Source organism: Oreochromis niloticus, linkage group LG3, assembly GCF_001858045.2.
Source record: "Oreochromis niloticus isolate F11D_XX linkage group LG3, O_niloticus_UMD_NMBU, whole genome shotgun sequence".
Taxonomy (NCBI): Eukaryota; Metazoa; Chordata; class Actinopteri; order Cichliformes; family Cichlidae; genus Oreochromis; species Oreochromis niloticus.
The window spans coordinates 39,570,148-39,698,148 of NC_031967.2; the positions used below are offsets into that span (position 1 = coordinate 39,570,148).

The following is a 128,001-nucleotide window of genomic DNA, read 5'->3' on the forward strand; positions in this document are numbered from 1 at the left end:
AAGCCAAACAGTATCATCAACGTAGCCCGAAGAACATTTGCTAATAAGATGAAGTTAGCTAAGTCAGCTGTCTCATCGTAGCAAAAAAAAAAAAAAGCAATTTCAAATGTCGGACAAAGTTGGAAGTTGTTCCATCTCCGTCTGTGATTCTCTTCTTGCATGTTTTGCATATTGCATTTCGTTTTTTGTTGACTACTTCGTAGTTTATGTACCCGAAAGAAATTACTCTTGGGAGCATTTTTGGCTCGAGCGTTTTTGTTCTTGTTTTTTTCAAATCTGGTTAATTTGATTGGCTGTGCTACAGCCCACGCTCACATACATACGGAGTGTGGTAAGAATGAATGAATGAATAAAGTGAATTAATGGTCCGCACTTTTTATGTAATATATATGTTAAATTTTAGATTTGGGTAAAATATCAAGTCTTTTCAAGTAAACAGGTTCAAGTCCAATTCAAGTCCCAAGTCACTGGTGTAAAAGTCCAAGTCAAGTCACAAGTCTTACAACCTTTTTTCAAGTCAAGTCTAAAGTCATAAAATTAATGACTCGAGTCTGACTCGAGTCCAAGTCATGTGACTCGAGTCCACACCTCTGAGAAATACTATACATAGCACAAATACTATAACATAGGATGCAGATGGGGAGAATGAGGATGATGGTGGTGATGCTAAATGCACGATAGATGAAGGAGCTTGCTTCAGAGATGAGACAGTACATGTATAAAGGAAGAGAGGTGTTCATGGAGGAAAGATGCAGATCCAAATTGAAGAATGATGCCATTGCCAGCATCTAGGGGGGGAGAAAAGAGTAGCATAGAATGGAATAGAATAGAAATGGTTTTTATTTTTACTATGCATGTACAACAAAATTTTAGGTGCTGCACACCAACAGTACAGTGCAGAAATGAAAGAGAAATAGTGAAAAAGCAGGAATAAAAATGGGGGGAAAAGCCAAATAATTTGAATAAACATGAATTAAATCGGTCTGTTCATTCTCTACATAGTTTGTATATTGAACTCCCCCCTTCCCTTTTCTCTGGAATGCCATTATGTATTTATGTATTTCTTCTATTATAATATTTTTTAATTAAAACAAAAAAGGTTTTGAGGATATTGTATAATGTGGAAATTGTAGTGTTGCCTTAGACAATAACTTGTTTTTTCCTTTAAGCCTACCTTGTTTAAGGTTTTTTTCCAGTAATACTGGAAAATAGAGTTTTACACTTTGGTGAATTATACAGTACAGTATATGATACTATCACATTACCACCAAGCCTTCTATTAAAATGTTTTAGTGTGTCAAGCAAAATGTGAGAGAAATATCTGGGACAACCATGAATTAAAGGATATACCATATTGTTTTTGAACTTCCTCTGTGATTCTCTTCACAGGAACACCGTGATGTGTAAATGATGTGCAGAGTTTTGTATAATCAAATAAACCAAAGGCATTAACTACACCGTCTGTCTTTGTCTCACCTCTACTCTGATTTAAGTTGTTCGTTTTTCCTTAGTAGCAGGAAATATGTAAAGCTGCATGTATTTACATTACATTCCAATATCCCTCAAGAAATTTCACAGCATGCAGCTGAAAACGTCAACACATATAAGCTCTGTGTTTTCTCTACTGTTGCCCTTCTTTGTCACTTGTTATATTACTTAGGAATAAAAATTATGATACATGAAGCCACCACAAAATAATAGTATGTTTAGGTACCTCTAAATATTTTTTTATTAACTGTCCATCCCCAATGTTCTGTTTTTTTCATGTGCTACCTGAAAAGCCTTAAGATATTCTGATAATATAAAACAACTGGTAGGGATTTAGTCAGAAAACTATAGTGTTTATAAAACACATACAGTATAGTGCTGTATGGATGATTTGTGTTCTATGTGATGAAAAACGATTTTGACTCAATACAGCTTTAAAACTGGACACACACACACACACACACACACGTTTTCAACAGTTTTGAGATTTTCTCATCATGTATTCAAAGTCCTAACAGATTTTTTAAATTTAAACCATAAATCAACTTTTTATAACACAGTTAGTCATAAAACTGCAGAAGTGCCATAACAGAGTGGAAATATACTTGTTTTTTAATGTAAGTTAATTTTATAATAATCAACACCAACCTTTGTTTTTCCCTCCTCCTTCTCTGTCTGTTCTCTGTGGGATTATTTGCTGAAAACACTAGAGCCTTACTCCTCTCCTCTCTGTCTAAGTATTATTTAAAAATTATTTAAAATTCAAATAAAACCATTTACACGGATGAAATAACAATTTAATAACATCTTGATGCATGCTCAATCATCCAGATAAGTAAATCTTCAAAAGTTGATTCGGTTCATCTGGACGTAGCGTTTTCAGTAGAAGAAACGTTTCATCACTCATCCAAGTGACTTCTTCAGTCTCAGCTGACTGCAGGTTTCCCCAATCTTATAAACAGTACATTTGCTGAAATGCTTTTAAGGATGCTTGTTTCCAGTCCAGGCATTACTGCCTGAATGACTGTCATGGATCGAGGTGATCCAAATGTAGGTGCAGAAGAAAGTCTTTAACTTCCCTTAAGTACAGTGGCAGTGGATGTGGGTTGGAAATGCGATGAGCTTGAACCTCAGGCGACCATCTTCATTGACCACACCATCTGTGACGGAGGACTCATCTCTCCTGTTGTCCTGCAAGAAAACAATCATATTTTTTGGAACATGAACTTAATTGCATCTTAAAACATTTTTTTCTGTCTTTGGTATGGAACAGACTGCAATTTAGACAATCTCAGGCTCCCTCCCCACCGGAGAGGTAACGTTCAATGTCCCACTTGTGAGTCTGGATAGCCCTGACCACCACCCAACATACAATAAAGTCATGAAAGCATCATTTTAAAAAGGGCTATGCAAACATGGCCAATAACTTTCATTGTATTGATGTGCAAAATGATTTGGGCACAGAACAAATTTCAGTGTTCGAAAACTTGAAGACTTCACTATATACAGTGTAGACAGTGTGGACCCTCTAAACTAAGTATGGGGGGGGGGGGGGGGGGGGAATGCAGACCAAACTGTTAAGTAACCCCCCCTTTTTTACAAGAAAAATGTTTGCGCCTATACAAATGTTTGACTGTTTGTCCGTGATTTGAAGAGCCCAGCGCTGCTCCCGACACAGGGAAACTAATTTTGCAGGGGAGACCTACCTTGGCACTTGTGCAGGTGAAGCCAAAGGGAAGATATGCTTCACCATATTTTCTAGTCTTTGGCTTGGAAGGAAGTTGGTTTGGAAACATGTTTGGCGATGCTTCATCTCCTGCTTTGCGTTTATGTGGGAGCCCCGTCAAAAACCTGTCCACAGTGTCCAAGCGCTCTTATTTTTTTTCTTTTCATACCGCGCCCCCCCCCCCCCTGCAATGGCTCTGCGCCCCCCTAGGGGCGGGCCCCACACTTTGGGAACCTCTGATCTAAAGTATGGTTAAAGTTTAGCCCGATTAATATAAATGTAACTGGCAATTGCTAATACATTGGAAAACCAAAATACTTACCAATACTTACCAGTGAGTTTATGTCTTTCTGACCAAGAGCAGGAGTGCTGGTCCCAAGACTCAAAGACAGTAAGAAATTTTATATATTGGAAGTTAACTTTTAAGAAGCGTGTAATGATTATATTTAACCTCCTAGGACCTGGCGTCCACATATGTGGACATCACATTTTGGGTTGTCTAGACCAAAATACCTAATTTTACTCTACAAGGGCCTGATATCCACTTACGAGGACATTATACTGCCACTGTTCTATCAAAATTTAAAACAAATGTTGTCATATGTGGCTCTCATTTTTAGGATTTAGGCAAAAATAAAAATTGGGTAATTCTTTGTTTTTACATTCATCAGGTCCCAATCAGCCCAAATAGCAAAGAAAAAATAAAAATGCATGCCATGAAAGAGTTCAGGTCTTAGGTGGTCTTTTTTTTTTTTTTTTTAACACATATCTCTTTAGGCCTAAACTGACAGTGCCAATACCACACATTCAGACACAGTAGTAGATGGTGTTTTAATACTATATGTGTTATTCTAATTTGGTCGTATGGGGTCTACATTGACCTTCTGTGTTGTAAGTTATAATGATTGCACAGCCATTAAGGATTAAATCAGCTTCTAAAAAATTCTGTTTTTTCTCCCTCTGCATGCTTCTTACTGTGTGCACTTCAGAAAATGTTGAGATAGTAATTCGATTTCTTTACTTAAGTAAAGGTTAAACAAGTACTGGTTCTGAAAGTGTACTCAAATTAAAATAGTAAAAAGTAGCTGGATCTTTAACCTAGCACACACTAATAGTCTCTTGTGAGCTAGCCAACACTTGCTAACATTTTTAGTTATTCATTTTGATTATTTAGAGAACAGCTGTGAGGAGGATGACAGCTCTGCTGGGTGGACTCTGAGGAGAAACACAAGCACAGACAGAGAACTCAGTGTGAACATGTGTGGGGAAAACCAGTCGGTTCTTCCTGCAACATTACAGGTGTTCTCCCATGAGACAGTCTCTCTGTGTCATGTGTTGGAGCAGCTGGTGGGATGATGTGTTCACAGGAAACCCAAAGGTGAGACTCAGACTATGTTTTCAGAAAAAAATAGAAAGTCAAAACATTTTTATCAGTTTTGTTAAAATAAAGTGTGTATTGAGAGTAATATAATATAACTTACAGTTGTTCATCTTGGTTTTTAGCAGATGAGGGAAAAGTTGGAAAAAAAAATGACATATTTAATGACATCATGTACCCACCTAAAGACATCTAATATAATGAGAGTACAAAAACATCAACAACAACAAAATAACCCACCAAATTGCCACCTAATAAAACCTGAGGCACTGACACCTGAAGTGCATAAGAAGTGAGCCTGGATCCACACCAGTGTGTGTCAATGGATGACACCTTCTACAACCCTCCACACTGTGCTGTGGAGCAACACAGGGCACAGACACAGCTCTGTTTGTGGACTAGAGCTCTGAATTCAATTCCATCCTACCCAGCACACTGTTCTCTAAGATGTCTGAACTGGGTATGCAGCACAACATCTGCCTGTGGGTTCAGGATTTCTTAATGTGGGTGGGTTTACACCACTCATCCACCCTAACAGTGTTAGAGTGCCACTCAGAATGCCCCCTGATAGGGTCTCCCATGGCAAATTGGTCCTGGGTGAGGGACCAGACAGCGAGTGATTCAAAAGACCTTTATGAGGAAAACATGAAGGGAACAGTTTACCCTACCCAGGATAGGGTTACCGGGGCCCCGCTCTGGGGCCAGGCCCGGGGAGGGTGCAGGAGGGTGAGCATCTGGTGGCCGGGCCTTAGTCCATGGGGCCCGGCCGGGCACAGCCTGAAAAGGGGACATGGACTCATCCTCCCACAGGCCCACCACCCACAGGATTTGCTGTAGGGGTCGGTTGCATTGTGTGCCGGGCGGCGGCCAGGAGCGGAAGCCCTGGCGGACTGATCCCCGACTACCAAGACTGGCAATTGGGACATGGAATGTCACCTCTCTGGTGGGGAAGGAGCCTGAGTTACTGTGTGAGGTTTAGAGGTACCGGCTAGATATAGTCGGGCTCACCTCTACGCATGGCTTGAGCTCTGGAACTAGTCTCCTGGAGAGGGGCTGGACTCTGTCTTAACCCTTTAAACCGGTCGGAGGGGACATGCTTCATTTTGCCTAACTATTTTTAAATCCCGGTAGCACTGCAACCACGTAAGCTAGCGCAATAAATTTTTTTGCATATGAAACCGGAGTTGTACTTACATCTTCTGCCATCAGCTTGTCCTAGGTCACAGTTTCCTTCCACATATAGCTTTGCAAAAACTACATAAAAAGCACTTGCAGCAACAAAAACATAACATTCCAGAAACACGCTTTGCCGATCCAATCAGCTGTTTGTAACACTTCCTATGTCTTCCTACGTCCACCATGACCTGCCCGAAACCGGAAGTGACATCATTTTGCGGAAATGTAGTTTTTTATCATCGGAGCCTTATGAGCCTATACTTGTGTTTTTAAAAGTTATGTTTGACTTTATGACTTTCTGTGTCATTTCTGGGATGCTTAGGACTCATATTGCACTGCTGGAAATAGTTTATTTTGATGCATATGCTGTTATTTTGCAAATTTGCATTATAATATTTATTTTTGTTTTTCCTGCAGTATATGAAAATTGGTGTATTTCAAAAATAAAACTATGAAGACACTTAAAATAAATCTCCTGTGGTGGGAAACTATTTTGTGCAACTTTTTTGTATTTACAGTTTTGAGGGACAAGCCTCTTAAATTTCTCTAACTAGAAATATATGTTAAAAAAACAAAAACGATTTTCAATTTTTTTGTAGTTTATTGCACTTTTTTGCAATTTATGTAATTACTATGCACTTAATGCATACATATTATTAAAATTTGGGCTATAATGGTTGTATTGATGTATATCAACTTGAAATGCTCCCAAAAATGGCACTACAGCATGTAAAAATATAATATAAGCTCTGGTGGACTTGGTTCTATGGTAGGTCTTAAAGGGTTAAAATGGTAAATGGCCTGTATTTGTATAGCGCCTTACTAGTGGCTGAAGCAAAAACTCGGGTGTGGGAGGAATTCGGAGAGACCATGGAAAAAAAACTTTTGGACTGCCTTGAAGAGATTGTGGCAAACTATCAGGCGACTCAGGAGGGGAAAGCAGTGCTCTACCTGTACCGTGTATAGTGCTGGTGGAGCGCTGCTGAATTCAACTGAGAAAATTGTCGGGCGGTGGAAGGAATTCTTCGAAGATCTCCTCAATCCCACTGGCACGTCTTCCATGGAGGAAGCAGAGTCTGGGGATGAGGATCACGGATACTGGGTGGCCTCTCCCTTAGAGATAGCATGAGAGGTCCAGCCATCCTGGAGGGGCTCCTCCACATCGAAAGGAACCAGTTGAGGTGGTTCAGGCATCTGACATGGATGCCTCCTGGGTGAGGTGTTCCTCCGGGCACGTCCCACTGGGAGGAGGTCCCAGAGCAGATCCAGGACATGCTGGAGAGATTATATCTCTCGGCTAGCTTGGGAACGCCTTTGTGTTCCCCTGGACAAGCTAGAAGAGGTGGCTGGGAGAGGGAGGTCTGGGCTTCTCTGCTTAGGCTGCTGCCCCCGTGACCAGGCCCCGGATAAGCGGAAGATGATGGATGGATGTTTCTTTGATTTGATCAGTTTTTAAAATAAACTGTTTTTATAGAATGACAGAAACATGAGATGCTAAATGTCTTTAATATTTTATACATTGAGTACCATTGGATGATCATTTATTTAGCCAGACATTAGAAAAATCACATTAAGAAAGAGAAATCAAACATTTGGATTCATTTTACTGATCTCAGACCTTTCGAAAATGCAGAGAAGCTGGTTGTGAACTGAGCTTCAGAGAAGCACAACATACTGATATTCACTATGAAGCTTTGAATGGAAAAAGACAAAGAAACAACATGTGGATCCTGTAATAATGGTAGATTCCATCTTTTAAGGACTGAAGAGGAAGAGATTTACAAGGAATCATTTAGAAGAGTTTAAAACATGAACTGATTGAATCCATGAATCTGAAAACATGTTTCTGAGTGAAAGAGACAGGGTTGTATAGAGTGAACTATCTGTTCATCAGTCAGAGTGTTTCTCTAACAGGAGGACACTCTTTACACACAACTCAGCACAGACAGACTGACGAACCAGAAGACCAGAACATAAACCCAGGATAAAGAGTTTCAGTGAATGGGGTGTTGAAGGTGTGGAGGTGGATCAGAGAGTCAGAGGAGACTCTGTAGAAGGACAGAGTGCCAGCAGGACAGTCCACATACACTGCTACTCTTTTAGAGATGGAGGAGGAGGAGGAGATGGGTGTTTGTATGTTATTGTGAAGGGCAGACCGAGGACCATCTTCAGAGCAGATCAGACTCCAGGACCCATGATTCCATCCAAACACACAGTCATCACTGCCTCCTTTCCTTCTGATTCTTCTGTAACTCACTGATATATAAACTTCTCCTCTCCACTCGACCTCCCAGTAACAACGATCAGTCAGACCATTTCTACACAGCAGCTGAGGACGAACATCAAATCTGTCTGAATGATCAGGATATAACTGAACCTCCTTCACACGCGTCACCTTCCTATTGTTGTCAGACAGTTTGAGGTCTGTGTGTACTGTGTTTGTGTCGATTGTGAGTTGACAGGAATCTGATGGAGAGAACAAACACAATCCAGCTGCAGTTATTGATCCATCAATTATTCATTGATTGACACTTTGATGAGGACTCCTGACACCAGAGATGTGAATGAGTGATGTGAAAGTTTGAAGACGATTGAATGTGTGCTGCTTTGTTTTGATGAATGACATTAAAAACACACTTACACTTCCTCAGACCTGGTTTCAACCATCGGGTTCCAGCAGGCTCCACCCTGAAAGGAGGAGGAGGGTCAGACCAGCACAGTCTCTTTCAGCATGCACACATGGACATTACATCGCTCTCATACACATACTCATAGACACTTATAGGATCAGTCCAACATTTTCACAAGTACACTTCAATCCATACGTGGTTCAAACTCCTGATTATTTGCACTGATCAGATATTTTTGAGGTATCTGTTGTTTCTGTTCTTTGCAGTTGATCTTGAGGTTAATTTCTGTCATCAGTTGATTGAGCAGTTAATGATCTTGGAATTTAGTTGTTTTGCTTTGCATTAGACTGTAGGATTTAATCTTAAAATTAGACTGATCCTGGATCTGTCAGTATACCACTGTATTGAATGAAATATGATTGATTCAAACTGTTGCTTTCATTATCTTTATATTCATCTTCTGTTTAGCTGGAAAGGACAACTCCCTGCCTTTGCTGCCAGCTATTTTTCTCCTCTTGGTGTCAGTGTGGTTACTGTACATGACCTCTGACCCCTGAGTGAGTGCAGCACTGTTTTCATGTGTCTTAATGCCACCTGAAATCCGTTCATGTTCTGATTTAACAGCAGATTTCTCCACATCCACAAAGGGAAATTTCTGCCTCTGTCTCACAAACAGTGGACCATATATTTGTTTTTGAATATTTAATGTTGAAACTATTAAGGGACCAGTGTATTTCCTCAGCAAACATTCTGATCCTCATTTTAGTACTCTGAATTGTTCTGCTGTGTGTTACCTCTCCTCCTGTCCTCTGAAAGTCTGAAAATTCATTTGTCATTAAGAATACTTCCAGTCTGAGTTGTCACATTACTGACAACTCAATAATAACAAACTGGGAAGAAGAAAATCATTCATTTTACAATATTTATTCTATTCCATCAAAATAGAACAATACATATTAAATTGTGACTGCTGTACAAACTTAAATATGTGAAGAAGGCAGGTAACACTGATCCTTGAATATTTGACTTATATTTACAAACATTTAACTACATATACTTCACTGTGATATAAAAACCATTGTAGATCAATACATTTCTTGACTAATAATGACCTAAAAACACAGCTCTGTCTCCCCATGTTCACATATTCCAATTAGCACTTCAGGAACTATCTGAAGTCTGCATGAACCATGTGAGGTTCCCTCAATCTGAGCGTCCACTGACACAACTCTCCATTCAGCAAATGTCATTCTGAAAGTGCTATAACTAAGTTTAAGAATATAATCCACCCACTGCTATCATCTTCAATGCCCTGTACCAACACAGAGCACAGCAGCTACCTGAACACTACTCAAACAGATGTCGATCATCTTGTTAATAATTTTACCTCCTCACTACGTACGACTCAAATCAGAAGTGGCTGAATGACACAGGAAATGTTTCCAGCTCTTCCTCCTCCTTCAGACATTCTCTCCATACCTGAGGATGTCCAGTCTCCAACGTGGATCCTTCTGTCCAGCCAACAGCAGCTTCATTCCTGAGCCTCCTGGATCATTGTAACTCAGGTCCAATTCTCTCAGATGGGAGGGGTTGGAACTCAGAGCTGAGGCAAGAGAAGTACAACCTTCCTCTGTGATCAGACAGCCTGACAGACTGCAGACACACAAAACAACTAATCTGTCAATAATGACTTTCTGTTTGTTAGACACAATAACATCTGTCCATTTCCATCCATTTAATTTAATTTAACTTTATTCATAAGTGACAGTTCCAAACAGACAATGACAGTCATCTCAAGCTGTTTTACAGTGTAAGGTCACACCCTACAATATTAGAAATAAACATCCAACCATCAGACAGTCCACCGTGTGCAGCGTTTGGTGATGGTGGGAAGGAAGAACTCCCTTTTACAGAAAGATCCTACCAGTGAAAACAGACTCCAGAGGGACCACAGGGTTCAGTGCTAAGACCAATACTGGGGGTGGGGGTTAACAGTAGGAAAAAAAAGATTGCAACTTTGCTTGTGGATCCCCACTCTGGTATATTGGGGCATTAATGAATTCAGCAAGATTTCTTGAACTAAGAGCTACTCCATGAAAAGGCGGGGTGGATACCATCTCTTATAACAAGACCAGCTTTAACTCAGAAATTCTATCAAATATCTACAGGGAGTGCAGAATTATTAGGCAAATGAGTATTTTGTCCACATCATCCTCTTCATGCATGTTGTCTTACTCCAAGCTGTATAGGCTCGAAAGCCCACTACCAATTAAGCATATTAGGTGATGTGCATCTCTGTAATGAGAAGGGGTGTGGTCTAATGACATCAACACCCTATATCAGGTGTGCATAATTATTAGGCAACTTCCTTTCCTTTGGCAAAATGGGTCAAAAGAAGGACTTGACAGGCTCAGAAAAGTCAAAAATAGTGAGATATCTTGCAGAGGGATGCAGCAGTCTTAAAATTGCAAAGCTTCTGAAGCGTGATCATCGAACAATCAAGCGTTTCATTCAAAATAGTCAACAGGGTCGCAAGAAGCGTGTGGAAAAACCAAGGCGCAAAATAACTGCCCATGAACTGAGAAAAGTCAAGCGTGCAGCTGCCAAGATGCCACTTGCCACCAGTTTGGCCATATTTCAGAGCTGCAACATCACTGGAGTGCCCAAAAGCACAAGGTGTGCAATACTCAGAGACATGGCCAAGGTAAGAAAGGCTGAAAGACGACCACCACTGAACAAGACACACAAGCTGAAACGTCAAGACTGGGCCAAGAAATATCTCAAGACTGATTTTTCTAAGGTTTTATGGACTGATGAAATGAGAGTGAGTCTTGATGGGCCAGATGGATGGGCCCGTGGCTGGATTGGTAAAGGGCAGAGAGCTCCAGTCCGACTCAGACGCCAGCAAGGTGGAGGTGGAGTACTGGTTTGGGCTGGTATCATCAAAGATGAGCTTGTGGGGCCTTTTCGGGTTGAGGATGGAGTCAAGCTCAACTCACAGTGCTACTGCCAGTTTCTGGAAGACACCTTCTTCAAGCAGTGGTACAGGAAGAAGTCTGCATCCTTCAAGAAAAACATGATTTTCATGCAGGACAATGCTCCATCACACGCGTCCAAGTACTCCACAGCGTGGCTGGCAAGAAAGGGTATAAAAGAAGAAAAACTAATTACATGGCCACCTTGTTCACCTGATCTGAACCCCATTGAGAACCTGTGGTCCATCATCAAATGTGAGATTTACAAGGAGGGAAAACAGTACACCTCTCTGAACAGTGTCTGGGAGGCTGTGGTTGCTGCTGCACACAATGTTGATGGTGAACAGATCAAAACACTGACAGAATCCATGGATGGCAGGCTTTTGAGTGTCCTTGCAAAGAAAGGTGGCTATATTGGTCGCTGATTTGTTTTTGTTTTGTTTTTGAATGTCAGAAATGTATATTTGTGAATGTGGAGATGTTATATTGGTTTCACTGGTAAAAATAAATAATTGAAATGGGTATATATTTGTTTTTTGTTAAGTTGCCTAATAATTATGCACAGTAATAGTCACCTGCACACACAGATATCCCCCTAAAATAGCTAAAACTAAACACAAACTAAAAACTACTTCCAAAAACATTCAGCTTTGATATTAATGTGTTTTTTGGGTTCATTGAGAACATGGTTGTTGTTCAATAATAAAATTATTCCTCAAAAATACAACTTGCCTAATAATTCTGCACTCCCTGTATTAAGGCCCTGTTGCAGTTTCAAATTTGTTTCAGTATCACCTGATCTGGCCCCAGGAATATGTTGACCTATGGTTGTGTCCAAATTCACATTTCTAAAAACAGAGTCACCAATATGAAATTATGAATTTTAAAAAAGTAAAGAGTCTGGTGATACAAAAACGTAAATAAAAGTTAAATTTAGAGGTTTAGGTTAAGGTTTTTGTTTGTGCCATACCACAATAAAGATGTTAAATGTACATTGATGAAAAAGGCTGAATCCTGACCTCAGATTTTCCAGTGTACAATTTGGACTCTTTAATCCAGCACACAGAAGCTTTACTCCAGAGTCTTGCAGGTTGTTGTTACTAAGGTCCAGCTTAATCACAGTAGAGGACTGGGAGATGAGAAAGGAGCACAGAGCCTCACAGCTTCTCTTTGAGAGATTACATCCAGACAGTCTGAAAATCAATTATATTTGTGATGAAATGAAATTATTTTTTGATTCAAGCTACTACAAGAAAAATATTTCCACATGGACTTAATTGATAAGAATAAAAATACATTAAAATTAAAGTCTGGAAAGAATATGTGTAAAAAAAATGTATTTGTTTTGAAACAACACACTTATACCTCTGTATTTAAACCAGAAAGGAGCTGGTACAATTAGTAAAATACATACTTTCCAAATTAGAATATACGTGTTTTAGCTCAGATTTGAATTCAAGTAGTTAATGGACAGCTGTGGGTCCACTATAGAGTAAGTCTGGATAGTGCCTTTATAAAGGCTACACACAAAAAAAGTTTTAGAAATGCTACCACTTTATGAAGCTATAAACAGCACATTGAACTGATACTTTAAGAACAAAAGTATGAGAAAATATTTACTTACAGAGCTTTTTTAGAGACTTTGACCACTGGCAGCAGCCTCAGAAGAGCCTCCTCTGAAGCAGAGTATTTCTTCAGGTTAAACTCATCCAGATCTTTTTCTGATGACAGTGAGATGAAGACCAGAGCTGACCACTGAGCAGGAGACAGTTTATCTGTGGAGAGACTTCCTGAACTCACGGACTGTTGGATCTCCTCCAGTAGAGAACGATCATTCAGTTCATTCAGACAGTGGAACAGATTGATGCTTTTCTCTGCAGACAGATTCTCACTGAGCTTCTCCTTGATGTACTGAACTGCTTCTTGATTGGTCGGTGAGCTATTTCCTTTCTGATTCAGACCTTGTAGGAGTGTCTGATTACACTGCAGCGAAAGACCCAGGAGGAAGCGGAGGAACAAGTCCAGGTGTCCATTTGGACTCTGTAAGGCCTCGTTCACAGCACACTGGTGGAGAGATTTTAAACTCTTTATCTTTTCAATTAATTTAGGCCATGTGGAGGATGTTTGTTCTTCCAGCAGATTGACACCAGAGTTGAGGAAGGTCAGATGGACATGAAGAGCAGCCAGAAACTCCTGAACACTCAGATGGATGAAGCAGAACACCTTGTCCTGGTACAGTCCTCTCTCCTCTTTGAAGATCTGTGTGAAAACTCCCGAGTACACTGAGGCTGCTCTGATATCGATGCCACACTCTGTCAGGTCTGATTCATAAAAGATCAGGTTTCCTTTCTGCAGCTGATCAAAAGCCAGTTTTCCCAGAGACTTAATCATCTTCCTGCTCTCTGGACTCCAGTGTGGATCTGTCTCAGCTCCTCCATCATACTTGACCTTCTTCAATTTGGCCTGAACCACCAGGAAGTGGATGTACATCTCAGTCAGGGTCTTGGGCAGCTGTCCTCCCTCTCTGGTTTCCAGCACATCCTCCAGAACTGTAGCAGTGATCCAGCAGAAGACTGGGATGTGGCACATGATGTGGAGGCTTCGAGCTTTCTTGATGTGGGAGATGATGATGCTGATGTGCTCCTTAGCTCTGAATCTCTTCCTGAAGTACTCCTCCTTCTGTGGGTCAGTGAACCCTCTGACCTCAGTCACCATGTCAACACAGCCAGGAGGAATCTGATTGGCTGCTGCAGGTCGTGTTGTTATCCAGAGGCGAGCAGAGGGAAGCAGTTTCCCTCTGATGAGGTTTATCAGCAGCACATCCACTGAGGTGGACTTTCTAGGGTCAGTTAGGATTGTAGTTTTGTGGAAGTCCAGAGGAAGTCGACACTCATCCAGACCATCAAAGATGAACAGAACCTGGAAGTCTTTAAAGCTGCAAATTCCTGCTTCTTTAGTTTCAGTAAAGAAGTGATGAACAAGTTCCACCAAGCTGAACTTTTCCTCTTTCAGCACATTCAGCTCTCTGAAAGTGAATGGAAATATGAACTGGATGTCCTGGTTGGCTTTGTCTTCAGCCCAGTCCAGGCTGTATTTCCGTGTTAAGACTGTTTTCCCGATCCCAGCCACTCCCTTTGTCAGCACTGTTCTGATTGGTTCATTTCTTCCAGGTGAGGCTTTAAAGATGTCTTCATGTCTGATTATTGCTTCTAGACTGTCTGGTTTCCTGGATGCTGTTTCAATCTGTCTGACCTCATGTTCATCATTGACCTCTGCAGTCCCTCCCTCTGTGATGTGGAGCTCTGTGTAGATCTGATTCAGGAGGGTTGGGTTTCCTGCTTTAGCGATGCCCTCAAACACACACTGGAACTTTTTCTTCACTGCAGATTTAAATTTATGCTGATGCCACTGGAGGTTTCTTGTGGATGCTCCTAAAGGGCCCAATAGGCAAAATACATCAATAAATGACTCATGAAGTGCATATATTTTGAATGTATTGTGTTTATTTATTGAGACATCGTTGAATATTTTAGCAGCCTAAATAATTTGAGAATAATTCACTTCTCTGTAGATGCTCAACCAAGTCCTTCTGCTTCATTCTCTTCAGGAAGTCCAATGTAATCGTCACAAAGGCTTCTCTGATGTTTTTACTCTGCTCTTCATCCTTTCCCAGTAATACTTCCTCATCCTTGCATTGACTCTTTAAGCATTCTAGATCATCTGCACCCAGGTCTCTCTGGATCTTCTTCAGTTCATTCTTTACAAAAGTGATTATTTTGTCCTCCAGTATCTGGAACAGAAAACTTTATGAATGAGCCAATCATCCGCAGCCTCAACCAGTTACAAGGAGAAGAAAAAATAAGAGCATAGGTAGAGCTGGGTTCCTGGGATTCAGTTTAATTATGCGCAATACACACGATCCCAAATAAAATATGAAGTTTTATAAAGAACTTCAGAAAATTCCTGTTGTTCAAAAGAGTATGCATCACATAAAAATGTACAACAAAGATTGTATCTGCAGCTAAATCTAGATATTATTCAACAGTAATTGTCACAGTGAATGGAGTGAGCCGTGTGGGCGAAATAAAGGAGGATCCACGCGCAGGCACTCTCTGAGATGTGAAGGTGGTTTATTGTAACATAAAACACAAGGGGAAAAATGGCAAAACAGAGCTAAAGCTAAACTATACTGTAACAAAACTAAACTACAAAACAGCAAACCAGAACACGAACATGAAGGAGAGTCAGCAGAGGCATATGGAGTATGATAGCAGGGAGGACACACGGAATGAAACACAGACTAGCAACTAGTACAAAAGTAGACAGGACTTAAATACACACAGAAGAACACAAGGAGATTACAAATAGGTGGGGAACACAGCTGAGTGTAATGGACAAGACGAGACAGGGGAAGCAAAACAGAATACACTGACATGAGACAAACCTTCACAACAAAACAGGAAACAGAGATGTGAACTTGACACTGAACTAAACCTATACCAAACACGAGACACAACATAAGAACTAATCCCTCACCAAGAACCCAACATTTACTTTTTCTAGGTAATCCATATTTAAAAATTAAAAATTAAAAAAAACAAACAACCCAACTCTGTTGATGTGCAACTTTACTCTCACTTTCTAGTGTGGTGGATTTTATTATGACATATACACCTGTATACACTAGACATGTAGTCATTTTTACTTATTACATTATCTAATCATATATACTCATATATAATATGCACACTTACACTGGAGTGTTTTATATAATGGAATCAATGTGTTAAGCATTTAATCTGCATGTTTAAATCACAAGACCCACAAATTCTGGTCAAATATTACCTAAAAGTATATTAACCCTTTCATGCATGAATTATGAAAAACTCAATCAGGATTTTTTTTGTTAAGTATTTTTATTCATCCTTAGGCATTAAAAGATGAATAAAAATCCATCCATCTTCTTCCGCTTATCCGGGCTCAGGTTACTTGCGCAGAAGCCAGAGCAGAGAAGCCCAGACCTCCCTCTCCCCAGCCACCTCCTCCAGCTTATCCGGTGGAACAAGGCATTCCCAGGCCAGCCGAGAGATATAATCTCTCCAGCGTGTCCTGGGTCTGCCTCGGGGCCTCCTCCCGGAGGGACATGCCCGGAATAACTCACCCAGGAGGCGCCCAGGAGGCATCCTTGGCAGATGCCTCAACCGCCTCAACTGTCTCCTTTCGATGTGGAGGAGCAGGGGCTCTACTCTGAACCCCTCCCAGATGGCCGAACTTCTCACCCTATCTCTAAGGGAGAGGCCAGCCACTATTCGGAGGAAGCTCATTTCCGCTGCTTGTATTTGCAATCTCATTCTTTTGTGAACAAGACTCCGAGATACTTAAACTCCTCCACTCCGGGTCAAGGACTCCCTGACCCGGAGTGGGCACTCCACCCTTTTCTAGCTGAGGACCATAGCCTCAGATTTGGAGGTGTTAATTCTTATTCCCACCGCTTCACACTTGACTGCGAACTGTTCCAAAGTGAGCAGGAGGCCATCAGTCGATGAAGCCAACAGAACCACATTATCTGGTCCGTCCTCGGTCCTGCTCTTTTCTCTTTGTACATGTTGCCGTTGGGATTAATTTAAAATATTAAATTATATGATTTATTAAAAATATTACATCTCCTTTCACTGTTATGCCAGTGATATCCAGATTTATTCACCTTGAAATCCGATGTGTGTGCTTCTTTGCAACCTCTGTTCAACTGTCTGCATGAAGCTTAAATTTGGTTATCACATAATTTTCTTACACTGAACAAGAGTAAAACTGAAATCATAGCTTTTGATAGTCACACCCAGACCAGTTAGCTGATGCCCTAGGCCCTCTCACTAGCCATCTCTCGCTCACTAAGAAACCTCGGAGTGTTCCTGGATAGCTCTTTTAAACTTGAGAAACAGGTCTCCACTGTGGTAAAAAACAGCTTTTAGCAGTTGCGTCAGATATCCAAAGCCGCTCCTTCTTTTAAAGGACCTTGAAAAGCTTATCCATGCATTTATTACATGCAGATTGGACTACTGTAACTCCCTCTACTTGGGCCTCCAAAAATCTTCTCTTTACCGGCTTCAGTTAGTTCAGAATGCAGCTGCTGGTCTCTTAACAGGTACGAGAATCTATGAACACTTCATTCCAATTTTAGCCAACTTACATTGGCTCCCTGTTAAATATCATATAGATTTTAAAATTCTTTTGTTCACTTTTAAAATTCTAAATAATTTAGCGCCCAACTATCTTTCCGAAGTCCTCCACTTGTACAATCCCAATAAAGCACTTAGATCGTCCAATCAGATGCTCCTAGCACAACCTAGGACTCGAATGAAGTCGAGAGGTGACCGGGCCTTTGCAACCGTAGCACCTAGACTCTGGAATAACCTCCCCCTCATATTGGTACCACCGAGTCTAGAAAGTCTTCTTTTTACTTTGGCTTTTGATTCTAACTAGTTGGCTGTTATCTCACTTGCTGTGTTGTCACCTATTGTTTCTTGTCCTGTTTTATTGTTTTGTCTTAATTGTCTCATGCTTTTACTGACTGTGGTCAACTTTGTTGTTTTTAATATGTGCTATATAAATATATTTTGATTAGATTTTTTGATTTGATCCATGAAAAGCAGAGATGAGATTCTGAGACCACCCCAGTGAAAGCCTTCCGCTACTTGGCTGTGCAGAGAAATTCTGTCCATAAAATTTATGAACAGAATTGGTGACAGCCCTGGCAAAGCCGATCATCCAGCAAGAATGAGTCCGACTTGTTGCCAGCTATGCGGACCAAGCTCTTGCAACGGTTGTAAGAGCTTGGTCAGCCCTTTTCATTGCCTATACAGTAAACAAAACTGACCCCCAGGGTGTGAGGGCCCACTTATTGCTGCTTGCAGCTTTAATTATTATGGTTTTCCACATTTAATCCCGTTTTTGAGGACTTCAACCACTAACATTCTGTTCAAAAGATAACGCTTGCTCTACCTTATGAGCCAGAACCCAGGCACCCAGTAGTTGTTGTACATTTACAGACCATAAATATGGAGTCCAGGTGTGTTTTATTTTGCTGGGCAGACTGACCACTGGGAACCTCTGAGCTCTCCTGGTCCACTCTGTGGAGGAAACATGAAGAGTCAGAATAATAAAACAAAATACTAAAACCTAAAATGCTGCCTAAGAGGTGCTGGTCCTCTGTATTAAAGAAGAAGAAAAAAAAAAACACTACCAATGTTGCTAATGCTTGGAGCTATCTGACAGAAAGACATTATTAAATAATCTTGTTATGTTAACATTAACCCTCTGGGGTCCAGGGTATAATTGGCTGTTTTTTATTACTTTTGATTTTACCTCTATATTTCACCTTTAAAAGCTGCTTATCTTGCCTTGCTGAAAACACAAATTAAAACATTGTATAAAAATTACAATCATCAACTCAAATACTTGGTTCTAATTGAATATAAATTTGTAAGAACTGTGTAGAGCATGAATCAGTCTGTGTCAGATCCTGAATTTAAAATTTCCACTGAAGTCACGGGTAAGAGGCAAGTGGAACCAAGATCTAAGCCATTTGCTGTTTGAAGTTTGCAAGGATGCACATAACTGGTCCGCATGTTTTCCGAGAATACGTCCCAGATAGCAAGGAGACATTGAACAGATGTTGATTTTCCATCTGAACCATCAGAATCGTCAGGATTGAAATGTCAACACAAAACCAATGTTGAAACAACATTGAAATACTGATGAAACCTGACACTGACATTGAAATAACATTGATTCACTGTTGTTCTGTCATTGTTGATTGTTGATCTATTTATAGTTGACAATCACGTTGAAAAACCATCGATTTATGGTTGAGCGGGAAATAAAAGCTGCTACCACTTGGACTATTCCATAGCACCCCTCTCACAGTGGTACATCCCATCAGGCAGCGGGAAATTCCATTTAAGCTCAGCAGAGTTGTCCGGACATTTTGTCAGAACACCGAAGACAACAGTTTCTGCACGGCACTCTTGGCTGTATCAGGTAAGAATGTAAGAATTTAGTTATTCGTTATTTGAAGGTCGACGTATGTATGATATCAATAAAGCTAACTTAAACAGAAGGAGAAAAGTATAAATTTCACAGACAACACCAACGCTGAACAAAGAAAATATTTTCATGTCATACATTCATGTCTTTCCGTTATAAAGCTACAAAGGTGCTTTTGTTAGCCCTGCGGTCGGCTTGCCCACCGTGTACCCCGACTCTCGCTCTATGGCTGCTGTATGCAGAGTTAAATCCCTCAAACGATTTACAAATGTATGCAATATGATTCAGAAACGTAAAGTTGCCTATACGGATGTGTCTACGGATGTGTACAATGCTTGTGTTAAATTTGAAGATTTGACCGCACCCGCTCCCATTTATAAACACGTGAGTCACCTGAGACCGAATGATCACGTGACATGCCCACATGATTTTCCGTGACTTCAATAATGAATGTTCCCTACCTGGAACTTATCTTGAATAACATGTTTTTCCTCTTTTTATTTACATTGTGTTTCGTGTTTTGTTTTTTTCATTTTCTCATTTCAGATCAGTAAAGTACCTTCCACCCATAAACAAGTAAGATACTCATGTCTTCAAATTATTGTTAGTTTTAACCATTTTTAACCAGTTACAGACTCTGATGATGAGCAACCTCCAAAATAAAAGGTTTCCCCAGGACCCATGTGTGAAAGTACCAGGTAATAATGTAATGGTGTGTGTGTGTGTGTGTGTGTGTGTGTGTATTAGTTTCTAGTTTCAGAATTCTTTATTCTGGCTTCAGATGCAAAGTTCAGAGCTCACAGTTCACGGTCTTCATTTTTATCCCTGCAAGAATCCACAAGAAGAATCTACAAACCTCCATGAAGGCAAACTTCTTAGCAGGACATCAAAGCAGCGCTCACGTGGAGTCAGCCTGAGTGGAAGTCCCTTGCTACACTGTGTTTGAAGCAAAGCATAAAGGAGACACCTGCTGTGGCAGCTGGAGTCCTACAGACACTCATCCTCTTCACTACTGAAACTCCTCCTGCAACATCCATTCTTTACACTCTGACTGCTGTGTTTATGGAAACGCTATGACACACACAGCTTCACATATGAACAGAGAAATGTGTGTGAAAAAGAGCTGAGCAGCTGACATTAAACATGAGTCACAACAACATTTACACACACATATACCTCTCTGCAAGAGAACACACATCTGATTTAAAGTCAACAACTTTCTTTGACTGCTGTTTCTGTAGGAAAACTTTGTTTCCATTCTGAAAGAATTATAATATTATGCAGTATTAATATTTCTGATGTCAAACATTTTTTCACCAATCAAAGCCACTCAGCTGCTCCTCAAACATTTAGTATGTTTCATGTTTCACTTCCTGTTTGCTGGAGTGGATTTTTAGTTGTTTAGAAACCAAAGGCTTGTTTTTAAGAGACAGTTTAAATGGGACTGAGGGAATGATGCGTCTGCACTGGAGTTTATATCCAACAACATCAAGCAGTTAAATCAAAGAGTTCATGTTACTAACAGCTCACCTCTCTGCAGCAGACAGAGGCTGGACTTTAAAATGAATGTAGCGATCATTGGACGCATCACTCTTTAAGGACACAGAGCTGGGTGGAGATCCAGGTTGGTTCCTGTGAATAATAATGGAGCAGTGATGTGAGTGCTGTGCTGTGACATGGAGAAGAGTCATAGAGAGTTAGAGATGGTCATCTCACCTCTGAGCTTTGGTCTGGCTCTCATCTTCCCCACACAGAGTGGTTTTAGAGGGAGGGACTCCCTCCTCTCTGTCCTTACACCGATCCATGCTGCTAAATTTACATCCACATCAGCTCACACACTTTCTACCTTCACCTGCAGAGGAAACACAAATCATTCATGTGCACATGAACTGAAACCCTCCTTTCCATCATGTGTGCTGTCCAAATATCAGCTGCTTCTTAACTGCTTCATCTCAGTATCAGCTGAATGCAGACAGCAGTGTGAAGCAGAGGAAGCTGCCATCAGCTGTTCTACTTCTACTATCAGTCCCATAGAAGGAGCCGTGAAGCACACAGGATGCATTCATGATACACACCGATTCACTGTTAATAAGAAGCCTATTTCATCTAGCAACCTTCTGTGTCTGTGAGTTCAGGATTAATGTGGGCAGTCAATCAGAGGTGCTGGTTAAACATTGCTTTCATTTTTAGCCCGGAAGTTATCTTCTAGAGTGATCGCTTTTCAATCAAATGAACAGTTAGACATTTCATCAGCTAAATGCAGCGTCATCAGTCTGAAAAAGTTCAGTTTAGTGTCATGAACAGCAAAGAAATCTATCAAACCTTTAGAGTAGATATTTGCGTAGCAGGAACAGCAGTCAGGTTCCTTTAACAACATACTTCAAGTTCCTGACTTTAATGTGAAAAGTGAAACTTGCCTCTTATCTCCTTTGACCATTTCTTCCCTTTTTCCATTTAGGCTGAATTCCAGCGACATAGGGTAATTGCACTTTAGATTCATTAAATCTGCCATTCAAGTTCTCACAAACCAACAGGTTCATGAAGCAGACACAGCTTTACTTCACAAAATGCGCTCTCTGGGCTCTAACTAGTGCAGACATGATCTCGTGAAAAACCTAAAAAAAAAAGTCTTTGTCTCTACACAGACGGTCACAGGGAAAACAATCACTGCTGGTATGTCTGTGAAGGTTCTCAGTCATCCAGGTCATCGTAGTCAAAGGAGTTTGCAAAGAAAAGCGTCTGGACTTCTTTGAGTTGCTTGAAGACGTTTCACCTCTCATCCAAGAAGCTTCTTCAGTTCTAAGGTCAAATGGCCGAGAGTCCCAGATTTAAACCCAGTGGGAGTATCCCCCCAAGGAGGGACAAAGGACCCCCTGGTGATCCTCTAATCACATGCGCCAAGGTGTGAAAGTGGGTGTGGGACCTAATCAGCCAGGGTTTCGGGTGAGCTCATTGTGAAACCTGGCCCCACCCTATCATGTGATTTCCTGAGGTCAGATGGCCCAGGATGTGAGTGGGCGTTAAGGCGTCTGGGGAGGGAACTCAAAACTGGATTATAGATGGCAGACAGTTGGTGTCGTAAACCACCGCCTCTGTTCAAAGATGGTCGCTCACAGTGGACATAGATGGCCTCTTTCACTCCTCTTTCAAACCATCTGTCCTCTCTGTCCAATATGTGAACATTGGCATCCTCGAAAGAGTGACCTTTATCCTTAAGATGCAGATGGACTGCTGAGTCTTGTCCTGTGGAGGTGGCTCTTCTATGTTGTGCCATGCGCTTGTGAAGTGGCTGTTTGGTCTCTCCAATGTAGAGGTCTGGGCATTCCTCGCTGCACTGTACAGCATACACCACTGTACAGTGGTGTACAGGCTTGTACAGCATACACCACTGCTGGTATCAGTGTGAGTGTCAGCAGTCAGAGAAAGTTCACACAGTGGAGGCAGATATATTAAAACATCATTATTACAAGAGTAACAAGAAGCAGTATTTGTGGTTATCAAACTGAATTAACAATTTTCATTTTTCAGGTTGATGATTGTGGGTCACTTTTACTCATGTCCAATACCATGGCAATGTATATGCTGCTGACTGAGAATAAGCAGGACTTGACCTGAATCAGAATCAGAGTATCTGATTTCTAACCCTGTAGTCACTAGTAGTAGCCTGATTTATTTCACTGAATGTTTCTTCAAAGCTCATTTCAACATGTCGAAATCATGAATGAAAGTGCAGACTGACAGTGGATCACATGATGTTTAAGGTAGAGATGGCACGATACCGCTTTTTTATGTCCGATACCGATACCGATATCATAAATTTGGATATTGGCCGATATCGATATGAATCCGATATAGTGTGTTTTTTAATCAATAAAATAAAAATCAATGTTTTTTTAATAACTTGCTGCTTTTTGTATAAGTTCATACTCAAGTTAAAAAAACAAAACAAAAAAACAACACTAAAGCTATTCTGTTATACCTGTATGCAAAAAATACACTGCACCCAAAATATTTCATAGTTCAGCAACACTGATCAATCTAATAAACTTAAATCTACTCCATCCTCCCTATTCTGGTATTTTAAAGAGTACTTAGCAGAAATATTAAGCAACCTAACTAATAGGGTTGCAAACTCCCAGCAAAAAAAAAAAAAAATAGGGAACCACCCCCCACCCTACACCTCATGATGCTTAATCAACGTAATCAACTTTAATTTGATGCAGTGTGGAAAAAAATGCCCAGAAATAAATTATTTTTCAAGAATAATTAAATAGATTCAACATCTTTCTTCAACAGAATTGCAGAGTGCACAGATGGTACTTTCCCAAAGGAAAACGTAGTATAGCTTACTAGGGTAATTAGACTTAACAGTTACTATATACAGTTATGGACTTCTATACATTTTAAATCAGATTAAAACTTTGGGTGTAAGACTCAGATAATTATTTATTAAAAGCGAGACATTTTAAATGAGAATAAGAAAGGAAAGTATGTCATTGTGCCCCCTTTTCCCTGTTCATGCCCTATCGGCCCCCCTGGCTAAACTTTGCTAGATCCGCCCCTGCACAGTTACCAGCGGTCAGCTACGTAGAAAAGGATCCTGGTCTAGAAAGTAATATTAAATAAATTCTAACAACAGCTTATCAAGGTTAAATGTGCTGCTGTTGTTCAGTCGCTGGTTTCCTCTTTCTGGTGCAAAGTGGGCCAAAAACAAAGAAGAGAGATGGACTCGCGACAGAAAAGCCGATCAGCTGATCATTAATCAGTTTCACGATTGAAGTAGCAGCAGCAGAGGGAGGGAGAGAGAGGCAGTCACTCCATATATGGGTTAAGCTTAAGTGGGAATGCTTTACAAACATTCAGAGATGAACTTACACACTTGCTTTACTTCTCTCTGGGATAACTTCCTCGGAGATGAAATGCTGGTCAGGAGGCTACAAATACACACAGCCGCTCTATCGTGAACACACTGCTCCGACGTGCTACGGTTATGAGCCGAGTTACGCCATGTCGCAAGTTTTGTGAGGTGCTTTTTTGATATATCCGATCCAGTAATTTACGTCAGTATCGGACCGATACCGATACGTAATATCTGATCGGTCCATCTCTAGTTTAAGGTGGGTCATGTGACATGTTCAGTATTGTCACACATGTCTAGATTGTCCCTGATATCATAGCTGCTTAAACACTGATGATTATATTTATTACTTTTATTTATTTATTTATTTATTACTGATGGCAGCAAAGTTTGAATGGAGCTCTCTGTCTGTGCTGAGCTGTCGCACTCTGGAGGTCAAAACACAAACTGTATGATGTCACTGTAACCACCACGGTGACAGGAAGTGTTTTTAAAGGACTGAAACACTGAAATAATGCTAACGGTTGTCGTTAGGCTCACTCAAAGCAGTGTTGATGTGTGTGAAGGACCAGCGGACTTTCCAGCATCACATCTGTTAGCTGGGTGTCTTAAATGAAATGATGGACGTGGATCCATCTCAGCCAGCAGGTTCTTCCTCACAGTTGCTCCGTAAATGCCCACGAGCATCAGTCCAGCTGCTTTAGCCTCAGGGTCCAGCAAAAGGTGGAAGAGGAAGAGGATGAATCAGTGTTGACGTGCTGTGACTCTCAGTAATGCTGCCCTCACATCTGATCTGTTTTCTGCTGGAAGGCAGTGGTGGTCCTAGCCTGTTTGGCGCCCTGGGCGAAGACCCCTTCTGGCGTCTTATAAATTGTTAAATTATAAATTGTTATTGATCCCTGTACCCCGAGTCCTAAAGTGTATATTTATTTCCTTGTTCTTTTTATATTTATTGTTTGTTTATCAGTGTTGGGACTAACGCGTTATTAAATAATGCGTTACAGTAACTACGTTATTATTGTGGTAACAAGCACAGTAACTAGTTATTATGCCAAAATCAGGAACGCGTTACTCGTTACTGGGATTTAGATAGGCTCGTTATTTGTTACTTCGTGTGGAGGCTATCGCGGAGCTTCCACAGATTCAGTAACATTAGCAAGTGGTGGAAGCCAGCAGGTGGATGAAGGAAAAGGGAGGCAAGAGGAGAGACCCGAAGCGGCCGCCCGTCTGAGTGTCAGGTGAACTGAACTTCAGGTGAGAAGTTATGACCTGCAGTCTATCAGTCAGATATAAACCAAGTTTAGGTGAGTTTATTTTCGTTATGCTGACATTTTCGTACTGCGTGCTAGCTAGCATGACGGGGTTTCTAAACAGCTGGGTGGGTGCTATGTTACTGATGTTGAACTTTATTTTGTTTATAAGGTTAATTATTAGAGTTGCCAACCATCCCCTAAAAAACGTAATTGTCTCGTATTCAGAGAAAACATTATGCGTTTCGTATTGAGGTGAAAAGGAACGCAGTTTGTCCCGGACTTCAGCTACAATGAAAAAGACACAAAGCTGCAGTTATTCTGTGTCTTTGCTTGCTTCTTCTCCCCTCCCTCTCCTGTTTCTACTTCAGTCATGAAACTGATCAATGATCGGCTTTTCTCTCTTGTTTGTTTATCGCCCACTTTGCGCCAGAAAGAAGAAACCAGCGGATGTCGCATTAAACAACAGCTGCACGTTTGATCAGCTGTTGTTAGAATTGATTTAATATTAATTTCTAGTATTAGCTGATGTTTGCTGGAGCCACAGCTGTAAAAGCTGCTGGTCATGATATCGGTTTGGATATGAGGTGAGAGGGAAACATGCAGATGAAACCAGGAGATGTCCTTACTGAATCATCAGAGCTGAGCAGGTGATGGAGAAACAGGTTTACCTTTAGGTGATATGGATGAGTTGAAGGGAAGTTATGAACTGTTTCTGAGAGACAAATAACACCAGCATCCTTTTCTAAGTAGCTGACAGCTGGTAACTGTGCAGGGGCGGATCTAGCAAAGTGTTGCCAGGGGGCCAGGTAGGGCATTAACAGGGAAAGGGGGGCACAAAGAAATACTTTCTTATTCTCATTTAAAATGTCTAGCTTTTAATAAATAATTATCTGAGTCTTACAACAAACGATTGATAGATTGATACATATCAAGACAGTGTACATCACTGTCACAACAGTGTTTGTTTTCATTCAAAGGCTTTATGATTTTTCCTATAATGGTGGGCCGGTCTCTAGTCAAAATGCCCGGGCCGATTTTTTGTCCCAGTCCAGCCCTGTATGCAGCTCATCTGCAGTCTGGTGTTACCTACATCTTCCTATTCAGAAGGCAGAATTTCTGAGTTCTGAGTACAATCAAAGCACCACGACTGCAGTTTTTGTGTTGGATGTAAAAAGCGCACATGACGCTGTGACGTAGGCTAGAATCATGGCGGCGGTCAACGACAGTCCAGGCATTGGATTTCTCTTGTGGAAATGTGCGCATTATTTTTTCCTTTCTATTGGTAGGTGGCACAGTGCACTTGTGGCAAGTAAGCAAGCTAGAAGACTGGAACTCTCGCTGGGTATCCAGTTACGGAATCAACACACAACACAAGAGAAGTCTGAGTAAAATCAAAGTTACTTTCCCTAGTAACTAGTTACTTTGAAAGTAATGAGTAACTTGAAGTAACTGAGTTACTTTTGATGGAAGTAACTAGTAATGTAACTAAGTTACTAATTTAAAGTAACTTACCCAACACTGTTGTTTACTTGCACTCCTGTAACTGGAGCCTCGTCATTTCGTCTCTCTATATACTGGATTGTATGTAGCAGAGACGACAGTAAAGTTTACTTTCACTTCAGCAGCGAGCAGGCGCACCGAGGACTCTCACGCTCAGTTTAGAAGCGTATAGAATTTTGAAAAAACATCGGTGCAAAATATAAGTCTGTACCATAATGTCTGGTGTTTTCGTGTTTGTTGGTTTGTTTTTATTTTGTTTTATTTTGCGAGTTGGTTATTAGATGCTGCTCCAGCCAGCCAGAGAATCCCCGCCGCCCCGCCCTCTCCTCCCTGTGCCGCAAGCAGCAGGTGCACCTCGCAAAGGGAGGGCGCCCTTACTCCCAGAAAATGGGCGATAGAAAACCGATAGAAAAAAAGAAAAAAAAAAAAGAAAAAAAACCGATCGGTGCCTATGCCATTCCCAGTATGCGCTGGCATGACGTCGCGCAGCATGATTAATGAGCTTTTTTTTTTTTTGTTGCCGATGCCCGTGATGCCGCCCCGGGCAACTGCCCGTGTCGCCTGTATCTAAAACCGCTACTGCTGGAAGGAGACGGGTCGCCATCTGGCAGCTTTGCACGCACAATTCAACCGACACCATTGCGCGATATCGAATCCCAACAGGACACAAAGCAAAAGAAAATTAAGCGCTCTCTAAAATCAGCATCTGACCGCAAACCTGCGCGACCCAATCACAGTTGAAAGTTTTCCTGGATATACTCTGGATGAGCAGCACTACGTTAGACAGACACACAACATTCAAATGCCTTTTGCATGAGAGCCTTTTGCATGACAGCTATGATGTCCTCACAAACCTAAAACAAGTCCAGCTGCCTTTCAAACATGACTAGCATAACCTGGATGACTGAGAAGCTCCAGTTTCAGTTTCTTTGTGAAGCTTCTGACCTCTGACCTCTTAAGCATTCAAGCATGAAAGGCTCCTGTCTCGAGGATGAACCAGTGTGATGCTCATCTTTGTACACTTGCATTGACTTCACTCTTTTTTTGTCGGGAGTATGAATGAATGTGAATGTTGGACAGAAAGCCCTTAGACACAGCATAGAAAAAAGTGTTTGCACTAATGGGTTCAGGTGACAGAGTCAATAAAGACAAACTGATGATCAAAGCTGTCACACTTATATTTAAAATGTTCACTGAAGAAAACATTCCACCTTAAATGCTTCAGGTAGTTTACAGTGGGTTCGGAACTTATTCAACCCTGCTTAAATTTTTCACCTTTTGTCATATTGCAGCAATGTGCTAAAATCATTTAAGTTCATTTTTCCTCATTAATGTACACACAGCACCCCATATTGACAGAAAAAACAAAATTGTTGACATTTTTGTAGATTTATTAAAAAAGAATAGCTGAAATATTACATGGTCCTAAGTATTCAGATCCTTTGCTCTGACACTCATATATTTAACTCAGGTGCTGTCCATTTCTTCTGATCATCCTTGAGATGGTTCTACATCTTCATTTGAGTCCAGCTGTGTTTGATTACACTCATGTAATAGAAATGGCTTATGTATAAACCAACTAACATTTTAACTGCTAGTTGGTTCCAGCAGTTAAAATGTTCTTGCCTGTACATTTCTGTGGACAAAGTTGTAAAGGTGTGTTTTATCTTGTGTAGGAGACATGTTTATCTTCTCACAAAGCGCAAATTTTGTTGCACCTCTATTATCGCGAGGTTAGGACATGATAATATTGGCTGTGAGGCCCACGTTTAATAATCATGCCAAGGAGTTCAGTGAGCTATCTGTGAAAGCCTGGTTAGTCTAACAGCTGTACAAGGTATTTGCTATAATTTTATTGTAATATTCTGAAAATGTGTAATGTATGGTGTTCTAATTATTTTATGTTTTCATTTAGAATGCACAAGACTGTAAAGTTATTCTTCTAGGACCTCCGAAGTGGCAGGCGGCAACTTTTATTTTTTGTTAAAGCACAAGTATTACTTTTAATAGACTGAAGCGCTTTGTGTTTTATGTTTGTAGTTTTCACGGCGTTCAATAAATGCAGCAAAGCGCCCGTCTTGAAGAAGCCATGCCTGTGTCATCATTTTGGAGTTACAATACTGATTGGACTTGATTAGGAAAACCACACACCTGTCTATATAAGACCTTACAGCTCACATTGCGTGTCAGGGCAAATGAGAATCATGAGGTCAAGGAACTCCCTGGAGAGCTCAGGGACAGATTTGTGGCAAGGCAGAGATCTGGCCAAGGTTACAAAAAATTTCTGCTGCACTTAAGGTTCCTATGAGCACAGTGGCCTCCATAATCCTTTAATGGAAGACATTTGGGATGACCAGAACCCTTCCTAGAGCTGGCTATCTGGCCAAACTGAGCTATTGGGGGAGAAGAGCCCTGGTGAGAGACAAAAAGAAGAACCCAAAGATCACTGTGGCTGAGCTCCAAAGATGCAGTCGAGAGATGGGAGAAAGTTGTAAAAAGTCAACCATCACTGCAGCCCTCCACCAGTCGGGGCTGTATGGCGGAGTGGCCCAAAGCCTCTCCTCAGGGCAAGACACATGGAACCCCGCATGGAGTTTATTTAAGGGGGTCTGAATACTCTCCATACCCACTGTACATCTTACAGAAGAAAGTTCAACGTCACTGAGGAGTAGTTCATGAGAATGGACATGAGAACTGAGCACAGAGTCAGTGTTTGCGCTCCTCTTTGCTCACTGTGCTTGTACATCACTTATTTTCAATGATAACGCAGTTAAACAGCGTTCATTGAAAATATGAATTCAAATGGAGATAAAATGACATCAGGGAGTAATTTTTACCACCCCGTCCATCAAAAGATGATAAGGCGAAAGTCAAAGTCTAAACATTAAGCAAGCAAGGTGCCTCTAAAATATGAGTGAAAACAAATTCAAACCTGCTGCTGCTCCGATTCCACTCTGCCTCATTGGTCGAGCTGTGAGTCCTTTACTGTGAACTATGGATGAGCAGATTTGTGCTGGATATGGTCATATGATCATGTTATCATGTGACGCTGAGTTCATGACAGAGAAGTGAAACCTAGTGAGGAATTTTAGATGAAACAAAAGCAGAAATGGATTGTTGGAGGCACCCTGTCCTGTTACTGAGGGCAGCATTAAAATGTTGTAGTGACACTTTAAACTGGTTCCACTGCAGATCAAAGAAACACTCAGTGTGTTAGTTGTTTTTAGCTGAGCTGTGTCCTTAATCCCATCTGAAGTGAACAGTTTGCTGCACAGCAGGAAGCCTCTTCATGGCAAACTCATGTTACACTTTATCAACTCCATGTTTCTTCTTCTACTTGTTTTAACTGGAAACGTTACTTCCTGTCTCTCTACAGTGGATAACCGCTCTTCTTTAATGATTTGTTTGGAGCTGATTTAACAGATTAATTTAGATATAATCAGTTAGATCTTGTTTCCATGAAATTCTTCATTATTCTCTAAATGTTCCACTGACTACAGCAATAAATAATAAATCAAAGGCCTCACAGTCTGTGAGCCCACTGTGGGTCCTGAATGATTTGTAAGCAAGTGTATGCACGTGCTTCGGAGTTTGTACGTGCTTTGCCTCTAGGGGCCACTGTAAATATACTTTTATTTATTCACTCCACATAAAATGTGATAAATAAATCATATAATACAAAAATCAACTATTCACATTTCAGCTTTTTAAATTTTCAGCTTTTTCCTTTTAAACAAATTTAAAGTGAAACAACACAAAACACTGCAAACCACAACAAAATTAAATGTAAAGTAAAATATGAAAACAAAAAGAAGATGCGCATTCTCTGTCATATGTGCCTGCATGAGTAAACTTTCCGAATCCTTTATCATCCGCTACTGAAAATAGTTGTGGATGATTACTATACTTTTCTAATGTGACGTTGTTGTCCCTGGCTCTCTTTCTCTCTCTCTCCCTCTGGCTCTGTTCCTGTGCTACAGTGAGTGTAAACACCGCCCTATGGTGTTATTTTTGTGCCACTATTCTGAGCGCAGGTAAAAAGAATTTGAGCGCACATAAAAAAAATTGCAGGTGCAAGTGTTGCATTTTGAGAAGAAATTTATTTTGAGCGAAGAAAAGCTAAATTTGAGTGAACAAAATTCATTGCTGCGTGCAAAAAATTTATTTCAGTGTTTGCTATTATCCATACATACACACAATAGCAGCCCCTCTCGCTCAGTTTTTGCATTTGTGCTTGCTCGCAATGTGTTGCTCGCGCTCTCAACATTTCTGCCCGTGCGCGTTGAACTTTCTGTACACCGTTATATTTGTGCCACAAAACCAGCCAATCACAGACTTGGATGCAAAAAAAATCTGATTGGCTGTTTTGGTCTCCAATCAGCTCGAAATGACGAAATGCAATATCCCACAATCCATTTCGTCCAAAACTCAAATGAGGCAGTGGCGGAGGAACACAGAGTGGCAGAGTTTGAGTTATTACTCTTTCTGGATCACAAAATAAATTTTTAAAGATATTTTCAGGTGAGAATAGTGCTGTGTGAACTTCAAATGTCTGCTCGATTCATCAAGAATTCACATATTTGCAAAAGTGCTCAAATGTTTTCAGAGATGCCTGTTCACCAGGTGACCACACAGCTGGACTGGCCATTGGGCATTTGCCCGATGGGCCGATGGTGATTTTTCACTTTTATGTTTGTTTTTGTAAGGGTATAAACAATGAAAGATATTGAATTAGCCACTTGGTCATGATCAACTCTGGGCTGGACCAATTACAACACATCTGTACTGAGGTGAAAAAGAATGCGATTTGTCCCGACAAAAGACACAAAGCTGGAGTTATTCTTCTCAAAATGCAACACTTGCACCTGCAATTTTTTTTTAGATGCACTCAATTTTTTTTTTATGTGCGCTCAGAATAGTGGCACAAAAATAACGCCATACCACCCCTCCGCGCTCTTGCTAGCGCAAAGCACAAGGCTCGTGTGTGAAGCGGGAAAAAAGTGCGAGAGAGACGTTGAGAAAAAGAAAAAACCCTTGTGTTGTTCACTTCAAAGACCCGGCTCTAAGAGCCGTTCCGATCACGACCAACACATCACTACTCTCTTGGTAGTGCTGTCACTTGGTGTTCGCTCTCTCTGCGGTAGAATATCACTTCCTGTTCCTGGTCAAACACAGTGGTGTTGTGCGTAGCTTATCTGCTTAGCAATTGAATTAAAAACTTTTAGATACCTTCTTTTTTCATAGTATAATCTTCACGTGCTTCATCCAAATCACGCTTTCTGTGTACTCACTACCTAATTTAAAGCCAAAGTATTCACTTACTGTGTCTGTACTGTTTCGCTAGCTCAGCTTAGCTGATCTCGGAAGCTTAGCTCGTAGCCAACTCGCTAGCAGCATGGCCTCTTCACCTGTCCCTCCTGCACTTTCCTGCTCATTGTGTCAGATGTTTAGTTACACTTCGGCCTCCTTTAGCAGTAATGATACTTGTAACAAATGTAGCATATTTGCAGCTCTGGAGGCCAGGATTACTGAATTGGAGACTCGGCTTCGCGCCCTTCATACACCCGTAGCTGGCCAGGCCCCTATAGCTGGTGCAACCGAAAGTAGCGTAGGCCCGGCTAGCTGTTACCCGGCAGACCCCAAGCAGCTGGGGAAAGAGGGCGGCTGGGTGACAGTGAGGAGGAAGCATAGTCCTAAACAGAAGCCCCCGGTACACCACCAAACTGTTTTAACCATTTTTCCCCACTCTGTGACACACATCTGCCGGGGGTCAAACTCTGGTAGTTCGTGATTCTGTTCTCAGACATGTGAATACAGCAACGATATTCAATTATCTTCCAGGGGCCAGAGCCGGCGACACTGAGGGAAATTTAAAACTGCTAGCTAACGGTAAACGTAAATTCAGTAAAATAAATAATAATTCACGTTGGCAGTAATGACACCTGGTTACATCAATCGGAGGTCACTAAAATCAATATTGAATTGGTGTGTAACTTTGCCAAAACAATTTGGGATTCTGTAGTTTTCTCTGGTCCCCTCCCCAGTCAGACCAAGAGTGACATGTTTAGTGGCAAGTTCTCCTTAAATCTCTAAAATTAGAAATATCCTGTCTCAGAGCAATGCTGAAAAACTAGTTCGTGCATTTATTACTTCTACTTATTCACTATTATCAGGATGTCCTAAAAAAAACAACAACCTGAAAACACTTCAGGTAATCCTGCAGCAAGAGTACTGACAGGGACTAGAAAGAGAGAGCATATTTCTCCTGTTTTGGAGAAATTGGTTTATTATTGTTAATCATATCAAAGTTGTATCACAAGGCTTTGAGAGCTACAGAAGTCTAACTTTACCCTGAAGAAACCAGCTGATGACAGCAGCATGCACATGAACCTCTTTGTAAGGGTTTTGTGCAAGTTGTCTCAGTATTGCCTGAACAAACTGACTGTTAGTGAAGCCTGAGTGATGTAGAAGTTTGAATTGGTCTGATTCACTGTGGTTAGTGTACATGTGACTGTTTCACTGATTGCTGGGAAAAAGTTTATGCTGATACCTCGACATTTCTTGAGAGGGAAGGAGCAACAGCAACAAAAAAAACAGGAAACAGTTTTTTTTTTACCACAGGCCTGATCAGCTGATCATGAACAATAATTAACTCACTCATTCTGACATGTTTCCAGTTTAGTTGCTTTTTGAAGCACCTAAATGAGGTGAAAATTTACAAAAAAATTTACAAAACACATTTAAAAAACATTTACAATAACGCAATTATCACAATTTAAAAATTTAACAAATGTAGAAACGCTGAATCAGATGTAATGAGGAAGTGGTGCAGACACTGAGTTTCCATCTTCAACCTCAGCACATGTTCTAGGGGAGGAAAACAGGAGGAGCAAACGAAACCGTCTCACAAAGAAAAACACAAAATGAAGGTTTTCACGGAAAACTGATCTTCAAACACAGTGTGGAGAGTAATGAGAGAGAAGTGGAGGAAATCCTGAGACCATCATCAGGTAGAAACTAGGCTAAAACAAATCAATCTTCTAAACATGATGAAAACCAACAAACATGACATGTCCTCACTTTCAGCGCTCACATTTAAACATGAGCACCTAAGGAAGAGCTTTGATTTAAGCTGTTTATTCACACTGAGTTTAATATGACAAACAGAAGAGCCTTATCACTATTTTTAGTTGCTTGACCCAGGAAAAAATTCATCAATCGTCCCTTTTTTCTTCTCCAAAAGTTGAATCTGTTCATCTGGACGTAGCGTTTTTGTGGGAGAAACGTTTCGTCACTCATCCAAGTGACTTCTTCAGTCTCAGCTGACTGCAGGTTTCCTCAGTCTTATAAACAGTACATTTAATAATAATAATAATAATAATAATGGATTGCATTTATATAGCGCTTTTCGGGGCCCTCAAAGCGCTTTACAACTCCACTATTAAGCCACTCTCACATTCACACACTGGTGGAGGCAAACTACAGTAGTGCCCTGGGGCAGACTGACAGAAGCGAGGCTGCCATATTGCGCCATCGGCCCCTCTGGCCATCACCAGTAGGCAGTAGGTGAAGTGTCTTGCCCAAGGACACAACGAACGAGACTGTCCGAGCCGGGGCTCGAACAGGCAACCTTCCGGTTACAAGACGAACTGCCAACTCTTTGAGCCATGATCGCCCCATTTGCATAATTACTGAAACCAGCCCACTGAAGGAACAATGGGCTGGGAGGTCAGTTCCTTAATCTTAATTATGCAAATTCTCATGACCATTGATCAACAACCACTGACCAAAACCCACTGATCAAAGACCACTGATCAATGGCCATGAGTACCATTCACAGAGAGTTGGGGAATGGCTGCAATCACAGCATTGTAAGATGGTGACAGATGTACCCTTAGGCCCCCTCCTCGATTCAGAGATGGTCTTTCCCTTTTCACGTAAATGGCCTGCTTGACTCCGCGCTCAAACCAGCGTTCTTCCCTGTCCAGGATGTCCTGTCCTCATCATTGAAAGAGTGTCCACTGGCCTGTAGGTGTAAATAGATTGCAGAGTCCTGGCCTGATGAGGTAGCTCTTCTGTGTTGTGCCATCCGCTTCGCCAGAGGTTGTTTGGTTTCCCCGATGTATAAATCCTGGCAATCCTCCTGCACTTAACAGCGTACACTATGTTACTCTGTTTGTGTCGGGGGACCCGATCCTTGGGGTGGACCAGTTTTTGGCGCAGCGTATTTTGGGGTTTAAAAGTCACAGAGACCCGGTGTTTAGAAAAAATGTGTCTCAACTTTTCCGATACTCCTGACACATACGGGATCACTACAGGTTTTCGCTTGGGCAGCGGTTGTCCTTGTCTCCTGGATCCAGAGGTGTGGACTCGAGTCACATGACTTGGACTCGAGTCAGACTCGAGTCATTAATTTTATGACTTTAGACTTGACTTGAAAAAAGGTTGTAAGACTTGTGACTTGACTTGGACTTTTACACCAGTGACTTGGGACTTGAATTGGACTTGAACCTGTTTACTTGAAAAGACTTGATATTTTACCCAAATCTAAAATTTAACATACATATTATATAAAAAGTGAGGACCATTAATTCACTTTATTCATTCATTCATTCTTACCACACTCCGTATGTATGTGAGCGTGGGCTGTAGCACAGCCAATCAAATTAACCAGATTTGAAAAAAACAAGAACAAAAACGCTCGAGCCAAAAATGCTCCCAAGAGTAATTTCTTTCGGGTACATAAACTACGAAGTAGTCAACAAAAAACGAAATGCAATATGCAAAACATGCAAGAAGAGAATCACAGACGGAGATGGAACAACTTCCAACTTTGTCCGACATTTGAAATTGCTTTTTTTTTTTCTTTCTTTCTTTTTTTGCTACGATGAAATAGCTGACTTAGCTAACTTCATCTTATTAGCAAATGTTCTCCGGGCTACGTTGATGATACTGTTTGGCTTTAACAGGTATGATATGTTTGTCATGCTATTTTAAATCCGGTCCTGCAAGCGCATCCAAGAATAACATGCAACTTGTTAGCTCAGAATTGTCGGTGAATGGTGAGCAGGGTCCGTTTCAGAAAGTGGGTTCTGTAGCTGTACTCAGTCTCTCTCCGTCTCCTCCCCATCATTAACCCCGTAGATTTAACTCAGTTTAGACTGACAAATATTTATTTTACCATCACATCACAATTCAAAATCACTGTGTTTAATTTGCAATTAGTGTATGGTCGTGTTTAACTTTTGCATGTCTGAGCCTGGGAAAATTTTTTTTTTTGGTTAGAAAATCTGGCCCACCTTAGTGTGTAATTGAGTAGTCCTGCTATACATGGCCTTTTTCTTCTGTCATTTATGTCAATACATCAAATAAAATACTTTGATCTTATATTATTAGCTGTTGTTTATTTGCAAAGGTTATTCTCAACAGGGATGCTAGACAAAAACGGCGTTTTCTACAGACAGCCTACGCTCTCCACTTGCGAGTGAAAAAAGAAAAAACACCCCTTCCCTATTGGTGTTAGAGTTTACCATGTCAGCCAATCAAAAAAAATGATAAGGCAACATGTGACATTTGGTTGTTTAGGGAGAAGGGGAAGTTTTTAGGAGTGACACCCGCGACGGAAAGCGGGCGAGCGAAAGAAAGAGAGAGAGAGAGTTTTCATATGTGAGACATTAGTGACGTTTAGCGTGTTTGGAGGCTGTAGTTAGTTTGTTGTGTAGTTATTGTTTTGTATTGTGTGTCAGTTAGACTGCTGAATTTCATATTTGATCTAAAAAAGCTGTCAAAGGCAGATTCCAGTGTAAACGCTGTCTCCACATAGAAAACTGGACTGTTGCACCTCCAGTTGTCAGACCTGCAGGGTTTAGGCCTGTGGTGTTCTCCTCCGTCTTATACTGAACACAAACTACATTTTTTGGACTGGCACAAATAATTTGTGTGCCTTCTTATTTGATGCAGCACACCTGATTGTTCTGTAAATAGATTTAAATGGTTATATAAAAAACGCCTGAGGCCTTGGCTGCATTTTTAGGTAAATAGTACCATATAACTTTGTTGTTTGCAAAACTTGTTCATAATTTTTAGAAATGTACAATTTCTATTTGCATTTCAAGTTATGAAAATGATTCTTTAAACATGTAAAAAAATATAACTTTTTTCTACTCGGATTCTGAATTTTTTGTCTGAATTTAGATCAACTGTGCTAATATAGTATACTAAAATGAAAAAAATAACTCAAGTTTCAGATATTTGAGGTTGTGCTGAAAATAATGATACCAAACAAGGCAAGAAAAACATATTTTAAAGGTGAAATATAGAGCTAAAATCAAAAGTAGTCAAGAACGGCCAATTATACCCTGGACCCCAGAGGGTTAAAAAAAAGACTTGAAAGGACTTGAAATTCAAAGTTTCGGACTTGGGACTTGACTTGAAAGTTGTCTGTCTTGACTTACGACTTGACTCTGACTTGCTTGACTTTACTTGAGACTTGACTTGTGACTTGAGGATAAAGACTTGAGACTTACTTGAGACTTGCAAAACAATGACTTGGTCCCACCTCTGCCTGGATCAGCTGGAGCTTTCTTTAGGTGCCTTTCCAGCTTCGACAAAAGTCCAGCTGGGATAACCACATTTACTCAGGACCTTCTTGATGTGCTGTTCTTCTGCCTCCCTGACCGCTTTGTCAGTGGGGATGGTGTTCGCTCTGTTTTGTAGCGTCCTGATGACACCCAGTTTGTGCTCCAGTGGATGATGAGAGTAAAACCTTAGATACTGATCCGTATTTGTAGGTTTACGCTACGTCCAGATGAACAGATTCAACTTTTGGAGATTTACCTTCCTGGATGATTGAGAATGCATCAAGAGGTCCTTTTTTCTTCTTTCTTTTGCAATATGAAAAACCAAAAATAAAACACTGTTTTGTAAAAACAGGTGTAGCCCAGACTGGAATTTGGGAGTAGATACTCATAATTCCCATGGACTTAAATGCCACAGTGACATAAGGTGTTCACAGTTAATTTTATGTGATGTAACTGTACCCTAAATGTAATTTGCCCTGTAATATGTCACAAGGTAAATACAGGTAATTAGAGCAATGAAACTATTATGTTAATCATAAAGTATTATTTTATGGTATGTAACTCTGAAGGGAGTTAAAATATTGTTCAGAGTTCTAATTTTCTGGAGGCCCGTGAAGGTAGCAGAGGACGGGACCTGTGTATCTGTTGTAGTGATGGGATTTTCGGCTCGGCTCATAAAAAAGATCCGGCTCTTTCGGCTCCGAACCAGCTTCAGGTTGTTTTGTTGCTTTAATTAATTTATTATTAACAATAATATAAAATTATGCACAGTAGGAGTTACTAATGTAAAAAAGCGTGGTTTTATTTATATATGTTTATATATAAATTAGAGATGGACCGATCCGATATTATGTATCGGTATCGGTCCGATACATGTTGGCTGTTGGAACTATACTAAATAATGTTATGTCCAGTTATCCTCCAATCAGGGTGGAGGTAGGGCATGTTTGACAGCCTGTGGGTAAAAACTTCTGTTGAGTCTGTTTGTCTTCGACCTGATGGACCTGTAGCGTTTACCAGAGGGAAGGGGGGAAAAAAGTGAGTGTCCAGGGTGTGAGGGGTCTTTGATGATGATGCTGGCTTTCTGCTGAAGTCTGCCAGTATACAGGGAGTGCAGAATTATTAGGCAAATGAGTATTTTGTCCACATCATCCTCTTCATGCATGTTGTCTTACTCCAGTGGTTCCAAAATGCCCCCATTTTTTACAAGAAAAATGTAAAAATACAAATACAAAATACTGTTACTGTTAATCTGACTATCTTCAGGTTTTACACGCTTACATATACACACGCAGTTACTGTCCCTCCATTTAGAAAGGCAGAGGCGTGACGGTGTGATTATTTTACGTGTAGTTGTTGTTTTTTTTTCCTGTGTACCGTATTTTCACGACCATAAGGCGCACTTAAAAGTCTTAGATTTTCTTCAAAAAGTACGGCGCGCCCTATAGCGCAGTGCGCCCTGTGTGTTGTAATGAGGACGTAGTAGAGAACACCATGAGAACGCTAAAGGGTGAAGTGTGGGTGTTGACTTTATCGCACATACCTGTATAAAAGAACAGGTATGTGCGTTATGCAGGACATCTTTGTTTTAACAACCCTGAAAATGGCAAAGAGACACGCTTACGAAGCACAGTTTAAACTGAAGGCCATCAGCTACGCGGAGGAACATGGAAATCGAGCAGCGGCGAGAGAATTTAAGATTAACGAATCGATGGTTCGCAAATGGAGGAAGCTAGAAAACAAGCTCCGGCAGGTCAAGAAAACGCAGCTGAGTTTCCGCGGACATAAGGCGAGGTGGCCCGAGTTGGAGGAAAGACTCGAGTGGTGGATCATCGAGCAAAGAACGAGCGGGAGAAGCGTTTCGACGGTCACCATTCGGCTAAAAGCAGTTTCACTAGCTGAAGAGATGAACATTGAACATTTCCAAGGAGGCCCGTCTTGGTGCTTTCGTTTTATGAAACGGTGCCATTTTTCCATCCGGACCAGGACTACGGTAGCGCAGCAACTTCCAGCGGATTACCGGTATAAGGAAAAGCTGGCCATCTTCCGCTCCTACTGCAGCAAACACATCGGCGACAAAAACATCCAGCCCAGCCACATCACAAACATGGACGAGGTCCCGCTCACTTTTGACATCCCGGTGAGTCACACTGTGGAGAAGAAGGGGACCAGCACGGTAGCGATACGCACAACGGGGTATGAAAAATCTTCTTTTACTGTTGTGCTTGGCTGCCATGCTAATGGACAGAAACTGCCACCTATGGTGATTTTTAAGCGAAAGACTTTGCCTAAAGAGAAGTTTCCAGCAGGAATCATCATTAAGGCAAATGAAAAGGGCTGGATGGATGAGGAAATGATGAAAGAGTGGCTGAGGGAGGTGTATGTAAGGAGACCAGGTGGTTTTTTCCACGCATCACCATCGCTCTTGATCTGTGACTCTATGCGTGCCCATCTCACAGCCGATGTGAAAAAACAAGTGAAGCAAATGAACTCTGAGCTTGCTGTCATTCCGGGAGGCCTGACAAAGGAACTCCAACCGCTGGACATCGGTGTGAACCGCCCATTCAAAGTAAGGCTGCGAGCGGCCTGGGAGCGATGGATGACCGATGGAGACCACAGTTTCACCAAGAGTGGAAGGCAGCGCCGGGCGAGTTACGCCACAATTTGCCAATGGATTGTAGATGCTTGGGCTAACATGTCTGCTGGCACTGTTGTTCGAGCTTTCGCAAAAGCCGGCATCATTTCCGAGGAGCCGCACGGCACGGAAAGTGACTCTGACAGTGAAGAAAGTGAACCTGGCATGTTTGATGGAGATTTAGCACAGCTGTTCAATTCAGACACAGAGGATGAGGACTTCGATGGGTTTGTTTGATGATAAAAATGTGAGTACCAAACTTTGTTTTGCTCCTGCTTTATTTTTAAATACGCACACTTGTATGCTTGTGTGTTGTTGATGATGACGATTACTGGTAATAAAAATGTGAGTACCAAACTCAGTTTTGCTCCCGCTTTATTTTTAAATACGCATACGGTACTTGTATGCGCCCTATAATCCAGTGCGCCTTATGTGTGTGATAAATACAGTAATGGCACACATAACTGAGACTGCGCCTTTTAGTACAGTGCGTCTTATGGTCGTGAAAATACGGTAATAATATTCAACATTGCTGTCAATACATTTTTCAAAAAATGCCTCTCTGTGCAAAATGGGTTTAAACACATAAACAGCTGTGGGATGCTGTTTGTCCGTGATTTGAACTGGGGGGACAAATCGTGGCAGGATCAGCCTGATATTATTTGTATCCCACTGTAACTTTACTGCATAAAGAGCTAACATGTCCAAAATGTCAGGAGTAGTTAGTTATTACAAGTAGTGTTTGTGAACTAAAAATCAAGAATGTGGGATACTGTTTGTCCATGATTTGGAGAGCCCAGCGCTGCTCCCGACAAAGGGAAACTAATTTTGCAGGGGAGACCTACCTTGGCACTTGTGCAGGTGAAGCCAAAGGGAAGATATGCTTCACCATATTTTCTAGTCTTTGGCTTGGAAGGAAGTTGGTTTGGAAACATATTCAGCGATGCTTCATCTCCTGGTTTGCATTTGTGTGAGAGCCCCGTCAAAAACCTGTTCACAGTGTCCAAGCGCTCTTTTTTTTTTTTTTCTTTTCATACCGCGCCCCCCCTGCAATGGCTCTGCGCCCCCCCTAGGGGGCGGTCCCCACACTTTGGGAACCTCTGTCTTACTCCAAGCTGTATTGGCTCGAAAGCCCACTAACAATTAAGCATATTAGGTGATGTGCATCTCTGTAATGAGAAGGGGTGTGGTCTAATGACATCAACACCCTATATCAGGTGTGCATAATTATTAGGCAACTTCCTTTCCTTTGGCAAAATGGGTCAAAAGAAGGACTTGACAGGCTCAGAAAAGTCAAAAATAGTGAGATATCTTGCAGAGGGATGCAGCAGTCTTAAAATTGCAAAGCTTCTGAAGCGTGATCATCGAACAATCAAGCGTTTCATTCAAAATAGTCAACAGGGTCGCAAGAAGCGTGTGGAAAAACCAAGGCGCAAAATAACTGCCCATGAACTGAGAAAAGTCAAGCGTGCAGCTGCCAAGATGCCACTTGCCACCAGTTTGGCCATATTTCAGAGCTGCAACATCACTGGAGTGCCCAAAAGCACAAGGTGTGCAATACTCAGAGACATGGCCAAGGTAAGAAAGGCTGAAAGACGACCACCACTGAACAAGACACACAAGCTGAAACGTCAAGACTGGGCCAAGAAATATCTCAAGACTGATTTTTCTAAGGTTTTATGGACTGATGAAATGAGAGTGAGTCTTGATGGGCCAGATGGATGGGCCCGTGGCTGGATTGGTAAAGGGCAGAGAGCTCCAGTCCCACTCAGACGCCAGCAAGGTGGAGGTGGAGTACTGGTTTGGGCTGGTATCATCAAAGATGAGCTTGTGGGGCCTTTTCGGGTTGAGGATGGAGTCAAGCTCAACTCCCAGTCCTACTGCCAGTTTCTGGAAGACACCTTCTTCAAGCAGTGGTACAGGAAGAAGTCTGCATCCTTCAAGAAAAACATGATTTTCATGCAGGACAATGCTCCATCACACGCGTCCAAGTACTCCACAGCGTGGCTGGCAAGAAAGGGTATAAAAGAAGAAAAACTAATGACATGGCCTCCTTGTTCACCTGATCTGAACCCCATTGAGAACCTGTGGTCCATCATCAAATGTGAGATTTACAAGGAGGGAAAACAGTACACCTCTCTGAACAGTGTCTGGGAGGCTGTGGTTGCTGCTGCACGCAATGTTGATGGTGAACAGATCAAAACACTGACAGAATCCATGGATGGCAGGCTTTTGAGTGTCCTTGCAAAGAAAGGTGGCTATATTGGTCGCTGATTTGTTTTTGTTTTGTTTTTGAATGTCAGAAATGTATATTTGTGAATGTGGAGATGTTATATTGGTTTCACTGGTAAAAATAAATAATTGAAATGGGTATATATTTGTTTTTTGTTAAGTTGCCTAATAATTATGCACAGTAATAGTCACCTGCACACACAGATATCCCCCTAAAATAGCTAAAACTAAAAACAAACTAAAAACTACTTCCAAAAACATTCAGCTTTGATATTAATGTGTTTTTTGGGTTCATTGAGAACATGGTTGTTGTTCAATAGTAAAATTATTCCTCAAAAATACAACTTGCCTAATAATTCTGCACTCCCTGTATAGTCTTGATAGTGATCTAATTTTACACAGGTATGTTGCAACAGGGACACAGGTAAAAGTTTCAGAACACCGACCCTCTTGGACTGGAGTTTGGAACTGGTGGTTTAAAAAGTCTAGTCAGTGATGAGTATTACCCAGTAGGCCCTCCCTGGTAGTGGGAAGTTTTGGCTCTTGTGGCACGGCCATGGTCAGATCTTCAGATGGTGTCATCTGCTCATCGTAAAAGCTACAGGAAGAGACAACCCCAAATAATCCTAGGCGCTCTTCTTTATACTCATTGCGTGTTGTTCTTGCAACACACAAATTTACCCTTTCTGTATAGAAACAGCAGAGGCAACAAGAGGTTGCTGGGAAGATTGAACCAGACACCCCATGACATTAACATGCATCCATTAAGTCCTCCTGTAATATACACTACAGACCAATTAAGATCCCAAAAAAATTTCAACGCCATCATTCCCAGTATGGTCACAATGGTGTAAAATGTCCTCTTCTTTGATTGGTCAACCCTGTCCCTGTTCCTGCTCTCTTCTCTTGGGCCTGAATGAATTTAATACACGGAGAACAGAAAGGCTGCAGAAGGAGGAGACGGTTAAAGACAATGTCAAGTGGCAAAAATTCACAATGGAGACGATGATATCTTCTATAATTATGCAACCTGCTATAGCAAAGCAAAGCAGCCAAACACAGGCTATGCTGATTATCCTGATTCTGACCCCTCTTTCTTTCCTTAAGCTTTCACCCCAACCGGTCACAGCAGATGACCGCCCCTCCCTGAGCCTGGTTCTGCCGGAGGTTTCTTATAGGGGGTCATATGATTGTTGGGTTTTTCTCTGTATTTATTATTGTGCAATCTACTGTACAATATAAAGCGCCTTGAGGCGACTTCTGTTGTGATTTGGCGCTGTATAAATAAAATTGAATTGAATTGAATTGAATTGAATTGATAAGTGATGGGATGAACAGCAGCCATGTAGTGCTCCACACAAGTCAGCATGTGAAAGACAATCAGTCCAAACCAGCAGATAGAGTAAAGAAAGAACGCCCAGGATAACATGTTTAAATTATTAACGATGATACTACGTAAGCCGAAGATAGACCCAAAGACAGCAAAAAGGTCCATGATGATGATGTTGTAGGTGAAGCAGTCAGAGTGACTCAGTGTTACTTCCATGAAGGTGGAGCCTTTTTTCCTCCATTCTTGGAGACCATGTTGGAGGATGAGGATGCAGATGGGGAGGACGAGGAAGATGGTGGTGATGCTAAATGCACGATAGATGAAGGAGCTCGGTTCAGAGATGAGGCAGTGCAAATATAGAGGGAGGGAGGTGTTCATGGAGGAAAGATGCAGATCTAAATTGAAGAATGATGCCTTTGCCAACATCTGGGGAAAAAATGAATAGAATAGATCTTCATTCTCATTTCACAACAACAAAATTTTGGGTACTTCACACAAACTGTGCAGAAATGGAATATAAATAGTAAGACAGCGGGAATAAAAAGAAGAAAAAATACATTTTGTCTGTTTAGACTTTATATAGTTTGTTTATTCAACTTTCCCCCCTTTTTTCTCGTAATTTTTATTATGTATTTTATTTCTTCCATTGTAAGAATGTATAATTTTTCTACAATATAATACAGTATATGATACTATCATTTTACCACCAAGTCTTTGATTAACATTTGTCAATGTGTGAACACATGTGATGCAAAATGTGAGAGAAACATCTGGGACAAAAGATTATTAAAGTTTATACCACCTGGAGCTCATTATCATGGCTGTATTTAAGACCAGTGTTGACCCGACTCTTCGCCAGATCTTCTGCTAACCAGCGTCAGCATCAAAAACTGAGCTCACTATTGGAGCTCGGAATAACCCCAGATTTTTTGAAGCTTATTAGACCACACAAACAAATAAATCCAAAACATCATCAGCGACCAACTTCTGTTAGTTACAAAAAAATTAAAGAATTTACTAAATCAAACTACCAGATCAGATTCTAAATGTCATTAAGTTTCAGGAACAGGCTGAAAGACATAAAAACAGTTACACTGAAAATTTGGAGGGTGTCAGACGATTTTCTATCAGTGTTTAATTTTTAGACTCCCGTGTTTAATGATGAAGAGTAGGTTTTTGTCCTGGACTTTTCAGCTTTGGAGATTGGAGTCCAGTTCTCATATGTGACCTGAAAAACAAAAGAATAATATTAAACCTAAGATTCAGAATTGAAACAAATGAGAGTTAATGACCTTGTAGTACCATATCACCCTATTAGAGCACTTCGCTCTCGCTCTGCAGGCCTACTTGTTGTTCCTAGAGTATTTAAAAGTAGAATTGGAGGCAGAGCCTTCAGTTTTCAGGCCCCTCCTCTGTGGAACCAGCTTCCAGTTTGGATTCGGGAGACAGACACTATCTCTACTTTCAAGATTAGGCTTAAAACTTTCCTTTTTGCTAAAGCATATAGTTAGGGCTGGACCAGGTGACCCTGAATCCTCCCTTAGTTATGCTGCAATAGACGTAGGCTGCCGGGGATTCCCATGATGCAGTGAGTTTTTCCTTTCCAGTCACCTTTCTCACTCACTATGTGTTAATAGACCTCTCTGCATTGAACCATATCTGTTATTAATCTCTGTCTCTCTTCCACAGCAGGTCTTTATCCTGTTTTCCTTCTCTCACCCCAACCGGTTGCAGCAGATGGCCCCGCCTGAGCCTGGTTCTGCCGGAGGTTTCTTCCTGTTAAAAGGGAGTTTTTCCTTCCCACTGTCGCCAAAGTGCTTGCTCATAGGGGGTCATATGATTGTTGGAGTTTTCTCTGTACCTATGAAGCGCCTTGTGGCGACTTTTGTTGATTTGGTGCTATATATATAAAATTGAACTGAATTGAATTGAATTGAATTGAATTTAAAAATAAGAAGCACACAGTTCTTTCCAGAGAAAGGAAAAACAAAATCTGATGTACTGTAACAACATTACTGTGATAAGAAGACCAGCAGAACTGCAGCATATTGCACTTTCATTCTGAAACCTACATAACAAAAAATCTCACCTCCATTTTTTTGTCATCTGCATTTTCACTTGTCTTCAGTGCAGTGTTCCTCCTTGTCTTACAAATGTAGTGGAGCAGGAAGAAAACAGCCATCAGCAAAACACCAACCAATGACACGCAAACACCCAGAGGAAAGAAGGACTCAGGACAATTTGATGAAGGTGCAGAGACTCCTGCAGTGAAACTCTGACTCGTTGTTGTTGTTGTTGTTGTTGTTGTTGTTGTTGTTGTTGTTGTGGTAGGTGGGTTTGAAGCTGTGAACAGTAAACACAAAAAAATAGAATACCAAATCAGTGGTGATGCACAAAAATCCAAACATTAATCAAACACAAAAGGCAGCTTTTACATTATAATGAAGCCTTTCAGATAGTTTCAGATAAGTGATCTCAGTCTATTCACATCAGCTGATGAGGTCATACTCTTTAAATGATTAATTTTTTTTTTTTTTATCTAGCATAGAGTATTTAAATTGTTTTCAGATGGTTACAGTGGCTGTGTAGCTTTTCAAGGTTAAACTATGGTGAAAATTTCAGAATTTTTTTTTTATTTTAGATTTACAATCACAATTTCTGCAGATGTTTTTACAAATGATACACACACTTTTTAACAAGTTTTTAGATTTTAAATTACTAAAATAACATGAGCTGATATAAAACTTCATCATTAATGTTTCAAGCCACATTTGAGACACTTTAAAGCAGGTTTAGGTTGTCAGATAAGCATAATGCCACCACTGCAGCACTACTGTAACAGGTGTGTTGAGGTGGCATCAGCCGGGAAGCTATTATTTATGTCTGAACAACAATTATTATCATCAGTGGTACAAATACTTTGTTTTTGTACTGAAAGAAAATTTTCAAGTTTACTTGAGTAACTTTTTACTTTTACTCCCCACATTTTAACACAAATTTCTGTATTTTCTACATTTCAAATACAGGCTCATTACTTTCGTTTCGACTGTATCATCTTTTCTACTCTGGAGTTAAAATGGACCGGAACGAGTGCAGGTGTTAATTTGTGGTTGTGGTCCTTCAAACTAGAGCTAGCACTACAAAAGAGGAGGAAGAATGAAGGGAGTTACTTTTTTAGTGGCAGGACATTTTAAATTCAGCATTACTGTCAGCTCAACAAATATCAGCAAACACAGAAATCAGAAGCCCAGAAAAATGGGAAGGTTGTGTCAGGAAAGGCATCCGGGACGAGATTTGGAGCAAAGTTTGAGTTTTTGATTGCAAGTTTTTGTTTTCCACAAACCAAACAAAAAACTTATCAAAGAATATAAAAAAATGTTTGTACTATTTCGAAAAAAAAAACAACCCATAACTTACCATCAATGACAACAACATTGTCACTGTGGTATGAATCTGGAGACAGAGGGTTTCCATAACCACATATGTACCCTCCTGTGTCTGACTTGGTCAGCTGTGTGATGGTTGCATACAGTCCAAACACAGATCCTGGTCTGTATTCAATGCTGTATCTGCCACTCTCAGCTTTATCATTAGTTGTGTCAATGAGGATCTCCCCTTCATTCTTACACTGATTCTTACAGAAGAACTTCCTGTGTCCATATGTGTTGTTGGAACATACCAATATGACTGCTTCTCCCTCAGTTTGTGTGCGATAAAAACCAACATTTTTATCCAGATCTGTGAAATAGAAGAACATTAATTAGTCTGAACTTCCTGAAAGTAGTTGCATTATGATCATATTTCATAAAAGTAGTAACCTTTAATTAATTATACTGCTTAAAGTAAAAGTGCTCAGATTTTCTATAGGAGAGCTAGTCAGGGGGGTCTCCACACTTTTGACTTCAGTGGTTGTTAGTACAAACTCACCATTTGAAACTCTGACCTCAAACTCTGCGTATGAATCTGGAAAAGAAGGTCTTCCCAAAGCACACCTGTACTTTCCTGAGTCAGAGTAGATCATATGTGTAAAGGTCACGGACACAATTCCTCTTCCTGGAGATCCATCTTTATATTTAATGCTAAATCTGCCACTCTGAGCTGTGCTTCCATCTGTTTTAATGAGGATATCTTCTGCTCTCTCGCATTTTTCCTTACAGAAAAACTTTGTGCTTCCAGACAAAGTTAAGTGGCAGTTAAGTGAAGCATTTCCTCCTTCAGCTGCTGACCAAATATTGGGCTTTGCCTTGACGAGCACAGCTGGATCTGTCAGATAACAAGAAAAAAGATAATCCAAGCATGTCTACAAATATGTGCATTTAATACATTTCCTCTATTTAACAAGATACAGGTCAGCATGAAAGAGACAATGAGGTAATCAGTCCTCACCTGACCAGAACCAGAAGAAGAGAATAAGAAGGATTTTCATTCTGGTTTTGAACCTGATGCAGAAAAGTTGTTGAACTCCAGAAGAGCAGCGTCTGACACTTTACTCCATCTGTGTCGGTCAGATCAGTCAGAAAATTGTAGTTGCTCTGTGAGTTGCTTCTTTTTTTCATCACTTCCTTCAAGTTTTTTAGTTGCACCCAAAACATGCAAATTAGGATAGTGATGTGACCAAATCTGTAGAAAATGATGATGAATGATGATGGTTCATGGTTTGTTTCTCTCATTGGGTTAAAAAAATGAGTTTTTTGTAATTATGAAGTTATTCTTGGTAAATCCTAATCAATCAGAGGTTACAAATATCTGCTATACTACAGTTAGATTAGGAATATGCAGGGCAGTGACAAACATCCTAATGCTTGTTCAGTTTGAGGAACTTGTTTATTTTGTAGCTAAAACTTGAGGACTTGCTGGATTTTGAATAATGACTCCTGCTGAATATGGAGTTGAGGAAATGCTGCAGTCCTGAATTTGACACAGCTGTTCTCATCTCAAGAGTCACAGGACTGTATTCTGTATGTATCAACCTTCATTAAGCATAGGTCTTAAAGTGTGTAAGGAACTACACTTGTTTACTGGATGGTGACGGTCTTGGCTTTGTCAGGTACTGATAAAAGCATAAAGCATATGTGTTCAGTTTCCTATAACACAGCTGACTGCCACACCTTGGTTTTACAGGAACTGCTGCTGAGATGACGCAGTAGCAGCTAAAAGCAGCAATGGCAGCACTGACTTTACAACAGTAATTATTGTTCTTATATCTGTGGTTATTTGGTGTTTTGGTAACATTTTCTTTTTTTAATGCATCAATATTTTGATGATCACACAAAAGTGCACAATTCATGATTAGGATTATTGGTTATTATTATCAGTACTGTTACTGTTGTCTGGTAAATAGTAACGTTTTAGTGTATTACATCACAATGTGACGGTGGTGCTATGTAGCAGGCTGGAGTTGGACCCAAACACAAGACTCGAACACAAAAGGGAAAACTAAAAGAGGCAGCTTTTATTTCTGTAACAAAACACTCTAAACTAAATACATGAAAACAAAACCCAACACTGGAAACTGAGAACTGAAAACTAGAAGGTAGGAATGGGGAACTGAGAAGAAAACAAGGAGATGAGATGGCCACAAGGCCAAAAGGAAAACACACAGCAATGTGGGACGACACGACAACAGGCGAATGGATGAATGGATGTGTCATGATATGATCAAGAAAGGAAGGGGCCAAGACTGCGTTCTGTGCTGCTCCCCTGATCTCTATATCTTGTTTAGGAAACCACAGTGTATAACTATTTGCTACCCATGAGGTCAGAAAAGCACCTGGGGTGAAGAATATGCAGAAGTGAGAGTGAGGCAGAACTGAAAAAACAAAACAAAAAGACAAAAAAGATGATGCTAAATGTCAAAAGAAAAAAAAAGTCCAAAAGGGAAAATGTCAGTCAGAGACCGGGGGGTGTTCTATGAAGCGAGAAAAGGTTAGTGAGGTGTGTCGAGCTACAAGTGAAAGTTTTCAGTGTCATTTAGGGTGGCTCTCTTTCTACCTGGTTAGATACAATTAGTTTCAGTTGAGTTTTATTTATGTAGCACCAAACTCAACAACAGTCATCTCAACTTTACATTGTAAGATAAAGACCCAACAATAAATAAGAGAGAAAACCTCAACTATCATATAATCACCTCTGAACAAGCACATCGTGACAGTGGGAAGAAAAAACTCACATTTAAAAGGAAGAAACCTCCGCAGTACCAAGCTCAGGGCCATCTGAGGTGAACAGTTGGGGAGTAGATCACCATGGTAACTGATGCTGAACACATATCCTGGTTCAGAGCAGGTTATGTTGAGACTTTTAGTTTAAAATCCACTGGAGAGACACATTAGGTGTGGTCAGTGGCGGTCCTAGCCTGTTTGGCGCCCTGGGCGAACACCCCCTCTGGCGCGCCCCCCCACACACACACACACACACACGCACACACACACATGTATGCAAACGGCTACTAAACAGACATCATAATTCGTCATACAATGAGAACAGGACAAATCAACAATTGACACTGACTAATTAATATTATATTACTGTATATATTTTTTGGAGTTTAGTCTGTTACTGTTACTATTTTTACCATTTCTTCTTGGAGGAACTGTAACCCACATAATTAAGAAAGTATTCTGAAAGTTTTAGGATACATGACCTGCCATTATCCAATGACTCATCTGCTTACCTGTATCTTTCTCCATGTAGGAGCCATAATTAAATGTATTGAATTTTAATGATCACTGGGTTTTCATTTGTTTGGTTGCGGTGATGTGTAACGGGAGTCACGTGGGTGGTAGCGGTGACGTTAAGAGGGCGTTGTCAGTCTGTCTTTCACTGGTTTGATTTTGACAAAGCAGGGCTGGGTAGCCGTAGTTTTTGTTGACCGCAGCACAACGAGTTTCCCCTTGTTGCATTAGAGCCTGTGACGTTTTAAGAGTTTGAATCGCGAGCCGATCACATTGCTCTGTAAACTTTTCAAGCACTTTAATAAACAAGCAAGAAATTCCACCTCTCGCATTATTGCGTAAAGTTGACAGCGCGTCAGGCAAATAGGCAGGCTCCATCCCCGGCCTCTAGCGACTGTGGAAGTCGCTACACTCCTCTTCTTTTCTCTTTTTTTAAACTTTAAAAACGGGTTGTGTGTGAGACTTTAAATCAACAAAATATAAAATATACATTTTAAATTGTTATTGATCCCTTTACCCCGAGTCCTAAAGTGTATATTTAGGTTTTTACTCTTAAATATTTATTGTTTGTTTCCTTGCACTGCAGTAACTGGAGCCTCGTCGTCTCGTCTCTCTATATACTGTACTGTATGTAGCGGAGATGACAATAAAGTTTACTTTGACTTCAGCAGCGAGCAGGCGCGCCGAGGGCTCTCGCGCTCACTTTCCGCGTATAGAATTTTGAAAAAACATCAGTGCAAATTATAAGTCTGTATCATAATGTCTGGTGTTTTCGTGTTTGTTGGTTTGTTTTTATTTTGTTTTATTTTGCGAGTCGGTTATTAGATGCTGCTCCAGTCAGCCAGAGAATCCCCCGCTGCCCCGCCCTCTCCTCCCTGTGCCGCAAGCAGCAGGCGCACCTCGCAAACGGAGGGCGCCTTTACTCCCAGCAAATGGGCGATAGAAAACCGATCGGTGCCTATGACATTCCCAATATGCGCTGGCATGATGTCGGGGCAGCATGAGTACGAGCAATTTTTTTTTTTTTTTGCCGATGCCCGTGATGCCGCCCCGGGCAACCGCCCGTATCTAAAACCGCTACTGGGTGCGGTACACATTCTGATGTAGGAACACATTTTATATATGCAGCTTGGTAAACAAAGTCTTACTAACAGTACTGAATGAAGCCCAGCTGGGAAATCACAGCAGCTCTGATGATTGGTCTCATTTACACTGCTGGAAATGCAGCGAAAAAGATTAAAACTTTCACCAGTTCCTCTTTCTGACTATTGGTCACCAAGAACATCAGTTCAACCAAAAAATGACCTGTCCACAAACTAAGTTGATTTCTTTTTCAGTCTCTGAACAAATTTCAGAGCTGAGCACACTGACTGTAAAGTCTGTACTAAACAGCAGTAGGCCTACCAGAGTGATCTCTGTGGTTTGTAGTGATCAGGTACGACTGCGCCACCCACAGTGGGAAACAGAGAATGAGACAAGCAAACGGTACCTCAATTTGTTTTTCTCGATGTGGTGGAACAGCAACTCTGTTCTGAGTTCCGTTTGATTTGACTGGTAAATCAAGCTCTCTCTGTACCGTGACAGACAGCCTACATAACTGCAGCTGTGGTCCCAATCCATCTGCTGATCTCTCGCTCCCCTCTCCTCTCACTCATGAACAAGACCCCAAGAAACTTAAACTCCTCCACTTGGGGCAGTAACACACCCCTGACCAGGAGTGGACACTCCAGTCTTTTCCTGCTGAGCACCAAGTGCTGATGACTGTGGCCATCAGCACTTGGAGGTGCTGATTCTCATTCTCACTGCTTCACACTCGGCTTCAAACTGCTCCAGTGCGAGCTGAAGACCATGTGGAATTACAGGGATTATTTTACATAACCATCATCTTATCATTGCATTAATTATCATTTCATCGAAGTGTTTATTGAAGCTGCTGGCATTATGTTATAATTTATTTATTTTAATATTATTTTTTATCAGTTATATTTAAATGATTGAGTTATATATGTATCATAACTCATATGCTGAGTATATTGTTACAGTAAAATAGTAGCTGAGCAAAGGCCTGAATGTATTCAGCTTCTTGTGGTATTTGAGTTTGCTTAGTTACAGGTGACGGAAGGATGTCCAGTCCATGGTGACCTCAAAAGCCTTAGGTCATCACCATATTCGGAAGAGTATGCCACAAGGAGGAACCTCTATGTTGCATTTAATTCTTAAAATACATGAATGTTCTGTACATGCAAATTATGTGTTTGTAAGCGCAAGAAGGGGCGTTACAATACCCTGATGTTATAAAAGCAATCTAGAGTGTATTTTGGGTAGAGATGTACAACTGCTTTGCAGTTTGCACCTCTCCACGCGGCGTGCATTCATTAAAATCAATTGTTTGAACGGCCTTTTCTGGACTATCATTGTTTTACTCTCATCCTCAATTTCGAACCCGTAACAACCACCACCTGATGTATTAACAGGTGGTTTATACAGATAAACAATAACAATGGATACACAGAGATATAGCAAAATATATTAAAAGTTTTGGCTCCATAATAAACAGCAATTGAATAATGTGCAGTTTCACTTTTTATCTTGGATGCACATACACAACTGACCAGATGCCTGACAAGCATGGGGTGAGATTACATCAGGTGTTCCTGTTTTATGGGCTCAAATTGTGGTCATAAATATTTACAAATCCATCCAATCCAGGACACATACAAATCCTGATTTACAAGTACAAAATATTTATGACCACAATTTGAGCCCATACTGTTTCTCTTTGCTGCACTCTTTGACCCTCAGTTCTCTTCTGTACAGATACTACCACGTAGTCATGTAATTCTGTTGGACTGTTTACTTCAGTAATGTTTGAAGGCACCGCACTTGCAAAGTTTTAATGAGTTAAGGATAATCTGGAACTCAATCTGTGATGGCTGTTTGGCTGTTAAATTTGATGTTTCTATCTTTACTTTTACTTACAAATAATAATTTCAAAAACAAGTCAACAGTCAGCTCCAGTCCACAGTCCACACAGGCATCCTAAATAATTCAAGTTATACAAAAACAAATTATTATACATTCATCCATTTTCTTCCACTCATCCTATTCAGGGTTTTTGTCAGGTGTGGTACACTCTGGATAGGTTGTGAATCCATGGTAGAGTTAAAAGAGACCGACGTTACGAGCCAGACATTTAATTATATACGCTATGTTCTCAAAATGATCTGTGATTGGCTATTATTATTCATGGATAATGTGTATAAAAAGAATAAACAATAATTGCATTATATAGGATTGTTACGTCCCTCTGCAGCCGGGACCTCTCGGAATGAGGACCCAAGTTGCAGCCGGAGGTGGAGATGCGAGTGAGTTTTACTTACACAGGATAAACCAAGGTGAGGGCAGAACTGAACATAAGCCTAAACTGGGAAAACTAACACAAAAGGAGGACACGGGGCGAGGAGCAGAGAGACACGGAGTAACATCGAGGATTCACAGAGAAACACAGACGACGCAACCACTATGGATCCAGCAGACTCAATGAGGGAGCGCTACTCACCTTTTGATGGTACCAGGCTAGCGTTTGGAGGGCCTCCATGCTGCCGTTCCTCCTTTTCCACTTACTCTTCTACCCATTCTACCGTTTCCTCTCCACTGTTGAAGCCTGCCTCCCGGACCCGAGGGAAGCGCTCGAGGCGACGCCGGGGGGACTACTATGAACCTGCGAGCAGCCAGCTCACACCAGCACAGGCGTTTTATAAGATGCTGGGGATCATCATCGTTCTCCCCAGTTCTCCGAGCGTTTCCACACCACAGGAGGAGCAGCCGCAACATAAACACACTCACTGTAATTGAGCAAACTCTCTTTAGTAAGTGTGTTTCAGCTGGGTAGCTATGCTGCCCTTCCATCAGAGCACTTCTTTGTTGTTTTGCTTTGTTGTTTTAGTTTATTGTGTTTGGTGGTTATCCTGGGTGGGGGTTCGCTTCAGAGTGTGGTAGAAGACTGTATCTCTGGTCTGCTGCCTACTCTCAAGTTCGTGTTTAAAGTTGCCTCGAGCCCGGTACACCACTGAACACTAGACAGGCAAAGTTTTGCTTTTAGCATTTTAGGTTGGGAGTTGCTCATAGTAAACCAGTGGCACCAAACTTGGCAAGAGGTTAAAGACCATTCATTAATTAGCTGAGGCAGGTAGGCCGTTTTTAAGTTGGCATAGCGTGTACACCATGTGTGCAACTAATATGTCAGTGTTGATGGATGCTAATGAGATCCTCATGAGGTGAGTGTTTTGTGCTGTGACCTTTAGTGTTGTGGGGAATATGGCTACTTTTGTTGGATCACTTGTGAGTGTTGTTGGTCAGGTGATGGCAATAACACTGTGGGGTGCTGAGCCACCCTTGATGTGACCATAGTGTGGCCATAGCTCTCCATTTTGTGGTTGGTCACTAGCATGCTTGCTTTATTGAACTTTGGAGTTTAAAGTAAGTTGTTGTAGTATGAGGCCACTTGTATGTGACCATTTGTGTGGTGGAGACAACAGATCACTTGGTTGTGGTTATTTGTTGCTATTTTTGGTTTTGTGTTGTAGCAGGTCGAGTAATCATTTTGAGTTTGTGACTGTTGTGCTCCTTTGTGTTGGTCACATGTTATTTTTTGTGTGTGTTTAGTGTGGCAACTTCAAATCCTCATGCAGGGGCATCCATGCTTAAAGATGTCAACTATAATGTGAACACTGTGCTTCGGTTAGCTTTTACTTTTATTTCAGGTTTGTGGGTCAAGGACCTGAAGGCTTCAGAGGGGCTTTTAATAAATTTAGGGGTCCTAGAGGAACCCTTTTGAGGGAGGAGGTGTTACGTCCCTCTGCAGCCCCTAATAATCTCAGTGTGTTCAGCTGGTGCTAATTGGCCACACCTAGTCAGGTGTGGATAAAAGCATACCTGAGGCAAGCTTCCCGGGGAGCTCACTAGTGTTTGCCTTGGTGGCACCAGCCATTTCAGCCGGCCTGCTATGCCATTTTAAGATAAAACCTCTTCTCACTAACACTCTGGTATTCATCTCCTTTTTTTATGTTGCGGCTTTTGAGCTGGGTCGTAACAGGATATTATGTAGGTGTAGCAATCAACTCTACTTAAACTATTTCATTTACTTCTGTGTTAAACCTTTTAACTAACTCTACTGCAGGGGTCCCCAATCCCAGTCCACGAGGGCCGGTGTCCCTGCAAGTTTTAGATGTGTGCTTGATCCATCACAGCTGATTTAAATGGATAAATTACCTTCTCAACATGTCTTGAAGTTCTCCAGAGGCCTGGTGATGAACTAATCATGTGATTCAGGTGTGTTGACCCAGGGCGAGATCTAAAACCTGCAGGGACACCGGCCCTCGTGGACTGGGATTGGGGACCCCTGCTCTACTGCTTTCACAGCGTCATGTGGGTAAATACATTCCAACAGCGCCATCAGGTGGTTATATGGATTAAAAGCAAAGTTCATTTAGTTCTAAACTGTGCAGCAGATTCACCTTATACACCTGCATTAATACAGCTAAACAGACTTTGCTTGGACACTGGGACACTGGGACTGTGGAGGAAACAGCCTGGAGAAGCAGTGGCCTGAAAGGGGGAACAATAAGTACAAATCCAGGAACACTTTGTGAAATCTATGAGGGAGTTTTCCTGGTTTGGTCAGGTTAACAATGACCGACCAGCCAGTGCTGAAACTATTCTATTACAGTACAAAAGGAGGCCCAGTGTTTAATGGAAAGTGTCTTTAAATTTTGTTACCCTGATGAATATCTCTGAAAGTTTTTACTTAAATTCCTGTCAGTACTGAGGAGTCATTTCTATAAGCAGCTATAAGAAAATATTTATGGAGTTTATCTTTTTAATCATTTATCTGTATAATAACCCTGTTTAAGTACATCAAAACACAGAAAACCTGATTTATTAGAAAAAGAGTTTAACCTTCTGCCAAATGAACACAGACACTATGATGAACTTGTATCAATGATATTAAAGCTCCTCCCAGCTCTTTCCTCACAGCTACAGTCTGATGCAAAGTGTGGCACTCCTGAACTCGAGGAATCTCATGTCTGTACCTGATGCTTCACTTAACATTTACTTGACAAGAAATCAGACTATGTACTGACAATATGTAAGTGACATTTACTTTATTAAAAACAAAAGAGTCGTGCTGAAGATTCAAAACAACACATTTATTTAAAAAACAAAAAACAAAACTATAAACACAAAGAGAATCAAACGACAATTGTCTTGATAACAAACTGCAATAAAGTTTTAAAACATGTCACCAAAACACATTGCTACCAGACTATTATAGTCACATTCAAACTTTACTTGGTAAAAATGCCAACATTTGTTTTAACATTGGAAAAAAACATTTATATTTACAAATAAAAATGGGAAGTGCTTCACAGATTAAAAAAGATAAAGATAAAGCAAGTTTATAAATAACACAAAAAATAAACAGTCTTAGTTTTTTTTGCAACAGAAACCAGGTTTTTTCAAATTATTGCAAACAGCGGATTTAACAAGTGCTTGATTCAGTTGAAGCTGATACTGAGAATGGTTGAAAGTTATGGTTATTAATTCTAGGAAACCACGAGAGCATGCACAGTGGAACATTAGTGAAATATGTGCCTCTCTCTCTCTCTCTCTCTCTCTCTCTCTATCTCTCTCTCTCTATATATATATATATATATATGTATATGTATGTATGTATGTATGTATGTATGTATGTATGTCCTGGGCACAGTCCTGGGAACAGCTAAGATACTGCGCAGGACCCCGAGCTTGAAAGGATAAACCGCCCGCAGGGGCGAGATGGGTGTTTTTTTTTATATATATATATACATATATATATAGATATGATATAGATATAGATATATATAGGCTTTTGCCTTTATCTGTGCAAACAGAAATCAATACATAAATCAGAGCATAGAAATTGTTCAGGTCAAGTTCAACAACAGGAAAAAAAACAAACTTACTCTTCTCAATATTGCTTGCAGATATCTATTAGCTTGCAGCTAATAGATATTATCACCAACATTAAACCACCAAGCATCAGAAATCCAACATTTAGAGCTCCTAGATCAATTTTAACTTTGTTCCAGTCATAAGCTCTGTGTTTCTCCTTTCGACCTCCTGCTCCTGCAAGAATAAAAACATCAGTTTATGTCTGATTTCAGGTGAAGCAACTGTTTATGTTTGATTTAACATTTCATAACTGATGACCATTTTAAAGCGAACCAAAATACACAAAAAATAACACATTTTAAATCTGTTCTGGGTCTAAATCCACATGTATCTATGCAATGATAGTGTGCGTTCTAAGTGTTTATTCATGTCAAGTTAGTATTTATAACTATAAATGCCAATTATCATGTTCTTTAATGATCCATAAGTGAGAAGCGTGTTTAATGGATGTAATGGTTATATATGGTTATATAAGAAATCCCAGTAGTCCTCGGAAGGAAGTTGTAGTAAAAGGAAGTTCTTGCAATTTCCACTTTCTATAAAGTATATTTAAATCATTATGGCTGCTATGTTTTAATTTCTTAGGTGAAACAGGACATAATCTGCTGTGATAGCATGTTTGTCTCCAAAAACAGATGTTGTAAAACCTAAAAGGAAATAGCTACACTCCCTGCTCTCTGACACATTATGGTCAGATAACCTATGTATACATTTGTGCCAGGTGGTGTTGTGGTCTTCTGCAGAGCAGGGGTGGTGCAGCAAAATGAAGAAATCCTTTAAAACAGTTTAATCTCAAATTCTTACAATTTAAAGTGTACCCCAAATGCACTTTTAAACATTTGTTCCAGTAAATTATCAGAAAAAAATGAAGTTAAAATGCTCTGATGTTATACTTTGATGTGTGCTCAATCATGCAGGCAAGGAAATCCCAGAAAGTTGATTCTGTTCATCTGGACTCAACTACTCTGATGTTAGTGATGATTTAAAATTCATACAGTAGATTTTGTTTCTACTTTCCTTTAAACCAGGGGTCAGCAACCTTTAACACCCAAAGAGCCACTTGGACCCGGTTTCCACGCAAAAGAAAACACTGGGAGCCGCAAATACTTTTTGACATCTGAAATGAAGATAACACTGTATATATTGTTTTTTACCTTTATGCTTTGTGTGAACAACTAAAGTAAATAAGTAAAGTTTATTTATTAAGTGCTTTTCACAGACAGGCAGTCACAAAGCGCTGTACACAAATATTAAAATAATACAATCAATAGACATTATACACAATGTAAAAGATCAAATGTTTAAGATATTTTATATGTAATTTAAACTGTTTCCTCTCTGTTTTATATTTGTAGCACTTTGGTCAACATTGTTGGATGTAAAGTGCGTTATAAATAAAGATGCTATGCTATGCTATGCTAAATGTAAATAATGTAAAGAATATAAAATACGTAGATCAACAAAAGGCTTGTTTGAACAGAAAAGTTTTTAACTGCTTTTTAAAAGAATCCACAGAGAAACTAAGGTGTGTTGCTTAAATCCATGAAGTGCTACAGAGAAAATTACGTTTTATTTATGCAATTAACACATTTTTAACTCTTAAAGAAATATAACAAAAGGAAAGACACCCAGCTGAACTAAAATGATCCATGTAGCAAACAAAAACTGCTGTGAGCCGCCACCCTCACAACAGTTTTTTTTTCCAATTAAAAACTATTTTAAACAAAAGCACTATACTACTAAAAAAAATAGATATTTGCAAAATTGTGCCTAAATATGCATTTTACCTGGTTAATGTGTGTAGCGGGGCGTGATCTGCAGTGCTGCTGCATGGGAATCGGACGCACCTGAGCGGCACCTGCTCTCTCTGCTCTTGTGTTGTCGGGCTGTGAGCTGAAAAGCTACAGCCAGCTTTATGCGCACGGCAACCGTGTGTGAAAAGTGGTCAATAAAGAGATGCTGAAAAGCATGTTCATGCAAACATCGTCGGGTCTGCCGTGATATGTTTACAATGAGACTTCTGGTCCCAAACCTCTGCGCACAGCGTCTGCATATCGGGGCTTTCATCTTTACGCAGGACTGTAAGCTGTCGTCTGTGAGGCGGGAGCAGTGTTTGTTTTTAACATAGTTCATGGTGGAGAACAGCTGCTGACATAATGTGAATTCAAAGATTCATCATTGGCCTATCTGGAGTTGAAAGTCTCGATAAATGCACGGCGTTTCAGCGGGTATACCGGCTTCCGCGAGTGTGACTCTTATTGTGAGCGATGAAATAATAAAGTATAATTGTATTTTTATATTACAAAATCACAATAATCTTCCCATTTAGAACTACAAGTTAAAAAAGCACTAACATAAATAAAATACACTTCCGCTAAATACTTCTAATTTATTTTCCCAAACCACCCGGAGCCGCAGTATAAGGACAAAAGAGCCGCATGCGGCTCCGGAGCCGTGGGTTGCCGACCCCTGCTTTAAACCCTCCAGCCGCCCCCCTTTTCTGCAGCACCTACCAGTAAGTGTTTTTAGGTACTGAATACACATTAAATTCATAAAAATGCCATGGCAAAAAGAGGAGCAGTGTTATTATTGTCAATGCTTCTAAGTAAGTGCCCAAATAAATGCCTGGCAGCATTTCAAACTGGCTGCCCAGTGGTTCGATTTGTTCTAAAAGGACTTTATTTTGTCAGGAAAACTAAAGTTTGATCACAAAGCACTTTGTTAATTTATGAGTGAATACCTTTAAAACCTTTAATAACCACTGAAGCAGCTCGGTGTGTCCTACCTTCATCTGGCTTTGGTGTGGTGTGGAACGCGTCACTGCTTACTGAATGAGAGCGAGTCACATTCAAGATGAAATATTCTGTGGATGCAGATTAGTGAGGTGTTAGATTCTCATCCAAGTCATCATATTATAGCACTAACAATAACAAAAGTATACAGATTTGTAGCTGGGGTTCTGCTGATTTACCAGAGGCCTCGAGCTCCCATCTCCTCAGAACCTTGTTATAATCAGCAGCCAGATCACAGCGGTAGTTTCCAGAGTCTTCAGCTGTGACTCTGGACACATGAAGTCTGACTCTTCCTCCTCTCAGGGCGTCTCTGTTGATCTGAACTCGTCTTGCAAACTGTTCGTGCTGAGACTCAGAGTCCTCCACTCCTCTGGTCATTTTAAACAATATCTTAGTATCATGTGAGTAGAAAACACACATCAAGTGAGCCAGAGACACGTCAGCTTGGAGCTGACTGTCCACTCTGATGGTGATGTTGCTGCCCTCTTCAGCCTCGTAGACACTCTGAGCCCTTTTCACAGCAAATATATCTGAAGAGGAGACAGAAGAAGGTCAGAAAAGTAGATTTATTCCAACAAAAACCTCTAAGTGTGTGTTTATTTGGTTCGCCAAAGGCTGAAATTACTTAAATGTGGAAACTCACAGGCAGGGTTTGGCCATGAAACTAGAGCGATCCAGATGATAATTTTGCTCTAATGACAAAAACGAAAAAAGAAGTTTTAGAATGCTTTTAACTAGGACAATAAAATTAAGACAACAGAACACAGACAACATTACATGTTTAAAATGTGAAAATGCACCATTTTAAGGGAAAAAAAACACTATTAGCTGAATTAACCTGTCTCAAAAAGTTGGGAAAAGAACATTTTTATTCATAGCATCACTTCTTTTGGCAACAGTCTGTAAACATGTGGGAACTGAGGAGAGCAGCTGCTGGACTTTTGCGAGAGGAACGTTGTCCCAATCTTGTCTGATATAAGAATCTTACAGTCCTGGATCTTATCTGTTGGATTTTATGTTTCTTTATGCTCCAAATGTTTTCAGCTAGTGAAAGGTCTCAACTGCAGGCAGGCAGACTGTGATTCCTGGAAGTTTTCCTAAACCCATGCACTGACTTCCAGGCACAATCATGCCTGTTTTTTGACCAGAACATTACTGGCATTCAATACTGGTTCTCAACCTTGTCCCTTGCCCACAGAGATTTCTCCAGATGATCTGAATCTTTCCATGATATTATGTACTGTAGATGATGATATATTTGATATATTTAAGGTCCTCGCAGTTTTACACAGAGAAACACTATTTTGAAATTGCTTAACAATTTCTAGATCCAGCATTTTGGAGATTGCAGAACCTCTGCTCATTTTTCCTTCTCAGCATCTCTGCTTCTCTAAGATTCTCTTTTTACCAACCTGTTACCAATTATTCTAATTAGCTGTTTTGTTTTAAGTACCACTTATCTTGCATTTTGTTGCTTAGTACCAACTTTTTGAGATGTTTTGCTGTCTTCAAAATGAGCCGATTTATTCTTAAAATCGTGCAATTTCTCAGTTTAAACAGTTAATATATTTTCTATTTTCTATTATACAGAAAATGTGGGTTTATGGGATATGCAATTTATTCCATTCAGTTTTTATTTACACTTTATACAGCTTTCTAAAATTTCTGTATAGTAATAATAATAGTAATAACAATAATAATAACAACAATAATAATAACAACAATAATAATAACAACAATAATAATAATAATACACACTGCAAGCTCGTGGATTTAAAAGCATCATCAGAGTGTGGTGCCTCACCTCAGTGAACATTTCTAACTCTTATAACCTGAGTTTTGAGGAATGAGTTTCCTGCCTTTTCATTCGTGCTCAGCTTCTATCGGCCATTTCCAGGAACCATGAGCTCCTCTTCATGAAAGTGAGCAAACCTGCTGAACTTCCTGGGCATATTACAGTCAGGCGCTAATCTGGAAAAGAAAAAGACAAGCATGTGTTCTTTTGTTCTTCACGTTCATTAAAATTATACTTCATTAGCTTTTTAAGACAGGTTCTGATTTGTTTCCATTCATGGTCTCGATTTATTGAAGAATTAGTTTGTTAAATGTTTCCCTACAGTCCACAGACATATGTACAAACCTTTTGTTTAATCAAAGCATCCTGTTTTCTGCCCTTCCGATAAAAAGATTTGCCATGGCAACGGGCAAATAAAGAGTAGGGCCTCCGTTTTACTCCAGTGGACTGAGAAATATGAATGCTTGCCAGTGTGGACCATAATGTTTATCTTTTTGTTCTCCACTTTTTCATAATAATAGACAATACAAATAGAATAAATATATATAACATCAACAACATATACTATGCTACTATAACTGAAGTTTGCATTGTGAAGTCATAACACACAAAAATAATTAAAAAACAACAAAAAACCCAGATCTATCAGCCTTTAGAGCAGTGATGTCTCACTGAGTTACTGCTAATAGTAAGAGCTCAATCACAGCAACTTATTATTATTATTATTATTATTATTATCATTATTATTATTATCATATTAATGTTAACCTTGTGTCCATGTTACGTTACTATATCGTGCAGGTGTTAACATTATTAAAGCATTATTATACAGTCCCTGGCTTGTATTGGAAATTTGTGTTATTTGTGTTTCTGTTCTGAGTGTTTAAAAAAAAAACACACAAAAAAAACAAAACACTTTCGGGCTTTTCTGAGTCAACCCTCCCAGAAGCCACTATTATTAAAACATTACATGACGCGCATTATTATGTTTCTGATTGTTTCCAATTAACAGTCTGCCGTTAATTCACCTACAGCAACAACAAAATAACGAGAATCACCGCGATAACAACATGGCGATTTCACTCGTGCTCTTGTGTACTTACTGCGCCAAGGGCGTCGATTTGGCATGGACGGAAGGGACATGTCCCCACCAATATCCAGCGATTATTGAATTGTCCCCACCAATAATTTGATCTCTGCGAGTAAAGAAAAACAAACCCGATAGAAAGAAAAAATCGATCTGTCAACGTCTCATTCACCCAGCGGTGCAGAAAGAGTTAAATTACGTTCTTTACTGGAGTCCTACCTCATGTGACAAATATGGCCAATGTGATTGGCTGTGCCTTTCAGGGAGCTCTGTTTAGTTTTAGCAGCGGCAAACCTGCGCTGCGAGGAGGACAGGACGGTAGCAAAGAGGAAGAACGTGCATATAAGAAAGTATTTTTCAAAGAAACCTGTAAGTCACTTAAAGTCAAGTTCACTCATAAAATGTGTCCGTCATAATAACGTTACAGGCAATACCAGGCCATACATGCCAACCCTCCCGATTTTTCCAGGAGAATCCCGAATTTCAGTGCCCCTCCCGAAAAGCTCCCGGAGCCCCCATTCTCCCCAATTTCTCCCGATTTTCCACAACAAAATTGAAAAACCATATCCTAGATTGGCCCAGCCAACTCCAGTTTCCAACAATAGCTGCTACTGCAGCTACTTAGTATTAATATTACTCTTATTACTCTTTCTGGGTCGCGAAATAAACTTTTAACATGTTTTCAGGCGAGAATGTAGCTGTGTAAACTTCAAATAACTTAAACATGTTATTGTTTGGCCTTTTTCAGTGTTTTATTTGTTCGTGAGTAAATTGGTTTGGCTGAGATTAAAGTTATTAGATTAGATTGAATAAAACTTTATTAATCCCTCGGGAGGGTTCCTCCGGGGTTTTCACACAGCTGAATAAATGTCAAACAGAAAACTGATTAAACAGAAGTGTGAGATGGTCGAGAATCTACGCAAGCGTCCGGTTATATTTTATTTTATTTAGACAGCAAGGAGCAGACGGCAGAGGTGACGTAATTATGAAGGCTAGACCCCCGAATTTCACGGTCGCTCATTTCCGGTCTACCCGGCTTTCGGAGGACCCGGCCCACTTAGACCGCGAAGGCCGGGTCCTCAGGTGGACGCAGCCTCTGAATTTGGACACCCCCGGAACAGGCCGGTGACATTTAACTTATTTTTTTCCGATAAGTAAACACTGTTAAAAAACAAAAAACAAAAAAAAAAACCTTTGAATGTCTCCCTAATTCTGAGGTCTCAAGGTTGGCAGGTATGTGCCAGGCTTTGGCCCACATCAGTCTAAAACTGTATGTAACCATGAAAAAAGTGTTGCCATGTCCACCACGACAGTATAGTATAAACAGTAGTATAGACTCCTTCACATAGTGGACATTGAGTTGTTGTGTGGGGCACCAGTCGTCCATGTGTGTTGCTGTAACAGTAGTTCATGTTTAGAATAAAAAGTCCCAGCTCACTGATTTGATCGGGGCAATAGTGCCTAAAATGTTGCATAATTTTGCTGAGAGATCTTTTACTTTGTGGTCATCTTAGATGAGTAGTTTTATGGACAAAAACCACCAGGTCATTCAGTGTTCCCTTAGTGCTAATGTGTAAGACATGTTGGTGTACTATAACTGAAGTAATGTTGTTAAGTCCTTAAAGTCATATTCTTTTATTGTCATGACTGTATTTGAAGCTTTTTTTTATTTTTGTATGATACCTGATTTATATGGAATATGGCTGAAGTAAACTGAAGTCTAAAATCAGTCATTTATTTAATAGTAATTTAACATTATATAATTCACATATAAAACTATGAATTGTAATTTTAAATGGTTTAAAAGCATGTAGAATATCATATGTAAACAAGTATATTTCTCCCTTTTTTTCTTTTTTTTAATGAAGAAGCAAAGACAAAAAGGAAAAAAAAAAAAAAGAAACAGCGCAGGGTTCGGTGGTTGAATCATCCGTCCCCACCAATGCCAAAACCAAATCTACGCCCTTGTACTGCGCTGCGCCATGCGCAGTTTAAAAAACCTTCACCGCGAACTAACTGATATCAGCTACAACCTAAAAAGGCTACTGCAATGAAATAATACATTTGACATCTTTTTTCCATCTCTCTCCTGCCTTTGTTAATAGAAATCATTTCAGAATTCACTTATTTTTAAACTCTGTCGATCACATTTTGTCTTAGAGGGAGTTACATAAATATTAATTACAGTTAAGTAATTAAATGAAATATGAATATGAGAACTCTCAGCAGGTCTGAGTCGATTTTCCTGACTATTACAAAGCTGATAATTATTGTTATATTATCGAGATCGCAATTAAACAGCCAATGTGTTTGACAGAGTCTGCTTACTTCCCCAAAAGTTAATTCTGTTCTTCTGAACATTGCGTTTTCAAGGATTTTCTTACCTGGATGATCGAGCGTGCATCGGGACAGTCTGCTTACCTGTTTGCATAGAGCCAGCAGGGACCAGTCACTGTCTGTCAACCGGATTATTTAATGATCAGCTGGACCCACAAACTGTTTTTGTGTTTTTTGGTTTTGTTTTTTTTGTTTTTTATGTTATGAGGAAGTGAGTGGCTGCAGCCAACTTCAGACCTTTTAAACTGGTAGTCCTAATCATGCCATCTTTATAGTGATTTAAACATGTAGGCTACATTACAGTTAAACAACAACAGCCCAGTATTGCTCTATTTTACTTTGCCAGAGTTTTTTTGACTTTTTAAACTTAGGCCTGCTGCTCTTAAACGAATATAGTTTGACAGAGTTTTACGGCTGGCGCAATCCCGAAGAGGTTTCGCTTGTTAGGCGAATAACCCCGAATATAAACCCGAAGAAGGAAGTAGAAATGTAATGAAGGATATTAAAAGATAAAACACACACTCACGTTGTCTCCTCGTCTTTCAGTTGCTAGCTGTTTATTCTTCTTAAACAGCAACAGCAAACGTCGATTAATCGGCGTAGAGCACGTCCAGACCACTGTGTGGTTTCTGTTTTGGACACAGCGTGTACGCTCCTCCTGCTGTCAGTGACGATGTGCTAACACACGGTTTTACACGCAGCATTTAAAGTGGTTCAGTTGACAAACAGATTTAGCATCAGGTTGTCTGTTGTACTTGATTTGAACTCTATCAAACTGTCACTAATGAGATGATGATGAGATATGAAGTCTGTTTACTAAAAATGAATAAAGACGATACATTAATATTTCTATTCTGTTTACAGTTTTATTGATTCCTGCCGGCTTTAATAAAGTATCAGGTTATGATCTGACGACAGTAAAAAAATAAACAAATAAAATGTAAATGTTTAAAAGGGCTCAGGATGATACTGTCAGTGTAAGCCTCCCTGTACTGCTTTGATGGCCGACACTTCAGCTGTGCGGGACACTATGATAACTGTGCTGCTTTCTTTAGGTTGGTCTCAAACTCTTTGGGCAAATACTTGGATATTCATTCAAAGCATGATCTAAATTAACTTTAATTTCAGAGCTCACTGAGACATAAAAGCTACATGTATCATACGTGATAAACAGTGGCTAAATAGTTTGATGTCTTTGACCCAAATAAGATGAAAAAAAAAAAACATTTTTATGCTGGAAATTTTACTTCTACCTCCATCTTTTCTCTTTGTTCTCCACAGATTTGTATTCAGGAGTTTCTGAGTGAGACGTCTCCCGCTGATAATGTCTCTGGTTCAGTCTTACTCAACCTGACACTCATCAAGTCCAACCTGCTCATGCCGGCAGTGAGAATCTTATTCAGTGGCCGATTTTTTTTTTTCCTTTCTTCTCCTTGTGGGATTTACTGAGATTTTCACACAGCACAAACACCTCAGCTTGTTTTGTTAGACCAGAAATGGAGGTGTTGCTGTGCAATATATATCTGTAGGTCACATGGATATTCTCAGGCAGTCAGAGCCCAAAACTAAACATGAAACTAAACACAAGTTTTATTGTTTCTGTTTTATTCCATGTTCTGTTTGTTCTGATTCTTTCTATGACTCAATATCAAAGGAGCTTCATATAAAAGAGTTATGTTGGTGTATCTAAACAAGGCAGTAATCACAGTAAATCCTCATAAAATGTTTATTTATAGAGTTCTGTTTCTACACATTTTGTACTTAGACTCTGTTCAGGTGCCAATCTTACTTTATTCATAATAGTGAATGGTTGTTTGTTTCTCTGTTAGCCCTGCATTAGACTGGGGATCCAGGGTGTACTCCACCTCTGGAACAAAGGTAGCTGGGATTCAGCTCCCCCATAACCCTGATAAGGAAAAGCAGAAAAGAATGATGGATGGACGACTGGATAAAAGGCCCAAAAGTAGTTGTTATAATGCAAAAGCTTCATTAGAGCTTTTTCAATTTAGAACTTTCCCAACTCTGTACTGAAGGTGGGAGAAAACAAAGTTAGATATATACTTTTTTTTCAAGATTTGCATGTCCATTTGAAATTTTAACTGCAGAACCATTTGTTTCTTAAATGTGAAATAAAATTTATATCAAACTGGATTCGATCAGAAATAAATCAGTTGTTGTCAAGCTAGCACTTCAATAGTAATCATGTCTAAACATGATCTTTTGTTTATATTATCAACAGCCTTACTATGTTCTGTGAAGAAAATGCAGCAGAAACTGTAATAAATTTGCTATAACTGCATGCCAGTGAGGCTCTCACATCGCTATTAAGGAATTTTGGCAAACTCTTTTGTTGCAGAACTGTTTTAATTCAGCCGCACTGGAAGGTTTCCCAGCACAAACGACCTGTGCCAGCTGACCAACCAGCTTTCTTGCTGTAGTGACAGTCCTTAATCACTCAACTGCAGGTCAACAAACTCTTGAGTAACTTGAATCCCAACTAAAAAAAAAATCAAGGTAAAAATATTTTAATTACAATTTTGTTTAGATTGGATATAAAGAGCAGCATAATATCCCCAACTGGTCCCGATATGTGCACATGAATGTTTCAGGAAATTTTTTTTTTGCTGTCACAGCCTTTCAGAGATTTCAAAGTAGCCTAGAATATGATAAAATTCAGTGGGTATGGGTTGTGCTGATATCTAATAAGATCTCAAACACATACTGTATGTGTCTTTGTAGCAAATTATTAAATAAGCATATTAAATACAGTATCCACAAGTGGAAGTCATGAGAAAAAGTTTCCGGAGCTAAACTTCAGCCTCCCAGTAGATCCATCTATCATTCCCAAGATTTCAACTCAAGCTTTAAAGTCACTGAAATTCAACTGTCTGAGATTTTTGGTAGATATAACTATGTTATCAATTTGAAGCTCCTTCGTTCTCAAATTATCACATTCACAAATCGCATATCCACACAGCCCGTCTGCCTGGTGGACTTTTACTTTTTAGCTGTCTGTAAATGAACAGCTACGTTTAACAGCTCAGTCAGGATCATTTTACTTCAATGTGCTCAATCTTCGACGAACATCTGTTTTTATTAAACCATTCAAAATCACAGATCTAAAACAAACAGCCAATATACCGACAATACTGATCGAGTTCCCCGCGCGCAGTCGATCTAGAGCTTGATTGACTCCACCACTAAAACTCGTGGTCACACTAAAAAGCCCAACAACACGCATTAAAATGGGCACGTGCGAGTGGGTATATTGTTTGGTAAGAGACTTTTGCAGTTTTGTTTGGATTATTTATTATTTTAGGTGCCCATCGTCTCTGAAACTTCCCACAGAAGATCGCTCACCTCAACCCAAACACGTACTATCTTTTCAAAGCTCCTCCGCCAATCACACGGCAGAAGGCAGCAAACTACCAGGTGACATTTGTTACAGTTTGATGATTGGCTGATCTGAGGGCGGATCTGCGTCTCTGAGACGTCTGCTACCCGGGCAGCCAGTGCAGACGTCTTTCCTCTCTTCACCCTTTAACATGAGCCAGAAGGTAATGTGATTTCAATAAACTGCTCATCGCTGTTATTATTATTGCGTATTTGTGTTCATAGAAAAAAAACAACCCTCCTATCCCTTAAAAACCAGCGGGGCATAGTTTTCATTTCAGATAGTGACAATCTGCGATCCACCGGCATCCTCTAAACTCTGAGTTTAGCTTTAAAAAAAATAAATGAAATTAAAAACTTTTAAAATGTGTCATAAGTGGAGTCACCTTCGTGAAATCATTTTGTTCCTCATGTTTTTTAGATGTGTGTGGGATGAATTGGTGGGGAAGAGAAAGAAGGAAGGACAGTACAGTTATTGCATCAGCGACCTGTTTACGAGCCTCGCGCTGAGGCGCATCGGATATTTTTATATAAACTAAAATATGCTTTTTGTCTCGTGCTTTATAAAAAGAGCATCATTATAATACTAACATAATAAACAATAATGCTGCATTTTACAGAGCCGTGCAAAGTCTACAGGCACTGTAAGATCGTGGAAGTGTGCCTGCAGGCAGGGTGTTTTCCAACTCCGTTCATCTTCACGCCGTGAGGGAAAAAAAGTACATGTTCAAATCCGGAAGAAACACCACGTGCTTTTTTTGTCAGTCATCATAGAGTTCGGGTTATAAGTCCTCATACTTCCTGAAACGCTTTGAGTTAAAGAAGAGGAAGAATTCACAGACAGACGCTTCTCTCGCTCATCTGTTCTGAATGACAATGGTGAAACGCTCAACTCAAGCTTTCATAACGCCACTCTGTGTCCATTTTTCAAACTATAGTTGACGCCTGGTAAAAAAATAAAATAAATAAATAAATAAAAACCCTAAATCGCAATACCTTATGAAACTGTAATTTTATCATTAGTGGAACCAGCTGTCAGTTTGGATTCGGGAGAACGAAAACAATCCAATTCAATCCAACTTTATTTACATAGCGTCAAATCACAACAACAATTGCCTCAAAGCACTTTAGATTTTTAAGATCAAGACCCTACAAAAAGATAACCTGTCCTACTTTTAAGATTAGACTTTGCTGGGACAACTTTCACTTTCAACCTGATGCCTGTACTTTAAAAATGTAAAATATTTTCAGAGTAAATCAAAGTGCAGGTTTTTCTCCTGGTTGCTTCCATTGCTGTGTTTGTAGTTCATGTAGTTTTGGTCAGTCAGTGAAATAATCAGGATCACGAACAGGATTACATCAATCAGACTGTAGATTTTCCTTCTTCCTGCTGTACTGACTGACCTTTGACCTCATGTGTTGTGACTCTTCACCTCTGTCTCCTCTCACAGGGAGAAGATGATCTGCAGGATCCTGCTGCTCATCATCCTCACCTCATGTGTCTGTGGTTAGTTTACAGCTTCACTTTATGAACTCCAAATAAAGCTCAACAACAGATTTGTTCCAGTTCTCAGTGTGTCTGCTCCTCTCTTTCCCTCTCTGTCTCCTCAACAGGATCATTTGTAGTCAATGTGACACAGACCTCCTATCAGGCAGAGAACCACAACATCACACTGGAGTGGACGTTCACCACCAACCCTGACAGATCCTGGATCTACATCTTCATCATCTGTTACCTGATAAATGCTGATAAAAATTCAGTCCTGTATCAGGTTCATGAAGGTGTTGAGGTGTCAGAGTCTCAGGATGAAAAGTTTTCAGGACGAGTCCAGAGTGACAAAGACGCCCTCAGAGAAGGACGAATCAGACTTCAACTGTCCAGACTCAGGACTGATGACTCGGGTCGTTACCTGTGTGAGGTCAACACTGATTATGGTAACAACCTTCAGGAATGTCAACTTAGCGTAACTGGTGAGTTTATTCAGTATCTTTTTTTAAGTTGAGTGAAACCGCTTTCATGGATAACTGGAAACCTTTTTGAAAACTTATTCTGATTTCTTTACTGTTGTTTTTGTAAATGACTGAGATTTATTTGGTGTCTCTGCAGCAGCAAAGGTCGGTACTAAACCTGAGAGAAAACCGGAGGCATCAAAAGCAGCAAGTCGAGGCAGGATCAGAGTGTTGATGTTTCTCTCCGGCTTTTTCTTCACTCTGTGTCTCTGAAGTTAAGAGACTTCCCTTTTTATATCTGTGTTGCACTGGCTGGGTAGTTGAACATTAATTAAACTAACACACTCCAACCCACTGTGGGTGTGGGAGAGTGAGTTCAGTTAAATTATTGTTGCATTACTTTGGATTGGAATTTTAATTATCATGGTGGTAGTAAGCTTAACTATCATTATAATAATTATTATCATTATTGTCATAAAGTGGTAAATTAAATACAAAATAAGCTACTCAGCACCACAGGTGCTTTCATTTCCGCACTCCTTCCGTTTCTACAGCAGGCAGATCCGACACGTGTAGCAGGAAAACTTTGCTACATGTTTGGTTCATTTTAGGAAAAGTCAGTAAACAGATCTGCAGTTTTAAGACTGAGTAGAAATGACAGTGGTGACGGTGAGATGTTGTGTGAAGTTTTTTTTATTTTTACTGACAACACAACAACGGGTATTCGACAGTTGAATGTATCATCCTGGTGAGTTAGCTGTTAGCATCAAAGGTTCAAAGTTAATGTGTTTAATTGTGTTTTATTTCAGAAATATTCCAGCCTCACCCTGTAACTACATCATTATATTTTATGATCACATTACTCAGGAAAGACTGACTACAGCTGATAAAGATTACACACTATAAATAGTTATCAAAGGACACAAATGTTATTGGCTTGGCGAGGAAAAGCTAGAGTTTTGATTGAGTCACTCAGACTCTCCTCCACACAGTCCTCATTTATAAAGTGTTTTACAAACATGAACATTACAGCTAACGGCTGGATTTTCTGTTGGCGTACAACTTGGTGCTAAACTTAAAAAAAAAAAAAAAAAACGTGGACTTTAAACCCTTTTTTTTTCTCTGTGAGTTTTTGAGAGCAGGGATTCATAATGTAAATTTGCCTTTTTATGTGTAGTGTTTCATGCTCACTTTAAGGGGCATCCACACAGGAAGAGAACGCTAGCTTTGTAGCAGCCAGAGACCTTTGAATGTCAGTGAAATTCAGCACCTTGAAGCAAAGGCTATTAGCCAACATGGGTGAGTGCCAAATTAAATTTGAGACAAACAACTGAAGCAAGTATTAACTAGTTATGGTGAAAAGCATAATTTTTACACGTGAAATGCATTAATGTGTGTCCTGTGGAAACGTAGTGTGCAGGAATAGTACTCTAAAGGAATAATGCACTTGTACTGTTTATTATAAGTTTGCAAATAAATTCTTATTGATATAAGTGATGTTGTTATGACTCCTCTGTTTGTAAGAAACGACAACAATCACAAGACCAGTCTGACACAGAATACCTCACCCAGTGAATTCAGTCCTTGGATCAGGTTTAGTCACACACAGCAAATTCTTTCCTGATAGTTTCTTTGAAACTTTAAGATAATGTTTCCCCTTTTTTTTTTCTCATTTTATTTGTAAAGATTAGCAAAATGTCCAGTTTTCACCACAAGTACAAAATAAACTTCCAGATATTCCTGTATCTTCACCTACGTTAATCACTTTGGAATAAGCTCAGCCTCTGTTTATTGTCCATGTAGATCTGCTAAAGGATGCTGGATACAGAGGTGAAATAGAGAGAGAATGGAGTCCAGGGGAGGGAGGTGGTGAGTGTCCAGGCAAGAGCCCTGGAGAAACCAGGTAAATGGACTGGTGCACTGAAAACAGGGTTAATGGAGAGGAGTTTGATCGCAGCTTGATGGAGTGCAGGTGTGCATTGACCAGCTTCACCCCTAGGACTAGGGGTGAAGGGATCAATAACAATTTCAAATTTATAATTTACAGTTTGATGATTTAAAGTCTCACACACAACCCGTCGAAAGGGGAGGGGCCGGCTGCTTCCAAATAGAGCACATTTCATTCATAATGTTGTAAAGCCAAGCCCATTATGTGCGAAATCCCAGAAATAAACCTTAGACAAAGTGAATCTGTGAACTAAGGTGTAGGTCTGTTAGGTTATGTTGTGGTGATCCTCGGGTTGAGGGATGTTTGTTCATACTGGAGTGCAAAATTAAAACCAACGGAAGATGGACAAGAAAAGTTCAAAGACATCAGATGCAAAAGATACAGGTAAGCAGATGTGTCATTGGATAACGGCAGGTCATCCTGAAACAATTAGAATCAGAATCAGAATACTTTATTAATCCCTAAGGAAATTATGTGGGTTACAGTTGCTCCAAGAAGAAATGGTAAAAATAGTAACAGTAACAGACTAAACTCCAAACAATACATTATGTTACAGATTTTACACATTTAAGAAATGGCACTAATATATACAGATCACCCAATTATAAATATGAAGGATTAACAGAGGTGATTATAAATAAATATCAAGAAAATTGACAAGAATATTCCAGAGTAGAAAAGAGTGTGTATAAAAAGGGTGTAACTATTGCAGTGTTCACAGTGTGTTAGATGGAGGAGTTGTACAGGGAGATGGCCACAGGCAGGAATGATTTCCTGTGTCGGTCAGTGGTGCTTTTTGGTATCTCAGTCTCTCACTGAGCGTGCTCCTGTGATAGCCAGAGGGAGTGTTGGCCCAGGGCACCAAACAGGCTGGAACAGCCACTGGCCGACATCTTCACCGTGTGTTTAACCATCACTTCAGCTGTATGGGAGACTGACTCTGATAACTGTGCTGCTTCTTTTAGGTTGGTTACAAACTCTTCAGGCAAATATTTGAATACTTATTCAAAGCATGATCTAAAGGAACTTTCATTTCAGTGAGATGTAAAAGCTGCATTTCTAAAAAGAGTTGTCATACATGATAAACAGTGGCTAAATACTTTGCTGACTTTGACACAAAATAAGATTAAAAAAAAAAAACATTTTTATGCTGGAAATTTTACTTCTACCTCCATCTTTTCTCTTTGTTCTCCACAGATTTGTATTCAGGAGTTTCTGAGTGAGACGTCTCCCTCTGATAATGTCTCTGGTTCAGTCTTACTCAGCCTGACGCTCATCAAGTCCAACCTGCTCATGCCGGCAGTGAGAATCTTATTCAGTAGCAGATATTTTTTTCTTTCTTCTCCTTGTGGAGGTTTACTGAGATTTTCACACAGCACAAACACCTCAGCTTGTTTTGGGGTGAGATTTAAAATTTTTAAAACTTTAACAAAACCTTTTCATAGTGGTAAACCTGCTGCTGCTTCAGTCCAGCACGATTCATTTGGCAGTAAAACAGCATCAAAGAGCAACACTTGTTTGATGCCTCCATTTCTGGTCTTTTGTTAGACCAGAAATGGAGGTGTTGCTGTGCAATATATATCTGTAGGTCACATGGATATTCTCAGGCAGTCAGAGCCCAAAACTAAACATGAAACTAAACACAAGTTTTATTGTTTCTGTTTTATTCCATGTTCTGTTTGTTCTGATTCTTTCTATGACTCAATATCAAAGGAGCTTCATATAAAAGAGTTATGTTGGTGTATCTAAACAAGGCAGTAATCACAGTAAATCCTCATAAAATGTTTATTTATAGAGTTCTTTTTCTACACATTTTGTACTTAGACTCTGTTCAGTTGCCAATCTTACTTTATTTGTAATGGTGAATGGTTGTTTGTTTCTCTGTTAGCCCTGCATTAGACTGGGGATCAGTAGCGGTTTTAGATACGGGCGACACGGGCAGTTGCCCGGGGCGGCATCACGGGGATCGTCAAAATAAATAAATAAATAAATTGCTCGTACTCATGCTGCCCCGACGTCATGCCAGCGCATATTGGGAATGGCAGAGGCACCGATCGGTTTTCTATCGCCCATTTGCTGGGAGTAAGGGCGCCCTCCGTTTGCGAGGTGCGCCTGCTGCTTGCAGCACAGGGAGGAGAGGGCGGGGCGGCGGGGGATTCTCTGGCTGGCTGGAGCAGCATCTATAACCAACTCGCAAAATAAAACAAAATTAAAACAAACCAACAACACGAAAACACCAGACATTATGATACAGACTTATAATTTGCACCGATGTTTTTTCGAAATTCTATACGTGAAAAGTGAGCGCGAGAGCCCTCGGTGCGCCTGCGCGCTGCTGAAGTCAAAGTAAACTTTATTGTCATCTCCGCTATACAATACAGTATATAGAGAGACGAGACGACGAGGCTCCAGTTAAAGCAGTGCAAATAAACGAACAATAAATATAGTAGAGTAAGAAAATAAATATACACTTTAGGACTCGGGGTAAAGGGATCAATAACAATTTAAAATGTATATATTATATTTTGTTGATTTAAAGTCTCACACACAACCCGTTTTAAAAAAAAAACGGGTTGGTTTTTTTGTGGGGTTTTTTTTAAAGAGAAAAGAAGATGAGAGGCCGGGGACTGAGCCTGCCTATTTGCCTGACACGCTGTCAACTTTACGCAATAATGCGAGAGGTGGAATTGCTTGCTTGTTTATTAAAGTGCTTGAAAAGTTTACAGAGTAATGTGATCGGCTCGCGATTCAAATTCTTAAAACATCACAGCTCTAATGCAACAAGGGGAAACTCGTTGTGCTGCGGTCAACAAAAACTACGGCTGCCAGCCCTCCTCTCTGTCAAAATCAAACCAGTTGAAGGCAGACTGACAACGCCCTCTTAATTAGTGATGGTAAATTCGATTCCTTTTAGTGAATCGAGTTTGAATGAGTCACTCACCAAAATGAATCGGGTGTTTTGAGTCATTTGAGTCACTGAGTCAGTTGCTAGGATAGTGCAAAAAATGTACATTTTCATGCAAACTTAATTTGTTTCTCTTTTCATGTAAACCCTATTGCTAAGATGAGTGATTTAAAAAGAAAAACAACTCTTTTATAGAGCAAAAAAGAGCAAAAAAATAAAGATTTGTAACGGGAACATTTATTTTTATTTCAATAGAATATCAATGAAATGTCTGACAGATAGAAAATGAAATGTGAATCAACAAAATCAAAATCAAAAATATAAATAAAAATAAATAAAATTCACAGATTAATGCGTTCAAAAGTACTAGTCCACTTCAAAATGAATTGTCCCTTACAGATTGGCATTGAGGAAAATAAGCTCCCGAACTTTTCCAGGGCTGAGACGGTTCCTCCTGTCTGTAATTATTTGTCCTGCCTTTGAAAAGATCCGCTCTGATGGAACGGAAGTTGCCACTATGCAGAGTCTCGTCTTCATAACATCGCAGGTTTTTTTGAAGACAGTGGCACGGGACTTCCACCACTCCAGGGGGTCAGATGTTCGGGGTAGGAGTGGCTCTGACAGGAATCCTTTAATCTCCAGCATTGCCTCTGTGAAGGGGTTTTGGACTCCTGGCCTCAGTGATGCAACCCGCTCCTCAAAATCGGCCCAAATCACAGGCACTGTCTCAGTGGAAGGATTGGCCTGTGGGACACCCTCTCCTTCCTCTGTGCTGGATGTTGCCAGTGGCAGTGGTCTTAAGGACCTCGATGCAGCTCCCACAACTCTTGTAACAGCATCTTCTGCATGTCTATCATGCAAAAATGCATGCTTCTTGAACCTGGGATCCAAAAGTGTAGCATCTGCAAGCAGGCTCACTTGTTCGATCCCCCCCCAGCCGTTTGACAATTTCTGCCATGAGGATGTCTACCATGTTGCGGATTGGCTGATAGATGGAAGGACTTCTCTGTCTGTGTGCAGTAACCCTCTGCAGCCCTCTTGCCATTAAAATGGCTTTTGTTCCAGTAACAAACCTGTTGAGGAGAAATAAAGGAAAGACTATAGTTCCATGCTTTTTAATGCAGTTACAGCCCCTGCAGTGCAGTGCATTAAGCATACATTGTCATATAAAACCATTTTACAGTTTACATTTAATTGTAAGCTGTTGTAAGAAACATCTTAAATACTATTATCTGGGAAAGAATTGAAAAATGTGTTTAGGCAAATGTAATGACACAACATGAAATATATACATGTATTATGACATTATTTTAACATACCTTTCGGCACTCAGTTCCACAGTCACTTCCTCAAAAGGCTGCAGGACCTCACAGGTTTCCTTGACCATCTCCCACTCTTCAAGTGACAGGGTTTGCAGCTGTGGATTTACCAAGGCCAGGGTGGAAATGAGGGGATCCTTCACTTCTGCAATCCGCTTCAGCATGTAATAAGTGGAATTCCACCTGGTTGGCACATCTTGCTTCAGTCGTAGTTGGGGCTGTCCCATCTGCTGCTGTGTCTCTCTCAGTTTAGCAGAAGCCACTGTGCTGCGGCGTGTATATTCAATTATTGCTTTTACCTTTCTGATAATTTCTTGAATTTGAGACTGCTGGATTCCCTTTCTGACAATTAAATTCAAAATGTGTGCAAAACAATTTAGATGGTTCCAGTGCAGAATGTCACCCACAGCCTTCTTGACGTTGGCTGCACTATCACTCACACATGCAACTATCTTTTCCATAATGGTCCATTCAGTTGCAATCCTTTCCAGCTCTCTAGCCAGGTTTTCAGATGTATGGTTGTCTGTTAATTCAAAACAGTCCAACAAGTTTGACTGCAGCTTAAACTCGGTCACATAGTGGCATATAACAGACATGTAACTTGTTGATGTGCTGGAGGTCCAGCAGTCAGTTGTTAAGCACACAGCAGGTGCTGTCTTGATTTTTTCCTGAACATCAGCTCTTATCTTCTGAAACAAATTGGGCATCAGCTGTCTGGATACTGTACTTCTACTGGGAAGAACATATGAAGGATCAAGTGCCTTGGTGAATTCCCTAAATCCTCTGTCATCAACGATTGAAAAGGGCTGAAAATCTTGGGCAATCATTTTAACCAGAGCCTGGTCAACCTTGCTCTGCTGAAGTGGCATCATGGGCCTTGACACAAATGCTCCCATGTAAGACTGCCTCTGTCTTCTTTTTGCTGATTGTTGTCCTTGCCCTGCTGTGTGTGTGCTTGTATTTTCTTGCTGAGTACTTGTTGATGTGCTGCTGGAATAAACAGGTGATGTGACTGCTGTTGATAATGCTGCTGTTGAAGATTGTTGCTCCTGCTGCTGGCCGCTAGGTTGTCCAATGGTAGTAGCTGGGTTTTGACTGTGCTGTTGTTGTAGCATGACTGTGGGGTGCTTGCTACTGAGATGTCTTCTCATATTTGATGTGCTTCCCCCTCGAAAAGACAAAACTGCCTTGCAAATGTTGCATTGTGCATGTGTTGCACTTTTCATTTCAAAATGCATCCAAATATCACTTCTTCGACGACTATCCATTTTTCCTCGTATCATTAAGTCGCACTGCCTGCAAACAACACCGTAGTACCGCCCCCTTGCCCCATACACGTGGGGAAAAAAACACAAACACCTTTAGAATTTTCTGTTTATTTTGTTATTAGTATTTTCCTCAAATGTGTCACATATATATTTTCTTATCTAAATAATTTAGTGAAATAGTGAATTTCTAATTTTTTAACTTACATTATTGCAGCAGCAGAATGCGAGTCTGAGTATTTTTATTTTTTTGATAGTGGTGGAACTGAGTTCATATATTTTTTTCCTTTAGTCTGCTTATAATCTTTGCAAAAAAACAAAGTGTAGAATGAATGTTATACTGCGTCAGTCAGACTATCGGACTTCATCTTAGGTGAAGGAGCGACTCTTCCACGGTAACACGCTCTGAGTTTCAACAGCTGAGAACCGAGAGGGAGGGGTGAGTGTGTCGTATGAAGCACGAGGATCCACTGAGCTGTGTGCCAGGGGGCGCTAATGCACCTTAACGTTGGTTGCTAACCAAGAAGAAGAAGAAGAAGAAGCTGTGAATCGGGAGGGAGGGGGTGAGTGAGTGAGTGATTCCTCTATGCTACGATTCAGCACAGGAAGGGAGGGGGTGAGTGAGTGAGTGATTCGTTCAACTCGTTTGAGCTGTGAGCCAGGAGGGAGGGGGTGAGTGAGTCCTGAGTGATTCGCGTACTCTACGATTCAGCACAGCAAGGGAGGGGGTGAGTAACTCAAATGTGCTGTTAGCATGTTAGCTGAGCGATGCTACTGTGAGCTGAGGCGCCAGAGGGAGTGTTCGCCCAGGGCGCCAAACACGCTAGGACCGCCACTGCAGGGGATCCAGGGTGTACTCCACCTCTGGAACAAAGGTAGGTGGGATTCAGCTCCCCCACAACCCTGATAAGGAAAAGCAGAAAAGAATGATGGATGGACGACTGGATAAAAGGCCCAAAAGTAGTTGTTATAATGCAAAAGCTTCATTAGAGCTTTTTCAATTTAGAGCTTTCCCAAGTCTGTACTGAAGGTGGGAGAAAACAAAGTTAGATATATTTAAAAACAAAAAAAAAGATTTGCATAATCATTTGAAATTATAACTGCAGAACCATTTATTTCTTAAATATGAAATACAACTTTATATCAAACTGGATTAGCTCAGAAATAAATCACAGTTGTTGTCAAGCTAGCACTTCAATAGTAATCATGTCTAAACATGATCTTTTTTTTATATTATCAACAGCCTTACTATGTTTTGTGAAGAAAATGCAGCAGAAACTGTAATAAATTTGCTATAACTGCATGCCAGTGAGGTTCTCACATCGCTATTGAGGAATTTTGGCAAACTCTTTTTTGCAGAACTGTTTTAATTCAGCCGCACTGGAAGGTTTTCCAGCACAAACGACCTGTGCCAGCTGACCAACCAGCTTTCTTGCTGTAGTGACAGTCCTTAATCACTCAACTGCAGGTCAACAAACTCTTGAGTAACATTTTATGCTTGAGTAACTTGAACCCCCACATAAAAAATTAAGGTAAAAATATTTTTTAATTAAAATTTCTTTAGATTGGATATAAAGAGCAACATAATATACCCCAAGTGGTCCTTATATGTGCACATGGACATTTCAAGTGGACTCTGGCTTAATGATAAACTTGTTATTATGAAGGAAAAAAACATTTTGCTGTCACAGCTTTTTAGAGATTTCAAAGCAGCCTAGAATATTTTAAAATTCAGTGGGTATGGGTTGTGCTGATATCTAATAAGATCTCAAACGCATACTGTAGATCTCTTTGTAGCAAATTGTTCAATAAGCATATTGAATACTATTATATTTATCCACAGGTGGAAGACATGAGATCAAGTTTCCAGAGCTAAACTTCAGCCTCTCAGTAGATCCACCTATGGTATCAATTGCAAAATCCTACGTTGTCTTGTTCTTGAGTTATTGCATTCACAAGATTTTAATTTAAGGTTAAAGTCAGTGAAATTCAACTGTCTGAGATTTCTGGTAGATATAACTATGGTATCAATTTGAAGCTCCTTCATTTTCAAATTATCACATTCACAAATTGCATATCCTCACAGCCCACCTGCCTGGCAGGGTGAAAACAATACCCCATCAGCCATTATCACTGAGGGGTAAAAACTGAGTGACTGAGACTGGTGGTGTTGTAGATTAATAAAGGTGATTTTTCTGAAAGAAACATTTGTATGTCATAGGGTCCATTCAGACCAACATCAAGATTCTCCCCGACTATTTAACTCTTTTTAATATCATTTAACAGGATTTTATGTGCCCAAACAGGGGCATTTACCAACCAGAAACCAAAAACTGGATCATCCATGAAGTCAACTTTAGGTAAATATCAAGAGCTCGTGAATTTGAGTGATATAAATAAAATTAATTAAACCTGCTGTAGATCATAAAGAGGTCAGACCAGTCTTTTCAATTCAATTTAGTTCAATTCTGTTGCACCACATCACAACAGCAATTGCCTCAGTGCGCTTTATATTGTAAAGTAAAGTACCTACAATAAAACAAGGAAAACAGAGAAAACCCCAACAATCATATGACCCCCTATGAGCAAGTACTTTGGTGACAGTGGGAAGGAAAAACTCCCTTTCAACAGGAACAAACCTCCATCAGATCCAGGCTCAGGGAGGGGCGGACATCTGTCTCGACTGGTTGGGGTGAGAGGATGAAAAGGGGAAAAAAGAAGTCTCGCATTTTGATAAAGCACTTGGAGCATGATACAAATTTCTAATTTATGTCTTTCAATATGGTGAGAAGTCAGAGGGATAAAAGGCTGGATAATCATCAGAGTTTTACTTTTCAGCTGTCTGTAAATGAACAGCTTCAAAAGAAACTGTTAACAGCGCAATCAGGATCATTTTATTTTGGTGTGCTCAATCTTCAACGACCAAAGAAGGCTGTGTTTGTAACTTAGCTGCAGTTAGTACTGGAATGGATGTGGTGGGAGGGGTCCCTCATGAAGAAACTGCTGCGACACATATGCAGGTAGCTGATGTGACGTATGATAACTACAACCTCTAAAAGCAGTTACCTTCACTGTCTCATACCAGTATAATTTAATTGAAAGAGTAACTTCATGAATGAAGCATGTTTAGATAGTTTATAGTATTCAGCCTTTTAGACAAGTACCGCTGTTCAGTCTTGTGTTTCTGTGTGAGACCATCCTGTACAGTTTTAAAATATGAAAGAAAAAAAAAAAGGTTTGATGACTGATCTGAGGGCGGATCTGCCTCTAAGACCTCTGCTACCCGGACACCCAGCGCACACGTCTTTCCTCTCTTCACCATTTAACATGTGCTAGAAGGTAATGTGATTTCAATAAACTGCGCGTTGTTTTTATTGTTATTGCGTATTTGTGTTCATAGAAAAAGCACCTTCCTTAAAAAGCAGCGGGGCATAGTTCACACGTCAGATAGTGATAATCTGCAGTCCACCGGCATCCTCTAAACTACAAATTTAGCTTTAAAAAAATAAATGAAATTAAAAACTTTTAAAGTTCAGTTTAAATCCAGCTTCTCTGAAATGTGTAATAAAGTCGAGTCACCTTCGTGAAATCGTTTTGTTCGTCGTGTTTTTTAGATGTGTGTGTGATGAATTGGTGGGGAAGAAAAGGAAGGAAGGACAGTTCAGTTATTACATCAGCGACCTGTTTACGAGCCTTGCGCTGCAGTGCATCGGGTGTTGCCCGTTGTCACTCCCGGAGCGTAACATCCCGGCGATTTGTCACGTCCCGCGGTGTTCCGAGCGTAGCGTCAATTTGGGAGTGAGAACGTGTTGGGCATTTTTATATTGAGTAAAATATACTTTTTGTCTCGTGCTTTAGAAAAAGAGCATCATTATAATATTAATATAATAATAATGGTGGATTTCACAGAGCTGTGCAAAGTCCTGGAAGTGTGCCTGCAGGTTACTTTCCAACTCGGCTCAGTTTAGCGCCGTGAGGGAAAAAGTGCATGTTCAAATCCAGAAGAAACACCACGTGCTTTTATTTGTCTGTCAGTTCGGGTTATAAGTCCTCATACTTCCTGAAACGCTTTGAGTTAAAGAAGCGAAGAATTCACAGACAGACGCTTCTCTCGCTCATCTGTTCTGAATGACAATGGTGAAAACGCTCAACTCAAGCCTTCATAACGCCACTCTGTCCATTTTTCATACTATAGTTGACGCCTGGTAAAATAAATAAATAAATAAATAAAAACCCTAAATCGCAATACCTTATGAAACTGTAATTTTATCATTAGTGGAACCAGCTGTCAGTTTGGATTCGGGAGAACGAAAACAATCCAATTCAATCCAACTTTATTTACATAGCGTCAAATCACAACAACAATTGCCTCAAAGCACTTTAGATTTTTAAGGTCAAGACCCTACAAAAAGATAACCTGTCCTACTTTTAAGATTAGACTTTGCTGGGAAAACTTTCACTTTCAACCTGATGCCTGTACTTTAAAAATGTGAAATATTTTCAGAGTAAATCAAAGTGCAGGTTTTTCTCCTGGTTGCTTCCATTGCTGTGTTTGTAGTTCATGTAGTTTTGGTCAGTCAGTGAAATAATGGATCATGAACAGGATCAGATGTTGTAATGAGTGAATGTAGTCAGACTGTGGATTTTCCTTCTTCTAGCTGTACTGACTGACCTTTGACCTCATGTGTTGATGACTCTTCACCTCTGTCTCCTCTCACAGGGAGAAGATGATCTGCAGGATCCTGCTGCTCATCATCCTCACCTCATGTGTCTCTGGTTAGTTTACAGCTTCACTTTATGAACTCCAAATAAAGCTCAACAACAGATTTGTTCCAGTTCTCAGTGTGTCTGCTCCTCTCTTTCCCTCTCTGTCTCCTCAACAGGATCATTTGTAGTCAATGTGACACAGACCTCCTATCAGGCAGAGGAGAACCACAACATCACACTGGAGTGGACGTTCACCACCAAACCTGACAGATCCAACAAAACACTTTTTATCATCTGTGAACTCTTCATCAGTGATAACGTCTCAGTCCTGTATCATGTTCGTGGAGGTGTTGAGGTGTCAGAGTCTCAGGATGCAAAGTTTTCAGGACGAGTCCAGAGTGACAAAGACGCCCTCAGAGAAGGACGAATCAGACTTCAACTGTCCAGACTCAGGACTGATGACTCGGGTCTGTACAGATGTGAAGTGCAGACAGATTATGGAAACAACCTTCAGGAATGTCAACTTAGCGTAACTGGTGAGTTTATTCAGTATCTTTTTTTAAATTTTGAGTGAAACAGCTTTCATGGATAACTGGAAACCTTTTTGAAAACTTATTCTGATTTCTTTATTGTTGTTTTTTTGTAAATGACTGAGATTTATTTGGTGTCACTGCAGCAGCAAAGGTCGGTACTAAACCTGAGAGAAAACCGGAGGCATCAAAAGCAGCAAGTCGAGGCAGGATCAGAGTGTTGCTGCTTCTCTGCGGGTTTTTTCTTCACTCTGTGTCTCTGACGTTAAGAGACTTCCCTTTTTATATCTGTGCTCAGTTTGTTTAGTTGAACATTAACGAGGAGCAGCTGATAACTGCTTTCTTTGTTATGACTGTCCTGACAGTCCAGGAAGGCTGTGTGGGATTTATGAGAACCACACTCGTCTACTACACTGACACTATGCAACAGTGATGTACAGAAACACAGTGAGTTTTAAATTTCTCAGTCACAAACTAACACACTCCAACCCACTGTGGGTGTGGGAGAGTGAGTTCATTTAAATTATTGTTGCATTACTTTGGATTGGAATTTTAATTATCATGGTGGTAGTAAGCTTAACTATCATTATAATAATTATTATCATTATTGTCATAAAGTGGTAAATTAAATACAAACTAAGCTATTCAGCACCACAGGTGCTTTCATTTCCGCACTCCTTCCGTTTCTACAGCAGGCAGATCCGACACGTGTAGCAGGAAAACTTTGCTACATGTTTGGTTCATTTTAGGAAAAGTCAGTAAACATATCTGCAGTTTTAAGACTGAGTAGAAATGACAGTGGTGACGGTGAGATGTTGTGTGAAGTTTTTTTTATTTTTTTACTGACAACACAACAACGGGTATTCGACAGTTGAATGTATCATCCTGGTGAGTTAGCTGTTAGCATCAAAGGTTCAAAGTTAATGTGTTTAATTGTGTTTTATGTCAGAAATATTCCAGACTCACCCTGTAACTACATCATTATATTTTACGATCACATTACTCAGGAAAGACCGACTACAGCTGATAAAGATTACACACTGTAAATAGTTATCAAAGGGCACAAATGTGTTTTTGTGTATATTGTTGTTGTTATTGGCTTGGCGAGGAAAAGCTAGAGTGTTGGTTGAGTCACTCAGACTCTCCTCCACACAGTCCTCATTTATAAAGTGTTTTACAAACATGAACATTACAGCTAACGGCTGGATTTTCCATTCCATAACTTTAAACACTTATTTCCTAAATTCATCTTTGTCAGTTTTTGACAGCAGGGATCCATAATGTAAATTTGCCTTTTTATGTGTAGTGTTTTATGCCCACTTTAAGCAAGAGAAAACTAGCTTTGTAGCACCCAGAGACCTTTGAATGTCAGTGAAATTCAGCACCTTGAAGCAGGGGCGGATCTAGAGAAGTTATCTTAGGGTGGCAAAGAAATCAAATGGGGTGGGAAAATCAAAGCCTTTTTTTTCCCCCAAACACATATGCAGGTGGTTACATGTGGTTAAAATGATTCAAATGCAGCAAGTATACACGTTTTTCATATAAATATAGTCTATAACTTAATTATTGTCTGTAGCCCACATAATTACACACTTTAGTTACATAAAACATGTAAGTTTTGACTCTATGTACTGTATAGCCTGTATAATAAATAAATATGTAGCCCAATAAGTATAAAATCCAGAAAGCTACACAACATGGAGCGGTTCATTTACAAACACAAGACTAACTTAAGTTTCACACTGTTTTTTGTTAGAAAACAATCACATTGTTACAGCTTAAATTTAACAAAACGTCAGAAATCTGCACTGTCATGAACAAAAATTTAAAACTAATCTTTCATGATTTGTTGGATTAACCCACTGAGGTCTGAAATACAAGCAGCCATTTTTGACTCCTTTTGAGTTTACGTTTGTATTTCACCCTCAAATTGTTTCATTTGATTTTTTCCCCCTTGCCTTGTTTGGGATCATTCTTTTCAGCTCAACTGAATTTAGTTGTTTTTTTCACTGACATACTGCATTAGTATTACTGATCTGAAATCACACAAAGAACTTCAAATCCTAGTAGTATTTTTTTAATGTAAAAAAAACCACAGACATGTTGAGTAAATTTTTTTTAACTTGAAATGCAAATATAAATTGTACATTTTGTAAACATATACAACTATTTATCTAAAAATGCAGCCAATACACCTGCCGTTTTCTTCATTTTCTACAACCATTTAAAAATATTACTAAAACTAAAATGAGAGAACAATCAGGTTTCGCAATAAGATGCCCCACAAATGATGTGTGCCAGTAAAAAAAAAGTTTGTCCACCAAAAGACAGAGGAGAACAGCACAGGGACAAACCTGCAGGCCTGACAACAGCAGGTGTATCACTCCGCTGGTTTCCTACTTAGTGACACTGTTTACGTTGCAAATGTGCCTTAGTGACATTCATTAGTGCCCTCACTGACACACAAAACAAAACGACTACACAACAGAACAACTACACAAGACAACACAACACACTAACTGTACACTCCACACTAAACGTCACAAATCTCCCACATCTAAAGACTCTCTCTCTCTCTCTCTCTCTCTCTCTCGCTCTGTCTCGCTGCCGTTACCGTCACTCCCAAAACTTTTCCCTCTTCCTAAACAACCAAATCTCACGTGTTGGTCGACATGGTGCATTTTTCCACCGACAGGAAAGAGGTGGCTTTTTTCCCTTTCTTTACTGTTTTCGCGCTGTCCTTAGAAAACGCTTAAAACACACACACACACAAAAACGTGATGACAGTATTTAGAAAAAAGCGTGGCTTATATATATTATCATAACTATGGATTTACTGGCCTGTAATTAAAATTTAAAAACTTTGAAGTCCGAACTTTCAATGTGGGCTGAAATAGAGACTCAGCTTGGCTGCAGCTTGTTGCTATGTCAGCTTACATCAGTCATGTGATTTGGAGGTGCAGCGTGTCCGTGGACCACAGAGGGTTAATAACACTCACCTTCCTTCCATTTCCAGAGTGTAACATCCAACCACCTGTGTAAAATCCGAAATTCCCATGGTGTTGTTCAAAATGCTCTCTGGCACAATCATAAGCATCGCTTGCTACTGAAAACAAGGAAAAAGCTGGTCCTGCTATGGGCTGAACCGTTTGTTAATGGTGGAGGGGGGGAACACTATGCAATATGTTCAGTTTTAGCATTTATATTCACTGTTGACTGTAACTACGCTCAAACTGTTAATGCTATCTTATTTTAATAAACAACACTGTCATATGCAAAACTGGGGTGGCACTTGGGGTGGCAAGGGATCATTTTAGGGTGGCACTTGCCACCCCATGCCACCCTTCTAGATCCGCCCCTGCCTTGAAGCCACAGCTATTAGCCACACAATGTGGGTGAGTGCCAAGTTAAATTTTGAGACAAACAACTGAAGCCAGTATTAACTAATTAAGGTGAAAAGCATTATTTTTTTCACGTGGAATGCATTAATGTGTGTCCTGTGGAAACACAGGGTGCAGGAATAGTACTGTTTGTTATACATTTGCAAATAAATTGTTATTGATATAAGTGATGTTGTTATGACTTCTCTGTGTGTAAGAAACAACAACAATAACATGACCAGTCTGACACAGAATATCTCACCCAGTGAATTCAGTCCCCTGAGCTGGGTTAATCACACACAGCAAATTATTTTATGATAGTTTCTTTGGAACATTAAGATAATGTTTCCCAGTTATTCGCGTTTTTTTTTTTTTAAAGAAATGTCCAGTTTTCACCGAAAGGGCAAAATAAACTTTCAGATATTCCCAGAGCTTCACCTACATTAATCACGTTGGGATCAGCCTCTGTTTACTGTCCATGTAGATCTGCTAAAGGATGCTGGATACAGAGGTGCCATGTGACAGAGAGAGAATGGAGTCCAGGGAGGGAGGTGGCGAGCGTCCAGGCACGAGCCCTGGAGAAACCAGGTAAAGAGACTGGTGAACTGGAAACAAGGAAAAAATAGGGTTAATGCAGAAGAGCTAAGAAAACAAGCAAGAAGCAGTGGCTTGATTACTACTTGATGGAGTGCAGGTGTCCATTGACGAGCGCTGGAAACTGACTCCACCCCAGAGTGAGCAGAACCCAACCTGAGCTCAGAAGAGGAGAGAAAAACAAACTGCAGATACCACAACATCCCAGATTATGACACAGTTTCATAAATGTCTGCAGTGCTGAAGCAACACATGCAAAAACTCTGTTCTTTACCACAATGAGTTGAGCTGTACTCGGGGAGGTCCCACACAGTCCTGGCCTGGCAGACTCCCACTGCAGCCTCCAAAAGACTCCCTCTGTATGGCTGGGCATGCTCATTCAAGTCTGAGAGAGAAACATATTCATGTGCTGTATATGAGATCTGACAGCCAAGAGAAAAGTGTTGATCATCTGTTTTCACACATCTAAACCAACTGGTATGGTGTAGTCAGAATTCTCATCAAATGAATAGATTTGAATATATGAAATGCGCAGAGGCCCAGTAACACATAAAGAAGCATTTTGTGTGCTGTGAATCATTTAGAGTTATTCTAGTAAACTTAAAGAGTTCAAACACAGAGCTGAAAATGATCAGAATATTTTCACTGTATGTTCAGATGCTGAAAAGCTCAGATCAGCGACTGGTCGTCATAGTGATTTCTGGACATCGAGTCACATGTTATGGAAGGAGATGGTAACCTGGATCTCTGCTCAAAGATGGTCTCAGGTGTTGAGTGTAAATGGTCTCCTTTTGTCTCTGACAATCCTGTTTGATAACCTTTGACCCCTCCTGAGTTCATGCTGTGGCTGTTACACTCTGGTGTCCATTCTTTCATTCATGCAGGCTGCAGGATACAGACTGAGTCATTTGTCAACATTTCAAATGTGTCACCATTTGAAGTGATGAAACTTCAAACTCACTCTGTGACAGCTGTGACAGGATCCAAGGTAGAGGTGGAAAACCAGAGGATGTTAAACAAACAATAAACAAACCAGAGAACACATTTCCTAAGAAAATGCAGAGTAAATGCTGAAAGCTGAATATCTGAGTTGGATTATTTGAAGTGTTAAAATAGTTGGGAAAATGCTGAAATACTCTGAACCATCACCTGCGAAGCGCCAAACTGCTGAAAGCTGAACTTCACACACAGTGAAAAAAAAAAAAAAGTCTCATTGCAAAACTATTAGTTGTAAATTTTTTTAGTTTACTCAACATTGCTAAAGTTGAAATACTGAGTTAGCACTAAAGGTGGGAATCACCAGACACCCCAATCACCAGATACAATATTATCACAAGACTTAACTCACAATACCATATTATTGCAATTTTTTTATGTTTTGCGATATTCTGAGTATAGCAATACGATATTTTGTGATTTATCACATTTTCCTACAGCAGACTGTGTTCATAAAAGTAAACTTATATTCATTTTATCTCATAACAAAGTCTCACACTCAGTCTTTCTCTCATTTCAGTCAGTTTTATTACTGACAAATTGAACTGTTTGTATTACAGTCTAGTCCAACTTAACTGAATGCAACCATCTGGGGACAACTGTACAATTATAGCTATTGTGAACAATGAAATTTGTAAAAACTGTGCAGCCCCTTTAGCAACTGAAGAATTTGTAAGTAAATTAGTGGTAAATTAAAACACAATATTGTTTTACATTAAATAAAAAAAGTTTTACATTGAAATAAAATAAAACATGTTGTCTTAAATTACAATAAGTACACTGTCCTGTTTGTTGCTTTCCTAAAAACAGTTAAACACATTTGGACAGTGAAGGAATTTCAGCATTCTTGCTCAGAAAAAGGAGCTGATCAACATGCTCTGAGGTCAGAGTGCTTCGTTTTGCTGTGACGATGTCTCCAGCGGTCGAGAAGACTCGTTTGGGCTGCTGCTTCTTTTCTTCCTGTAGAAAACCCACACACATACAGAGAGAGGGAGAAAATAAATATGTTATATCTTTTATTATGCAGTAATATGTACATATTAATATGTAATATGTTTTTCTTTAATAAATTATAATTAATATGTATTTAATTGTTAAACAGAACCTTACCAAAATGACAAAAATGATCTACTAATATCGTAAGTAAGTTAGTTAAATTATAACACCAGAATGTTTGCTTACCTGAAGGGTTGTAGCCTCAGTAACTACTCTGGATTAGGTTTCCTGTCTCTCCTCTGGTGACAAGAATGGCAGGGTTTTAAAGCGTGGATCGAGGACTGATGCTGTGTAGAGGGTGTTCCTCTCGACTGCGCTGGCATATCTCTTCTTAAGATCTTGACTGATACTTTGCTTGATGTTTTTGACCAGCGCTGTGTCACAAATGTTGTCCTGGGTGTCATGCAACAGCTGTGCTAGCAGCGGTGCTACGAGAGAGAGAGAGTAGGAATCTTTTCCTCAGACATCGCAGTGGTCGCGACTTGCATTGACTTCAAGACCCGGACAATTTCTTCAGCGTTGCCAATATCTGTTTCATTTAGTGTAAAGATATCAGTGCTACGCTTTCTCAAAACGGGAGACAGCAGCGCTGCATAAATGGCAGGTTGCTGTTCAAGGAAACGTTGGAGCATGTCATAAGCACTGTTCCATCTCGTGCAGACGTTGGTCTTTTCTGTTTTTGCTCCAGAGCTTGGTTTGCCAGTGTGCTTCTATTGAAAAAGCCAGTTATGCTCCGCACTCTCCCAAAAACCCTGGCTACTGCAGGCAGGTTTAAGGCTTGTTGTGATGCCAGATGGGTGCGTATGGGTGTATGCGTATGGGTGAAACACTTTCACATGCATGTATCTCGCTAGCTGAGTGGCAATTGTCATATTAGAATCATTGTCGGTGAGAACCACCAGATTTTTGTCGGCAATCCCCCATTCCTGTGCTGCATTTTGCAGGAGGTCGGCAAAGCTCGCTCCAGTGTGACTTTCATGTAATGTTCGAGTTTGGAGAATGTAAGACAGCAGTCGCCAGTCCACTGTGAGATAATGAGCTGTTATAGTTGCATATGAATCCACAGCCCTTGCGGTCCATGCATCGCAAGTTAATGCAACCCTTTGTGCTGTACTCAAACTTTCCTCAACTTTACGCTTCACGTCTATGTAGAGATTGGGTAACGGCTGTGTCCGTGAAAAAACGTTGTGATGGTATCACATACCTTGGTTCCAGCATCTTGAGCATGTAAGAAAAACCCTCGTTTTCCACAATGTTGTAAGGACGTATGTCTTTGCAGATGTAGTACGTGATAGATTGTGTTATTTTTTTAAGCTCGCTTAGAATTGGGTGATAGCTTTGTTAAGCTAAGAGTGTCCAGCGTTGGCTGATTTTTCAGTTGCTCTGATTTAGAGCTGGCTTTGCCATCCTCAGTTAATGTTATCTTTAGATGGTGGTGTGTAAGATGGGCCCGTATGTTCGTAGTATTCCCAGAGTAGTTTTTTTTATACGACACACCTTGCAAATCCCGTGTGCCATATCCATCTCATTTGTCCCATCCTTGTTAAAAAATCCAAAATACGTCCAGACGTTTGATTTAAACGCAGATGGTGCTTTCCTGATTTCTTTCTCTGCCTCCATCTTTATTTGATAAACTTTCCCACATGGTGACCTAACCTCTGCTGACCTCACTAGAGAAAAAGCACAAACGCACCATTTGGTGCATTGGAAGTTTTTATAATGAAATGTCTGCTGTGCCTGTATTGATAACATTATTACCAAACAAAATATTGTGATACTATGCTGTATCGATTTTTACCCCCACCCCTGGTTAGCACACCTCATTATTGTTGCAGAGCCACCCTAATGTTTTTGTGCTTCAGGTCCAGTTAGCTCAGCTGTTATACTATTCAAAATAGAATAGAATAGAATAGAATAGAATAGAATAACCCTTTATTATCATTGTACATGTACAACAAAATTATGGGTGCTCCACACAAACTGTGCAGGAATAAAATATAAATACCTAATACCTCTTATTAGGTATTAACATTAACATTCGGTTCTACATCAGTTCTACTCCCGTGCTTGAAATGATCACTTTTTTGCAACGGATCAACATCAAAATTTATAAGTGGAATATAGTCATGAACCCACCAAATATATATATATATATATATATATATATATATATATATATATATATATATATATATATATCAAACATAATTAATCAAATGCATTTGATTAACTGATTACGAGCAAGTCTGATCACATCTATAAAAACTGAATTTTTGGCAGTTTGCTGGTCTGAAGCATTAGGTATGTTAGCACAATGCCACAGTTTTCCCAGTAACTGCATCTCAGGCTCTTAATGCTCCAATTAGCGTTAATTGTTAAAGTTACAAGTAACGGAAAAATATTGGCTAAGTATGGCTTATTTGTAAGGGCTGCCAGGAGAAAACCTCGTCTCCTGCTTAAGTAAAGTTATTGTATGAAGCAAAGTTTGAAGAGTCTTGAAAACGATATTAATATAACCTTACATTTGTTTACCATCCTTATCAAACATGTTTTTGTTTGCAGTCACAGGTGTGATTTAGAAAAGCAAAACTGCACACATCAACACTCACAAACCACACAGATGATGAAGCTGTTTGAATTGGAATTTTTTGCAGTGTTCATCTTAATAGACAACAGCACCGTATGTGCTGACACATTATTGAATCAAATGAATGAGGAATATTACTCACTCTCGTATTACAGATACACATAAAGTTTGGATAAATTCATTGATGATGGAATTATTAATGTGTTAATTCATCATTGTCACATGGTTTTATTTGAATGCAAATAAACTTTATTTGAACTATACTTGGAAAGACAGAGTGGGGTGGGGTGCAGCTCTAATATGCTTTGAGCAAATAATCACATGAACAGGAGTCAACAGAGAAGAGAAGAGAAGAGAAGAGAAGACTCATAAGGTTTGTGTTCCTTTTGAGTTTATAAATTAAATGACATTACAAAAACAATATTTATTTTTTATTATCATTATCATTTTAAAATTTTGCAGTTTTCTGACTAACTATGTAAAAGTTGTTTTATATTTACAGACGTATAATATCATAAGGGTTTTGAGACTATACATGAAAAAAGCACCTTGAACACTGGGGGTAGACAGTTTATATATCAAACATTTGTAGATACCTTGTTATCTTTCTGCTGGGCTTCATGTGGTAATATATTGCAGTTATTCATTAAATAAATTTAGGAAGAAACAAAGAAGGTCACCAGTAGGGGAAACACAAAGGTTTTACGTGTTAAACTTCTAAGTCAGCGTACTTTCAACAGCATATTGTGAAAGAAAATGAAAAACATAAAAATAATTCTTGAGAGTGATTTTAATGTGCTTAAAGGAGAAGCAGCTTTACATATTTCCTGCCACTAAGGAAATATGTAAAGCAAAACTACGATCAGAGCAGAGGTGAGGCAATGACAGATGCTGCAGTTAATGCCTCTGGTTTATTTGAATAGACAAAACTCTGCACATCATTTAAATGCTTTACACTTATTGTCCTAATGAATGGACAAAATAAACAGCAGCAGGTGAGTCAAACACATTGAGGCACATAGTGCATTTTGTGTACAGTGTGTGGTAGTCAATAAAGAAATGCATGACATGAGTGAAGAAGTGTATGTCTATGTGGCACATGTTTATGTCAAAATAATTTCCATTGCTGAACTGTATTTCCCAGTTTGTCAGTGTCACAGTTTGGGCTGGACTGTTGATACTCTACTTTTTATGAAGAAAAAAAAATGATACATGAAACAGATTGAAATAAAAAGATGATAAAGAAATCTCTCTTTTGGATTTTTTAAAATCTGTATTAAAGTAATCAAATCTTTCAGAAACATAAGTGTCTGATTTTTTAAATTATTTTTTTCCAGATGTCACCAAACTCATCGTTCTCCACTCAGTCCTCTTTCGATCTGCACCTTTCCCCCATGAACACCTCCCTCCCTTTATACATGTACTGTCTAATCTCTAAACCGAGCTCCTACATCGTTCGTGCATTTAGCATCACCGCCATCTTCCTCGTCCTCCCTGTCTGCATCCTCATCCTCCAACATGGTCTCCAAGAATGGAGGAAAAAAGGCTCCACCTTCATGGAAGTACTGAGTCACTCTGACTGCTTCACCTACAACATCGCCATCATGGACCTGTTTGCTGTCTTAGCGTGTGTCTTCAACTATTGTGGTATCACCATGAAATATTTAAACATGTTATCCTGGGCGTTCTTTCTTTACTCTTTCTACTTTTTTGGACTGATGTTCTTTCACATGCTGACTTGTGTGGAGCACTACATGGCTGCTGTTCATCCCATCACTTATCGGAGCTTAAGGAGAGAAAGATGGGTCAGAATCAGAAATATCAGCATAGGCTGCATTTGGCTGCTTTGCTTTGCACTGTCAGGTTTTACAGTGATAGACGATATGATCATCACCATTTTGAATTTTTGCCTCCTGACATTGTCTGTAATCGTCTCCTCCTTCTGCAGCCTTTCTGTTCTCCGTGTCTTAATTCATCCGGGCCCTGGAGAAGAGAGCAGGAACAGGGACAGGATTGACCAATCAAAGAAGAGGGCATTTTACACCATTGTGACCATACTGGGAATAGTGGTGTTGACGTTTGTTTGGGATTTGAATTGGTCTGTAGTGTATATTACAGGAGGACTTAATGGATGCATGTTAATGTCATGGGGTGTCTGGCTCAGTCTTCCTAGCAACCTCTTGTTGCCTCTGCTGTTTCTGTACAGAAAGGGTAAAGTTGTGTGTTCCAAGAACAACTCGCAATGAGTATAAAGAAGAGCGCCTAGGATCATTTGGGGTCGCTCTTTTTGCGATGAGCAGACGACATCATCTGAAGATCCAACCCTGAGCAACCGATGTCTAAACGTTCTGGGCCAACTAATTGATTTTGTATTTTCTGGCTATGTCTGGGTATATTCTATGTCTCTGCTCATTTTTGGATTTTCATTTTTGATTTTCATTCAGTTGTTTTCCTGCCAGATTAAAACTACCAATAATTTCCACTGTATTCCTGTGGGACTGAATTTCCAAGGGATGCTGCTTTTCTTTTTGTATTATTATTATCAACACAGAACACAGAGATAAGTGCATCTTTGCAGGAACAACATGTAATGAGCAAAAAGAAGGTCTGGATGTTCCTGTTCTCTTCTCGATTTCACCTCTCAAAGATCACAACATAATCAGCATGAGCTCAGAGTAGGTTAATTAGATAAGTTTAATTCGTGTGAATTGATTATGTTAAGATTATTGTTTTAATAAGGAGAGATCATTAGAAAGAAACTGACATGCTTTATTGATGTACAGAATAAGACAGAGGTATTTGATGCTTAGACTCTGATGGCCCGTTTTGGTGGAGCCGAACCCCAGCTGTGATAGCAAGTGGAGCACCACCCCCCAGAGTCTAGACTTGGTAGTGGAGATAAAGAGATGGTGGCTTGAATAGAGCCTTAGTGACAAGAAAAAGATGGCGATGGGGAGGAGGTGGGTTGCATGAAGGCATATGCAAGGGAGAATGACAGTGAAATTTTAAGTATGCGGCATGAATGTTAAATGGCCTAAAGAAGACTGGGAGAAAGATGATTGGTCTCGACCAGTGATGTCACAAACAGCTTGACAGCGTGGGAAAGTGAAGTGATGTGAAGCCTAGATTTAGCCGGCAACACCCGTGTCATGGTCCCGGGACTTCTACCCGGTATTTTGTGTTCCTTGTATTGTTGTCGTTTAATGTTATGTTTTTAGGGTCCCTAGGTTGTTCTGTTAAGATGTTGCTTATTAGTTTTCCCCTCGTGACTTTACTGTGTGCCCTCTCTGTGTATCTGTGAGTCCTCGTGTCTCCTCCTTGTGTTTTATTTCATGTTTTCCCCAGCCCACTATGTCTGTGTTCTCTCTCTCCCCCTCTGGTCTGCGTCTCTGTACTTCCTGTCTTATTTTGACAGTCTCCCGTCAGTATGAGTCAGTGTTGTGTTACTCCTGCCGTGTCTTGTTATGATTATCAGAGTCACCTGTGTTCCCCGTGTGCTCCCACTTCCCTGGTTAACCCTCTGTGTATTTATGTCCGCGTCTCCCTCAGTTCTGTGTCGTGTTGGCAGTGTCTCATCCCTGAAGCTGTGTGATTCTCCCTGTGTTTCCTTGGTCCTCAGTTTAGCGTTCCCAGTATAGTTCTGTATCATTGTTAAGCCTGCAATAAAGCAGTGATTTTTGAGTTCAGTTCTGTTTCCATGAGTTTTGCGTTTGTGTCCTCACCTGCCTGCACACAGCCAGTTCATGACAACCTGGGAGCAGACAGATGTTAGACCACAGACCTTATTGAACTTAAGCTTGATTTGATTGTTGCTTTGAATTTGTTTGCTTTGCTCCTGCTAAATTGCTTTAATAAAGTATCCTGCATTCAAAATTCTAAATTGTGGTCCTTTTTAACCTTCTATGAAACAGTAAAGGTAAAAATCTGAGCACTAGTTTACATCTGATATGTGACTCTTACAGGTTACTCCAGCCTTCTAAAAGTAACAGACCCTCATGGCTTGCTTTTCCAAACCACTATATTAAGCCCAGTCATATTCCAAGAGCACTAATCTAGAGGGGAGCTGCCGCAACGGGTGTTTGTGGTAGGATACTGGGCTTTCAAGGCTACACAGGGCTGAGTTTATATCAGAGTAGGGAGGGTAGACATCCAGAGAATAGAGGCAGTTAGAACTGCCAGATCTCCTAACCCAATGGATCCACTCTAGCTCTGCACTGCCTGCTGGGTATTCATCACAGACCAGCTTTTTTAAACAGAGAGTCAGTCAAGACTATTAGGGAGCTGATTCCACAGATCAAAAAAATCTATAATTGGTAAATGTTGTGTTCTGTTGGAGGGGTGATGAGCTGTTCTGTTCTTCAGAGTTCAACCCAAAGTGCTTTAAAGACATTTACAGTACACATGAAAACAAAACACATGAAAAACTATTAGAGCTGTTTTGTTGTGTTAACGCATTAAGATAAGATAAGATAAGATAAGACAGCCTTTATTACTTCCATAATTGGGAAATTTATAATGAGCAGGGGAAATAAAAAATCTCAGTCATTTAGTGGTCACTGAAATTCAAATTTAACAAACTGATAAAGATTCATAAATCATGACTCTCTGCTCTCCTCTACGTAAGAAGCCTGTGTAAGTTACAAGTATTGGTATCAGTAATTCTAGCCCTGTATTTATTTATCTAACTCCAACCTCTCTGTAATTTTTTTATTTAAATATTTATTGTGATAATTGAAACCTAAGAAAAGACGTCTGTAGGGTAGTTGCGATTGGTCTGTTCTTGAGGTGGGTGGGCCCAGGTCCCATACCCATAAATCACCCTTTTAAGACTAATTTTACTCACTAAAATCTGTATACACAGACTCAGAAAGAGAAAAGAGAGCGTACAGCATGAGTGCCAAACTTGGGCCAGAACCAGCCTCTCTAAGGGTCCAATCAGGCCACCTGGGCAGCTTTGGAAAATAAGGAGACTGCAAAGAAGGAGGGTAAAAATGTTGAACTTTAAACTGTTTTTTTTTTTTAGTATTACAGCCTTCCTACTGACCAACACACCATTCATAGACTGTCATACCACAGCAGAGTAACAGGTGGAGCATTAAAAGACAGAAGCTGAGATGTTTTTGTTGTTAGGTTTCCATTAAAATCAGAAAGGTTGTTCACTGTTTACTATAGAATTTACTGTTGTTTTTTACAGTGGATCCACAAGAAAAAAAACAGGACACTTTCTGTGAATTGAAAGAACATTTATGTTTTTTAATAATGGGATAAAGTACAGCTGGTAAGCTGCCAGTGCTTTTCTTCTATGATCCTTCAGGTGACACCAAGAGAGCTGTGCTGCAGGTTTCTCTGATTTACTACAGCAGCATTTCATAATATGGACAAACTGAGGCGTACTGTTAAAGCTGCACTTGTTTTTCTTCAGACATGTCTTTGACTGAAGGTGTAATTATTTTCACTGAAACAAAGGAGAATAACTTGGAGTTTTGTTGTTTTTATGGGGTATTCTGCTGTAGTTTTACTGCTCCAGCAGTAATACAGTCTCAGGTTTGATTCAGCCTACTGGTTTTTCAAAGCCGTGTGAACCGGGTCTGCATAACACTTGGGTCAATCTCTTCGCACTTTATCGACCACAACACAGCTAATCTCAATCACACTAACAGTCTCTTTCCTGCAGCACTTTGTCTTTGAATGCTGCACAAATATGAATTATGAATTAATACTAATATTTTTTTGTGGGACATGTAATTAACACACAGGCGAGAGGATGACTGTGGAGGAGTCAGAAACAGATGAGGTCTGATATTAAGTCAGTTGTGAGTCTGTGTTCTTTCTTCTTCTGTTGCTGTTGTTAGTTTGCTGACTGAGGGAAAAGTCATCATCCATGTTTTCGTTCAGCCTCACTAACTTAGAGAGTGTTCCTCCTCAAAATGGGCCTCTGGACATGACGCATGATTGGGCTGCATTTAGTTCCTCTTCTTTCTGCTATTGAAGCACAAATGCTGATTTTAAGCTAAAGGAAATTAAACCAACAACATCCAACAATGCTTTAACATTTTCCTGATATGTGCAAATGTACATGTCTAGAAGGCTCTTTGACTTCAACACTCTCATTATTAGAAATGGATAAATAGTGAACTTAGATCTAATAAGATAAGATCTTTGAAACTCATTCAGACATTAAGATTAAAGGCTGCTGGCTGCACTTTAACTCTATTAAGTGATATTTTCAGTGGAGGCTCATGAAAGTCTGTGTGAAGATCTGCTCATATGATTACAGATGTAGTGACAGTTGTGTTTCCTGATTACCTCTTAAAGACTTTGTAGGGCTTTTTGGGGGGTTATTGTTCAGATTCACATTTTTTACCATAATGATATCAGTTTCTGGTAATTGCTGGAGTGGGTGTGGTTTCACCTTACTCACCTGGTTACTCCACAGGTGAAGGAGAAGCGAGAGGGTGAATAGGGCTCAGATATTTTCTGTTGGCCTGTTTTTCTGGTCACTCTTCCTTGACTGGATAATGACAATGTAAAGTTTTCTGCAATTCATGTTTGCTCAAATGAAATCTGCATCCTTTAGAGGCAAGTGGTTGTCAGAATGGACTCTGATGTGTCAAACACGTCACAGTAAAGAGCTCAACTTAGCCTCACCGCAGCTTTCTTAAAAGGAGTTGTCACTACAGCCTTCAACCTGACAGAGGACGCTCAGAAAGATGAGCGGCAGTCTCTTGCTAAGAAGATCCTACGTCTGCTTCACATGAAACACACATAAGCTGTGTTCCAATTCAGGGGCTGCGTCCTTCGGAGGCCGCATTTAACACGCCGGCCCAGTCAATGCCGCTATGTTTGGCCTGCAAGACCCTAGGCCAACTGTGGAGATGAAGGCTCCTTCTGAAGGCACCCAGGTACTGGGTTGGCTGCCCTTTTCAGGCAGTAAAACCTGGTGAAGATTGATGCAGATGTACTCACCTGGTTGCTGCAGTTTTATTTAAAATTTTCTACAACACAGACGATCACATTGCCACTCCATGGCCCATGAGGTGGACACCCCATGTGTCAAGTTGACCTGCACTCTAGAACGGAGGGGAACATCTGAAGAGAAATATTCCTGCCGAATGACCTCCTCGACCCAGAAGGACAACCTGGACTTAAAATTATAGAAGATATTATCATCACTATTGTCAGTTTATGTCTCTTGATAATGTATTTGACTGTCTCCTTCTTCTGCAACCTTTCTGTTCTCTGTGTCTTAATTAATTTGGGCCCAGGAGCAAAAGGAATATTATTATTGTACTATTAGCCTTGTTTTTGGTCATCTCAAATAATTAGTGTTTGTCGTGGCTACTGGAAGGACTCAAGCGCAGACAGAACTCTTTGCAAACCAAAGAAGACAGTTTATTTACAACAGGGAACACCTCTGTGTTATATATATATATGTACAGTGAGTTGGGAGGGGGGTCCAGGGCTCCAGGGAGTAATCCACAGGCATGCTTCCTCTTCAGCACAGTCACCGCCACAGCTCCTCCGCAGACACTCACTCCTCTTCAGCCGCACTTGCTCCAAAACTCCACTCACGCCACCGCACACAGGAAGGGTCCGTAATCTGGTCCAAGACAGTGGTATCTACACACAGAATACAGTAGTTAGTACCACAGGTGAATATACACAGGGAGAGAGGCAGAGAGGAGGAGAAAAACAAAAACAAAACCTGTAGCCAGCGTGAGCCAACCAGAGAGACACGTTGACCATGACAGTGTTTTTTGTATATCTATTTCGTATATTGATGCTAAAACTGTGTCTGAATGTCAATGTGGCTCTTCTCATAACAAAAGTACGCTATCAAAGCTGACAGGAATGACACAGAACTTCTCACAGTAAAATAAACTCAAAATTCAGGATATGATTCATTAATCAACACCCCTCCCCCCCAAACTGGTTGATAATTACAAATTTTAGAAACAAGTAGACTGAACTTTTTAAACAATTTTCTCTGTTTTTACGCTTGATACATACACAATACAAACACTTAATTATTTAATATCTTATGATCACGGTGTATATACACTATATTTAGTAATAAATTGTCTAATATGATGTCAGGATTCCAATTTCAGATGAGCCAGTGAATGAATAAAGTAGTAATTTAGTTACAGAGAGAAAAAAAAATAGCAAAGTCTTTAATGAGTTTTGTAACATTCTAATTCCAGTGCATTCAACTCAGAGCGGTCAGTGTTCTTACGCTTACAATATTTCTCAAATTATTACTCCAGCATTGACGTCACTTCTCATTACAAAACAGAAGTGATAATCAAAATCTTTGTTTTGTTTTTTTTAATATTCTGTAACTCCCTCATCAGCAAATGTCAGATTTTCTCTATGGTTTCTCAGTTATCAGGTTTGAGGGTTTTCAGCTTTAACCAAAATCACCTGAGGGTATCCTTTGTTACTATGATGCTGCTGTTGTGAAATCCATCACAGCTATTTGTGGACTGAAAAGAAAAGTTGAAACTTTCCTGTTTTCCCATATATATGTATATGAATCTGAACATTCATAGCATTTATGTTGTGTACATTTCTTTCCTTTCACTAGCTGGACCCATGTCCTCATTTCTTTGACAGCATATTTAGTAGATAAAGGCGAATGGTTTAAAAATGAATTGAGCTGTGGTTTGGGGAAGGCCTCGGAGGGGAGGGCAGCGGCTCCCGAGCCTGGCAGCTCCCCATGTACTAAAGAGAAGTGGAGAAGTGAAAGAATTGAAAAAGGGAAGGGAGGGTGGGGCACGAGAATGAAAAACTTGTAGAGCTGGGGGTGTTATATAAGGGGCTTGTTTGGAGGTGTGTCAAAGGCATAAAATATGTACGAGACTATCTGATATATCAAAATTAGGTATTAACATTCAGTTCTACATCAGTTCTACTCCTGTGCTTGAAATGATCACTTTTTTGTAACAGATCAACATCAAAATTTATAAGTAGAATATAGTCATGAACCAAAAAAACCAAAAAAACAAACAAACATAATTAATCAAATGCATTTGATTAACGGATCACGAGCAAGTCTGACCATATCTATAAAAACAGAGTTTTTGGCAGTTTGCTGGTCTGAAGCATTAGGTATGTTAGCACAATGCCACAGTTTTCCCAGGAGTGGAGTTTCCACCAAATTTGCCCCCAAGGTCAAACTATAAAATGCTCAGAGCAAATGCAGAAATTCCAATAACTGCATTTCAGGCTCTTAATGCTCCAATTAGCGTTAATTGTTAAAGTTACAAGTAAGGGAAAAACATTGACTAAGTATGGCTTATTTGTAAGGGCTGCCAGGAGAAAACCTCGTCTCCTGCTTAAGTAAAGTTATTGTATGAAGCAAAGTTTGAAGAGTCTTAAAAACGATAGAGCCGAGCGTAGCGCCCCCGCTCCGATTTGCGTATCTATTTTTAAATCCCTGTATCACTGCAACCACGTAAGCTAGCGCAATAATTTTTTTTGCATATGAAACCGGAGAAGTTGTACTTACATCTTATGCCATCAGCTTGTCCTAGGTCACAGTTTCCTTCCACATATAGCTTTGCAAAAACTGCGCTAAAAGCGCTTGCAGCAACAAAAACATAATATTCCAGAAACACGCTTTGCCGATCCGATCAGCTGTTCATAACACTTCCTAGGTTGGAATAGACGTCAGCGCGAACTTTCACATGTCCGCCATGACCTGCCCTGAACCGGAAGTGACGTCATTTCGCGGAAATGTAGTCTTTTTACCACCAGGGCCTCATGAGCCTGTACTGGTGTTTTTTAAAAGTTATCTTTGACTTTATGACTTTCTGTGTCGTTTGTGGGATGCTTTGGACTTATTTTGCACTGTTGGAAATAGTTTATTTTGATGCAGATGCTGCTTTTTTGCAAATTTGCACTATAATTTTTATTTTTGTTTTTCCTGCAGTATATAAAAATTGGTGTATCTCAAAAATAAAACTATGAAGACACTCAAAATAAATTTCCTGTGGTGGGAAACTATTTTGTGCAACTTTTTTGTATTTACAGTTTTGAGGGATAAGCCTCTTAAATTTCTCTAACTAGAAATATATGTTAAAAAAACAAAAACGATTTTCAATTTTTTTGTAGTTTATTGCACTTTTTTGCAATTTATGTAATTACTATGCACTTAATGCATACATATTAGTAAAATTTGGGCTATAACGGTTGTATTGATGTATAGCAACTTGAAATGCTCCCAAAAATGGCACTACAGCATGTAAAAATATAATATAAGCTCTGGCGGACTTGGTTCTATGGTAGGTCTTATAACCTTACATTTGTTTACCATCCTTATCAAACATGTTTTTGTTTGCAGTCACAGGTGTGATTTAGAAAAGCAAAACTACACACATCAACACTCACAAACCACACAGATGATAAAGCTGTTTGAATTGGAATTTTTTGCAGTGTTCATCTTAATAGACAACAGCACCGTATGTGCTGACGCATTATTGAATCAAATGAATGTAGAATATTACTCACTCTCGTATTACAGATACACATAAAGTTCTGTGTGTGGAGTACATATAGGTATTTGGACTATGATACTGAGACTAGCTTGGCCACACTCCACAGCTTACATATAAAACAGCTGTGCAGACAAGTAATTGTTTATTGATCAGTTAATTCATTTGTTAATTCATCATTGTCACATGGTTTTATTTGAATGCAAATAAACTTTATTTGAATTATACTTGGAGAGATAGAGTGGGGTGGGGTGCAGCTCTAATATGCTTTGAGCAAATAATCACATGAACAGGAGTCAACAGAGAAGAGAAGAGAAGACTCATAAGGTTTGTGTTCCTTTTGAGTTTATAAATTAAACGACATTACAAAAACAATATTTATTTTTTATTATCATTATCATTTTAAAATTTTGCAGTTTTCTGATTAACTATGTAAAAGTTGTTTTATATTTACAGACGTATAATATCATAAGGGTTTTGAGACTATACATGAAAAAAGCACCTTGAACACTGCCGACAGTTTATATATCAAACATTTGTAGATACCTTCTCCTCTTTCTGCTGGGCTTCATGTGGTAACATATTGCAGTTATTCATTAAATAAATTTAACAGTGAACAAAGACGGTCGCCAGTAGAGGAAACACAAAGGTTATATGTGTTAAACTTCTAAGTCAGTGTACTTTCAATAGCATATTGTAAAAGAAAATGAAAAACATAAAAATATTTCCTGCTACTAAGGAAATATGTCATGCAAAACTAACATTTGAATATACAAACTCTGCACATCATTTAAATGCTTTACACTTATTGTCCTAATGAACGAAACTGTAGCAGGTGGGTCAAACACATTGAGGCACATAGTGCATTTTGTGCAGTGTGTGTTAGTCAATAAAGAAAAGCATGACATAAGTGAAGATTTATGTCTGTGTGTCTATTTTATGCATTTTCATGTAAAAATAAATTCCAGTTTGTCACTGTTACTCTACTTTATTAACTACATTTTGTGAAGAAAAAAAACAACAAAAAAAGATACATGAAACAGACTAAATTAAAAAGTCTATAAATAAATCTCTCTTTTGGAATTTCTTTTAAAAAAATCTGGATCAAAGTAGTCAAATTTTTCAGGAATATAAGTGTGCAATTTTTTTTTTTCCAGATGTCACCAAACTCATCGTTCTCCACTAACTCCTCTTTGGATCTGCACCTTTCCTCCATGAACACCTCCCTCCCTTTATACATGTACTGTCTCATCTCTAAACCGAGCTCCTACATCTTTCGTGCATTTTGCATCACCACCATCTTCCTCGTCCTCCCCATCTGCATCCTCATCCTCCAACATGGTCTCCAAGAATGGAGGAAAAAAGGCTCCACCTTCATGGAAGTACTGAGTCACTCTGACTGCTTCACCTACAACATCGTCATCATGGACCTGTTTGCCGTCTTAGCGTGTGTCTTCAATTATTGTGGTATCGTCATGAATAATTTAAACATGTTTATCTTGCCCTTCTTTCTTTACTCTGTCTCCTGCTTTGGACAGATCTTCTTTCACATGCTGACTTGTGTGGAGCACTACATGGCTGCTGTTCATCCCATCACTTATCGGAGCTTAAGGAAAGAAAGATGGGTCAGAATCAGGAATACCAGCATAGGCTGTGTTTGGCTGCTTTGCTTTGCACTGTCAGGTTTTACAATTATTGAAGATGTCATTGTCGCTATCGTGAATATATGTCTCTTGACATTGTCTTTAATCGTCTCCTCCTTCTGCAGCCTTTCTGTTCTCTGTGTTTTAATTCATTCAGGCCCAAGAGAAGAGAGCAGGAACAGGGACAGGGTTGACCAATCAAAGAAGAGGGCATTTTACACCATTGTGACCATACTGGGAATAGTGGTGTTGAAGTCTTTTTGGGATCTTAATTATTCAATAGTGTACATTACAGGAGGACATTATGCATGTGTTTTAACGTCATGGGGCGCCTGGTTTAATCTTCTCAGCAACCTCTTGTTGCCTCTGCTGTTTCTGTACAGAAAAGGTAAATTTGTGTGTTTCAAAAACAACACAGAATGAAGTTAAAGACTCCATTTTTGAAAACAATTTTGTTGACACAAAACATAAAGACCAGTTCAATATGTGCAAAGGAGTATTTGGGCCACAATAAGAAAAAAAATATTATTGATCTTTTCAAGAGTAAAGTCGAACTGTGGAGATTACCGTTGTTGTGTCAACACAAACTGCTGCTATTCCCTCTACAAAATGCCTTGTGTAGATAAGTTAATGAAACAATTTGATCAGCCATCTTGTGATACACCATACATCCTCTTTATCGCATGAGGATGTAACCATGGACAAACTTGCACCTGCCCATCACCAGCCATTTAATTTTGTACCAATCTGGCCAACTCTTTAACATCCTTATGCTCATCACCTGTGTTTACGTGCTAAAAGAGAACTCATTTCACTTCTTTTTACTAAAACTGATTCTGAAATACGAGTTGTTGTATGGCAACAGCTGTGACGTCTGCATTTTTGACTTTTTTCTCAAAAAAAGATTTTTAACTTCAATTGACATTTTGACTTTATTCTCAAAGTGATTAATATATTTTTTTTCCTAATGTGGTCCTAATTCTCCTTCATAACCAAATAACCATGAATCTGGTTTATTTTGGTATTTGCTTTTACTCTCTGTCTTTGCATTCCTCTGCTTACTTTATTGTCTTCCCCTGCTGTGCCCTATTCCCTGCGCTTCATTAGAATACACACAAAACATTTGCTGTATGTCACAATAATTGTAATAGAATGATAAAATACTTGTGTGGAAGAAATATCAGATTTTGTTTTACAAGTAGTTTTAAAAACTAAGAAAAGGGAATGAATTGCTTTAGCAACAACAGTGGTTGTTTTAGCATTGAATTGAATAGCATGACAAAGGTTATAGCTTGTGTGTTTGTTAGGTTTATATTATGGATTGTCATTTATGCTTAGAAATATATACTCATATATGCTTAGAGTTTTATAATCAAGTCATATTGATAGGATGTCTGATACTTACCAGTCTGCAAAGACTGTGTGCCTCCCAGAGCACTCTGGCATGCACATGCATCTTAAGGTCATGAGAGAGGTCGTACCTTCTCTTACTGATTTATGGTATAGGAGGACACCTACTCTGTATCTGTTTAAGTGCCTTTGTTTAGGTGGACCGCTGGACTCCTGGCACCAGCTTTGGTGTGTCATTTTTTTTTATTATTGTCCACCCTTCCTGGTAAGATAATATTGACAGGTGACTTAAATTGTACCTTAGACCCGAAGATTGATCACTCATCAGGGACAGATATCTCAGATTCCCAAACAAGAAAGAAACTACTTCAATATATACAAGATTTAAATCTCTGTGACCCCTGGAAGACTCAAAATCCTACCAAAAGGGAATACTCATGCTACTCTTCAACATTTAAAACCCACTCTCGAATAGATTATTTCCTTATATCCTCATCTTTGTTACCTTGTATAAGTGCCTGTATTTACGATAGTATTGTTCTGTCAGATCATGCCCCGCTATTTTATAATGTTGTACAAGTGAACAGACACTCTTTTAACTGGTGCTTACACCCTAAATGGTTACAAGATTCTGAATTCATAAAATTCATAGGAGAACACATTGATCTCTACTTCTCAGTAAATAAAAATCAAATAAATGCAACCAACAGATGGGAAGCATTTAAAGCATATATTAGAGGACAAATGATAAGCTTCACCAGTTCTAGGTTTAATAAATTCAGACAGACAATGAATGGTCTAAAATTGGAGAACTAGAGAGAGGTTATTAAAGACAATTTGAGAAAAACAAAACAGGAGCTACTCACCCTTAAAGCAAAATATGAGGAGCTGTCCTTGTTTAAAGCTGAAGACAGACTAATTAGATTGAAACAAACTTTTTATGATGAGGGTGAAAAGCTGGTTAAATTGTTGGCCTGGCAGATTTCACGTCACGCAGGACCTGTCATGGTCCTGTCACATCAACACCGTAGTGAAAAAGGCCCGACAGCGTCTCTACCACCTCAGACGCTTGAGAGACTTCCGACTGCCCTCCAAGGCGCTCAGGAACTTTTACTCCTGCACCATAGAGAGCATCCTGACGGGAAACATCTCAACCTGGTTCGGGAACAGCACCATGCAGGACAGACGAGCTCTACAGAGGGTTGTGCGATCAGCTGAGCGCACCATCCGCTCCGAGCTCCCTGACTTGCATTCAATCTACAGCAGGCGGTGCTGGACCAAGGCCAGGAAGATCGTGAAGGACCTCAGCCATCCCAACAATGGACTGTTCTCTCTGTTGAGGTCAGGAAAGCGATTCCACTCCCTGAAGACCAACACAGAGAGACTGAGGAGGAGCTTCTTCCCGCAGGCGATACGGTCTCTCAATCACACCACCACATAGTACTGACCCACACATATGGTTCTCACACACACACTGGACAGTCTGGACATTTGTTTACACTAGTGGCCACTGCACAACTACACTGCGTGGTCATCTAATCGAATCACTTTATCACAAGTCACTTAAACACAAGACGCTTACACATGTGGATTGCACAATCCTGGACATTATATTTCTTCATTACCACTTAGTACTTGTACAGCTGCTGTTATTGTTCTATATTTCTTCATATATTCTTATATATTTCTATATTGTGTATTTGTGTATTGTGTATTTTGTTGTACAGTTATTTTATTTTTAACTTAATTTTTATATTTATTTTATTCCTTCCTAGTTAAATTTACCCTTCATTTTAATTTGTTGCTGTACAGTTATTTTATGTTTAACTTTAATTTTTATATTTTATTTTATTCCTTCCTAGTTAAATTTAGCCTTCATTTTAATTTTCATATTTATTTCCTAACCTATTCATAGTCTTTTTTTCTTTAGATCACGAGCAGTTGTCTCAGCATTTCACTGCATATCGTATTGTGTATGACTGTGTATGTGACAAATAAAATTTGAATTTGAATTTTAAAGCAGTATACAAATTCAGGCCATTTACCATTTTTCTCTTACATTTTTTCAGTTCTACAGTTTAATCCATAGTTACTGACTAATGATGAGTTACTAAAGTTCAAGCTTTTTTAAAAAAAAGAAATTGGTGTTACTGTGGCAAGAGATTGAAAACAGTTTCCCTTAATTTCTTTAGTCAGGATAAATTCATTCACCTGCATGGATTAGCTAAACGAACTTTACAAAACAAGTTTCCCCGACAGCTGAGTGCACATCTTAGCTAGCTAGGTCTCCGGACCTAGCTATGGACGTTAATTATGGATTAGCTTACAAACACGTTTAACGTCCAGTTTACTGAAGAACACCTCGGGCTGTCAGGTTAAAACAGTGGGTTGTGTTTTCGTAACGTAAACGCTGGCCCCCCTCTCAGAGCTCTATCTGATATTCCCGAATAGAGATACGTATATTCCTCCAAGTCTGCAGCTGCCAGTCAAAGCTGTTATGATGACGTTATACCCCAATTTAACATCACCGCGGTAGGAATTAGAATAAAACTTATGGGAAAGGAGACCCCTTAGACATAAATCACTGTGATGAGAACTATTGATAACAAAAGAAAGAAACTTTGGAAAAAATTTATCTGAGGAGAATTAATTTTGGTGGGGTTTATGACCTATACTGCAGCCAGACACCAGGGGGCAATAGAGACGTTTTGGCTTCACTTTTGGGGAGCTGTGGCGTCGTCCATGTTTTCTACAGTCATTAGTCCAAATCAGAAACAGCTCAGGGCAATGAAACATGTCTATCCTCCACAATATACAGGCCTGTGTTATTTAGTTTTTATACTTATATGTATAAATGATCGAATGTGATCAAACTTTTGAGATGAAAAATTACAATAAATGCTACAATTCAAACCTCAAAGACATTAAGTTTACAGTCATATATGATCAAGAAAATCAAGAATCTTCACATTTCAGAAACTGGAACCATTTTAAATATGACTAAAATAATTAACAATCATTAATCAAACAATCAATTCTCTAATCATTGACTAACTGATGAATCACTGCAGCTCCAATATATTGTTGCATTTGACAACCCACTACAGCAACTACAGAATAAAACCACTAACCAGACTGATGAAAGATTTCAAACATGCTGAATATGAAGAGTAGTATAATTTAAACTCACATGATTATCAGCCATAAGAACAAATTCAGATTTATATTGATGTAAGGTATATAAATGTAAGTACAGTTTGAATCAGTGCAATATTATTTTCACACATCAATGGACCACTGAACTTCTCAGCTTCTAAAATGTAAAGCCTCATTTAGAAACTACACAAGTACATATAATGGTCAGGGATCAACATGAACCCGTCTTCTCTGTCTATTTGAATTGAATCAACTCTGCAGTGGCCCCATCTTTCCAAGTCCAAAGTCCAGCATAGAGCGGCTGAGTGAATGTGGTCTGGACTCTGTGGAGGAGAGTCATGGTTTCAGAGACGCTGTAGAAAGACAGAATACCTGCTCTGTGATCCAGGTACACTCCTACTCTGGAGGACCGAGGACCTGAGAGGACAGTTTGGCCATCGTTGTGCAGAAATATATATCTGTTTGTGTCACAATATAATGCCCAAGATTTGTCATTGTTTCCAAATAAACATTCATTGCCCGTCCCTGCTCTGCTGATATTCTTGTATGCAACTGCTATACGAACTGCTCCACCTCTCCACTCCACCTCCCAGTAACAACGCCCAGTCAGACTCTCTCTACTCAGGACCTGATAACATTCAGTGAATTTGTCTCGATGATAATAAGACTGTTTGAACATCATGAATGTTACTTTTCTGTTCCCATCAGATAATAACAGATGTGTGTTTGCTGTGTTTGGATCCAGTGTGATTTCACATGAACATTTTAAGAATTCAGCTCTGGTCTTTGGCTCTGCTGGTGACAGTAAAACATCCACTTCAGTGACTGTCAGTGAGATGTTTGTCCATTCCTCTCTCAGAATGTCCTGTAGTTTATCTCTGGTCTCTGACACAGCTGCTGTCACATCCTCAAAGTACCTCAGACGACGAAATTTGATACTGGATGAGTGTGTAGACTCACTGAGTGCTGACAGTGAGGGGTAGTTGTGTAGAAACTGGTTGTGATCCTCTGTGTGTGAGAGCTGCTCCAGCTCGCCGTCTTTCCTCTTCAGCTCAGCGATCTCCTGCTCCAGCTTCTCCTGAAGCTCTTTGACTCGACTCACTTCAGTTTCCTGCTGGGATCTGACCTGCTGCTTCACATCAGAGCTTCTTTTCTGGATGAGACGGATCAGCTCAGTGAACATCTTCTCACTGTCCTCCACTGCTTTATCAGCAGAGCCATTGATGGCCTCCACCTCCTGTTGAAGCAGCTTCACATCTTTCTCTCGCTCCTGGATTCTCTGCTGGATGTTTAGTCGTCTCACCTCGAGCTCCTTCTGCTTCTCAGTCCTTTCTGCTGCAGCTGGGACTGTTTCATGGCCTTTATGTTCATCCATCAAGCAGAGATAACAGATACTCTGCTGATCAGTACGACAGAAAATCTTCATCACCTCATCATGACGAGAGCAGATGTTCTCCTGGAGCTTCTTGGAGGGGGCTACCAGCTTGTGTTTCTTTAATGGAGCTGCATCATAGTGAGGTTGGAGGTGTTTCTCACAGTAAGAGGCCAAACAGATTAAACAGGACTTGATGGCTTTCAGCTTCCTCCCAGTGCAGAAATCACAGGCCACATCTTCAGGTCCAGCATAGCAGTGATCAGCTGGAGCAGCTTGGAGTCCAGTCTTCTTCAGCTGCTCCACTAAAGCTGCTAACATGGTGTTTTTCTCCAGGACAGGCTTCGGTGTGAAAGTCTTCCTGCACTGAGGGCAGCTGTGGATTCCCTTACTGTCCTCTTCATCAAAGTGGGTTTTAATACAGTTCATGCAGTAGCTGTGTCCACAGGGAATAGTCACCGGATCCTTCAGTAGATCCAAACAGATGGAACAAGAGAAGGTTTCTCGGTCCAGCTGAACTCCTTTCTGTGCCATTTCTCCTCTCAGTGTCAGTGACTGTGTGAGTTTCTCTTCCTTATAACGGAAACTAGTTGGAGTTGTGACCTCAACATCATGTGTTTCTGCAGTGAACGGAGCCTGTCAGCTCTTACACATCATCACATGTTGGTTACACCCAAGTGCAGATCTGAAGGGGAGGGAACGAGGAAACACGTGGACAGAGAGGAGGTGCTGTGTTTAAGAGCAGGAAGAAGAGGGAGGGTTATCAGGCTATGCTGTGCGCTGTGAGTGGTTTGAGAGCGATAATGTGTGTTTGGAGTTTTTTCTACCTTTAAGCTTTACTTTTATGCTTGTTTACACTTTCTTCTATATAAATAAACTTCACTTTAGAAATGTCAGAGTTCTCACTGAAGTTAACAACAGTCCTTCAGTTTTGTTCAATGCAGGAGGATAATGATCCTAAACATACAGATAAGACAGTCACTGAGATAATGCTTATATTGCATTTAAGTTTATGTTCATTTGAAATTGTTTCTTTCCCTCAGATAGATATTTGGCTGTAAAAGGGCCAGAAATCATACTATAAGTGAATGCTTTTGCTGCTTTTTTTTAAACTATAACCTCAGCTTTTTTCTGGTAGTCACTTTACATTATTGTATTGTTATGACAATGGAACAACAGTTTAAAGTAAAAAAAAAAAGAATCTGTTTTTTCTGATTGAAGTGGAAATTGATATATTCAACAGGAACACAATGTAACATAACATCAACTTTAAATATGAACTATACTAAATATCCACAACAAAGTTTTTGAGCCTAGCCCTCTCAGGTTTTTAAATCTGCAGGCCATTTTTGGGGGCGGTGCTACCTCTCCACCACCTTCTGCCTCGTCTGGTCCTGCCTCGTCTGGTCCTGCCTCGTCTGGTCCTGTGCCTGTCACACCGTCAGCCGGTCCATGTCCTGTTCAGAGGGCACATTCACGTCTAACATGGCTGGCTTGTCCACCATTGCCTTCTGGATGGTCGGCCTCCAGAGTTTTGATGCCTGCATTGCTGCTGCCTTCTGTATGGCCAACATCCGGACCTGCTCAATTATGAGGTAATGAGCCGACGGCCCCCAGGCCGACCCCCTGAACTTATGAAGTGTTCCTTGAGCTCCAGTCTTGTTGGTGGACGTTCTGTTTTGGACTGTTCCCTGTGCTCCTGTGCCCTTGATGAACATTTTGCTTTGGACTCACTTGAGCTACTTTGAAGTTCACGTTTTGCCTCAAAAAGTCCAGCGTTTGGGTCCTCTTCTCCTGCATGCAGAGCACACAGCATCACAGGTATGTTTTTTAGATCAGCATCAGCATAGAGGTTTTGTTGGCATAATTAAAGCTAAAGCTGCTGTCACTGCTGCTGATATAGTTTCTTGTTGATATTAAAGTTGGTCTCTGAGGTTTAAGCTGATCAGCAGCTTCTGTAAAAGACAAAACATTAGTTGCCGATTGTTCATGTCTGAAATGGATATTTGCAATGCACTTATTGAATTTTAGTCATAAATAAAAATTCCAGCACAAACAGTTTACAGAAGCTAACAAGTCAATTTTAGCAACTCAGTAAGAGCTACGCAAAAAAAGGTAATTAATCAGCTTACCGTTGACATTGAGTCGCCAGTCGCCAGAGCTGAAATCATAATCTGTCCTCACTTTACACTTGGTGACAGTGGTAAGGAAAAACTCCCTTTTAACAGGAACAGCAGAACCAGGCTCAGAGATGGGCGGACATCTGCCTCCATTGGTTGGGGTGAGTGGATGAGGGGGGGGAATGTCTCACACTTAGATAAAGCACTTGGAGCATGAGACTGTGGATACAAATTTGTATGCTGAGAAATCAGAGTGATAAAAAGCTAAAGAATTAGTGATGTTCGATTCGTGAACGAATCGTTCAATACTCGAGAATCACTTTACTGACTCGTGAATCATGATTCACAAGCCCAACTGACTCGCTGACTCATCCCTGTTGCTGTTAGCAAACTAATTCCATTAGTAGAAATATATCTAGCTTATAATTAAAATTGTGGGGAAAAAAAACAACAGCCAGTTTCTTAACAAAAGCATTTCTGCTCTGAACTGGAAGAAAAAAACCCTGAGTAGAAACCTCACATCAAGAAATTAGCTCCTCGGTTCACTGTAGCATCGCTCAGCTAACATGCTAACAGCACATTTGAGTTACTCACCCCCTCCCTTCCTGTGCTGAATCGTAGAGTAAGCGAATCACTCACTCACTCACTCACTCACCCCCTCCCTCCTGGCTCACAACTCAAACGAGTTGAACGAATCACTCACTCACTCACCCCCTCCCTCCTGGCTCACAACTCAAACGAGTTGAACGAATCACTCACTCACTCACCCCCTCCCTCCCGATTCACAGCTGCTTCTTCTTCTTCTTCTTGGTTAGCAACCAACGTTAAGGTGCATTAGCGGCCCCTGGCACACAGCTCAGTGGATCCTCGTGCTTCATACGACACACTCACCCCTCCCTCTCAGTTCTCAGCTGTTGAAACTCAGAGCGTGTTACCGTGGAAGAGTCGTTCCTTCACCTAAGATGAAGTCCGAAGTCTCAACAAAAGTCTCTCAACAACACTAACGACCAGGACCAGGGACCACAACGTTCCCCAGTCCCCCAAACCCCAAACCCCTGACAGGTCATCACCCTCCCCCTCCCTTTCTCCCTCCTCCCCACACCTGAAATTCACTGAGGAGATGATGGAGCGGGTCAATGCTGGGCTATACCCCCCGGTCCAATCTCTTTTTCTCCCCCATAAACCCCCCACCAGAGCAGCCAAATGTTTGTCATTGAGGGTGGCTGTGGCTCAGGTGGTAGAGCAGATCAGTTACTGATCGGAAGGTTGGTGGTTCGATCCTAGGCTTCCCCAGTCTACATGTCAAGTGTCCTTGGGCAAGATACTAACCCCAAATTGCCCTCCGATGCATTCATCGGAGTGTGAATGTGTGTGAATGTAGTTATAGTTTGCACTTGCGTTTAGAAGTGCTTGCGTGAATGGGTGAATGAGGCATGTTGTATGCAGCGCTTTGAGTACTCCGGGAGAGTAGAAAAGCGCTATATAAGAATCAGTCCATTTACCAGCCCCGCCCCCAACAGAGCAATCAAAGTTACATTGCCCAGCCCTGCCCCCTTTAGTCCCTCCTTACCACCTTCATGCTCTGTCTCCGCAGTCTGATGTGATGTGTGGAGGGTCTGGGCTGCGAGGATTATGGCAGTGGTGACTTTTCCCAGGAGAAGCTGGGACCCTTTTTATTAGTAGGTTTTAAAATTTATGTACTTTTACGTGACAGAAGGAGACATGTGGCCTGGTCAAAACACAGAGAGCTGCACTCTAAAAGATCTTTAAATATAGTAAACACACCTTGTGTGCCACAGACTGCTCCCAAACAAGAGGGGGCAAATAATACCTCTAAAACACTTGAGTTGGCTTTATTAAATGTTAGAGCTTTAGCTGGGAACACTTTTTTAATTAATGATTTAATCACTGAGCACAGCCTTGATTTTATGTTTTTAACTGAAACCTGGTTGGACCAAAATAACAGTGACCTGTTCTCATGGAGAAGACCCCTCCTAACTACAGTTTTATCAGTGAGGCCAGGGTGAGCAGGAGAGGAGGAGGGGTCGCTGTGTTATTTAATGAATCATTTCAATGTAAGCAGCCATGTCCTGGAAGTTTTCAGTCTTTTGAATATGTGGCTTTACAGCTGAAGGCCCCATCCAAAGTTGTGTGTCTTAATGTTTACAGGCCTCCCAAATACTGCACAGACTTTTTCAATGACCTCAGTGAACTGCTGTCTGTGATCTGTGTTGATTTTGACTGTGTAATTATTGTTGGGGATTGTAACATCCATGTGGACAACCCTCAGGACAAAGGGACTAAAGACCTGAGTAACACTCTGGGCAACTTTGGGCTGACTCAGCATGTAACAGAGGCCACACATAATAGAGGACACACTCTTGACTTACTGATCTCCAAGGGCCTGAGCATTTCAAAGGTTACTGTGTCTGATGTGGGCCTGTCTGATCATTACTGTGTTTTCTTTGAAAGTAAAATTTCAGTGCACACAAATATGTCAACAGCAGTGATCACAAAACAGTGTAGAACTGAACACAGTAGTGAGATCTTTAACCAGGTCTTCCCATTAAGACCTTGCCTGTCCAGAGGTTCAGTCAATGAACTCATCAATAGCTTCAATGCTAAAATGTTAAATGTTATGCTGATCTAAAATGTTAATGCTCCCATTAAGGTGAAGGTTATCTCTGGAAGGAAGAAGTCTCCATGGAGAAACTCCACACTGGTGAAAAATGAAAAAAAAGAGTGTAGGAAAGTTGAGCGCAGATGGAGAAAAACAAACCTTCAGGTTCATTATGACATCTATAAAGAGAAACTTCACAATTATAATTTACAACTGAGGAGTGCAAGGAGGTCCTACTTCTCTGACATCATCACCAAAAACAATCATAATGCTCGGGTTTTATTTGCTACAGTTGAAAGGCTAACAAACCCTCCAGTGTCAGTGGCAGCTGAACTTCATTCGACCATGGCCTGCAATGACTTTGCCAAATTCTTCACAGACAAATCCTAAAAGATTAGACAAGCAATTGGTACATCAACAGCTGATTTAGGATATGTACTGTGTCCACCGAAAAACTGTTTAAACACCATGCAACAGTTTCACCCTATTAACAGCAAAGACCTGGAGGACATCCTAGGTCAACTGAACTCCTCCTCTTGCTGTTTAGATGTCCTGCCAACAAGTTTTTTCAAAAAGGTCTCAAAGACTTTGGAGTCAGACCTGTTACACATCGTCAACTTTTCTTTAATGTCAGATGTGTTTCCCTTAACCACTAAAAACTCCTGTAATAAAACCTATACTTAAAAAGGACAACCTTGACAAGACACAAATGAACAACTACAGGCCGATCTCAAATCTCCCATTTTTAAATAAGATCATTGAAAAATCGGGATTTCTGGTTTGGAAATCTACAAGATGGCAGCATAGGAGATCGTGAACCTGACGCCTGAATTAAAAATAATTAAAAATAGCCCATAGAGACCCGATTTCGTAAAGATTCTTTTAAAAATAAGATAATTGAGTAAGGGCTACAAGATGCCAAGAACTAAAAATAGTAAGAAATCTGTGCAGCATGAATTGCACGACGAAGACGGAGAAGGCCAGAACTCACCAGCTGGTAGCGTCATAGAGGACAGCGATATGCTAGCAGAAGCAAAAGAACACGCTAGCATAGCAAGCTTGGACCTTATTCTCCGAGAATTAAGGGAATTCAGAAGAGATAATTGTGCACAATTGAATGAAATCAGGGAGGAAATAAACAAAACCAACAAGAGAGTGGAAGAGGTAGAAGAAAGAATAGTGGATGTAGAAACTCAAGTACAAGCTAATGAGGAAGCAGTAACAGAGATGCTCAAACTGCATATTGAGATGGATGCCAAGCTAAAAGACCTGGAGGGACAGTCTAGAAGAGAAAACATTCAAATATACGGTGTCAAGGAGGGTCGGAAGACAACTCTACATCAATGGTCGTATTTGTGGAGAGTTTATTACGACAGAATCTGGAGTTGCTGGACTCCGCTGAGGTACGAGTGGAAAAAGCACATCGCGCTTTGATGTCAAAACCATCGCCAGGAGCGACGCCACGGTCAATCGTCGCCAAACTGTCTAGTTACAGAATGAAAGAAGAAATATTGAAATTGACCTGGCAGAAGTGTGGATTTGACTACCAAGGCAAGACAGTTAACTTGGATCATGATTATGCACCAGAGATTTTAAAGCAGGGAAGGGAATACGCAGAGGTGAAATCTGTGTTAAAAGACAAGAAAATCCGATTCCAAACTCCTTTTCCAGCAAAGATGAGAGTCTTTTATCCTGAGGGAACAGTGCTATACGGCACGGTGGAGGAGGCGACAGGTGACATGGTAAAGAGGGGATTCCTGGTGACGATCATCAAATGCCCGGAGACGCTTCTGGAACAGATCCTACGTTTATCGTGGCGCATAGAAAGGAAAACACGGAGGCAAGTAAAAAAAGACCAGACCCGAGATTATAAGGAAAGCCTCCGAGTATTGAGACGTCAAGAGCAAGAAAGAGTGGGACACCGAAAAATCGAGGCGTAAAGGGAACAGGTGGTGAGTTTAATGTAATTAAAATGTCCTCTGAGGAAACTAGCCATATACACTGGTAAAGCAGAAATCGAAAATAGGCGGACGTTTTACCTATGCTATTAGTCGAATGGACATTGGCCGGTGGGCAAAGGAAGTCCCTGTCTCACAGAGGTGAGAGAGGCTCCCCCTCGAAGCCCCCTTTTTTATTGGGGCTTACTTAGGGTCATATCGGAGACCTCACATTTGGAAGTCTTTTTTTCTCTTTTATTTTTCTTTGACCAAATAAAGCTTATTTCTGTAGCTGTTGTTTTATACAGCTTTAATGTTAATATTAATGTTTGCTTATGTATGTTGTTACGACCCGGCTCAAAAGCCGCAACATAAAAAAAGGAAGACGAATACCAGAGTGTTAGTGAGAAGAGGTTTTTTTTAAAAAAATGGAATACCAGGTTGGCTAAAATGGTTGGTGCCACCAAGGCAAAGACAAGTGAGCTCTCTGGGAAGCTTGCCTCAGGTATGCTTTTATCCACACCTGACTAGGTGTGGCCAATTAGCACCAGCTGAAAACATTGAGGAGATTAGGGGATGCAGAGGGACGTAACAATGTTTAGGGAGTGGTCTAATGGTACATGTCGTTGCTACATTAATAATATTCAAATAGTAAGGGTATGCTTAAAGATAAGGAAAAAATCATATCATATAATGTAAATGGCCTGTTGAATCCAATTAAACGTAATAAAATTTTAACTAAAATGAAGAAAGAACAAGTACAAATAGGGTATCGACAGGAAACCCATCTAGACTGTAAGGAGCATGAAAAACTGAAAAGAATGGGTTTTACAACAGTTTTCTCCTCTTCCTATAAAACTGGACGAAGGAGAGGAGTGGCTATCCTGTTATCAAGCAAATTACTCTTTGAAAAAATATCTGAGATAAGTGATAAAGAGGGACGTTATATTTTGGTAAGGGGAAACATTGAGGGGAATCCAGTCATGTTGTTAAATATATATGCGCCCCCTGGAAGCGATATTTATTTCTTTAAGAAAATTATAGATATGATGGTAACAGAGACAGTAGGTTTTCTAATTTGCGGAGGAGATTTAAATATACATCTACAACCAAAGCTAGATATTTCTAATAGAAAAGCGCAGAATACTAAAACATTAATTAAGAATATAAATACATTGATGAAGGAGGTGGGACTAATTGATATATGGAGAGACTTGCATCCCTACCAAAGGGATTATACTTATTTTTCCTCACCGCACTCGTTATACACAAGAATAGATTATTTTATAACTTTTGGGAAAAATAAAGATAGAATAAACACTTGTGAAATTGGAGCAATAGACTTAAGCGATCATTCACCAGTATACCTGTCTGTTGATGCAACCAAAACTCAATAACTGGAAATTAAATTCAAGCATACTGAATGATCCTCACTTCAAAGAACAAATTAAGAAAGAGATTCGCTTAGGAAACTAATGACAATGGTGAGGTGTCTCCTCCTATTCTTGGGGTGCCTTAAAAGCTGTCCTGAGAGGGAAAATTATAGCAATATCCTCTTATAAGAAAAAGATGAGAAATAAGAAATTAGAAGAGCTACAAAATAAATTAGAAGAATTAGAGAAAAGGCATAAAAGAAAAACAACAGGATATATTAGAGGAAATCATCCATCCATCCATCCATCCATCTTCATCCGCTTTATCCGAGGCCGGGTCGCGGGGGCAGCAGCCTAAGCAGAGAAGCCCAGACCTCCCTCTCCCCAGCCACCTCCTCCAGCTTATCCGGGGGAACACCAAGGCGTTCCCAGGCCAGCCGAGAGATATAATCTCTCCAGCGTGTCCTGGGTCTGCCCCGGGGCCTCCTCCCGGTGGGACATGCCCGGAACACCTCACCTAGGAGGCGCCCAGGAGGCATCCTTGTCAGATGCCCGAACCACCTCAACTGGCTCCTTTCGATGTGGAGGAGCAGCGGCTCTACTCTGAGCCCCTCCCGGATGGCCGAACTTCTCACCCTATCTCTAAGGGAGAGGCCAGCCACCCTTCGGAGGAAGCTCATTTCTGCCGCTTGTATCCGCGATCTCGTTCTTTCGGTCACTACCCACAGCTCGTGGCCATAGGTGAGGGTAGGGACGTAGATCAACCGGTAAATTGAGAGCTTCGCTTTTACACTCAGCTCCCTCTTCACCACGATGGACCGGTGCAGCGTCCGCATCACTGCAGCCGCAGCACCAATCCGTCTGTCGATCTCCGGCTCCCTTCTCCCATCACTCGCGAACAAGACCCCGAGATACTTGAACTCCTCCACTTGGGGCAGGAACTCATCCCCGACCCGGAGTGGGCACTCCACCCTTTTCCGGCTGAGAACCATGGCCTCAGATTTGGAGGTGCTGATCCTCATTTCCGCTGCTTCACACTCGGCTGCGAACCGTTCCAGTGCGAGCTGAAGGCCTTCACCTGATGAAGCCAACAGAACCACATCATCCGCAAAAAGCAGAGATGAGATTCTGAGGCCACCGAAGCGAAAGCCCTCCGCCACTTGGCTGCGCCTAGAAATCCCGTCCATAAAAATTATGAACAGAACCGGTGACAAAGGGCGGCCCTGGCGGAGCCCATCACCCACTGGGAACGAGTCCGACTTATTGCCGGCAATGCGAACCAAACTCTTGCAACGGTTGTATAGGGATCGAATGGCCCGTAGCAATGGGCCAGACACCCCATACTCCCGCAACACCTCCCACAGGACACCCCGAGGGACACGGTCGAATGCCTTCTCCAAGTCCACAAAACACATGTAGACTGGTTGGGCAAACTCCCATGCACCCTCAAGTATCCTTGAGAGGATAAAGAGCTGGTCCAGTGTTCCGCGACCAGGACGAAAACCGCATTGTTCCTCCTGTATCCGAGGTTCGACTAGCGGACGAACTCTCCTTTCCAGCACCCTGGCATAGACTTTCCCAGGGAGGCTGAGGAGTGTGATCCCCCTGTAGTTGGAACACACCCTCCGGTCTCCCTTCTTAAAGATGGGGACCACCACCCCGGTCTGCCAATCCAGGGGTACTGCCCCTGATCTCCACGCAACATTGTAGAGGCGTGTCAACCAGGACAGCCCTACAACGTCCAGAGCCTTCAGGAACTCGGGGCGGACCTCATCAACACCAGGGGCTCTGCCACCAAGGAGTTGTTTAACTGCCTCAGTGACCTCGCCCCCGGAAATTGGCGGGTCATTCCCCTCATCCCCAGACCCTGCTTCCTCCTCGGAAGACGTGTCAGTGGGATTAAGGAGGTCCTCGAAGTATTCCTTCCACCGCCTGACAATTTTCTCAGTCGATGTCAGCAGCGCTCCGCCAACACTATACACAGTGCAGGTAGAGCACCGCTTTCCCCTCCTGAGACGCCTGACGGTTTGCCAGAATCTCTTCGAGGCAGTCCGAAAGTCTTTTTCCATGGCCTCTCCGAACTCCTCCCACACCCGAGTTTTTGCTTCAGCCACTGCCCGAGCCGCATTCCGCTTGGCCTGTCGATACCTGTCGGCTGCCTCCGGAGTCCCACAGGCTAACCAAGCCCGATAGGACTCCTTCTTCAGCCTGGTGACTCCCTTCACCTCTGGTGTCCACCATTTGGTTCGGGGATTACCACCACGGCAGGCACCAACCACCTTGCGGCCGCAGCTCAATGCAGCAGCTTCGGCGATGGAGACGAACTACTATATCTAGCCAGTACCTCTCAACCTCACGCACTAACTCAGGCTCCTTCCCCACCAGAGAGGTGACATTCCATGTCCCTATTGCCAGTCTTGGCAGCCGGGGATCAGTCCGCCAGGGCCTCCGCTCCTGGCCGCCGCCCAGCACACAATGCACCCGACCCCTATGGCGCCTCCTGCGGGTGGTGGGCCTGCGGGAGGATGGGCCCATGTCTCCTCTTCGGGCTGTGCCCGGCCGGGCCCCATGGACTAAGGCCCGGCCACCAGACGCTCGCCTTCGGGCACCCTCCCCGGGCCTGGCTCCAGGGCGGGGCCCCGGTAACCCTATCCCGGGCAGGGTAAACTGTTCCCTCGATATTCTCTTCATAAGGGTCTTCTGAATCGCTCTTTGTCTGGTCCCTCACCCAAGACCAATTTGCCATGGGAGACCCTACCAGGGGGCAAAAGCCCCCAGACAACATAGCCCCTGGGATCCCTGGGACACACAAACCCCTCCACCACGATAAGGTAGCGATTCACGGAGAGGAGGAAATCATGAAAACAAGAAATGAAATAAATGATTTGACTACATAAAAAAAATAATGTTTCTTAAACAAAGGTATTATGAGGGAGGATCTAAAGCAATGAATGCTTTAGCCTGGAAACTAAAAAAGAAAATAGCAGATAATACAGTTCAGTAGTATAGTTGAAATTAACAGTTTTTTAGATTCTTTTGATTTACCAATACTGAATGAAGAACAGAATAAAACTTTGATTGAAGATATAACAGAAAAGGAAGTAAGAACAGCAATAAGTAAAGTTAAAATAAATAAATCCCCAGGATCAGATGGATATACGGCAGAATGGTACAAGGAGCTAAAAGAAGAATTAATACCAGTGATGCTTTTCACATTGAATTGGGTCCTAAAGAAAGCTCAAATACCTTCTAGCTGGAAAGAAGCAATTATCGCTGCCATCCCAAAAGAAAACAAGGATAAATTAGAATGTGCGTCATATAGACCAATATCTGTTCTTAATACAGATTATAAGCTGTTTACATCTATCATGGCTAGACGATTAGAAAAGTTCTTACCCTATTCTAATTCATAATGATCAAACAGGTTTTATTCGAGAGCGCCAAATACAAGATAATGTACGACGGACATTACAAATTATTAACCATATTCAAAAGAATAAAATAGAAGCAATGGTAATCAGTATCGATGCAGAAAAAGCATTCGATTCAGTTAATTGGAACTTTCTTTACCAAGTTTTGCATAGATTTGACTTTCATGAAATTATAATTAAGACAATACAGGCACTTTATGATAACCCTACGGCAAGGATTAAAATTAATGGCTACCTATCAAATAGTATTAAGCTGCAGAGAGGAACAAGGCAGGGCTGAGCATGCTCACCATTATTATTCGCGTTATATCTGGAACCATTGGCTCAATATATAAGACAAAATAAAGAAGTAGAAGGTATTAATATCCATGAAAAGGAGCATAAATTAGCCTGCTATGCAGATGATATTTTAATATTTTTGGGTCAACCATCAAACTCTCTACCTAAATTAATGCAATCATTTAAATACTTTGGTCGACTATCACGATATAAAGTTAATATGAGTAAAACACAATTGCTTAAGTACAACTATATTCCATAAGAAGAAATTAAAAATAAGTATCAATTAGCATGGGAAACAGAGTACTTTAAATATCTAGGAGTCATAATACCTAAGGATCTTACAGAACTATTAGAACGAAATTATTTACCAATACAAAAAAAAATGAAGGAAGATATAGCGAGATGGAATCTAATTCCATATTTAAGTTTATATTCGAGAATAGATTCAATCAAAATTAATATTCTTCCTAAATTATTATATTTATTTCAAACATTACCAATAGAAATTAACCAGAAACAATTTAATGAATGGGATAAAATTTTGTCAAGATACATATGGCAAGGAAAAAGGCCCCGAATTAGATTTAAAACCTTACAACTTAACAAAGGAAAAGGGGGGTGGGGCTTACGTTCTCTTAGGGAATATTATTGGGCAGCACAATTAAGGCCTATGATATGCTGGTGTAATCCTTCATATGATGCTCAATGGAAAGTCATGGAGGAGGGTCTGACTTCCATCCCCATACAAGCTATTATAGCAGACAGCAGCGTGCAAGATTTAATAAAAACTATTGAAAATCCATGGATCAAGTTGTCTGTGAAGGTTCTCAGTCATCCAGGTCATCGTAGTCAAAGGAGTTTGCAAAGAAAAGCATCTGGACTTCTTGAGTTGCTTTAAGACGTTTCACCTCTCATCTAAGAAGCTTCTTCAGTTCTAAGGTCAAATGGTGGAGAGTCCCAGATTTAAACCCAGTGGGAGTATCCCCCCACAGAGGGACAAAGGACCCCCTGATGATCCTCTACCTAATCACATGAGCCAAGGTGTGAAAGTGGGTGTGGGTCACAATCAGCCAGGATTTCGGGTGAGCTCATTGTGAAACCTGGCCCCACCCTATCATGTGATTTCCTGAGTGGGCGTTAAGGCGTCTGGGAAGGGATCTCAAAATTGGATTATAGATGGCAGACAGTTGGTGTTGTAAACCACCGCCTCTGTTCAAAGATGGTCACTCACAGTGGACGTAAATGGCTTCTTTCACTCCTCTTTCAAGCCATCTGTCCTCTCTGCCCAAAATGTGAACGTTGGCATCCTCGAAAGAGTGACCTTTGTCCTTTAGATGCAGATGAACTGCTGAGTCTTCTCCCGTGGAGGTGGCTCTTCTATGTTGTGCCATGCGCTTGTGAAGTGGCTGTTTGGTCTCTCCGATGTAGAGGTCTGGGCATTCCTCGCTGCACTGTACAGCATACACCACATTGTTAAGTTTTGACAAAACTCCAAAACACAAACTTAACTCCAAAGTTAACCCTAACTAGAGGAAGTTAAACAAACAATAAAAAACACAGAGAACACATTTCCTAAGAAAATGCAGAGTAAATGCTGAAAGCTGAGTATTTGAGTTGGATTACTTGAAGTGTTAAAATATTTGGGGAAACTTGTTGAAACTGCTGAAATACTCTGAACCATTCACCTGTGAAGAGGTGAAGTTCACACACAGTGTAAAAAAATGTTTCGTTGCAAAACTTTTAGTTGTAATTTTTTTTTTAGTTTACTCAACAATGTTAAAAAAGGTTAGGCAAACACAGAACTTTACTATGCCATTGTTATGGATATTTTAACAATAACCTGCAACACACCCAGCAAGCGTTTTGAAGTGGTTTAATAAACACACTGCAATGTGGAGAGGATCACCCCAGTCAAACACTAGGGTGATCTCTGAATTGTTGCCACCGCTTTCACATCTTATATACAGAGACACAGACAAAGAACATTCCACAAACTCTTACATGTTGGCCCCTCTCACGGGGGTTAATTAATATGAGAAGGTGCATTAAAAAAATAAATGGCTGGGCCAGTGGTGCACATCGCAAATTAGCTTGCATAGATTAGTTGTGCCTCTTCTTAATGACGGTATCTTAGCTAACAACCCCAACTACCAGATTCAACTTGTAGTTGGCTAAAAATAACTTAACCTACCGGAGAGAGGGACGTTGCTAGCTGGCAGTTTTTTCAAGGGATTCTGAAATTTCCACATTCCAACACTTCAAATGCTTCAGGAGCTCAGCGCATCAGCACCGTGGAAATACACAGATACATCCGTAGACTCGAGACAGAAATCACAATGCATTTTCGGTACTTTCAGGTGTATGGACCAATGTTTTCTTTTCTGATCAAACCAGAAAGCTTTAATGAGCAGCTGGATTTGTCTCGCATTAACTGGCTGGACACAGAGAACATCGAAATGCAGCTGATTGAACTGAAAAGCTCGACTCTGTGGGGATCAAAGTTTGCAGGACTACGAACGCAGCTGGAATCCACAGCTGTGCGTGTTCATGGAGCTTGCATTTTCACGAAGAGTATCCTCAGGTAGCCGTCTGAACGCTGGACACTCGGAGACCTGTGTCTTTGAGTGGGAGACCAGAGATCACATTAACATGTGTATCCCTGTATTAACAAACATGCCATATTGGCCCAGTTTATTTTTCTTATCATTGTTGTGAGGAGACCATAAATACCATTTGCATTTTCTGTTATACAGTTCATTTGCTGTTATGGAGTTCTTGTTATTGATAAAAAAGTGTCTTTTTCTTTTGGTTTCAAAATAGCTGATAACTATTTGCTGATAGCTGCCAACATCTGCGAACAAATATAATTCTATAAAGTTGTTCTATATAGAGACTTCCGGTGTCATGTAGAGGGAGGACGTATGTGCGAAGGCTCCCGGTCCATATCTTAAAACTATCTTTTTATAACGAACTTGCTGCGCACATTGCGATACAACTATCTGTCTAAGTCAATTTAACTAACTTTGAAAGTTATTGAGCACGTCTAAACAAGCAAAAGCAGTTAATGCACAAACTCTGGCTACACGTGCTGCAAATAAGCTAGCGTCCTTTGCAGCTAACAATGTGTCGACGTCAATGGACGGCTCTCCAGCACCTGAAAACCTTCCATCCATAATGGTGTCCATGGACTAACTATCTGCCAAATTTGCTAAACAAAGAACCTCTCTCAAGGAGGAAGTTTCGGCCTTGATTTGAGACGCCACTAGACCGATTCAAGATTAATTCATTCATTCATTGGACTCGCTACAAACAATGGTGAGCTCATTCCAAAAATGTCTTGCCTCCGTGGAGTCTACTGCTGGGCATAACTTTGAACGGTTGACAGTAGTGGAGGCTTCCGACCCAGAACCAGTCACTGGTTGATCGGTGCGACGATCTGGAAAACCGCTCATGTAGAGCTAATTTCTGCATATTGAATATTCCCGAAGGCACACTGTTCCAAAAAATAGTAATGTCATAGTATATTACTGTAATTTTTTACAGTTTTGTACTGTCTTCCTAGGATATCATTCAATTTACATAAGCAGACTGTGATCTTACATGTCAAAGGTAAAACAACATAACATCACTGTAAATATAGTAAAACACAATTTACTTGTTTCTTAAATATATTTTTTTGTACATATGCATATTTAGATCGTAAAAATACGATCTAAATATGCAACAGCTAGTTCTCTCCCATCATGCCTTGGGACATGTGCTGCTGTTTAGATGTTCTTGTTTTATTGTTTATGGTTAGTTACTTTTAACTGTTATCTTGAATGTTGTGTTTACGCCGTGGTGCAGAGTCACTGACAGTTGTTGTTTTGTAGCGGGATGTCACTCATGTACCATGAGTGACTTCTGTTCTGCTGTTGTTGAAGGTTGAGGCACATGGAAACACTGGATAGTGTTTAAATAAAGCGCTCCCCCTACCTACCAGCTTGGGGTTGAATAACAAGCTCAATATCGTTGAGCTAATTAGTTACGATTCTTTTGCATGCCACAATCTAAATCAGTTCATGGCCACGCTGTGCTAATTATATATTTGTTTTAATAAATGTAGTCCACCAACTTTTTAAGTTGGTGGACTGAAATGGGGAGAGGCAGCAGCCCTAAGTGGATCACTAAAGGTCACAGATATGCCATCAAGTCGAAACAAACACAAGTGTCCAAAGTTTTTTCCATCCATCCCAGTCTCTTCCTCTTTGTCATCCCCTTTATCTCTGTCATTCTTACTAAAACTGATCCGTTTAATGTTAGATGTCAGTAGATTGCAGGTTGTCAACTGAATTCTGTTTTCTTACTCCTGCTAATTGAAGTGCATAATCCTAGCTGAGAGGCTGCTGTAGGACAATCAGCTCTGGGCACCATTGCTCTGTAGTGAGTGTAGGCTGTTAGTCTAACTGGTGTCTAAATCTATTTCCTCTGGAAGAGACTAAAACTTTGTGAAAGGAGTCCAATATGAGTTGATGAGTCAGTTATGCTTACTTCTGACCAGTGACAATGATTTTGGCTGCTGTTAGCTGCTGTTAGCCGGTGTAGGGAAATCTTCCTTTGATATGGAAGGAGGAGGAAGTGGCTGAGATAACTGAGGTATTTTTTAGTCAGACAGGCATGAGGTAAGGCATCTGGAATCTCTTATAGGGCATTACCTCAGTCTGCAGGCCTACAAAACGGGGTTGTTGTGGTGGCTATGTATTGAAAAATACACACAGACACATCCCTGGAGGTGGTACCTATTTTAGGCAGCAGGGCTTGGATCATTGTCATTTGGATTGTCTGCTGTGGTGGGTGAAAGCACCATGACTAATAATTTCGCATTACGAAGTTGGCCAGGTTTGTGGCAAGATCTGAAAACTGCTGTTCACAAATGCTGTCCATCTAATCTGATTGAGCTGGAGCTGTTTTGCAAAGAAGAATGGGCAAGGATTTCAGTCTGTAGATGTGCAAAACTGGTAGAGACATACCCTAAAAGACTGGCAGCTGTAATTGCAGCAAAAGGTGGTTCTACAAAGTATTGACTCTGGGGGCTGAATAATTACGCACACCCCACTTTGCAGTTATTCATTTGTAAAAAATGTTTGGAATCATGTCTGATTTCCGTTCCACTTCTCACGTGTACACCACTTTGTATTGGTCTTTCACCTGGAATTCCAATAAAATTGATTCATGTTTGTGGCTGTAATGTGACAAAATGTGGAAAAGTTCAAGGGGGCCGAATACTTTTGCAAGCCACTGTATGTTGTTGTGTGTGTTTTGCGCACTTTAAAGAGAACTTTAAAGAGGTGAAGATAAAGGGTGCAGGTTGGGTTCAGGGAGTCAAACGTGTTTAATGCAGGAGGCATTTATTATCACAAATATACAGCATTTGTCCACACAATAGTTTATACACCACTCTGCATTTAATATTAGTTGTTATTATTATCTCGTCTTATTTCTGAACATCAGATCCTTGCAGGTTTTAGATGTGTCCTTGAACCAACACAGCTGATTTAAATGGCTAAATTAGCTCCTTAACATGTCCTGAAGTTCTCCAGAGGCCTGGTAACAAACTAATCATGTGATTCAGGTGTGTTGGCCCAAGGTGAGATCTAAAACCTGCAGGACACCGGCCCTCGAGGCCTGGAATTGCCCACCCCTGGTATATTTGGTGTTGCTGATAGAGGACATAGAACATTAAGGAAAAGCTACAAAAACGTAATCGCTTTCACTACACTTCTTGCGCGCAGAAGGATATTATTGCATTGGAAGTCACAAAAGCCACCCAAAGTGGCTCTGTGGTTCAGTGACCTGACACAATTTATACAGCTGGAAAAAATAAAGTATACTTTTAATTTTTCATGTGTCTGAGCGAACACACAAACTCTCTGAGCAGTCCCTTGGACCACTGTGAGCGACATCAGACGTGTGCACTGTGGTCACGCCAGCGTCGAATCCATCCAAGTTACATGGTTTATTAAAATAATCAAATTACAGCATTTACATTTATGTTAGACTACTTTTAATTAACTGCTTTAGCCCACTTACAATGAAATTTAAAAAAAAAAAAAATCTTGTTCATGACCTGTGTAGTATGTTAACACTATTGGAAGTAAAAATAACTTGAACTCCAATTTTGAAAACACAACTT

General features: G+C 40.4%; 5 protein-coding genes and 1 long non-coding RNA gene across 8 annotated transcripts; 1 reads left to right on the forward strand and 5 right to left on the reverse strand.

Annotated features, from left to right (window-relative positions):
- Nucleotides 1–7,255: 7,255 nt before the first annotated feature.
- Nucleotides 7,256–13,050, reverse strand: LOC109199371 (stonustoxin subunit beta-like). Its single transcript, XM_019354703.2, has 5 exons — nt 12,998–13,050; nt 12,393–12,566; nt 9,878–10,051; nt 8,410–8,456; nt 7,256–8,234 (listed from the first exon to the last, which is right to left on the reverse strand). The coding sequence occupies exons 3-5, from the start codon at nt 9,931–9,933 to the stop codon at nt 7,705–7,707; spliced, it is 633 nt and encodes a 210-aa protein (XP_019210248.1). The 5' UTR covers nt 9,934–10,051; nt 12,393–12,566; nt 12,998–13,050; the 3' UTR covers nt 7,256–7,704.
- A 301-nt stretch (nt 13,051–13,351) lies between these two features.
- On the reverse strand, nt 13,352–30,051 carry LOC112845537 (protein NLRC3-like). Its single transcript, XM_025904956.1, has 7 exons — nt 29,960–30,051; nt 21,133–21,268; nt 20,947–21,048; nt 18,422–18,500; nt 14,935–15,163; nt 13,875–14,804; nt 13,352–13,356 (listed from the first exon to the last, which is right to left on the reverse strand). Exons 2-7 carry the CDS (start codon nt 21,219–21,221, stop codon nt 13,352–13,354), a joined length of 1,434 nt encoding a protein of 477 aa, XP_025760741.1. The 5' UTR covers nt 21,222–21,268; nt 29,960–30,051.
- Nucleotides 30,052–43,897: 13,846 nt separating this feature from the next.
- LOC112843577 (polymeric immunoglobulin receptor) lies at nt 43,898–48,476 on the reverse strand. Its single transcript, XM_025902510.1, has 6 exons — nt 48,191–48,476; nt 47,732–48,067; nt 47,222–47,542; nt 45,894–46,147; nt 44,898–45,032; nt 43,898–44,230 (listed from the first exon to the last, which is right to left on the reverse strand). The coding sequence occupies exons 1-5, from the start codon at nt 48,228–48,230 to the stop codon at nt 44,946–44,948; spliced, it is 1,038 nt and encodes a 345-aa protein (XP_025758295.1). The 5' UTR covers nt 48,231–48,476; the 3' UTR covers nt 43,898–44,230; nt 44,898–44,945.
- An 8,792-nt stretch (nt 48,477–57,268) lies between these two features.
- On the reverse strand, nt 57,269–66,143 carry LOC109199369 (uncharacterized). 3 transcript variants are annotated; one of them, XM_019354698.2, is made up of 6 exons: nt 66,006–66,143; nt 62,065–62,231; nt 60,904–60,952; nt 60,440–60,790; nt 60,209–60,331; nt 57,269–57,642 (listed from the first exon to the last, which is right to left on the reverse strand). In XM_019354698.2, the coding sequence occupies exons 2-6, from the start codon at nt 62,074–62,076 to the stop codon at nt 57,485–57,487; spliced, it is 693 nt and encodes a 230-aa protein (XP_019210243.1). In that variant the 5' UTR covers nt 62,077–62,231; nt 66,006–66,143; the 3' UTR covers nt 57,269–57,484. The 3 variants fall into 3 exon arrangements, with proteins under 3 accessions (XP_019210243.1, XP_025758351.1, XP_019210244.1); XM_025902566.1 differs by lacking the exon at nt 66,006–66,143 and adding an exon at nt 63,159–63,182; XM_019354699.2 differs by having other exon boundaries at nt 57,270–57,642; nt 60,254–60,331.
- Nucleotides 66,144–81,579: 15,436 nt separating this feature from the next.
- LOC112843719 (uncharacterized) lies at nt 81,580–83,239 on the forward strand. Its single transcript, XR_003216188.1, has 3 exons — nt 81,580–81,598; nt 82,980–83,035; nt 83,143–83,239. It is a non-coding gene; the product is annotated as an uncharacterized LOC112843719 (long non-coding RNA).
- Nucleotides 83,240–108,696: 25,457 nt separating this feature from the next.
- On the reverse strand, nt 108,697–110,863 carry LOC109199365 (tripartite motif-containing protein 16-like). The gene has a single exon (XM_019354689.2). The coding sequence runs from the start codon at nt 110,598–110,600 to the stop codon at nt 108,930–108,932; it is 1,671 nt and encodes a 556-aa protein (XP_019210234.1). The 5' UTR covers nt 110,601–110,863; the 3' UTR covers nt 108,697–108,929.
- Nucleotides 110,864–128,001: the final 17,138 nt, after the last annotated feature.

What these genes read in the sequence shown, in the direction of transcription:
- LOC109199371 (XM_019354703.2), bottom strand. Translation starts at nt 9,933, where the DNA reads ATGAAGCTGCTGTTGGCTGGACAGAAGGATCCACGTTGGAGACTGGAC. An exon ending in TGGAGACTGGACATCCTCAG is followed by an intron (nt 8,457 to 9,877) that starts GTATGGAGAGAA and finishes TCCTCCTTTCAG; the next exon opens with GGTGGAGCCTGCTGGAACCC. An exon ending in GAAACCAGGTCTGAGGAAGT is followed by an intron (nt 8,235 to 8,409) that starts GTAAGTGTGTTT and finishes TCTCTCCATCAG; the next exon opens with ATTCCTGTCAACTCACAATC.
- LOC112845537 (XM_025904956.1), bottom strand. Translation starts at nt 21,221, where the DNA reads ATGGATCGGTGTAAGGACAGAGAGGAGGGAGTCCCTCCCTCTAAAACC. An exon ending in AGCCAGACCAAAGCTCAGAG is followed by an intron (nt 21,049 to 21,132) that starts GTGAGATGACCA and finishes TATTATTCACAG; the next exon opens with GAACCAACCTGGATCTCCAC. An exon ending in GGTTGAGCATCTACAGAGAA is followed by an intron (nt 14,805 to 14,934) that starts GTGAATTATTCT and finishes TGGGCCCTTTAG; the next exon opens with GAGCATCCACAAGAAACCTC.
- LOC112843577 (XM_025902510.1), bottom strand. Translation starts at nt 48,230, where the DNA reads ATGAAAATCCTTCTTATTCTCTTCTTCTGGTTCTGGTCAG. An exon ending in TGAGGTCAGAGTTTCAAATG is followed by an intron (nt 47,543 to 47,731) that starts GTGAGTTTGTAC and finishes TCTATTTCACAG; the next exon opens with ATCTGGATAAAAATGTTGGT. An exon ending in CAATGTTGTTGTCATTGATG is followed by an intron (nt 46,148 to 47,221) that starts GTAAGTTATGGG and finishes TACTGTTCACAG; the next exon opens with CTTCAAACCCACCTACCACA.
- LOC109199369 (XM_019354698.2), bottom strand. An exon ending in TTCATGGCCAAACCCTGCCT is followed by an intron (nt 60,791 to 60,903) that starts GTGAGTTTCCAC and finishes TCTCCTCTTCAG; the next exon opens with ATATATTTGCTGTGAAAAGG. An exon ending in GGTTATTAAAGGTTTTAAAG is followed by an intron (nt 57,643 to 60,208) that starts GTATTCACTCAT and finishes TTATTCTTGCAG; the next exon opens with GAGCAGGAGGTCGAAAGGAG.
- LOC109199365 (XM_019354689.2), bottom strand. Translation starts at nt 110,600, where the DNA reads ATGGCACAGAAAGGAGTTCAGCTGGACCGAGAAACCTTCTCTTGTTCC.